This window comes from Notamacropus eugenii, chromosome 5 (genome assembly GCF_028372415.1).
Source record: "Notamacropus eugenii isolate mMacEug1 chromosome 5, mMacEug1.pri_v2, whole genome shotgun sequence".
NCBI classification, from domain to species: domain Eukaryota; kingdom Metazoa; phylum Chordata; class Mammalia; order Diprotodontia; family Macropodidae; genus Notamacropus; species Notamacropus eugenii.
In genome coordinates, this window is record NC_092876.1 from 283,651,480 (window position 1) to 283,795,658 (window position 144,179).

At 37.4% G+C, this 144,179-nt stretch overlaps 1 long non-coding RNA gene across 2 annotated transcripts; it reads left to right on the forward strand.

The window, feature by feature from the left end:
• The first annotated feature begins 2,266 nt into the window (after positions 1–2,266).
• Positions 2,267–119,440, forward strand: LOC140506215 (uncharacterized). Of its 2 annotated transcripts, XR_011967811.1 has the most exons (7): positions 2,267–3,923; positions 97,106–97,165; positions 99,333–99,350; positions 100,488–100,546; positions 102,080–102,107; positions 103,207–103,325; positions 119,046–119,440. It is a non-coding gene; the product is annotated as an uncharacterized lncRNA (long non-coding RNA). The 2 variants fall into 2 exon arrangements; XR_011967812.1 differs by lacking the exon at positions 102,080–102,107 and having other exon boundaries at positions 103,264–103,325.
• Positions 119,441–144,179: the final 24,739 nt, after the last annotated feature.

A 144,179-nucleotide genomic window follows, 5' to 3' on the forward strand; every position in this document is an offset into this window, starting at 1 on the left:
AGTCATTGTGGGATTTGGGCAAGTGAGGAATGTACGTAATGATGGAGAATCTTTTTTTTTTTTTTTTTTGAGTTGCATAGGGTCTAGCCAACAGCTTTTGGCAGGGTTCTAGATGGCATCAAATTTCCTGGCAGTGCCAGTGATCATGGCCAAGGGAAGTTGACTTTGTCACTATATTTATTTCCAAACTTATCCTATTCCAAAACAAAGCAACTTGAGGACAGGTCTGTTGTAATCCTCCCAACAGAGCTTCACATTCAGGGTCCTTTTAATTCTCATGCAGGCACAGAGGACAGCACATACATGGTTGCTGTTGAATTTTTTTTTTTTTCTAAATGTTACTGTTGCTATATTTTTGGCTCAATCCTAGAGCTTGGAATTCCAAGGTTCCAGGTCCACTGGGAGACCCTAAAGTTCCTGTTCTCATAGTTATGATTTTACTGCTTGCGTCTGTCCAAGAAATAGCCAACAACTTCAAGGACAGTTGGAATTGCTTCATATCAACCCCAAAGAGTCATAAAGGGTTAGTTTTCATGTGTGTATAAGGGGTGGAGAGTGGGAAGTTTAGTCTCTACTGATTTTAATGAGTTTGAGAAGAGTGACTATGCACTCAACTTTTATGATATGCTTAACAACTTAATGTCTTTGTGTATGAAAGAAAACATGTAAATCATTGTAATTTCACTGTTCCTGCAGTATTCTTATCAGAGGAAACTGCCAGGATGCTGAAATAGTAATTGTGGTCTCATCATCTCAACTTTTCATAGGACAAATTTCATACTAATTCACAATATGGGATAGGATGGCCACTAAAGGGCCTAAGATTTTGAAGGGGACCTCCAAATTTGTTAGAGAATGCTGGGGCTTGGCCTGCTTTTATCATATGGAATACAGAATGTAAAAGTTCTGCACCAGGGTAGAAAATGACTTAGTGACTTAGCAACAGGGAATTTTTTGCTTTCCTCTAATTTCCTTTGTTCTATAGAAAATGAATTATAATCCCTGGAAAGTGTAGGGATTGCTAGGACGGTTGAGAGGGAAGCTGGGGTTGTCAGTCTAAAAAATATGAAATCACAGCCTATTAGATCAGAAGGGACATTAGAGATTATCCAATGCAGCACTCTCATTTTACAGAAGAAGAAACTGAGGGCCTGAGAGATATTAGAGGTCAAATGGAGTGAATGGCGGAGCCAAGACTAGAACCTGTGTTTCCCAACTCTGTCTCATTCCAGTGGACAGGGTAACATTCAATACCCGGTGCTAGGGACAATCTACAGACAGATGTGAATTCTCATGAACACATTCTTATAAATGGACAAAGGGTAAGTGAGTTGTCCAGGGCCACACAATTAGCAAATAACTGAGACTAGATTTGAACTCAAGTCTTCCTGACTGCAGACCCTGTACTCTAGCCATGGAACCACCCAGAGAGTAATTTTTTGGCCATGGTGACCTAAGGCACAGATAAAAATGCGGGATGCCCTCAGTCTACTTCCTTAGTTGTTGAAAGGCAGACAAGGAGGTACATGTTACTAAAGTATTTAAGTAAAATGCAAAATGTTTTTCTGCTCTTCACTATCATCACTATCAGTTAATCATTCAAAAACTCTCTTGAAATTTTGAAGCCAGTATAAATGTCACATCTATCTGTTGTCTATTTGTTTCTCTTTCCCCTCTCTCTCTCTTCTCTCTATCAATCTGTTTATATCTTTCATCAACATCATCATCATTACCACCATCACCATCCTTATCAATATCTCTTTAATGTCAATGAAATTGAATCTGAATGTTTTTTCTTTGTATCATATGTAAAATAATAAATTTTCTATTAAAAAAATCCCCAGATCTTTTATGTCTGTTAAGATTTGTTAGCAACCTTTCCTTGGTAATTGGTTCTGAGTTTGTGTGTATTTTGGAATACAGAATCCAACTAACAGACCACTAAAATCACCCACTTCTTTGGAATAGTAAAATAATTTACTCACTGACCTCCAAACACTCTAGAAGGGAGAATGCTTCCCCTCTGTCCTTGCAATGAAATATTATAACATGCCTATAGAATCATTTGGTTCACTTAGGCAAGATGCCAACCTGAAAATCTTCTGGTTATTTCTTCATGAGAAACACTGGAGAAAGGACATTGAATCGTACCGTTACAATACAAAGCCATTGTTATTTATTAACTATAAAATGTGTTAAAATGATTTTTTCCTTAAGAAAATAGTGGCCATATAGTCTAATGAATGGCAATGAGATTTATGGCAACAGACAAAGGTGACTATATTTTAGAACATGCTTTATCATCCTGAGTTTTTAATGGTGTTCATAATGGTCTGGAGACTTTGATCTTTTGGCACCCCACAAAAGTAAATACTCTCTGGACCCATAGGAGAGTGTCTTTGAGGAAGGATAGAGAGTGGACAGAAATGATTTACTCTAACTCATTCTTGCTATCTGAAGGCAATGCAATTGGTCAACAATCACCAAACTGAGGCCCTAACTTCATAGTTATATCCCAATGATTTTGTACAGGTCCATTTACACACTCTTTATTACACTTTCCTCTTCCCTCATACCACATTTTATGAAGTGGCTAGTCTGTGTTAGGGCTGCAGTTTGTGGCAATAGAAGATAACCCCATTAGAACAGTCCTCTAAAAGAATATTGAAGAACTGGGTCTAACTCAATCCTGCATGCATCTTGTATTAGTTTGGGAGCCTGACAGATATTAGACAGTATTTTCCATTCCTACTGGCCCCAAAACTTGTTTCATTCTTTGATTAATGTTTTCTTCTGTTACAAAAAATGATGACAATTTCCAGGAAAAAAATGATGATTCATACTCATTTGTGTAAACCAATGCTTGTTGCTCCTTAAACTACCTCCGAGGGGCTTTATTGCTTCCCTTCTTTTACATTTTGCTTTTGAAAGACATGGAACTTGCCTGAGTGCTATCTAATCTTGCATTTGAATTGTGTATGTAGGATTCACATAACTAATTAATGTGAGATGGTCACTTGGAAGACTTGGATTCTATCCTGTGTGCTTCAGCCGTCCTCTTCCCTTTTCCTCTGTGATGTCTTTCTGAGCATAGTGTTGCTGATAGGTAAGGGAATTTAGTCTCTAATAATGAAATTATTAATATCTCACATTAATATCTCTAAAGCACAGGGCCTGGCATAGTAAATACTTAATAAATGCTTCTTGATTGATTAAAAGAATCCTTCAAGGAACCATTTTGAAGGTGGCATGGATAAGAAATGGGAGCAGAGAAGGAAATGATGCCCAGGGAGCTCTCATGGTGTGAAGAACCCAGACCATCCAGGATAATCAAGCCAATGACTGTTTATTCCCTGGCAAACTCAAGCAGGGAGGGCTGGCTCCTGGCAGAATTATGAAGTAGAGGAGGTTTTTCGTTTGCTCCTCCCTGGTATTCTTTTGCCAGGAGTCACCAATTTTCAGTTGTCTGGCACATTCTAGCTTCCTTCTGAGTGCCCAGGACCCTCCACAGCTGTGCCCCACCTAAGGAACTCTGTGCTACCATACGCTACATTCTGAAATCTTTGCTTTCCACTCATCAAATGAATGAGTAGTTTAATATGAATGATCATGTATCAGTATATTGCCTCTATGATAGCATTTGCGTTTAAACAAGAGACTTTAAGGAAACAATGCCTTAACCCAAAGCCACAGTGGAAAAACCTGCAGGGAAATGTTTTGAGGGCAGGCTCAGGAGTTTTAGTGCTCAAATTACACTGGCAGGCAGCTCCAAACTCCATCTGTGCCCCCTTTCACAAATTACTTTGCCCTGCTTCTGTAACAAGGTCTATCCCACCAGTGTGGTAGGAAAAGAGCCCTGGATCAGTTAGGGTCAGGAGGCTGGGTTCTAAGCTGGGGGAGTCTCACTCACTGTGTGACAATAGGTAAGTGAGGAGAGAGATTCCATTTCTTCAACTGAAAGATATGAGGGCTGTCCTAGGTCTTAACCTATAGTCCAATGAACTTGTACGGATAACTATACTTCAAAATAATTGTTTTTCTTCGTGGTCCTATACATTTTATTTTATGAATTTATAAGCATTAGGTTGCAAAAGCAAAAGATGCCTGGCCTAGTCTCTTCCAACTCTAAAATTCCGAGTGACCTAAATGTTTTCTGCATCTCTTTTCTATGGGGGAAATCCAGGAAAAAAATCTCTTTTTTTCAGCACTCCTCATTTTTTTCCACCGCAGAGGTAAGTTGTGTATCTTGAGAACAGGTGAGTATTGGACCTCACTTATCCTTTTGAAATTGACTAAGGTTTCCTTGGAGGAGTCATGCTTTCCAATGAGAAGGAGGCTGTGTAACTCACCACCTTCAGAAGAACTCAGGGTTCAGTGGGAGAATAATATTGAACAGCAAAATGCGAGTACCTCGTGTGAGTCAGAAATATTTACATTTTATGGAAGCTTGGGAAAAGATTAAGAGGGTTGAACAGCACGACTTTCGGTGAGGAGGCGGCACACTCTGAAATAGGTGAGGTGATACTGCTCAGGCCTCCAGCAGTAATATAAGTAAAGTTTCTGTAAGGTATCTTTTCAGTTGTTTAAGACTTCTGTTTTGGATTTTCATGGACCCATGTTCAATTTTTGTTCCCCTTCCTCTTCTGTCACAGGCACCTGTCACCAGGTATGTGCTACTACATATTCGACATGAAGCTACAACATATAACGCATGCAAATTGGAAATCTTGGTCAGCAAATTTATTGTTACCTTTTTATTTAGCCCAAAATGTTTACAAAAAAACTTGCTTCAGAAATGAAATGGAATCTGGTGTCATTTATAAGCTTAGGTTAAGTGGTGAGGTTGGATTTTTTTTTTTTGGATGCTTTGGTTTGATTTGGGTTCAATTAAAATTTGTAATTTATCTTGGCTTTATTTGCATAACGAGGTTATGAATGATGAGGCAGCTCCTGCCAGACGTGTTGGCTCCAAGGTTTGCAATTTAAGCAGGGAGTATTTTGCAAGAGAGAGAAAAGGAGGGAGGGAGAATTTGTTCTCCTTCTAATATGCATAGCTTGCTGAAACCGGAGTTTCCCAGATTGTCTTCCTTGACCTAAAGCTATCTGCAAGAATAAAGGACTGCTTTAAAATGAGAGGCGGGGAAAGCTGTGGGAGAAAAGGAGGCGGTGGCACCATAGACTGACAAAGCAGATTAGCTTTCTTCCCTGGGTGGATGACTTCCACAAAGTGTGAGCAGGAACATTCCCATGATTCTAGGCTGCTACTTGGTGTTTTTACTATAGAGGCTTTCCTGTACTGTCTCCCTCCACTGGGTAAGGGTAAAACGACTTCATGTAATCCCAAAGGACACTGGAAACCTATTCATTGGCCTCTAAAGTAATCCAGCCCTGGTATCTATTCTTCTAGAAGCAAAAAATAACCAACAAGTAGGCTCCCAGAATGATAATAGCAAGACTATGACCTTAAAGTAGGGCTTGGCAAATCTGCATTATATCTAGGTACTAGGGTAGAATCTTAGCAATTAGAGGAAATCTTTCAGGAAAGAAAATCAAAAGAAGCAGAACAGAAAGACAGTATTTTGTTAGACAGAATACTAAATTGGGTGTCTGAGCACCTGAGTTTGAATTCTGACTGGTATTAACTACCTTTCTTACCTTGAGTAAGTCATTTAACTTTTCTTGATTACTTTCATTACCATAAATATGGACTATATGTTCTCTTTTAGCTCGAAATCTATGATCCTACTTACCCATTGGGCATAGCCTCTTAGTCATACGTCCAGTTTCAAATTAGGGTCTTGGAAGATTCTGTGAAAATATTTAAGGAGGCAGTGTGATGTGCTGAATAGAAACTAGACTTGGAATGAGATTTAGATTTACATCTTTTAGATACTTAGTACCTTTGTGAACTTGGGCAAGTCACTTAACTTCTCAGCCTCAGTTTCCTTATTGGTAAAATAAGAAGGTTGTACTCAAAGATCTCTAAGATCTCTTCAAGCTCTCAGTCTATGATACTATGAGTTGGCTAGTGTACTTTCTGGCCAATATATATTTCTAAAAATTTGGCCAGCTGTATGTTTTATGTGAACTCTCAAAAGAAGACCTATATTTTAACAAATTTTGTATTGATATTTTTGGTTTTATATCACCTTCATTTCCTAACATATGCCTCTCCATCCTTCATTACAAAGAATAAAAAGGAAAGAGGAAAAAGGACTTTAGTAAAACTAATCAAATCATCAAGTCTGACAATGTATGCAATTTCCTACCTCCAAAGTCGTCTTCTGCCAAGAAGAGAGGTGTATCTATAATTTCCTCTTCATAGCAGTTTTGGCCTTTGTAAGTGCCTAGCTATCAGAGTTTCTTGTTTTGTTTTTCTATTTATATTGTTGTGGTTGTCTATTTAATGTTCTTAGTTGAGTTTGCTTCATTATGCATCAGTTCATATAAATCTTCCTGTGTCTACTGTCATTTCACAGTCATTCATCCTCATGCCTCAGTAATATAGCACTACATTCATGTACCACAATTACATACCCATTTCCCAAATAATGGACTTCTATTTTTTCTTCCAACTCAACTTACAGAAATATCTTTTTTTCTTTTTCTTTTTGATCTCCCTGGGGTATATACCTAGCAGTGAGGCCAATATTTTTATTAATAATTTTCCTGGTGATGCTGTAAAGATGTGAGTCTTATAGGACCACAAATATAGAATTAAAAGGTATCTTGTAGGCTGTTGAATCCAACTCTTATTTTACTTTTGTAAAAACTGAGACTCAGAAAACTTAAATGAGATGCCTTAGGTCACAAAAGCAAAAGTGACACTTGCTGGAGCTTCTGAGGTAAGATTTAAACCTAGGTCATCTTGACTCCAAGTCCAGTGCCTGATTTACTATGTTATGCTCAAAAAAGAGTTGAAATTCAGAAAAAGTTAAAATTCACCCAAAGGAAATGGGTATAGGTTAGGCATTAGTAGACAAATAAAGAATTTTGTAGGAGAAATAGCATAAAAAATGTATGTTAGTGAAATATATGCCCAGAAAAGAAGGCATCACCATATAGTGAGAGTGAAAGCAAAGATAATGGACACTGTATGCTGCATTTGTATGCTTTCAGTGTCAAGAAAACTAGGTGTTTCATGGCATGTTGGGTATACATCATGTGGAGGATTTAGGAGGAAGGGGTCAGTTGTTATGAGCCGACATATTGGAATTTATTACTTACTATTACTATTATATTTATTACTTACTATTCACCCAGTACACTGCTAAGGACTTTACAAATACAGTTTCATTTGAGACTCTTAATCATCCAAGGTGCTATTATTATCCTAATTTTACAGTTGAGGAAACTATGGCAAACAAAGATTAAGTGAGTTGCCTAGAGTCATACAGTTAGTAACTATCTGAAGTTGATTTCAATTCAGATCTTCATTCCAGGTCCAGCACTCTAAGCATGGTGCTAAGTAGAAGCCTTTGAGGTGGTCAGCATGTTGTATCTATATCTAGCCCTGCCTTCTTTTTGATCCTTTGTGTGTTATAGCAATGCTTGGTCCCCTCCCTGAGAGTGGAGTACCAAGAAGAGTAGTTTGATCAAAGGCTAAGAAATTCAAATGCAACCAGGTTACATATATGATAAGACAACTGTTCTGGTACTCAACCCCTCCATTTGAAGGGTATGTGTGTTTGAGAGGCCTGGTTGTAACACATAAGGTCATTCCTCCTCACATTTCTTCTGAATTCTGATGTGCTGATGCAATTCTTTGTTTTTTTATTTTAGAGGTTGGAAGGCAAGGCAATTGGAATTAAGTGACTTGCCCAGGGAAACACAGCTAGTAAGCATCAAGTTTCTGAAGCCAGATTTGAACTCAGGTCCTGCTGAGTCCAGCACCAGTGCTGAACACAGTTCTTAAAACTGCAAACTATAATGTAATTGCTTTAGCTATGTCAACTGGAAACAAGGGGGTTAGCTATAAAGTGCTTTTTACTTTTACCTTTAGCAAGGTCTTTAATATTATTACTGCTATTATTATTATTGTTAATAATAATTGATTTACATAATGCTTCAAAAGTTTGAAAAGCACTTTATATCTTCAAGTAACTAGATTCGCTTTTGTCTCTTGACTTTTAATCCTGGAGTTTGGACTGTTCCTTGCTCTGTCACCTTGAAATTTCTTCTCATTTCAATGAGGAAGTCCAATCCAAGAGCTAGATGAATTAGGATTGGAAGCAGATTTGGCCAATTGAATCTCAGTAAAAGGAGGATTTGAGGTAGGAGGATCTCAGTTCGGATTCTGACTGTACTGCTTATAGCCTTGAGCAATTCGTTTACTCTTTCTGGGTCTCATTTCTTTATCTGCAAGATAAGATGGTTGAACTAGATGACCTTTGAAATCTCTTCTGGTCTATGGTCCTACATCAAATCATTCTGCATCAGAAATATTTCTGTAGGCAGTCTCAAGCAGTGTACTTTGGCCATTTCCAAGCTTATATTAATAACATCTTGGGGATCAGTAGAAATGTAACTATGGCTTCTGTCCTCAGCATGGCCACTGTACCATGTGGCTCAGGCAGGACTATTAAACTATGTCAGATATCAAATCCCTGATACAGGAAAGGGCAGCGGAAAGAAACTCCCTATTCTATCAAAATCCCATTTCTTATTTCACCTTGATGAACATCTGAAGGACTTGCTAGGTTTTCACTATTGGGAATGTGATACTCTAACCTGATCTCACTTGAGATAGGTAACCTCTTTCCCCATTCATTTGCATTCTTCTGTTTTCTGTGGAGGATACTGTGGAAGTAATGAGAAGAGAGTTGGAGTGGAAAGAGTCCTAGATCTGGAACACAAATAAAGAGAGGAGAGTTGGAGTGGAAAGAGTCCTAGATCTTGAACACAAGAAGACACATGTTCAAATCCTGGGTCTCTCACTTCCTATGAAATCTTGAACAAGTCACTTCATCTTTGGGGTTGAGGGGTGCTTATTTCATCAAGAAAATATAGGGGTTAGATTATATCAGCGGTCAAACTCAAATTGTCACCAAACTGTACATAAGTATCCCTGCTATGGCATAATGTCTTACAAAAATCACATATTAACATTATCCACATTCTATTATAATTTTATTTATTAAATTTATTAAATTTTATGCTAGTATACTTTAATTTGTTTGGGCAGCCTCGAGAGGTATATTTGACACCTCTGGCCTAGATTATCTCTAAATTTCCTTCCAGGTCTAAAGTCCTGAAATTTACCTGGGATGTGTTAGTCTTTACTTTGTACTAACATTGAAGCTGCAAATACCTCTCATAGGTCAAGGAAGAATGTCAGAGTGGGAAGATAAATAGGTTTCTTTTTAATTACCAATGAGTAGTAGGGAAAGTTTTTAGCAGGTTAGCTCTTCAGTGCCTCTCACATTGTTAGTTCTTAGAACAGGACTATTATTTATATAGTGGGGATTGGACCCTACAGTACATTCTTGAGCCTAAGCCTACAGGAATCATCCCATAGAGCCTGTCCCTCAGTTTCCCAGGCAAATTCTGGGGATTATGTGGTTCTAGGGAACTCAGTCTATAAAATCTCCTCTGCAGTTACCTCATATACATGTGTGCATATACACATACACATATTTATATGTAGAATAAACATAAAGAGAAAAGAGATATAAGTTAAAAAGAAATATAACTTAAAAAGAAATATGAAGAAAATAAATACAAAAATACAAAGTACTAAATACAAGACAGGGGGAAAGAGAATGATTTCTGTAGCTCTTCTAAGAATATAGACACATGATTTAACCCTTAGTGTTATACTGTCATGTTATTCTGTGATTATTCAATGTGTATTAGCTTTCCTTTACCAACTAGAAGCTGTGCTCCTGGAAGACAGAGACAATTTGTGATACTTGGTAGTCTTTGCTGAACTTGGTGCTGAACTTAGTTGGAACACCGTAAATACAGACTGACTGATACATGAGTTTGGTTACTATGAAGACAGAATGCCAGGTGTGCTATTTGTGCTAGACTGGAAGAGACCACAGAGGTCACTTACAGGAAGGAAGCTTCTAAGGAGACTCCTTAAAAGCTTAAGAGATTCCTGAGTGACCTACTTCAAGATTTTGGCAACCTCAGCCCATTCTCACGTGTCTACCTTAAGTCATTTCTGTTGGAATTTTTCTAATTCTGTCTTCCACAGACATGGAGAATACTTGGCCATTCCTCCTTCACTAAAGTATTTCTTTTATGTCCCTGAGAATTGGTAAATCACCCTTTGCACTTCTCTTTTTCATTTAGAACCATTCCAGAAGAACCAGTCACTTGTGTTCCATTTTCTAACCATGTTAACGTCAGAGATTAGGTTCTGTTCTTATTGCTAATAGCTATAATGAAATCACAAATTCCAATAAAAGGAAATGTCGAAAGGCATGCATCTTCTGAGTATTCCTGGGTTGGGGAAGGCATTGCTACTAGGCAGTAAGAATGCTTCCCTTGTGTCGGTGTCTAGAGTTCTAAAGCTATTTTGTAATTAAGCCTCAATTAGCTTGGGTTTTTAAAACATGAAGCATTTCTTAAAATGACTAGGGAAGTAATCTTTCAAACTTGCTAATTTTATGCCATCTAAGATAAGGGATGTGCTCCAACAACTTTGCCACTAATTGCCTGTGTGATTTTGGGTAAGTCATTTCCCCTTTCTGGGCTTTAGTGTTTTTATCTGTCAGCTGAGGGGGTTAGACTAGTTGAACTCTAAGGCCTCTTCCAGCTCTAAATTTATGATTCTGTAATTCTAATATGAGTTGTAATCATATGAATCAAAAGAAAGTGGCATTCTCTCTTTTACGCCTTCTTTGCATTCACGTAAGCAAGTTGTGTCACTCCTTTGGGTTGTGGTTGTCTGGGCCTCAAGTGGGACTCACAAGCCTGAATGACAGATTGGGGTGTGGCTACAGCAAGGAGATAACGTCTCAACAAATTGGCATTTGTCTGTGCCTTAAGCTGCTTCCTGTATGGCAGAGATTCTCAATTTGTGATCCATAAACTTAAAAAAAACCATATACATATATATATAGAGAAAGAGAGAGAGAAAGAGAGAGAATAGTTTTTAATGTAATTGTTTTATAATTCTATGCATTTTACTCTTTTAGAAATATTATTCTGAGACAGAGAATTCCTAAATTTTACCAGACTTCCAAAGGGGTCTGGGACACAAAGGTTGAGATCTGTTGTATGACTTGGCCAGCTTTGTCCTTCCTGGTTCATATTTCTCCACCTTTTATTTGAACACTGTAGTGACCTCTTTCTTGTGACTGCAACCTGACCTTCTAGGTCTCTTCCCACTCCAGTCCATTCTCCATTCGGCCACTAAGACTATTTTCATAAAATGCAGGTCTGATCATGTCTCTCCCTGTGCCATCCCACCTTCCCCCAAGAAATACAAAATACTCAGAGGTTTGACATTCAAAGTTCTCATAGTGAAGCCACCTCCTACCTTCCTTTCCAGTCTTCTTACATTTTGCTCCCCACTATACTCTCTGATCCAGTGACACTGGTCTGGTTGTCCCACGAACAAGGCATTCCATCTCTCAGCTCAGGACATTTTCTCTGACAGTCCGCCTTACCTGGAATATTGTCCTTCCTCCACTCTGACTTCTGACCTTTCTTTAAGTCCCAACTAAAATCCCCCCTTCCCCAGTAAGCCTTCCCTAACCCCTCTTAATTCTAGTACTTTTCTTCTTTTAATTATTTCCTATTTATCCTATACATAGCTTTCTTTGTATATATGTAAATGTTTAGATTGTAAGGTCCTTGAGGGCAGGTACTGTCTTTTACCTTATTCTGTATCTCCAATGCTTAGCACAGTTCCTGGTATGTAGTAGGTGCTAAATAAATGTTTATTGAATTATTGAACTGAATTAATGAACTCTTTCATTTGACCCCAGCCTAACTGTCTTTAGCTGAACCAATACCTTCCTTACTCATTTCCCATCTGCTCCCCTTTAGCATGTTTTCTCTTTTTGGCCCTATTTCCTTATATACTCATACCCTATCCCTAGAGAGAATGGGGCTTGAGTGGTTTTCTCACCTATAGCCTCTGGGTTCAATTAATTTCATTTTAAACCTTTATTAAGAATCCACTATGTTCTAGGAACTGTTTGAAGTGCTGAATATGAAAAAAGACAAAAATGAATCAGTCCCTGCTCTTTAGAAGCTTATATTCTATTGCTCTGATAAGCTCGATTTTACTCCTTTGGTTTATTTCTGCATAGAAAGTACAGTAGAATATTTGTTCTACCAGTTCATAGGGCATACCAGTGAATGCTGCCAGGTTTCATGGCCTCCAGTATGGTGGTGTGGTAATACCAAGGTGGTATGTATTTTGATTTAGGAAAAGTCCGTGGTTACTCGTTAGTTGGGTATAATAGGACAGTAGAATTTTAGGTCTAGAAGGAATCATAAAGATCATGTCATTAATTCTGTTATTTTCCTGATGAGGAAACTGAACCCTATGTAATCTTATATAGTAACTTGTCCAAGGCAACAAAATCAATTTTTTGTATTAAGGCCAAGGTGTCTTGCCTTTTAGACCAAGGTACTTTCCACAAAGAAAAAGATAAGAGTTTTGATCACTCCATATCCCACATCCATGCCTTTGCATGTCCTTTCCTCCATGCCTGGAACACTTTCCCTCTGCTTCATATAGACTCTTTCTTTCTTTAAGATAGACATCAGTCACCAGATAATGGATGAAACCTTTCCCAATTGTCTGCAACTTCCAGTGTCCTGTGTCTCAAGCGACTTTGTATTTAACTTCGATATTTTTGTAATTATTAATTTTATTATTATGCTGTATATATTTTTATATTTTCTTGTATTTCTCATTAGAATATAAGTTGGTTGTGAGCAGAGGCTATTGCATTCTTTGTACTTGTAACCGTAGCACCTAACACAGTGGTAGGCACGTAGCAAGTATTTAATAAATGCTTATTGATCCCTTGATAACTTACTTTTTGATCTGAGTCAAAGTAGATCAGAACACTGAAGGGAAAGGAGCTGAGACAAATTTATGATGAGATCCCCTATATTTTCAGAAATGCCTACGGCCAGGCACCTTAGGACTAATATGGATCATACTAAATCTCTCAGGCCACTTTATTCCCAAACCTATATAATTAGGGGGCTTCCTAGAGTGATGCTGGTTTCTAGACACATGTTCTAGGAGCATCATGGGAATGTTAATTGATTGGGCTGAGCACCATGGCTGTGAGATATTCCTTGGATCCATTCTGATATAAGCACATGCCGCTACCTTAGCATATGCCTGCAGGCAATACGTACTTCAGTTTGGGTTCCTCTGAGTGAATCATGCTTGGCAGAGGATGCCAGGATGTGATGGGGTCATAATATTCACCATCTGCTTCACTGGGATGGGAAAATGTGATATTGGATGAAGAGGGGATGGATTGCTTGATGAACATTTTGCTGGGATTGTGAAGACCTGAGTTCTGGTTCTGGTTTTGCCACTAACAAGCTGAATGACACTGAGAAAATAGCATCAGCTCTTTGGGCCTCAATGTGCTCATCTGAATTAGACAAAGTCTATGATCTTTTTCCCTTTAATACAATATTTTAGTTCCCCCCCCCCCAATTACATGTTAAAACAATTAACATAGTTTTTAAAAATTGAGTTCCAAATTCTATCCCTCTGTCTCTTCTTTCCCTCCCCCTCCCCGAGATGATAAGCAATCAGATATAGGTTATATCTGTGCAATCATGTAAAACATTTCCTATTAGTCATTTTATACAAGAAGACTTGAATAAAAAAAGAATGAAAGGAAGAAAATTAAAAATAGCGTGCTTCAGTCTGTATTCAGACAATATCAGTTCTTTCTTTGGATGTGGATAGTATGCTTAATCATTACTCCTTTGAGAATTTCTTTGATCAATGTATGTTTGAGAATGGTTAAGTCATTCACAGTTCTTCATTGTACAATATTTCTATTACTATGTGCAATATTCTCTTGGTTCTTCTTATTTCACTTTGTATCTGTTCATGTACATCTTTCTAGGTTTTTCTGAAATCATCCTGCTTGTCATGTCTTATAGTACAGTAATATTCCATCACAATTATATACTGTAGCTAGTTTAGCCATTCCCCATTGGATGGGCATCCCTTTGATTTCCAGTTCTTAGTCATCACAAAAAGAGCTGTGGAGCTTATGATCTTATAACTCCCCTAGGACATTAAGATATGCAGCATAAGAAGAGTTCCATATGTTATGCCCAAAGGGCTATAAAACTGCACATTCCCTTTGATCTAGCAATACCATTACTAAGTATGTATCCTAAAGAGATCACAAAAAAGGGATAAGGACCCACATATGTAAAGATATTCATAGCATCTCTTTTTGTATTGGCAAAGAATTGGAAATTGAGGGGATGCCCATCAATTGGGGATAACTGAACAAGTTATGGTAGATGAATGTAATTCAATACTGATGTTCCATGAGAAATGATGAGTAGGTGGATTTCAGAAGAATCTGGAAAGACTTACATGAACTGATGCTGACTGAAGTGAGAGAAGAATTAGGAGAACATTATACACAGTATCAGTAACATTGTACAATGATTAATTTTGGTAGACTTAGCTCTTTTCAGCAATGCATTGATCTAAGACAGTCCCAAAAGACTCGTGGTAGAAAATGCTATCCAAATCCAGAGAAAGCACTGTGGAGTCTGAAGGAAGATTCAAGCTACTATTTTCTTTCTTCCTTTTTTTTCTCATGTTTTTTCCCTTTTGTTCTGATTCTTCTTTCTCAACATGACTAATGTGGAAAAATATATTTAGTGTGATTATACTTGTATAGCCTATATCAGATTGCATGCTATCTTGGGGAGGGGGAAGGAGAAGGAAGGGGAAAATTTAAAACTCAAAATCTCGTAAAAGTGAATGTTAAAAATTAAAAATAAACTTAATAAAAAAAACTTGAAATAAAAAAGTTTCCATATTGCCTGAAAAAGAAAGAATATATTATCCTTCCAAATGTCTGTGGGCTAAAGCTTTCTTAAATCTCCTTGAAAATAATTTTAAAAAAATTAATTTAATTTGGTTACCTTTTGTTTTCACTAGTATTTCCCAATTGATCTCCCCCCTACTCCCTCATAGAACATCATCCTTTAAAATAAGGAAGAAAAAAATAGGAAATAAAACTTCAGCCAAACAAACCGACATATCAAAAAAAAGTTTGGTATTATGTATGTAGTGGTCTATAACCATGGTCCTTCACCTCTGCAAAGAAGCGGGGACAGGCATCTTGAGAAAAAAAAATATAAAAAAATGAGCTCTTCTCTTTATTTTCTTACAACTTTGAGGCTTTTTTCTTTCTTTAGTCAGCCAGCCAATAAGCATTTATTAATTGTCTATTATGTGCGAAACACTGTGTGTGTGTTCGTCCTTCATTGTTGAAGAAGACCATGCCATCAGAGAAATAATGGCATGACTTGCACTTGACTTTGTTCTGAGTGAGGGAGGGCTGTGCAGGTCTCTAGCCTCACTTCTGCTCCAGAGCCATCTGAATCCAGTGACCAGACATTCATCAGGATGACTGGAGATGACCCAGGATGAGGCAACTGGGGTTAAGTGACTTGCCCAAATGACAGCTAGTGAATGTCAAGTGTCTGAGGTGAGATTTGAACTCAGGTCCTCCTGACTCCTGCACTGGTGCTCTATCCACTGCACCACCTAGCTGCCCTGTGCAAAGCACTAGGGATACAAGGAAAGGCAAAAGAGAGTCCTTGCTCTCAAGGTCCTCAGTCTCACACAGGAAAGTGAATTCTTTCCAAATACAAACAAAGGGGACCTGCTTAGTAGCTGCCTGAATTTTCCTTAAATGTTATAGGTAAAATCAACAGGGAGAAAAGCCCAAGGGCCTGTTGTCCCTAAGGGGCTCTAAGTGATAGATTTGGATTTCTTGTCAGACTCAGGGAGTGTTACTTGTGAAAGTGGTTCAGGTTCTGTGGTTACCTACCTCCTAGGAAGGCACTATATTTATAGTACACCATATAGAAGGTACTAAGTAAACTTTGTTTTCTGTCAATACCACCCTCCAATTGGGTCTGACATGTTATAGAAAGAAGGGCTTTAGAATCAAGAACATCCTTTATCCTCTGGGGTACCTAATTTTCTTTCTTAATATTGAGCTGACTATTAAGTTTTTTCCCCTGTCAAGCTGCAAATGTTTTCTCCAGTTCTTCAGAGAAAGTTCTCCTTTCTGATTGTTCCTTCTCAATCTATTACTTAAAACCTGTTTTCAGGTTTTCACAGGTTAATCTTCAGTCCCACCAATTAGTCTCTCTATCTGCCCCCACCTTCCTCTGCTCCCCATTGAAATCCTCTCTTTCTGTTTTCAATTCATTTGTCATTCAGATATCATTCCTTTGTTGAATCCTCTGCTTCTTTCCTGGTCTTTAGACATCAGCTTCAAAGGTTAAGAAGTCGTTAAACTCTGGATGAGGTGAACTCACCATATAATCTCTAGAACCTTGACTGTCATTTTAATACAATCTCATGTTCTATACATAATCCAACGGGAAAAACATAAGGATAGTTCCCACAGACTGGCAGAAATTTAGAAGATAACAAGTACTTCTGTGTGAATCAGTGGGTTTAGTTGTCTCTCTAACCACATCCCACCATGTATAGGTATATCTAGAATGGGACAATCTTAAGAGAAACATGAACATAGGAAATCATGTTTCAAACAGAGTAAGTTATATTTCTTTTTAAAAATCCACATCAATAAGATTTGAGATCTTCTAAAACAGATGGTTTAATAGGGAAAATCCTCAAAATTAGCCCACAAGATTGAGATTTTCTTGGATTATTCTTATTCATAAATTAGATGATGCATTTCAAAGGCTAATGATTGCATTCAATTTTCCTTCCTATTCTGGGAGAAAATCTAAAGCAAACCCAAATAGGAAATAATTGAAGTAATGGAGAAAAATCACTTGGAAGACTGTATAAGTTGCTTGAGGACAGGGACTCAGTTTTTTTCTACGTAATAGGAACCATTGAATTAAAGAAAGAAATCATTTTGATTCAATCTCTTTGATTTTGTAGGACTGAGTAGACTTTTTTAAAAAACATTTTTATTTAGAGTTTTGAGTTCCAAATTTTGTCCCTTTCTCCCTCTTCCTCTCCCCCCTCCCTGAGATGGCAAGCAATCAGATATAGGTTATACATGTGCTATTATGTAAACTATTTCCATATTAGTCATTTTGTACAAGAAGACTCAATTAAGAGAAAAAAATGAAAGTGAAAAAAGTCTATATTCAGATAATATCAATACTTTCTCTGGAAATGGATAGTATACTTCATCATTAGTTCTTTGGGATTGTTTTAGAATTCAGGGGTGAGGAATCTGAGGTCTTGGAATCTGCTCACTTCACTCAGCATCAGTTTATGTAAATTTTTCCAGGTTTTTCTGAAACTCACCTGCTTGTCATTTCTTATGTCACAACAGTCTTCCATTACTATCCAATACTACAACTTGTTTAACTGTTCCCAACTGATGGACATCCACTCAGTTTCCAATTCTTAGCAGCCACAAAAAGGGCTGCTATAAATATTTTTGTACAAATAGGTCCTTTTCCCTTTGTCAGATCTCTTTGGGATATAGACCTCACTATGGTATTTCTAGATCAAAGACCAGGCACACTTTTAAAGTCCTTTGGACACCATTCCAAATTATTCTCCAGAATGGTTGGATTAGTTCACAGCTCCACCAACAGAGCATTATTGTTCCAATTTTCCTACATCCCTTCCAACATCTGACATTTTCCTTTTTGTCTATCAACCAATCTGAAAGGAGTGACATGGTGCCTCAGAATTGTTTTAATTTGCATTTCTTTAATCAGTAGTGAGCATTTTTTTATATTACTATAGATAGCTTTGATTTCTTTGTCTGAAAACTGCCTATTCATATCCTTTGGCCATTTATCAATTAGGGAATGACATATTTTTATGCATTTGACTCAATTCTGTTGATTTTTTGATACTTGTTGCAAAAAAAATTTCCCCAGTTTTCTGGTTTCCTTCCAATTTTTGTTGCATTGTTTTTCTTTTTTTGTGCAAAAACTTTTTATTTTATATAATCAAAATTATCTATTTTATGTTGTGTAATACTCTCTATGCCTTCTTTGATCCTAAGTTCTTCCCTTATCTATAAATCTAACAGATAAACTATTCCATGTTCTCTTAATTTGCTTATCCTTTATGTGTAAATCATGTATACATTTTGTCCCTATCTTGGTATGTGGTATGAGATATTCGTACGGTGTGAGATGTTCATCTATGCCTAGTTTCTACCATACTGTTTTCAAGTTTTTGCAGCAGGTTTTTTTTTTTTATTTTTTTGTCAAATAATGAGTTTTTGTTCCAAAGCTTAGATTTTTGGGTTTGTTATGTACTAGATTACTATAGTCACTATAGTTATATATTTATATAGGCCAATATTAGGTTGCTATAATGTAATTTGTATCTAATCTGTTCCACTGATCCACCACTCTATTTCTTAGCCAGTACCAGATTGTTTTGATAATTACTGCTTTATGATACATTTTGAGATCTGAAACGACTAGAGTACTTTCTTTCACATTTTTTTATCGATTCCTTGAGCTTTTGTTCTTCCAGATGAATTTTGTTATTTTTTCTAGCTCTATAAAATAATTTTTTGATGAGTTGGCTTTTTAAGATGGCTGAAAAAGAAATTCCTCCTGCGAAATAATTAGTTCAATCAATTACTACCCTTAGACAAGTGTGTCTCTGTTTTGTATGCTTTGGATGGTTACCTTACTTGGCACTTTGCACAGAGACTTGAGAGAAACTTTGGATTCTACCATGGAGGTGGTGGCTGTTTGTTGAAATGACTGGGACATTGCAAGCAACTTTACAACTGCCTGGGAAGTAACAAAAGACTTCCTGTGATTCCTAGAGCACCCTGCAATAAACTAAACGGATGGCCTGAAAATGCACATCACTGACACAATCTGGCATTAGCAAACCATAATTATTTCTTCTATTGAGGAGTCTGCCTGTCAATCACTGTGATGTGCTTTCAGTTTGTTTCAATTGAACATTTCTTTTTTCATTGCCATAGAAGGAATCTTTGACAGGCTAAGTTACTGTCAGTGCCAGTCACTGTCTTACAGGAAGTCTGTCTGGACATCCTTTTCTGAAAAACAACAAAGTCCCTGCTGCATCAAAATGAGAACAAACTGCTTGGTGAGGCATTGTAAAATGGTCTTGACAGGTTCAACTCTCTTTTAATCCCTTGATTGTTTGTATGCTGCTAAACTGGGTGCCCAGGAGTATGCCTGTAATGTGGGAGGGCTGACAAGGCCAGCTATGGAATGGGACTGTGATCAGAGTACATTCAAGAGGTTTGAAGATAGGCCCTCTCTGGCCAGCTATCAGTGTCACTGAGGAAGCTACCAAATGCTCTTCAGTGCGCACATTGGGACGATCTCCCCTAAAATGACAACCCTTACTTTGTGAAAATGCATGCTAGCGTTGAGAGAAACATTTTGACTTAGTCTGTCAGAAAGCATGCAACTTGTTTCCACGTTATTTCTCATTAAAAACTCATACTTTAAAAATATAACGGGAGAGACTGAGAATGTATTTACCATTTGCTTCTAGAAGAAATGGTTGTGATCTCGGAATTGACCCTGCTTTTGTTTCCTTATACCCATTGTCTCCAGTTTTCCTCCCTCCCCATTGCCCACTCCAACACTGTGGACCCCATGACACTTGGAAACTTGATTCCAGGATCTTTTGCCTACAGAATGTCTGGGAAAGTTCTGTTTCCTTTCCTAAACTGGCCTTGAGGGTAGGCCACTCTGTCAAACTTGGCTTCTTCACAGTGTCTTCCTTATTCCCACTGGAAATGAGTTTTCTACTTTTGTGATTGCTTTCCTAATGGTATTTTAGTTGATTTGGTATGACTTTTTCTTCAGGGAGATGTGTCGTGTTCCTACTGCTTTCCAAGCCCACAACTCTTCCTGAGCAAATGAGGAATTTTCTGGAGATATACATCTTATGTTCTCCCTTAGGAGAAACTAACTTAGGTCAAATTCAAGTTCATTAAACACCAGTGTACTGTTTCTTACTAAAACAGTCCAAAAGACTTCATAGATCTGGTGTTTTTCCTCTTCCTAACTTACAAATAATGTTGTTTTCCTTTCAAGCTTTTAAAAATTAGAGTGCAGGGAGGAATGAAGAAAAAAAGCCATTATATTTTCTCCCCTTCCCAAATACTTTATTTTAACAGCAAGAGACTTGCAAAGCAAGTTGGTACGAATGTAATAATAATTTATATTTATACTATAATAATGTAGCATTTTGAGGTTCGCAAAACACTTTACGTATAATATTAAATTTGTATCTAATAACATAGAGGTAGGTGGTATTATGCTCATTTTACACAGGAGGAAATTGAGGCAGATAGAAGTTAAGTGCCTTTCCCAAGGTCACAAAACTTGTAAGTTTCTGATATCTGGATTTGAACTCAGGACTTCCAAGTCCTGTGACTCCAAGTCTTGCACTCTATGCTATACCAGCTACATATATATGAGATTGCATCATGGTATAGGGGAAAGCGAGTATCAGAGGAATCTGCTCAAATCTTGCCTTTGAAGCTACCTGAGTGAATTTAGGCAAGTCACTTGACCACTGGGGGCCTCAGAAGGTGAAAGGGACAGGCTAAATGGCATCTGAGGATACTTTGAAGTCCAGATCTATTGTCCTCAGGATACTTTGGGCACCACTTTGGGAAGTTTTATTCATTATCTTTCTAAAGGTTTGTGATGGAATAATGAATTGTCAAAACTCAGAAGTTCTGATCCTTGAGAGAAGTCAGAATGGATTCCATAGAACAGCCTCTCACTAAACTTGGTAATCAGTCTACTTGTATAAATGAGGTCAGATGGAGCAATGCTTGATAGAGGACTGATATATGGGATAGGAGAAGCCCAATTCTTCCTCAAGCACCTGTGCAAGATTAACAGAAGTCAATCAACTGTGGGTATGGAAAAAAGGTTGATGAAAAAGGGAGTTTTCTGGCACTTTTGCCAGTCTCATGATGGTTGATTGATTTCATTTCAAAATATCTTGGGGCCTTTATTCAGGATGGGGCTCTGCAAACAACCAGCAGGAAAGCCATTTGAATGAGCCAAGAAAAACACATGAGCATGTATGCATGTGTGTATGTACACACGCAGACACACAGGCATGTTTTTTGCTGTTTGCCTTTAAATCTCCATGTTTCTCTAACCCCATCTGCCCTGGCCCAGCAAGCCATTGCACTTCTTGTCTCTGTCTTTCTCTTTCTCTCTGTCTCTCCCACCTTCTTTCTCCATCTTTTTCTCCCTCCCCTCCCCCTTCTCTTATCTTTTTCCCTCTGACTCCTCCTTTCTCTGCGTCTCTGTCTCTCTCTGTGTCTCTGTCTCACGTCTCTTTTCCAGCTGTTGATTTCTAATTGAACCAATTCAGTAAATGAGTCTATATAAGTGTCAGCTTTGGGACTGTGTCTGTCGGAGCTGAGTTTGTTTACACTTTGCCAGTGTCATCATTTACAAACTTCAAAAAACACGCTGACAAATTCCCTTGCTGTTTTGGCAGCGCTTCCATCAATCACCCAACTAATAGCACCAACATTTCTCCTGGGCTATTATAGTCACTTCAATCGCTGCTGCAGTGGGTTGAGGAGAAGATGAATCAGATGGGATTCTTTGAGATGGCCAAGAACACAGCAGCAGGCTGTAGTGCTTCTCTCCTAACTCTGGCCCTCACTCTGGCCCAGCCCAGCCCACCACAAACAATTCTGATTTTCCCTTTTACAGATCAAGTAACCTGGTCATGCATCTTTTCTTTAAAAGGCCCTTTGTGAAGGCCTTTGGTAATGAGTTCATTTATTATTTTGCATTTCCTTCTGCTCTTTTTGGTTTCTGGATGGAGCCCTCCAATCAATGTGTATTGTGTTTCTGTCAGCAACAGGTGCTTATCTTTCCAGTCTGGACACACCCCTGAAAAGCAGCTCACATGTCTAACAACCATAACTTGAAAACCTGAAACCATTTTTCCCTTTCAGCTAAACTCTTTGTGCTCTTGGGCCAGGCAGCAGCTGGATCTCTGGAGGCAGGGTGGCTCTAGTATCTTAGTTTGTGCAGTTTTTATAGTTTCCTTTCATTTCTAACAGCCTCACACCCTTGCTCAGAAGTGAGAAATATTGTAAACACCCGGCCTCCACACCATCTATCCAAACTTGCTTCCAGGCACTGCAAAGCCTACTCCATTTTTTTTCTGATTTCAAAGCCCATCTCTTTCAAATTTTTTTTCTATCATTCTCAATGTTTCTTCCTCTCTCTTTTCCCTTTGTCTGTGTCGTCATCTCTCTGTCTCTCTTTATCTCTGCCTCTCTCGGTCTCTCTCAAAAAAAATGATCAATTTAAACACACACACACACACACACACACACACACACACACATACACATACACATACATACACATTCTTCCTGTTTCCAACTTGCTCACCATTCAGAAACATGGCTCACATCTTCTCCCTTCACTGCATACACATTTGAAATCTGGACATGAATAGAGAAGCTTTAGCCAAACTTGGCAGCTCAGGTGATGATGATTGGCTCAGAACTCTCATTGCCCAGCTGGAGTGTTTATGAGCTGTTGTGCCAACTGGAAGGCCAAACAAATTCTAAGACTGCATTTTAAGTTCCTGCATGAGTGATGTCCTTAACTCGGTCACTAAGGGCTCTATTCATCCTAAATGATCCATGACCTTGTACAAAGCATAAACTGCGGTCCCTTTCAAATTTTGGCTCTGTACCTGACCAATCTATTAATCAGAAATTTAACTGGGCTTTGGAAGTGGTTTTTCTTTTCATGTGGAAGTCAGAGAGCTGATGAGGGTGGAGACTTCATGTAGATGATGCCTTCAACTTGATTCATGAGGGCTTAGATCTGTAAATTGATGGTCATGGGGCCTATTATTTACCCTGAAATATTAATCCCTCTTCTGGCTATCTGAACTGCACAAGACTATCACCACTGTTAGCAACAGCTTGTGATTGCCAGCTCTATCTGGGTGCCCAAGTGGCCAAATAATAGTAACCACTTTAATGGTTGAAAGACCTTTTCTCTTCAGTTAAAGGGAGAATGTCTTCAATTATCACTCATTTAAAAAATTTTTTTCAGGAAGGATTTATGTTTAAGCCCTTAGTGGTAGATTATCTTCAAAACGGCTTTTAGTTTCCATGGAGAATTTTCACCCACTCTAAGTGACAGAACTCAGAGTGGCAACTAGCTGATTGGAATTTACTGACCTCATATGGAAGCAACATTTTAGAATCCAGCTTTGGTTTCAGTGGTAGAAGAATTTCAAAATTGTGAAGGAATCAAAATATGCTTTTGTGTCAGTGATCTACAATTAAAAAAAAAAAAAGTGGTGCACCTGAATCCAAACACCATTTCTCTCCCTTCTCCCATGAAGTGGATCCTCCTGATAATGTTACCCCAGTTTATGGTATCCTGTAGATATGTAATGTTAGCCCATCAGCATCCACTTGACCTTTACTAATCAATCTGAGGCCACAATTAGCATGAAGTAAAGGAATTTACTGAAATAGCAGGGTAAGAAAAGTAAAAATAAAATATTTCCCCCATAAATGGCACACTGTCACAGATACCCAGTGAGAAGAACAGATACACAAATGAAACACAGAAGGTAGATGGCCAGGGCATACACTTGGAGGGGGTAACCCAGGCCTCCAATGGGGCATGGTCACTGATGTCTGCTGGTGATGGCATCACATTACTTCCACTGAGCCTGTTCCACCCAGGTCTCCACTAGGAATCTCATCTCTGTTTATGTGTTGTCTCCATTGGGTTCATTGTCTCCTGAATATGATGTTTTCCTAGGTTCTCTCTTTTCTTCTAGTGCTACGGCTGTTTCCTGGGCCCTTTCAGGGATTGTTCTAATTGAGCATGTGGTTGTGGTTGTAGAGCTTCTCTCTACTGCCAGCTTCAGATGGATTTCTTGAGTGAGGTTCTCTCACCTAATGAGAAGAGTGGATTTCGCTATGCTGTCTAATTTTAAAGCCCTGAGGCTTTCTACATTTTTTTTTGCTTAGGACCAGCAAAAGTCCCTCCAAAGTTAAAAAAGTTTTTTAAAGAATCACTCAATGTTTCTTTTAAAAGAAATCAAATTCATGGGCATGGGCTACTTTCCTATAAAAATTTGCAATCATGAGGGTTGGGTAGGGAACACCAAGGCAAATCTCTAATCCTCCCACTTCACCCATTCCTCACCCACTTTATGCATGGGCACATTCCTGCCTTGGTTATTTCATTCATATATATGTATATATATGTTTGTATATGTGTGTGTGTATGTATATGTGTGTGTGTATTTTATCAGCTGATGCTAAAGCCTGTTTAGGCTTTTAACTTTCTTTCATCTATACCTATACATATGCCATAATATGGTATGAAACAGCATAAGAAAGGTTAGTAAATCAGCTTTTCAGTTGCTTCTACATCAGGCTATAGAAATCTTTCCTTTCTGTTAAAGATCAACTCATATGCTTTCTCCTTAATAAGCCTACCTAATCCAGCTAAAAGTTGTCATATTAAGCATTTATTAAGCACCTACTATATGCTAGTGTCTGTGCTAAGAGCTGTGGATATGGAATGTGAATTTCTGCTTTATTGTTTCCTCAACTTACCCTATACCGTAAGTATTTATGCACCTACCTCATTCCCCTCCTATTAAGTTTTAAGTTCTTTAATGAAATGTGCTGTTTTATGTCATTTTGGTGTCCTTTGCACCTAGATCAATGTTTTGCATATAGGAGATGCTCAATAAATGTTGATTGAAATGGAATATTTGTCTTATATACTTCACAAAGCTGTGTGGATTAAACTAAATATGTGTAAAAATTATTTATGTACTGAAAAGTACAATAAGAATCAAAGGGTGGAGTTATGATAATTAATGTTATAAAGCAAAGTAGAGAGTATTCAATAAATACCGCAAAATTATGTAATGCATCCCCAAATCAATATAAATTTAAAAATATATTTCATTAATTTTTAGACTACATTGCCTTTTAAATGTTTATAGTACAACCTAAGATTGGCTGAAGTAGATCTTTATATTGACTACCTATGAAGAAAAAGTGGGCTATGCAAATTAATAGTATGACTAAGACTGCTGGGGTAAATGAGGAGAGGCAATGCTTTTATTTAAAAATGAAATTTAAATTTTAAATGCAGTTTATCAATGTATTTTGTTTCTTTATATCACTTTTTATACCACTGTTTCTCCCCTACCCCACCTAGAAAGTGATCACATTTAGCAAATAATATTCTTGAAGGAAAAAAAATAGCAAGGAAAGGAAATAAAAGGAGCAAAGCTTATCAATACATTGAAAAAGTCTGAAAATTTTCCCCCATGGACCTCTGACCTCTGCAACATCATATGGTACAAGATGTCTTCTGATATTCCTTCTTTGGAGCCATGCTTGTTTTTGGTACTTTTGCAACATTTATTATTTTTTATTGCTCTGTGGTTGCTTTTTTCATTTGTATTGTTGTGTATATTGCTTTATTGGTTCTGTTTATTTCACTCTGTATCAGATTCTGCAAAACTTTCTGTGCTCCTCTGTATTCATCATATTCATTGCTTCATACAGCACAGTAATATTCTATTACATTTGTATACTACAAATTATTTGGTCTTTCCCAGTTGATCAGTATCTACTTTGCTCCTAATTCTTTGCTATGACAAAATGTACTGCTATACATATTTTGCTGCAAATGTGAACTTCTTAACGGTTATCTTTTTTGGAGTGTAAACCTAGTAGTAGTTATATTAATATCTGGGTCAAAGGATGTGCATTTTAATTACTTTATTTGCAAAACTCCAAATTTCTTTCTAAAATAATTATACTGATTTATTATGCTAGAAACAATGCACTACTATGCCTATTGCCTCATAATCCTTTCAGTATTTGATTATTCCCACCTTTTGTCACCATTACTAATTTGCTGAGTGAAAAATAAAACATTGGCACTGTTTTATATATTTATTATTAGTGATTTGGAATATTCTTGATAAGATTGTTAATAGTTTCTAATTCTTTTTTTTTTTGAGAACTATTTGCTCTTATCCTTTGACCACTTATCTATTAAGGAATGACTTTTGATTACATATATATGTTTATGTATGTGTATGTATACTTATATGTCTTAATTGTCTGCATATCTTCCATGTCAAGCTATTATCTGAAAAATTTGAAAAATCATTTTCTCTATTCAACCACTTCTCTTCTTATTCTAGATGCATTAGTTTTATTTGTGCTGAAACTTTTCATTTCATATAATCAAAGTTCATGGTTTTATCTTTTGTAATTGTCTCTGTCACTTGCTTAGTTAAGAATTAATGTCCTATTCATGTAATTTGTAAAATATATATGATCTCTTCTGTTTTTAAGGTATGAGCTTTAATATTATGCTCATATATTCATTTTTAAAATTTATTTTAGAATATAAGATATTAGTCTAAGCTTAATTTCTGCCAGACTACTTTCCAGTTTTCCCAGCAGCTTTTTTCAATCAAATATGAAGTTTTTTTTTTTTCCCGAAGTAATTTGTTTTCTGATTCATCGTATACAAGGTCATTGAGTTCTATTGCTTTCTGATAATTCCTTGTCCAACTTGTTTCATTGATCTGCTTTGTTTTTTTAACCAGAACCAAACGTTTTTGGTATATACTGTTATATAAGACAGTTTGAGGTAGGGAAGTACTGTTTTTCATCCTTACCTTTTTGTTGTCGTTATTTACTTCGATATTCTATATCTTTATTTCTTCCAGTGAACTTTCCATCCCATTTAATAAATATTTACTGAGTTCCAGTCATTGTGCTAAGCACTGGAAATATAGAAAAAGTCAAAAGTCCTTTCCCTCAAGGAACTTGCAAGCTAATGGGGGTGAAAAGTTGCAAACAGATATATACAAAGCAAGCCATATTCAGGGTAAATAGAAAATAATTAAAAGAAGGTAAGAATTGAAAGGGGTTACAAAAGGCTTCCTGTAGAAGGTGGAATTTTATTTGGAACATAAAGAAAGGCAGGGAGGTTGATAGTCAGAGTAGAGGGAGGACAACATTCCAGGCATCAGGGACTAACAGATAAAATGCCCTAAACTGAGTGATGGAGTGCCTTGTTCATGCGACAACCAGAAGGCTAGTGTTACTGGCTCAAAGAAAATGTGTTGGGGAGAAAGTGAAAAATAGGAAGTGGCTAAGTTCTGAAGGACTTTGAATGACATATAGAGCATTTTATATTGGGTACTAGAGGTGATAGGAGGCAAATGGAATTTATTGAGTAGGGGAGATGACAAGATCAGACCTGAGTTTTAGGAAATTCAGTTTAGTGACTGTATAGAGAATGAACTGGAGTCCAGGGAGACTTGAGGCAGGCAATCCCACCAGCATGGTGTTGCAGCAGTCCAGGCATGAGGTAATGAAGGCCTGTACCAGAGTGGTGGCAGTGTGAGAGGAGAGAAGGAATGTATTCGAGAAACATTGCACAAGTAATAGGCCTTGGCAACAGATTAGACGTGGTAGTTGAGAGATAGTGAAGGAACTAGGATGACTCCTAGATTGGGAGCCTGAGTGACTAGCACGATGGTGGTGCACTCTAAAGTAATAGGAAAGGTAGGGTATGGGGAAGTGTAACGTAAATGGGACAATATATTGTCAGGTCTTTATCTCTCTTTGTGTCTTTCCAGCCTTTACTACTTAACTATTACTTAGTGAAATGATATCGGCTTACTCTACAGTTATTTCTGTAAGTTTTTAGCTGATTTATTGTATACTCTTATAATATGTATCAATTCTTTTTCCCTTTTTTATGAGGAAGTGTTCATCTTTCCACAGCTGCCTTGATGGGAAGTGAGTTTAGTTAATTTCATATGGGATGTTTTAAAAGATAGTTTCCAAATCTATTTTTGATCCAAATCTATTTATAGTTCCGAAAGTATACATTGCCACAGAAATTATTTAGGTGTCAATTGCTTTAATAGGCTCTTCCCATTGAACTTGGTTTTCAGTTTGATGATTGAGTGTTCTCCTTCATGCTTGAAGAGGATCAAAATGACATCATTATATTGGGATTAAGGTAAAATGCATCTGACTATGGATGATCAGACCAATACAAGCTTGGAAGGTTCTAGCAAAGGTTGGACACAAATAGTCCATATTAACATTTAGAATGGAGATGGCTCTAAATTTGGGAATCTCATATTTCTTTTGAGCTACTGCAATTCTGTTTTGCTCATCGAGTATAATGTCTTCTTTGATGTGGGGATGCCATGCTGGGCAGTGCTGTGCCAGTGTCTCCCCTGTCTCTCAATCAATTCCAGAGTTCTTCAGAGAGACCTTGAAAAAGTCCTTGTATCACTTCTTCTTGCCTCCATGTGAGCACTTACCTTATGTGAATTCTCTGTAAAATAGTATTTTAGGCAAACATGTATTTGACAGTGAGCAATGTGGCCAACCCATGAAATTTGCATTCTCTGCAATAGACTTTTATTGCTTGGCAGTTCAGCTCAAGGAAGGACCTTTGAATCAGGTATCTTACCTTGTCAGGTGATCTTCAGAATCTTCCTAAGGGAATTCAAGTGGGAGGAGTTCAATATTCTGACATGGTGCTGGTAGCCTGTTCAGGTTTCACAGGGATACAACAATGAGGTCAGCACAATAGCTCTGTAGATCTTCAGTTTGCTAAACCATCTAACACATCTTTTCTCCCACTCTTTCCTCTGGAGCTTCCCAAACACAGAACTAGCCCTGGCAATGAGTGTATCAACCTCATCATCTACGTGTACATCCTTACCAAGAGTAAGTGAACTTATCCACTGCATTCAACATTTCTCCACTTGCTTTAACTGATGGTGCTATATATGGATGATGGAGAACCTCTGCTTTTTTGGTGTTAATTGCTAGGCCAAAATTAGCACAAAGAATGGAAATGGAGAAGTGATCCATACTTTGTTGAATCTCAGCCTCTGAGGCTTCATTGGGTGTATAATCATCTGTGAAAAAAAGCCATGCACCAACTCAACCTCTACTTTAGTCTTGATTTGTAGCCTTTTGAAGTTAAACAATTTAACATCAATATGATAGCTGACCTTGATGCAATTTTTGTCCATGTTGAAGGCATCTGATAACATTGCTGAAAACATTATGCTACAAGGCAAGGGAGCAAGCACACAGCCCCATTTCACTCCATTGGTGACTAAGTCTCCTGACATACAAAGATATAATTTTTTCCTTGATAGTTTTATTCTTGATGAGTCTTGCCTGGTTAATACTAAGATGTGTCTAGGTATCATCAACATCATTATCCATTGTTTCCACCTGGTTTCTGGATTTCAACAAGTACACTTAGTGTTTGCTTTCCTTGGCGTAAGTTAAAAATCATATACTTATCTGGTCCAAATGACATTTTTATGCTATCGGAGAAAGCTTCTGCAAGATGAAATTGTTTTATGTGGTTTTTTTGGTGGAGCCATATAAATTGATGCCATTTGTTTACAACAACAATCATTAGTGATTAATAACATGTTTAGGTATGACTATTTCTTCTATTTACAGGTCACACTCAATTCTACGTAGGAGAAATTGCAATGGATTTAAGGTTTGCCCAAACCATCAGGGCTCAAACTGTGTCCCATCTTTCACATCAGTTGTTCTTGACACTGCATTAGTATGACATTTGAAATACTAGTATTACATATGAGTATCAGATATTTTAGTGTATTCTTACTGTTACCTTAATATAATTTATATTTTTCCACTATGAATAAGTAATAAGTAAAGATTTTGTAATAATTAGTAAAGACAGTATAAATGTTATGGCACTTTTGGGAAGATTGTTCAATAATTATCAAATCAATAAAGTTTTTTTTTTAAATCTGGGGCTTTTGAGACACCCTTTTGTGCCTCACCCACTATATTGTTTCTTGCAGGGGCAGCTAGATAGCACAGTGAATAGAACACCAATCTTGGAGTCAGGAGGACTTGAGTTCAAATTCTCCTTAGACACTTGACACTTACTAGCTGTGTGACTTTGGGTAAGCCCCTTAACCCCAATTGCCTCACTCCCCCCCCGCCACCAAAAAAAAGGAAAAAAATATTATTTCTTGTAGGCATTTATTGCTTTTTAAATAAAGGACATTATTTGTGATTTGTTTATATATAAACACTTGATTGGTTTATATTTAGAGGGACCACTGGGTCTCATCTTTTTGGTAGTAGGTAGGCAATACCCTCTGTTAAGAAAGCTTAGGTTTGTATCTGAGAGAAAGCTAGTTGTTACTTTGCTAGCAATTCATGTGTTAAGCATTTGAATCAATAATTTTGGACCTTTTACAGTTCTACCACTTTCTTGTTTGGAGGAGAAACTTCCTTAATATAAGTATTAAGTCATCTATCATATTAATGGTATACAAGCTTTCTAACTGATGTTCTATCCACTTTGATTTCATTGTGTTGGACTTTGCTGTGATGTAGACAACCAGAAATTTTCTCCATCTTCCTCCTCTGGATACTCCGTCCTCTGAAATCTTTGGCTGTCGTACTTATGTAGTCAATTTTTTTTATTGATGTTGAATTATTTATTTTGTTATTGATATTGCATTGATTTTTTTCATGTCAACCTTTTGACTTTTGTCTTTAATGTTCAATGCTCTTATCATGTGTTGTTAGAATATGCATCGATTCTCTTGCTTCTTTTTATGAGGAAGTGTTCATCTTTCCATAGCTACCTTGATGGGTCCTGGGTTTCATTAATTTGATGTAAGTTTTTCTAATATAGTTTTCAAATCTATTTTGGATCCAAATCCATTTATAGTTCCAAAAGCATACATTACAACAGGTCCTAGAAATATGAATATACTTTTATTTTCTGAATTCTGTTTCCCATTTTTAACCTTTTTTCAGTAGTTTTCAAGTTTTCTATTGTGCATATGAGCTAGTTATTAAAGTAATATTCGAATACCTTTCTTTAGATTTATAGAAGCTTTTTCAAGTTGCTTTTGCCGTCGTGGTGTTTGATGCCTATTTTTAAGAATAGTATTCGATAACATCACTTTTTCCTCCTATTGTTCTTACCATGGCAACAGCTACTACATATACTGTTGTGTTCAAGCCCTGAAATGTTTCTTAAACTTTAGTCAAATGTCATGAGCTTCCTAACAGTTATAGTAACTGCTACCTTTTTTGAATTACTCTTTTTGGGTAGAGTTGTTCTGCTCATTGGGTCATGATATAATGGTACTGGTGCTTGTAGATAATTAAAACAGTATTCTGAATTAATAAGCTTAATTTGTTCTTTGGTAGTGTCAAATCCTAAACAGAATGAGATATATTCTAAGAGCTAAAAACATATAATGTATTTTTGGACCACATATTCAACTCTCTATGATGAGAATGTGCCTGTAAGAAAAACAACCAAATGTCTTTTGGAGGGGGAAGAACTTTTTTTCTTTTTTAGTCATATATGTGGGGCTTCTAAAAGGCATTTTTATCTCCCCCTTCTTCTCTACTCCCACTGCTCTCACTCAAGGATTAAGGGGCAGTTGGCACCATATTGCTAGACTAGAGGTCAGGAAAATCTGAGTTCAAATCCTGCCTCAAACACTTGATAGCTTTATGAACTTGTCTGAGTTCTCTAACATCTCTCAGCCTCAGTATCTTCCTCTATAAAAGGGAGAGATCACCTATCTCACAGGGTTGTTATAGCGATCTGTAAATTTTAAAATGATATAAAATAGTAATTTTATATATTGGTAAATTATTATTACTATCTATCTGGGCCACTTCAATTTTTCATTCCTGGTCTCCCTACTCTGACAAAATTAATATTTTATGCTATTTCTTTCTTTAAGCATAGCTTTGAATGTGTTTCTCCTTTTCTCAAAACCATCAATAGATCCTTAGTAACTACAGAATGATATTCAAACTCTTTAGCCTGTCATATAAGGCCTCCCTATAACCTGCTTTCATCCTGTCTTTGTAGCCTTATGTCAGGTTCACTCTCTTCAGTGTGTGATGTACTTCACTCCAGTGGGATTCTTCATTGTCTCTTGTAGCTGTCCGGTGCTTTCCCAGATCCCTGCCTTCACTCACACCATTCCAGGAACCTCAAATGCTCCATTCCACTCTATTTCCTCTTGTTGAAAAATCACCTGTCCTTTAGACTCAAATGCAGTCTCTTCCACAAGGCCTCCCCTCATCAGAAACAAGTCTTTCTTTTAACTTTGAGTAGCACTTTGCATTTGCCTTGTCGTCTATTTTACATTACATCTCTCTCTCTCTCTCTGTCTCTCTCTCTGTCTCTCTCTCTGTCTCTCTCTCTCTGTCTCTGTCTCTGTCTCTCTCCTGTGTCATATATCATGTATCCATTGTATTGCATGTTATAAATCTCTGTGTATATTATGTCCTTCCTTCTAGATTGTAAGATCTAAGAGGGCAGGGTCCACATCTTAATTATTTTATATCTCTCTTAGTCCCTAGAATAATAATTTTCATATTTCAAGCACTTGGTTAATATGTGCAGAATGAATGATTTCTCTATGTCTATCTGTCTCAGCACTGATTCTTATTAGTCCTGGTCTACTAGTCCTTGGTACCCCCTATGTATATGTTGCTACTTTCTACCTCCTAACTAGTCCTTTCTGTGGCTACATTTACTTCTTGAGCCCCAGTTCAGTTGAATACCCTGTGACCTGCCTTCTCACTGGCTAGGCTTATATGCTTGTAACCTAGTTCTCCATGACTCAATATCCTATTGGTATCCCCAGTTCCTTGGTGCTGGATATTCTGCTATGCATTGCAGTTCCCCCAACGGCTTAATTTATGGCTCCTAGGCCCCAGACTTTCCCAGTGGCTTTCATCTTTGATGACAACTGCCTACTCAGTTGGACTCTTGATTAAACTACTCGCACCCTGCCCCCCCACCTCTGAAGACTGGCAGTTTAGTTTACTGTTAAATTCAAAATGTGTCAGTTTTGAAGCAATATGTATATGATCAAATTTGAAGTAAATCTTGCAAAATTCCCTTTTCCTTTAATTCATGCATTTCTTCCTACTTTTTTTTTTAAATAGGAAGTTTTATTTAACTTAAATCATAATGCTGATTGACCTTAGGTCACCTTTTCCATTTGAACCAGGATATTATATAGCCAAGTATAATTGGAGCACTGACTTCAAATTTCAGAACTGGTTTAGGGATAAAAAAAGTGATGAAATTTACGGATGGTCTAAATCTGACCTTAGTGGGTTCATCGACTCTGATAGTCAACCTAGTTGGCTGAAGACCAAATATTCATGCCTGCTTGAAGTGGAGGGGTTATGATTAGAAATATAGAGAATTTGATAACCAAACCCCAAGGACAGTTGGGTCCTTAAATAGCAAAGGAATTGGATTTGGCTACTGTCAGTTAAGAAACTAGCAAGAGTCCCTATGGTATGTTTGCAATAATGAAGTGTAGTTGGTCACCTACAATTTTGAATTTCTAAAATGATTTGATACTGAGTCCATAATTTCCCATTTTTAAAAACCAGTAAGAGAAACTATAAAACATGAAGATATAATTTAATTAAAATCTTTACATTCATGGAGACTGTGATATACATCACAGTGGCTGGGGGGACGTATGTCCTTCCTTTTTATACTTGAATATTATTAAATATGCTTTTCTTTCATCAAATGAGTAGACCTATTTTTTCTGTTGTGAAATTTAATAAGTGATCCAAGATTGTAAGAATGCTATTCCATACAAAATCTGGTTCAATTTTTCTCATATGTATGTTTTGCCTTAGATCTTAATGGCCCTTGTATACCAGAAAGAGGGAAATTTATACTTAAAACCTGTGAAATTCATATTTCATTTGTGTTATGCAGATCAAGGCTTCTTAAATTTGTTCTACTAGCCACCCTTTTTCTCATTTCAGCAGCATTCATTGGCACTGCACGGGTATGATGGCATGCACAAAGCAAAGTGCACATATTGTGTGTTCAGAACCAAGGCTGCAGTGAAGCTGCATGATGTAACACAAGCGAGTGCTGCCAGAAGCACCTCAGATTCATTATGCATTTGATTTGTAACTAATTTTTGGTTGTTACGTGTTCAGAAACCTTTCACGGTTGCCAAATTTTTCATGACCTCCAATGGGGTTGTGACCCAAGGTTATAGAAGTGCTGAGTAGATGACTATTCAAGAGCTCAAATTCAGAGCCATGTCTGGAATGGAGCAAAAAGTATAATGATGAGGAGGAAGAGGAAACAAACATCTTCCTGACATGTCCTCCTACCACATAGTGAGTGACAGTATCTTCGTACTTACACATTCTCAGCTGGCCTCTGAATCTCTCCTGGGCTGTCTTCCTCTCTAACTCCTACCACAGTAAGAACAGGTCATCTCCCTTCCTGGTATTTCTGCTTTGTCCCCCAATTTAAGCTATGTTGGCCTTCAGTAAAAATCTAGTTATTCTATTCTAACATCCTGCTTAGAATTTTTATTTTCTGTTTTCATTCCTCTGTACAGAAATGTGACTTCTGACTTTTCATTCAAATAAACAGTATACTCCTTCAAATCCAGGCAAAGATAACCATATAAGTTGATCTCATCTAGTCATGGTACTATTTAAACAATGAGAACAACACTAGGTGTGACTTCACATCCAGATTTATCTTAATCTCTAGCTCTTTTAAAAAGATATATTTCGTAAAAATGACAATTCTATCTAAATTAATTTACTTATTTAGTGCCATACCCACCAAAAATTATTTTATAGAATTAGAAAAAAATAATAGCAAAATTCATCTGGAAGAATAAAAGGTCCAGAATATCAAGGGAATTAATGAAAAGAAATGCTCGGGAAGGTGGCCTAGCCATACCAGATCTAAAATTGTATTAAAAAGCAGCAATTATCAAAACTACTTGGTATTGGCTAACAAATAGAGAAGTGAATCAATGGAATAGGTTAGGTACACAAGATAGTCATTGTCTATAGTTATTTACTGTTTAACAAACCCAAAGACTCCAGTTTCTGGCATAAGAACTTACTAGCTGACAAAAGCTGATGAGAAAACTGGAAAATAATATGGCAAGAACTAGGCATAGACCAACATCTTACACCTTATACCAAGATAAAGTCAAAATGGGTGCATGATTTAGATATAAAGACTGATATTATATAAGCAAACCAGTAGAGCAAGGAATAGTTTACTTGTCAAATTTATGGAGAAGGGAAGAATTTATGACCAAACAAAATATATAGAACATTATGAAATGCAAAATGGATGATTTTGATTACTTTAGGTCTGTATCCTGAAGAGACCATACAAATAGGAAAAGGACTCACCTGTACAAAAATATTTATAGCAGCTCTTTTTTGTGGTGGTAAAGAACTGGAAGCTGAGGGGAGGCCATCAGTTGTGGAATGACTGGACAAGGTGGGGTATATTAATGTAATGGAATATTATTGTTCCATAAGAAATGATGAGCAGGCAAACTTCAGAAAAACCTGGAAAGACTTGCATGAATTGATGCTGAGTGAAGAGAGCAGAACCAGGAGAACTGGGTACATAGTAACAGCAACACTGTGCAATGGCCAAGTTTGATAGGCTTAGTTCTTCTCAGTAATGCAGTGATCTAAGACAATTCCAAAAGGCTCATGGCAAATACTATTTACATCCAGAGAAAGAACTGTGGAATCTGGATGTTGATTGAAGCATACTATTTTTCTTCTTTTTTCTTTCTTATGGTTTTCCCCTTTGGTTCTAATTCTCCTTTACAATATGACTAGTGTAGGAATATATTTAATAGGATTGTACATGTATAGACTATTTCAGATTGCATGCTGTCTTGGAGTGGATGGAAAATTTGGAACTCAAAATACTATAAGAGTAAATATTTAAAAATGAATATTTTTAAAAATTTATTTCAAGTGAATTCATTTAATTTCATCTACAGATCTTTAATATCAGACCAGTCTGAAGGGATTCCCCTCAGAATGAAATGTAAACTACCTAGTTCCCACTGTCCTGAGAAGGCAGCCTGAGAGGGAAAGATAGAAGATGAGGAAAGTAAAGGAGACATTTTCTAATTGCTCTACCCCACATTAAAATTAAATCCTTTTTAAAATCTCCCTTCCCTCCCAAGGTCTGCTACTGCCTTGCAAGGACATAGACCTACACTGACTTGGGCTCCACTCTCACCTCAGTGAGACAAACCTTTTCTGCCCATCTTCTCAGTTTTCTTGGGCTGGAACAATGTTTCACTCCATCTTTTTGTTGGTTCTACTGCTAGAGAATTCATTTTGAGGTAGTATTTTTAAATTATTTGGAAGGGAACTTGGAAAAGTTCATGTGATTCCCTGCTTTTACCCTAAGATTTAGTTTTATTTAGTTCATATTTATTAAAAACTACCTACATGCAAGGCACTATTCTAGGCACTAAAGATACAAATACAAACAATCTTTGCCCTCAAGAAACTTTGGTTCTGCTGAGGACTAAAATTGGTGCTCAGAAAAGTAAATACAAGGTAATTGGAGGAGATCAGACAACGAACACTGATTTTGGAAACTTTTTTACAGAAATCAGATTGATTATGTCTATTTTAAAAATTAGGATTTTATTTTTCCCCAGTCATGTGCAAAAATAATTTTTAACATTCATTTTTTAAAAGTTTGAGTTCCAAGTTCTTCCTCCCCAAGCCTACCCCCACCATCCCATTGAGAAGGCAAGCAATTCAATATAGGTTATACATGTGGAGTTATGCAAAAAATTTCCATATTAGTCATATTGTGAAAGAAAACAGACCAAAAAAATCCTCAAGAAAAATAAAGTAAAAAAAGGATTCTTCAATCTTTATTCAGACTCCATTAGAACATCCAGTTCTTTCTCTGGGGATGGATAGCAGTTTTCATCCTAAGCCCTACAGAGTTGTCTTGGATCATTGTATTGTTGAAAATAGCTAAGTTAGTCACAACTGATCATCTTATGATTTTGCTGTTACATTGTACATGGTACATTTTACTTTGCAACAGTTCATTTAAGTCTTTCCAGGTTTTTCTGAGAACATCCTGCTCATCATGTCTTATAGCACAATAGTATCCCATTGCAGTCACATAGCACAATTTGTTGAGTCATTCCCCAATTGATGGGTATCCCCTCAATTTCCAATTATTTGCCACCAGAAAAGTATTGATATATATATATATATATATATATATATATATATATATATATATATATATATATATATATATATATATATATATATATATATATATATATATATATATATATATATATAGTATGCATTGTATGTATCCTTTTTGTTTTTTCTCTCTTTGGGGATACAGGTCTAGTAGTGATATTGCTAGGTGACAGGATATAAGTGGTTTTCTAGCCCTTTGGACATAGTTCAAATTGCTCTAAAGAATGGCTGAATCAGTTCACTATTCCACTAATGGTGCCTTAACATCTCGTTTTTCCCATATCCCTTCCAAAATTTGTCATTTTCCTGTTCTGTCCTATTAGCCAATCTAATAGGTATGTGGTACTACCTCAAAATTGTTTTAATTTGAATTTTTTCAATCAATAGTGAGTTATAGCAATTTTTTAATATTTAATGTTTAATTTAATTTAGTTTTAATTTAATATTTAATATCTAATCTTAAAATCATTCATATCTTTTGATAATTTATCAGCTGGGAAATAGCTTTCGTTTTTATAAATTTGACTCATTTCTCTATATATTTGAGAAATGAAACCTTTATTAGAGAAATTTGCCTCAAAATATTTTCACAGTTACAATTGCTAATTGTTTTTCCCTCCATCCTATTTCTGTCTCCCTACCCAGGTGTTATTCTATTCTATCTCCTTTCATTTTGCCCCTCCTCAAAATTGTTTTGCTTCTGACTACCTTCTCCTCCAATTTGCTTTCCCTTCTATTACACCCCTACCTTCTCTTGTCTCCCCTTCCCCTCCTACTTTTCTGTATGATAAGATTGATTTTCATACCCAAGTGAGTGTGTATGTTATTGCCTCTTTGGTCCAGTTCTGATGAGAGTAAGGTTCACTCACTCCTCCTCACTTTTCCCCTGTTCCCTTCCACTGTAAAAGCTTTTTCTTGCCTCTTTTATGTGAGATAATTTACTCCTTTCTACCTCTCCCTTTATCCTTTTCCCAGACATTTCTCTCTCACCCCTTAATTTTATTTATTTTTTTATTTTTTTATACCATTCCTTCATATTCAACTCACCTGTGGCTTCTATCTATATATACTTCTTCTAACTGCCCTAATAAGGAGTTACAAGTGTCATCTCCCCATGTAGGAATATAAACAGCTGAACATTAAGTCTCTTTTGATTTGCTTTTGCTGTTTACCTTTATGCACTTCTCTTGAGTCTTGTATTTGAAAGTCAAATTTTCTATTCAGCTCTGGTCTTTTCATTAAGAATGCTTGAAAGGTGATTTTTCCTGTGAAGGATTATACTCAGTTTTGCTGGGTAGGTGATTCTTAGTTGTAATCCTAGCTCCTTTGCCCTCCAGGATATCATATTCCAAGCCATCTGATCTCATAATGTAGAAGTTGCTAAATCTTGTGTTATCCTGACTGGTTTCACAATATTTGAATTATTCTTTTCTGGTTGCTTGCAATATTTTCTCCTTGATCTGGGAGCTCTAGAATTTGGCTATAATATTACTAGAGTTTTCATTTTGGGATTTCTTTCAGGAGATGCTTATATCCTTTCACCTAGCAATATCACTATTAGGTCTGTATCCCCAAAGAGAGAAAAAACAAAAAGGAAAAGGACCTGTATGTACAAATACATACATATACATATATATGTATGTATTTGTATATGTATATATGTATATGTATACATATACATATTTCTATATGTATATATATGTACATACACATATATATACATATATATATATGTATATATATATGTAATTGGAAATTGAGGGGATACCCATCCATTGGGGAATGGATGAACAAATTGTGCTATGTGATTGCAATGGGATACCACTGTGCTATAAGACATGATGAGCAGGATGTTCTCAGAAAAACCTGGGTGATATCCCAGGTGTTCTGGGATATCAGGGCAGTTTTCCTTGATAGATTTTTGAAAGATGATATCTACGCTCTTTTTTTTCTTTGATCATGGCTTTCAGGTAGTCTAATGATCTTTAAATTGTCTTTCCTTGATCTATTTTCCATTTCAGTTATTTTTCCGAGATATTTTACATTGTCTTCTATTTTTTCATTCATTTTGTTTTATTGTTTCTTGATTTCTCACGAAGTCATTAGCTTCCATTTGCTTAATTCTTATTTTTAAAGAGTTATTTTCTTCAGTTAGATTTTGGACCTCTTTTTCTATTTGGCCAATTCTACTTTTTAAGGAGTTTTTTTTTTTTTACGTAAATTTTTGTGCTTCTTTTTCCATTTGGTTTTTTTAAGGCATTCTTCTTCTCACTGGTTTTTTGTACCTCTTTTCTATTTGGCCTAGTCTATTTTTTAAGATTCTTTCTTCAGTATTTTTTGTGTCTCCTGTTGAGTTGTTTTTCATGATATTCTTGTATCACTCATTCCTCTTCCCAATTTTTTCTCTACCTCTCTTACTTGATTTTAAAAATTCTTTTTGAGCTCTTCTATTGCCTGAAATCAATTCATATTTTTCTTGAAGGTTTTGGATATAGGAGTTTTGAGTTTGTTATCACCTTAGTGTGCATTTTGATCTCACTTGTCACCATAATAACTTTCTCTAGTCAGAATTTTTTTGTTTTGTTTTCTCATCCCCCCTCCCCCATTTCTTGACTTTTAATTCTTTGTTAGAGTAGGGTTCTGCTTCCAGAGTGGAGGGCTCACTGCCCCAAGTTTTAGGGGTTTTTTGCAGCTGTTTTCAGAGATACTTCTTGGTACCTGTAAGTTTTCAGTTCTTACAAGGTGGTATGATTTAAAGAGAGGTATATTTATTACTCTCCTGCCTTGTGCTCAGGTCTGTGAATGACTACAAGCATTCTTTTCTGCCCTGGAATTGTGAGGCTCCATTGTAGCTACAAGCACTGGTGTGCTAGTGCTCTTCCTTGCTTGTGAAATTGTCTCCCAGGACTGTGACCTGGATCAGAGCATAGGCAAAGAAAGAGTCCTGTCTCAATGCTAGCAAAGAGATCCCTGTAATCTATTTCTGACTGGCTGTTTGATGCCTTTACTGTCTGTGGGCTCCAGAAGGAATTGCTGCTGTTGCTGCTGATTCAGTGGCTTCCAAAAGTCTACTCCTGGTTTGCTGGATCTGGTTCTGTACTGGTATAGGACTGACTGTGCTCCACTGTTATAAAGATTCGATAGACCTTTTCTGCTGAACTTCTAAGTTGTCTTTGAGTGGAAAATTATTTCACCCCATCCTTTTTTGGGTTCTGCTGCAGCAGGAATTGTTTTTATGGCATTGTTTAAAGGTATTCAGAGAAGTTTTGGGGAGAGCTTAGGCAAGTCACTGCCTTTTGTCCACCATCTTGGCTCCATCCTCCAAGATGACAATTATGTCTGCTTTAACCAGAGTTTATTATCACCATCTTTTGTTTGGTCATTAAAATGTGTCATTGATAATTAAGACACTTGATAATTATTTTTTGTATTATTCTTTGTTCTTACATGTCCAAATATTCATTTGATATTTTAGAATATCAATTTGAAAAACCCATTAATGGAATTTAAGGAGCTGCATAGTGAGATGTTAGATTTTTTTTCTTCTGGTATTGGGCCTGAGTCACCTGACAACCATAGCATTCTCATCCACCCAAGCTCTGTTGACTAGGCCCTACTTTCAGAAATCAGTGATTGGATTACAATTTCTACTTTAGTCTGAATCTTTAATATGGATTGGAAAGGTGCTGGCTTCTATTATCATTCCTTTGAATTCCCTGCCCACCCAGTCAGGCATGCTGATGAATAAGCATGGATAACTTTTTCTTTGGTAGGATTTGTCTAGCTCTACCTTTCTAATCAAATATCATCTTACCTTTACCCCCTTCCATTATTTTAGGATTCTTTTACTACAGATAAGTCATACATTTTCAATGACTTGAAAGATTGCTTTTCCTATCATACAAATAGGGAGGAGGTGATGCTGACATGGGTCATTTAGATAGACAACTTATCTTGGGTAAATGAATCCAGGCAAAACACTCCTTATTAATTTCTAGACCTCTTTAGACCCAGTTAATTCAGTGACCATCACATTATTAATGACATGATCCTCAATGACTGATGAGAGCAGCTTCTTATTTTTTCCGTGTTTTGCCTGTAGTCTGTGCCTCTATCTAAGCTCAAGAACAGTATGAATTACAAAATATAAGGAACTCTCAAACAGTTGAGTAGTCATTTATTATTTATGTATTCATTTACTGTGGGAAGAGGTAGAACAACTACGTTTTCTTATGCGTCCTAATCTGAACTCAGACTAGAATAGATGGAACAGAGATTGAGCATCTGGCCTTTCAGGAAAAAATGCTTCCTCTTAAGGACAGCCGCAATTAGTGAATCTTTTTTTTTTTTTTTTTAAATCAAACCAGTCAAATTTTCTTGTCTTCTCTGCTATAGTTACTATGCATCTGGTTGATGAGCAAAACAAGAAAATAAGCCAGAATTTCCAAAAGGATATTGAATATCCATCTCCTCCATTTTGAAAGGATTCCAAACCTCATTTCAGTTTGGAAATGTAGGAATTGTGCCCCATAGAGGCTAAATAACCCCATAGAATGTAATCACTTTGAGGGTAGGAACTTTTTTTTTTGTCCCTAGCACTTAGTTTTGTTCTTGACACATAGAATAAAGGAAAGGGAATAAGCATTTATTTAGCACCTTCTATATGACAGGCACTATTGTAAGCACTGTATAAATCTAATCTCATTTCATACTAAGGAGATGGTTAATAAATAGTAATAATGATAGTTGACATTTGTATCTTTTTATGATGAACTTTACATGTATTATCTCATTGGTCTTTACAGTAACTCTGGACAGTAGGTGCTATTTTTGCCTCTGTTTTACAAATGAAGAAATTGAAGCTAAGTGAGATTAAAGGAGTTGACCATGGTCACACATAGCTCATATGTATCTGAGACAGAGGGTCAGCTGGGCAGTGAAGTGAGTAGAGCCCTGGGCTGAGAAGCACAAAGACTCATCTTCATGAGTTCAAATATGGCCTCAGTCACATAATAGCTATATGACCCTGAATAAGTCACTTACCCCTGTTTTACTCTGTTTTCTCATATGCAAAATGACTTGGAGAAGGAAATGGCAAACTGTTCTAGTATCTTTGCCAAGAAAACTCAAAATGGGGTCACAAAGAGTTGGATATGACTGAAAAACTATTGAAAATCTGAGACAGGATTCCAGTTAGTACAATGTCTGACACATATTGGGAACCTAATAGATGTCTATTGACAAACTTAAGTTTCCCTGACTCCAGGTCTAGCACTCTGTCCAGTATGCCACCCAACGTAGGTATTGTCAAGGTCACGTGACTAGCTCTGTGTCTAACTGCAAATTTAGGTAAATTACTTAACACCTGTGGGTCTGTTTCCTCCTCTGTAAAACTGGGTGTTTGGGGGCATGTGTGTTATTGAATGTTGTACTAAATGATCTCTAATGTTCTATCCAACTCCAGCTGCCTGTGATTCTAAATGAAAAAGGAACTTCCAGTCAATAGTCAGAGGGTCTACTATGTGCCAGGTACTGTGCTAAGCTCTGGGGATTCAAAAAAAGGCAAAAAATAATCCTTACCATGAGAAACTCACTATCTGATGAGAGAGACAATAAGCAAACAGTTACTTAGAAAATAAGCTATATATAGGATAAACAGGAAATAAAATGAAGGAAAAGCACTCATATTAAGAGGTATTGGGAAACGCTTCCTATAAAAGGTAAGATTATAGCTCAGGCTTGAAAGAAGCCAGGGAAGCTAGCTATAAAGAGATGAGGAGGGAGAACTTTTCAGATTTTGTAATGTGCTATAACCTTAGTGGATGGATGGTAATTGTACTTATCATCAGAGCTGGATTGTGCTATCCCAGGGTCTTAAACTATGCCAAAACATGAAGGAAACCATAAAAACAGAAGAAAGTGCATTGGTATATAAAGACTTTATATCTACATCTATATAAAGGTGAAGTTGTAAAAAGAATAACAACATAGCTAAAACATACCTTGAAATATGACTGTTTGTACTATAAAAGTTTCAAGTGATCACATTTTTGCCTGATTTCCTAATTAGTATATATTAAAACATTGTATTTATAGCAACACAAAAGCAGCTACAGTTTTCCAGACCCGCTTATTTAATGGAAGCAACAGAGTCTGCAATATGTCTGTTTGCACACGACGTTCTCTTTAACATGGAAATTTAAAGCAATTTGCCCTGTGATTTTTGGAGAGGAAAGTCACTGGTGATGTGTTCATATGATAAACTACTCCACTAATTAATCTTAGTAAGTGCCTCCGATACACAGTGACAGCAAACTGACTTGCATGAAGGATAAAGAAAGAATTTACCAGAAAAAAAGCCTGGTAATCGGATCTTTCTGTTGTCTTGTTGTTATCCACATTTTTTTGATGATCACATTTCCTGCTACTCTTCAGTAATTCCTTGTTTGTAATGTGTTATAACCTGTTCACAACCACCATGCCTGTTTGCATTGCCATCTGGATGATACTGATTTTCAATGTTTAGCAGACTCTAGCATTCCTTATCTTGCAACCATATGATGATATTGGAAGACGATGATATTCCAAAGATAAGCCTTTGTTCTGAATTGGTGATGTGGTAAGAGTGTGGCATGATAGATGGATAACCTGGGATTCTAATAATGTCAAGAACACATGTGGAAGGCTCCTTGGCCATTGGGCAAATCACCCTATGGAAGACTATGAGTACTGATCTCAATTGCCAAGTTTAACAGCATCTTCTCAATCCTTATTCTTCTTGACCTTTCTGCAATCTTTGACACTCCCAGTCATCCTCTTCTTGATTTTTTCTTCTCTGTAGGTTTTTGGGATATTACTTTCTTCTTGTTCTCCTACTTGTCTGATTGCTTGTTCCCTCTTAGTCTTTTTTGCTGGATGTTCATCCATGCTAACCATGCTAGCTAACTGTGGGTGTCCTAAAGAGGTGTGTCTTAGGTCCTCTTCTCTTCTTCCTCTTAACCACCCCTCTTATGGTGACTTCATCAGCTTCTATGGAGTCTATTATTATCTTTATGCTGGTGATTCTCAAATTTATGCCCTAACCTCTCTGATGACTTATGGACTTCCACCTATAACTGCCAATGGGAGATCTCAAATTGGATATCCCATGCACCTGAAATTTAATGTATCTAAACTCATCTTTTCCCCCAGTTGTTCCTCTCATCCTGATGTCCCTAACACTATTCTCTCAGTCCCCAAGGCTTCCGACCTAAGTGTCATCCTTGACTCCTCACATTTCCTTACCCCCTGCCATACCAAATAAGTTGTTGACACTTGTAATGTTAATGTAAGGTTAATGATGTGTGTGTGTGGGGGGAAGAGTTAGAGATCGTCCCCCCATTAATAGGTGGCAGGTGAAGCCTATTAAGGGAAGCTTGATTAGAGGAAACTTCTTTTGTAGGAAGGCCCACACCTTTTGTTTCTAATGAGGCACTGAATCACTAGGATTGTGCCCTCCAGTTCTGAAAAGAGTATATATACTCTGTGGTTAGGTTTCACTTTGGGGTTTACTCTTTGGAAAAAGGTTCATGTGCCAGATGAGACTCTGGATAGCCCTTAAGAACCCTCTTTCCTCACTTTGAAAACCCAGATTTTGGTGCTTCTCTCTCTGGTAGCTATGTATGTATATAATGGTCAGAGAGTTGTATCTGTCTGTTGATCTCTGATATATGTACTGCTTATGGCCAGACAGTTAGAAGCCCTGTCTGTTGGTCTTTATTTCTCTGCTTATATTTTCTCTGTTGGTGAATGTAATTAAAGAGGATTGTTGACACCTTAAAAGTTGCTTTCCTTTTAGAACAGCAGATCTAAGAACCTGTACACCAAGTCCTCCTGCCTATGCCAGAGAGCTTGCTGCTACAGTGCTGCAACCATCCTGGTCCTGTCCTGTAACACTTCAGACTTGGACTATCACAGTAGCCTACTTGTTGGTCTCTGTTGGGATTGGAAGTTCAAATCTGTGTGGACGGTCTCGGGCGGGTAAAAGTGGGACTTCTAAATCTTAGAGTCTTACGAGGCCCTCCATGAACAGCAGGGATTCGAGAAGGTCAGACTGAGCTAGCTCGGCTAGCTTGGGTATTTCCGCCTCTCCCCGGGAGATACGTGATGGGTGGAGTCTCCCTGCCCTCGAGGTCGTCCCGGATCTGGGCACACTATTGTTATCTAACAGCATGGTATTGAGATGCAAACTGTGTGGCTGAAGGTTAAGTAGGATTGAGGAAGCCTGAAAGCTCTCTTAGCACGTGAGGAGCCAAGAGGACAGTAGGCTCCGCTCCTCTTCTTTCCTCTCTCCCCTCCCCCTCTCTCCCCGCTTGTACTTCTACTTCCAAGCCCTTAAGATCTTAGCCTCCTTAGGAAATCTCCCCCTCTTCCTCCTAAGGAAGACCCTCCTGCACTTGTAACTAGACCCTGAAATAAAGCTCAACCCTTGTTCTACTCTGGAACGTCCTTTCTCTCATATGAGCATCCGGTTTTGGCCAACCGAAGACCTCGGAGGTGAGGTAAGAAGACTCGGGTAGCCCACACAGGCCTCTAGGCCTGGCAGGTCTCCCTGTCTCAAATCCCACCTTAAGCCCATCCCAATGCATCCTTCACTCAGCTGTCAAGTTAATGTTACTCATCAGAGTCTGACCAGATCACCTCTTCTACTCAAAAACTAAAAAAAAGCAAAACAAAACTAGAGTGTTTCCCTAGGACGTGATGATCAGATATAAAACCCTCTGTTTGACTGTAAACTTCTTCATAGTTTGTCCCTTTCTTCCCTTTCTAGTCTTAGTCTTCTTGCTTCTCACACACGACATTTCAAGTGTGCTCTGGATTTGGAGCATTTTCACTGGCTGTCTCTGATGCCTGGAATGGTTCTTCTCCTTATTCCCACTTCCTAGCTTCCCTGGCTTCAAGTCTCGGGTCAAATCTCACCTTCTATAAGAAGCCATTCTCAGAACTCCTTTATTCTGAGTGTTTTCTATTGCTGTTGAGGCTTAGACTATGCTCTACTAAGACTATTCTCAATTTATCCTGTGCATATAATTGTTATGTGTTATCTCACCCATTAGACTGTGACCTTCTGATTCAGTTCATTTCCATAAATAGTTTTAAGTGCCTATGTTTCCTTTGTCATCTGCATGATAAAGATTTTCAATCTTTAACAAAAGATCACAGTCCATATCTTGTAACCATACAATGGTATTGGAAGACTATTGTTAAAAAGCTATGCCTTTGTTTCTGAATAGCTGATATGATACCTGTGGGCCAGATACTGCTAAGTAAGGGGAATTCAAATATGAAAATTAAAGACAGTCCCTGCTCTCAAGGAGTTTACAATCTAAAAGAGGAAGACAGATACACAAGGGGTATCACCAGGGATCTCAGGGACGGGGGCATAATGTTCCTTGAAGCTCAAACCAAGCAAAGTCTCAGACAGAAAGTAGAGTTAACTGAAGAATCCAGCTGTAGTCCACTCAAAGCTTAGGGAAGAGCTCCACCCTCTAGCCTATCTATTACAAGAGGGGGAAGACTGAGAGAGTTGAGAAGGTGTTCAATATCCAAAACTGAATTAACTGGCCTGATGGTTGGATTTCAGGTCAGTCCCTTGATAACAGGAACTGGTTTTATTGCTGCTTTTTTTCCCTTCCATCTCCTACACTTAGTACAGTCCTAGGCACATATTAAGCACTTAATAAATGCTAGCTGACTGACTGCCAGAAGGTGGGTTGGCATGGATTGTGAAGTGAACCATTAGTGGTAATATTTACATCAATAGGACTACAGATCTATTTGACTATTTCAGCTATCACATTAGAACTGAAAGGGACCTTCTAGATCACCTAATTTAACTACTTCATTTTATAGGTGAAGAAAAACTGAGGAACAGAAAAGTTAAGTGACTTGAGGAAGGTCACATAATTAGTGACAGCTGGGTAACTCTGATCCTTTATTTCACCCTGTACTCTTTCTGTTGCACAAGGTTGTCTAGCTAAGCTTTGACAGAATGCAAAAAGCTAACAAATACAATTTAATATGAGTCTCTTTTAAATAATATAAACATAATGATGACAATAAGAAATAAAAACCGATGACATTAAGATTCTCTTCAACCAAGGAGGATATGGGAAATAAATAGCTGACCCATTGCTGTTTCCTATCTTACATTGAGGGCCTCTTGACTCTCTCCCACTGTAGGAAGATAGTAGACAGAAAAGCTTAGCAGACCGAAGACTTCAAGGCATTTTTCTTTATGGTTTCAGGATTAGGGTTGAAACTCTCAGAGATTACCAAAGTGGGTGATACCACCTGCTAGGAGACACTGGAACTATCCAGAGGTTGTAGTAGTAGCCTTGGGTGCAATTAGGGGGCATTGAGTAAAATAAGGGGGTGGTGTAAGCATAAGGAAAGAGAAGATGAAAAAAACCTGAAAAACCATTTGTACATGTTGCATCTGTTGTTTAACGGAGTTAAAGTGGTAGTGATTACATTTTCCAAATAAACACACACGACGCAAGTTATAAGCCATCAGTGGTCAAATCCACTGACAGGTCTTAACACACAAGTGCTGGCAGGTGAGCATGTTGGGCGTTGTAAGGAAGTCCATCATGTATTGGCAGGAATATGTGTAAACAATGACACTATATGGTTACATGACACAATTTTGCATCATCAAAATTTTAATGCAGGAAAAAACCCACAAATTTACAATAAATTATTAAATTTAAGATGCATCATTTTTAAAATATTATGTATTTTTGGAATAACTCAAATTTAAAAAAAAATTAAAGGGTTAAAGAAAGTAGATTTCCTGGGGGGCTCTGAGTAATTTTTTTTCTTAAGGAGGCAGTAAGCCAAATAAGTTTGGGAACCTCTGGTCTAAAGAGACAGAGAGTTGAAGAAGAGGATCCAAACCCCTCCCATTAAAGGCCAGGCTTCCTCATAGGAGAGAACTTGGTCACTGTGTGTGGGAGTTCAGAGATGAGAAAAGCCCCTTTGTGGGGAAGGAAAGGGAGTCTGCTTTCCTTGGCCGAGCAGCATTTCTGATTGTTAGACAAGCATTATTCCAATCTCATAATTTCAACTTTCTGGGTTCTGTTCATTTGAATGATTTTGACAGGTCTGCCTTCATGAACATTTCTCTTTTCTGAGTAGCGACAGCCTTCAACAGTTCACTTATCTTTTCAATGGAACAAGGAGTTTATTCCTTGTGTAAAATGATACTGAACTACAAAACAGGAAAAGCTTAACAAAAGTGCATTTCTAGAAGTGTCTTGTTCCAAGTCTATAAAGAAGAAATTTAGACTGGGGAACACAAATGGGACCCAATCAGCATATGAAATAACTTAGAAGCTTTATATATTTTTAGGACCTGAGATTTTGCTTCCAGCCAGATGAGGCTGGCAATCCTAACTTGTGGCTGAGCACAAGTAACGTTGTACTGGAGCATTAATGAGTTGGAGTAATTCAGGAAGTCAGTGTGCATGGTGATGTGTGTGTGCATGCTTGATATGTGTATGTATGTTTAGGAGGGTTTCGAGCACTGCAGTGATGGCTCTCAAGGAAATACTAAGAGACTAATGATGCAGTAAATGAAGTTCCAAGAAATAATGGAGCTAGGTGGTAGGAAGCCAGGTAGAATCTGAGTTGCTGATTTGTGAGCAGTTGTACCTGACCAGAGAGGTGGACATTAGTTGATAGACTCTTGCTCTGCAGCAGATGAACAGCACTTTTGTCAGCAGCTTCATCCTCATACCCCTTGTAGTAAGATGTCATTACTGGGTATGTGTTTGCATTCCCCACTCTCACCCCTCCAAAATATTGCCTGTATGCAAGGCATTCAGAAAGTGAAAGTCTTTGATTTTTGGCATTTACAGCTGCTATTCATCTTTGATTTATATTTGTTTCCAGGGCTAAGAACAATGTTCTGCATAGAATAGATGCCCAGAAATTGGTTTTTGATGATGATGAAGTGATCACTTTCTCCTTTGAATTCTCATAGTATTTTTATACTTCTTATTTCACTATTACATTCTACTTTGTATTGATATTACATCTACTTTGTAGATATGAACATGTTTGATGCTCTATACCAGATCATGAGCTATTTGAGAGTAGGGACATTTCATTCTTCTTTATATTCTCCACAGAGGCTTGTCCGTCGTAGATACTCAGCAAACTGCTTGGGACTATGGGTTTGCATCTTATATAAACTGGCATCTTGACCCAGAAGATGACGTTTATTTATCCAGTGTGGCCTTTGCACAAGTGACAGCCCTGTTTGTCTTTCTCTTTGGGGAAACATTGGAACTAAAACTAAGTCTTGATTTTGCCTGGTGGCTTTGGTTGAATACAAGTACAAAAAGGAGCTTCAGATTTGCAAGGGAATCTTAGTTTCAGCCTTGACTTTTCTTCTGAATTCCAGCTCTGCATTTCCTCCCACCTGCAAGATATCTCTATCTGGGACCATCACAGCAGCACTCAAACCCAATGTATCCCTAACCGAGCTTATTGTCTCTCCCTTTAAACCTACCCTTCTTGCTGACTTCATTATTTCTGCCTGTAGCATTACCATTTATCCTAGATCCTAGGTTCAAAACCTCAATGCTATCTTTGATCCTTCTTTCTCACTTCTTACATTTGTAGCACCCCAGTCAAGTAGACTTGAATAGTCCTTGAGTAGCTGAAGGACAGTTCTGTGATGAATAGAAGGAGACATGATGCTCAATTAGCCAAGAAACTTCCGAGAGAAAAGCAGAAAAAAGGGAGAAGTGGAGAAGCAGAGAGATGGGATGAAGGCATAGATTTTGAATGGCATCTGAAAGGTTCCAGAGCCGCAGGCATGTGGGGAGGAGCTGTCACCCCAAAACATCTGTGGTGTCAGGGTTTCACATCCATTATTCAAAGGCTGTGCTTTCTCTCAACTCTTACCCATCCCTCTGCCTCTCATTTTTATTCTCTCTCCAAAGTCTTTCAGCTAAATAGGAGTCCTATGTCCCTGAAACCATACACAACCTCAGAGCTGCTATTTAAGGGACTGCCAAAGGCCACTCGGGCAGGGTGTTATTTGCCCAATCAGTTACAAAGTCCTATTGACTTAATGTCCACAACTTCCTTTCCATCTGTCCTTCCCTCGGCATTTCTCTTTAAATTTTTTAAATTTTATTTTTAATTTATGAAATTAAACTAGCATTTTCATAACACAGTATGATAAAAACATGATTGTTCACGAAACAGCAAATCTAACACACAAAATTTGCTATTCCTTTCAAATATACAACAAAATTATCATGTAAATTTCTTTTATTCTTCCCTCTCCCCCATTTTCCCTTCCTACTCTCTAGAGATGGCTACCATTAGATTACTAATATTTCAGCTGCCTTCATGGCCATTGGAACAAGTTGTTCTCATCTGCCCATTCCACCAGGGGAAGTCTTCACATGCTTGGGGTAGATACCCCCCTAACTCACCAATGGGTGTGAGACTCCTTGATTACCCTCAATCTGGTTTAGTCTGTCTGCTGAAATGATTTACTGGGATGTGGCCACTGCACATGCAATAGCTTCTTGGAGCCACAGGTGAGAGTTGGGTGGAACAGGTGGACATCAGTCATCACACTAGTGGTACTAGTCTTCCCTGAACCATTGGTTATAGCAAATGGAGAAGTTTTGAATGCTGTGGATAAGTTCACTTACTTTGGTAGTGTACTTTCCAAGATTGTACACATTGATAATGAGGTTGATATATACGTTGCCAGAGCTAGCTCAATGTTTGGGAGGCTCCAAAGGAAAATGGGAGATAAGAATTATTAGAATGACTACCAAAATGAAGGTCTACAGAGCTATTGTGCTGACCTCATTGTTGTATGCCTGTGAAACCTGGGCAGTCTACCAGTGCCAGATCAAGAAACTGAATTGTTTCCATTTGAATTGGAAATTCTTAGGAAGATTCTGATGATCACCTGCAGGACAAGATACCAGATACTGAGGTCCTCACTCAAACTAAATTGCCAAGCATTCAAACTATGCTTCAGAGGGTACAACTCCAATGGCCTGAGCATATTGTTTGAATGCAAAACGTACACTTGCCAAAAAGACTATTTTATGGATAACTCACACAGGACAAGTGATTACATGGTAGTCAGAAGAAATGATACAAGAACACTCTCAAGGTCTCTCTCAAGAACTATGAAGTTGATTGTGTGACTTGGGAGGTACTGGTATAGGACTGCTCAGCCTGCTGTGCCCACATCAGAGAAGGTGCTGTGCTCTGTGAGCAAAGCAGAAATGAAACAACTCAAAGAAAACTCAGGATGCACAAATTTAGAGTAGCCACCCCAAATGTTCACATGGGCCCTATCTGTGGCAGAGCATTCCGAGCTCCCATTGGTCTGATCAGCCACAATCAGACACACTGATACTTGACATTATCATAGTGATGTCATTTTGGTCCTCTTTGAAAATGAAAGACAACAACATAATAAGAACCATGCTAGTCCAAGATCTTAGTGCTTTGACTTCAACTACTGTAGTAGCTTCCTAACAGACCCTTTTGCCCCTATTCTGTTCTCTCATCTAATATTTTCCTTTATTTCACTATTGTTTTAATCATCCTTATGTATAGATCTTGTCATGTCACTACACCTACTTAAGAATCTTCAGTGATTCCCTGGGGTCTACTGGGTTAATTCCCAACTCCTTGCAGGACATTCTATATGCTCCAATAATCCGAAGTTACCTTACCTTTCTTGTTTGTCTCCTATTATTCCTCTTCATACACTTTGTGCTCTAGGTAAATCTACTCTATTCCTTGAACATACCCCTATGACCTTCTGCTTTTGCTCATGTTATTTCCCATATCTGGAAAATCTTTCCATCCTCTTTCTCTGCTGCCTTCTTTGATAGGTTGAGGAGTTTGGAAATTTCCTCAACAGCCAATAGGAAGCCACTGAAGATTCTGGAGCAGAGGGGGTGTAATGGCAAGAACTGTGTATAACAAAGACTAGCCTAATTGTGGTATGAAATGGGGTTGGGGGGAAGTGATGTCGAATTGAGGAAAAATCCATTGGGCTATTCCAGTAGCCCAAGTGAGTGGTATCTAGACTTTGTACTAGAATGGTGGCTATGGGAATGGATTGTTGTTTATCCTTCATTCTGAAAGAGGACCGATGACCTCAGAAAAGTGATTTCTTGACTTGTGAGTGAATTGGATTTCAGTGAGATGGGCTGTGTAAAGTCATCAGCATCACTTTCTCTTCCAGAGTCATTGGATTCCAGAGGCAAAGACACAAATCAAGATGACTGGTAATAACCCCCTAGGGACTGGAGAGGAGGAGGCAAATGTAAGAGAAGTGGTGGAGATAGAATCCACAGGACTTCACAATTGCTTGTTGCTGTTGAGTCATTTAGCTGTGTCTGACTCTTCATGACCCTATGGACAATAATTTCCATCGAGTTTTCTTGGCAAAGATACCGGAGTGGTTTGAGATTTCCTTCTCCACCTCGTTTTTGCAGATGAGAAACTGAGGCAAACATAGTTAAGTGACTAGCTCCCATAGCTAGTAAGTGTTTGAGGAGGAATTTGAACCCAGGTTTTCCAGACACCAGGGCAGGCACTCATTGTGCCTTGAGTCACCTAGCTGTCTCCTACTGGCAATTGCTGCTCATTCTTTAAAATCAAACTCAAATACTACCTTTCCCTTCAAGTCTTCTCTGTTTCCCCTTGTCACCTGTTACCTATTCCTTTGGATTTCACAAGTACTTTGTTTCATTCTACTAATGTACTTATTATGTGTTGTAGAGAGACAGTGCCCTGGAATCAGTCCTACCTCTGACACACACCCTGGCTTGTAAACCTGAGCAAGTCCTTTAGCTCTCAGTCCTCTAGGCAGCTCTTTCAAATTATAAATAGCAGAGAAGATGCCTATTTTCATTGGTAAAGAAGGTTTCCTGATATGGGAGTTACAGGTCCATCCCTTATCCCTGAGTTTGAGTCTTATTCTACTAGACTCTAAGCTTCATGTTGTAAATTTTCTAGCTGCTCCATTATCAAGATCTGTGCTCTGCATGTAGCAAATACTTAATACATGAGAGTTGAAGGAAGGTATAGACTTACCTTTAAGCTCTCTGGGTCTATTATGAGTCCTGTGTTGATCTGTGAAATGAAAGGGAGTTTATTCCAAGCCAGTGTCACACCTTCTTCTGTTATAATCCAGGGCTGTTGAATGCCCTTTGGGGATACTCTATGGTGGTGTTTAGGCTTCTCCCCAACCTTCCTAATCACATTAAAGAATGAGTCACTTTTGTTATGTAGCTCACAGGACCCAAAGAGGGATTTCTGAGGCCCAGAAATGAGTCATTAGTCTAGGATAGCCCCCACCTGTCTGTCTAATTAATATTAAGTAGAGATATGGCAATTATATAGTTAACTTAATTACCTACCTTTATCAAATGAACTTGACATTTGACAGATCTTTACTGAGTGTCTCATAGACATGTCCTTTGTGCTATTATTAAGTTGGGTCTGCTGTAGGGATAGCACCCCCCAGAGTATTCTGGGGGCTACTGGACAGTTGGAGAAAAAGGGAGGTGCATGGGCAACATCATATGTTAAAATGAGACCAACACAGAGTTTACAAAATTAGTGTCCAATCCTCCCATCCCAGAATTTTAATTTTTAAACTTTATCTGTTTATTCTTGGCCTTTGGACACACAACTTGGCATTCTTGCTTGCTTCGCTCTGTTGCTTGGCCTGCAGACAGCCCTATCCTGTGGCCCCCAAACATTTCTTATGATTTGTTATTTCACAGAGCTCTTCTGCTCTGTCTCAAGGGTATGTGGGTGGAGGCTGCTCTTTTAGTAATTTTGTTGTATGTGTTAAGGAGATATTTGTCCATCTAGATGAGCTGGGAGGAAAGAGAAAGGAGGCCTCAAAACCGGATAGATAATGGATGCAAATTTGATGGCTGATGGTTAAAATTTATCCTCATCAATCACCATATCTTTATAGAATTATTTCACTTGTTCTCATGAGATCTTGCCTTTTAAAAAAAGCACTGACAGTTCCTTTGCCTCTGGAAAACCCATCTATTTGAGTATTTTTTGAACACTTTTTTCAAAGGAATATATTTAGTGTTTATTTATCTCCGAGTTTAAGTAAATGATACAGTCTGTCTTGGAGATAAGCCTAAAGTAAGTGGGAGCTCCAACTTTGGATGGGGACGATCATGAAGGGGACCAGACTTTCAGTTATCTTCATTGTCCTTTCTCTTGAGGGCTGTTAGAACATATAGGGTGATAGAACATTAGAATAAAGGGTGGAGACTTGAATTGACAAGATATTATTGAGCACTTGCTCTGCCGATTGGGGTTGTTTTTCCATTTTCAAAGAGGACCAGAGACGTCATAGGGCAAAATCTTTACTTGTGAGTGAATTGGATTTAAGTGGGGCAGAGTTGCACAAAGCAATCACCTCCCTCTCTCTCTTCTAGAGCCATTGTAGTCAACTGGCAAGAGAAAAATCAGAATGACTGGCAATGACCCAGGATGACTTTGGTGTCTTCTGTGTCTGACCGAGCTCTAAATACTTCAGCTGCTTTTGTGGCCTTGGAACAAATTGTTCTCATCCACCCATTCGTCTGGGGGACATCTTCCTATATTTGAGGTTTACTGACTTTCTTGACAGGTTTGAGACCTGATGGTTACACTCAACTTGATTTAACCTGCCTGCTTGAGATGGTTCACTAGGGTGTGGCTACTACACATGCCACAGTTTCTAGGAGCCACAGGTGAGAGTTGGGTGGCAGGAAGATACCAAAGGTAGATGAGCAGTCCTAACAATGGTCCAGCAGCCTTCACATCAGAGGTGCTAGTTCTCCTGAACACTCCACCCCCATACAGTTTGTGGATAGTAGGGTGATGAAAATTGTGGAGATGCAAAAAAAGTGAAAGGTGAAGTATCTATCCTGAAGTATGTAGATCCACTGCATGAAAATAAGACACAATGAAGGAATAAGCACTGGCTTCAGAGACAGAGGACTTGGGTTCGAGCCCAACTGCTGATGTGCAGATGTTTTCTATTTTGGGCAAGCCCTTGACTTGCCTGGGTTTCAGTTTCCTTATCTGTGAAATGAGTGAGTTGTACTGAATGACAATGGAGGTGCTTTTCAGCTTGAGATTATTCTGGGATAAGACAATCTATAATCAAGGGCTTTACGAAGAGGTATAGCCTCTAAACAGGGTAGACCTCCAGGGATAAGAACAGTAGTGAGTTGGAAAAAAATTCAGGAAAGGTTTCTTGGAAAAAAGTGGGAGACTTGAAGTGGACCTTGGAGAATAGATAGGATTTGGGTGAATATTAAAGAGTTCTGTGATCATGGGCTAATCACTTAACTACCCTTGGCTTCAACTTTCTCATCTGTAAGCTTATTTAGGGCAGCAAAGTCATGCAGTGGATAGAGCATCAGGCTTGTAGTCCAGAAGACATGAGTTCAGATCTGGTCTCAGACATTTGCTAGAAATGTGACCCTGGTAGTAATTTAATCCTATCTGCCTCAGTTTCCTCATCTGTAAAATGAGCTGGAGAAGAAACTGATAAACCACTCCAGTATCCTTGCCAAGAAAACCCCAAATAGGGTTACAAAGAGTAGGACATGACTGAAACAACTGCACAGTAGCAGCAGCAGCAGCAAAATTATCTAATCATAGCTCATATGGTCATCCTGCTCTGTACTTTGCAGGGAAGCTCTTTGAGATGAGGAGCACAAATTATTATAATATCCATTTTACAGATGAAGTTGGGAGGAGTTGTTTAAGAGAAGTTGAGAGACTTGTGAAAGGTATAGGATAATAGATTTAGAACTGGAATGGGCATTAGAGGCAACAGAATTCATCCTCTCCCCTCATTTTGCAGATGAGGAAACTGAGGCCTGGAGAGTATACCACCTGCAGGTCTTCTGACCCTAGTTCTGTTTCTGCTGTAAAACCCTGCCAATGCAGGTGGTTAGTGTCACAGATGGACCTCAAGTTTTCTGATTATAAATCCAGTGTTCTTACCATTATATCCTTTCAAGGAAGTAAGATAGAATTTTGTATTGTAGAGGTAACATGATGTATTGATAAATGGACTGGTCTTGGGATCAATAGACCTGCATTTAGTTCCCAGTTGTGAGATGACACACCTACTAGTTGTATAGAAAATATTTTTAAAGTACCTACTATGTGCTAGGCATTGTGCTATGAGCTTTACAAACAAAGGTGATCTCATTTTCCCTCACAACAACCAGATGAGGCAGATGCAATTATTACATCCCCATTTTACAGTTAAAGAAACTAAAGTGAACAGGGTTAACTGACCTGTCCATGGTCAGATGGATAGCAAGTTTCTGAGGGTGGCTTTAAATGAAGGTCTTCCTAAATTCAGGCTCAGAGTTCTATCCACTATGCCATGTAGACATCCTTTATAGTCTCTCTGAGTCTCAATTTTCTCATCTGTAAATGGGGATAATAACACTTTTACTACCTTCCCTCACAAGGTGAGGAAATTGTTTATCAAACTTAAGGTGCTATATAAATATAGATTATTCTTTTTTTATGTCTTTGATTAGATGAAGCTTTATAAATAGGGAAAATAATGTGAACAAAGGCATAGAGTCAGGGAGGAGGAACGTGGCTCAGAGTGAATGGGATTTGCCCTAAAAACATGCAGCAATTCTTCTAGAAGGCTCAATCCTAAAACAGTCATTTCACAGGTCTTTCCTCTTTGGTATTTTTATCCTCTTCTCCACTCTATATTGTGCTCTAATTCAGAGTTTGATTAACCTAGCACTATTTCATCTTCCAGATGCTGATAATCCAGTTTGAAATTTATGCAATGTAGGGAAATGACCTTCTGTATGGACAAGATGTCTGGTGGGAAAGATGAGAGAGGGAAGATCACATCATCGTTGAAATGCTTAGAAAAAGTTGCATTTAGAGGTAGAATGTGAGCTGGATTTTGAGGGACTGCACACAGTAGTTCTCTCCAGCCTGACTCGTACATTGGTTAGTATTATACAAATTGTACAGCCAACAAAAAGCACTGAATGAGTGATCTCTCCCTGCTCTCAAGAAGAAAGGGGAGATTCTATATATAAATAGCACAAGCCTTGATCGCCTATCATGTTTGGCGAACTCTTCCCATTAGCTGATATGAAAGCAAACCTCTTCTATATTAAGACCAAATGATAGTCTGGGCTTTATGATTGCTGTCATCTTTGTTCATACTCATTAATATAAGACCTCTATCTTGAAAGATCATCTCATTATTGAATCACCTACAGCCCAAGCTGCTGTGTATATGTGCGCTTCCACTGAAATATATCAATTTATTCTAGGAGCTAGAACATGGAAACCAAAGGTCACAGACACTTGGCTTCATTTTTTTTCTGGATTTAAAATTTGTTATTTACATATCTGATATTCTCAACTGCAAAAAAAGAAAGGCATCATACTTTTAGATTTTGTATCTTAAAAACTGACAGTAATTTTTTCATGTTCTACTAGAGAAAAGCCACAAATTAAATAGTTGTTTTTACTTTTAAAGAATTACAATTTCAAATAAGTGGGTCCATTTCTGTGTTCCTTCGAGTGCTTTGTGCATAGAATACTTAATATATATGTAAGGATGATAGGAACAATTGTTATTTTTCCTTAATACTAGTCATTTCTGTCTTTTACAATGTCTCCATGACACTAGCAATTCTCTTTCCATATCATTATCAATTCTGCCTCTGCACTGTCTCAGCCCCCTCTTTTCTACTTCTACTATCTTAGTTCAGGACCTCATCACTAATTGACTGCACAATTGTAAAAGCCTCCTAAGTGATTCCCCTGCCTCCAGGCTCTTCTTTCTGCAATCCATCATTCTTACCACTGCGATATAGCTTGGTGGACAGTGTGTTGGATTTGAATTTGGCAAGACCTGGCTTTGCAACCCACTTTTTCCACTCACTACCCATGAGACCCTGGGCAAGATCCTTAAACTCTCTGAGCCTTAGTTTCCCCATCTGTAAAATGGACATGACAATACCTATAGCTTAGACCTCTTAGAGCTATTATGAAGCCCATAACATAGCGAGATAATATAGGCAAAGTGTTTTACAAATTAAAAAGTCCTACATAAATACCAATTGTTATAATTTCATATTTCTATTCTCATTGCCTAGGAAACTCCTTACACAGAGAAAGTGTTGAAAAATGTTTCTTATGCGTTTATGGATAAGGTAGATCCAGGGGCCTAACTTGTGGTTTATAATGTGATTCAGCCAATTAAGGTGGTATTTAAAATTTCCCTGCCTAGTACATGCTTTTTGGGGAGGAAGTTAGGAGATGTGGGTATAGAAAAAAAGCATTTTGCAGTTTGTAGACAAAATTGGAAGCAATTTCGAGAGAGCCATTTACTCTTCCTCTGAATCTTTATGTATATATCTTAACTATCTCTAAAACTTTAAAAATATTATTTTAAAAGTTCTCCAGAAAAAAGATTCTACAATTTGATTAGGCAACTAGTAATGGGCAACTTTTATTTTAAGTAACTTTTAAAAATAGCTAATTTGAATCCTTTCTATTGAGGTTTACGTACAATTTCTTTTGTTTCTTCCCCCATGGAAGATATGAACCCTTTGTGAGCCATATTTTCCTCTTTTGAATTATAACCTTTTACACATTAGACAGTGTAGACAATGGCTATTAATTGCAACTTTGGCTTTCTCATATTCAAATCCCATTTAAGGTTTTCTTGGCAGAGACACTGGAGTGGTTTGCCACTTCCTTTTCCAGCTTATTTTACAGATGAGGAAACTGAGGCAACTAGGGTTGAAGTTCGTGGACTCTTCAGATTAATTGAAAAAGGCATATTTTATGTTTCCAACTAGAAAGGCTGTCTTATTCAGTGCCATGACCCCAAGTGCTACTCTACCAGAAGCTACAGGAGAAGGAAAGAGATTTCCTGGAAGAAGTGACTTCATGTTTTGCCACCAATTTATCTTCCTAAATAAATGTCATGGGAAGTTCCTGTGTAGCCAATATTGGTTTTGTTATTGCATTTCAGTCATGCCTGGTACTTGGTGAGCCCATGTGGGGTTTTCTTGGTAGAGATACTAGAGTGGTTTGCCACTTCCTTTTCCAGCTTATTTTGCACATGAGGAAACTGAGGTAACTAGGGGTAAGTGACTTACCCAGGGTCATACAACTAGTGTTTAGTCAACTTCATTTAGGCAAAGAATTCAAAGGTCTCTTGATTATACTCAGTTTTGTAAACTTCATCTAATCTAGGTATCCAGGGTTTGCAACCTTTCCTAATCACAATACCCTTGTAGTTTATTAGGAGAGGTGTAGTTCAGACTACCTGCCCAAGCAGCTCTTCCTTCCACTCCTTTGTGCATCTTTCCAGCAACAATAATAAGATATAAGAACAGAGACCAAGGGATTTGAGTTCACAATTAGAGTACATGTGCCACAATACACCTGAGCCAGTGTTGTGTGCCCATGAGGGATGCTTGCCTACGTGTGAGAAATAATCTGCTTGACTCATGACCCTTTGAGTGCATATGTTCCTTTTCAGTTCCTCACCTAAGATCTCATAATATACAATGGAGGTTTTAAATTATCTCTACCAGCTAAATAATGGGCTGCCATTCCAAATGACTATCATGGACAATAGTTACTCTTCATATATTTAATTCCTACCACCCCAAATATGTGTTGACAGGGCAGTCAGGTAGAGCACTGGCTAAAGTATTGCATTTAGAAGTTGGAAGACTCATATTCATGAGTTCAAATCCAGCCTGAGACACTTGCTGGCTATGTGACCCTGGACAAGTCACTTAACCCTGTTTGCCTCAGTTCCTCATCTGTAAAATGGACAGGAGAAGGAAGTACAAACCACTTCATATCTCTGCCAAGAAAACTTCAAATTGGGTCACGGAGTAGTACACAACCGAAGAATAACAATAATATATATCGACAGGCCAAACTCATTTGAGTGGTTGTAGATATTACAGAATCAAAGAGTTGGAAGGCATCTCAGAGATTCGCTAGCATCTGAATTAGTATTCCCATATCTGAACAACAATTGCCTTTATAACATACCTGGCAGCTAGTCAACAGCTTCCTAGTTTTTGTTGCATGCCATCTATGAGTAGTAATATCATCATCAATATCTAACATTTAAATAGCACTTCAAGGTCTGCAAAACACTTTACATATTATCCCAATTTATTCTATTATTCTAAGTCATTGAAAAAAATATTGATCAGCACAGTGTCAAGCATAGACCCTGTGATTATCCGCTCTCAGGTTCTGCATGGACTTAAAGACAAGGTAACTTATTTATTGCTTGCTGATTCTCTCATTCTTTTTTGGAAAAATCCAAACAGTATTTTTCCTTCTTTACCTCTATGGCACCTATCCCATTCTTCATGATTTTTCAAATAACTATGACAGTAACAGGCTCAGAAATTAAAGCCTTCCATTTCCACCCCCACCCCTCCTATTGGGATATATTTCCTCTGGGTCAGATAAATTCATTGATGATAGAAAAAGAGTTCTTTTATTATAACACCATGTATCTTGGATTCCAATGTTTAAATAAATGTTTTATTCTTGTTTTTAAATCCAGAAATTTTTCTCTTTGGAAAAGAAAACAGACAAAATAAGCACTGGGTAGTTCTTCCATCCCTCTGTCTGTCATTATAATAATGAATAACTTATAGGTAGGTTGGCCAAGCATTGAATAAGCAATTACTATGTGTCAGGTACTGTGTTAAGCTTTGGAGATACAGATACAAGCAAAAAGAGACAAGTCAGTAATACAGATGAGAGGGAAATGAAGTAGGGCTAGTCTGGGTCCAGTCCCAAAATGGAGGGCCCCTCCAGAAAGAAATCGCAAATGGAAGAAGCAGGAAGCCATGAGATGTTCTAGGGTTGGACTGGGGTAGGTGGGTGGAGGGAACTTGTGGCCTCAAAGTCACACGTAGCCCTCTGGATCCTCAAGTGCGGTCAAACTTCATTCAGTCAAAGGGCCACACTTGAGGACCACATGTGGCCTCAAGGTCACAGGTTTCCCCACCCCTGTTATAGGGTGAGGAAACACCTGAGTCATGGTGATGACACATGAAAAGACCCAGAAGCATAGCTATAGGGGAATTAACCTGATATAGTGCTTTAAGATTTTCAGATAACTTCATATAGGTTATCTAATTTGAGCTTCACAGCCATCTTATTATGTTGGCACTATGGTTTAAAGATATAGTTATCTTAGTTTTATAGATGAGGAAACTGAGGCTTAGAGTAACTTGTCCATGGTCACACAGCTAGTGTCAGAAATGTCAGTCTATTCCAGGTCTGCCTGACACCTTTCTTCTTCTCATTCTCCAAATACAGCTTCATACTTAGATTTGCTTTTCATTATCACCATCATCCTATCACTCCCCCTTCTCTGAGTCACCTCTTTGTCTCAATGTAGCTAAAAAGATTTTTTTTACTTTTTCTTTTCTCTGGCAGTCCCTTGCCAAGAAAGGTAGAAAGAAAGAAAAAGGAATTCCTCTTTGCTAAGGCAAAACTTTCTCTGTCATTTTCATGGTCTTGGTCTTTCAGGGAAAAAACCTCGAGTTCTCGTGTGACAGGGTACAGAGTTCCTCTTTTGGTGCGCCACAGCTCTGCTGAAATAATACCAGGCCAAGGAGGAGGGTTTTTAAAAATCTTTTCCCACCACTTCCCTCAGGCTCTGGTCATATAACAACTTTCCCAGAAACAGGCTATCCCATTTATTTTCATCTTCAAGAGAATCATGTTCCTGCATACCTGGTTTAGATACAGGACCCACAAATCTTGATTTCTTTACCCCATCTGACAGCTGAGTGGGATGTCATCCATCCAAACAGGTGTGGAGAACCTAAGGCCTTGAGGCCATCTATGGCTGCACTTGAGGACCAAGAGGGCCACATGTGGCCTCGAAACCACATATTCCCACCTCTAATCCAAGAGAACATTCCTTATTTCTTCAAGAACTGGTCAATCTTCCCAGTTGTTTCCCCAATTAGCTCTCTTAAGCACTATTAACCCTAAGGTTTTAATAGTGTCTCATGGATCCTAGACTCACTTGAGTCATATTATCTAGCCAGCCATCTGTAGCCACACCTTGCCATTGTACCAATAGCGTTCTCTAAACTTAGCTCATTGGGAGAGACTGGGTAGAGGGAGAAGGAAGTTTCCTGGCACCAGATGTATTTGCATGTGTGCAGAAGCACAGATCATTTTTTTAACCTCTGATTTCATCTATGTAGGAAGATCTGTTTGAAGTCCCCCTACAAATGCAGATTGTCACCTGTTCTGTAATTAATAGTCTTGGGACTTTTGGGGGGAAGGTGGTGAATAGAATTGGTGGGTGGGTTACTGAGTTGAAGGGAAGCAAGGTGGTGTAGTGGATAGAGTGCCAAGCCTGGAATCAGGAAGACTCATCTTCCTGAGTTCAAATCTAACCTCAGACACTTGGTAGCTGTGTGACCTGGGGCAAGTCACTTAACCCTGTTTGCATCATTTTCCTCATCTGTGAAATGAGCTGGAGAAGGAAATGGCAAACTCCTTCAGTATTTTTGCCAAGAAAACCCCAAATGGGGTCATAAAGAACTGGGCACCACTGAAAATGACTGAATGACCACATGGAGGTGAAGTAATTTGTACAAGGTCATACCACCAGTAGGTATCAAATTCAGGTCTTGAATCTGAGGTCTCCCAGGATGCTATGCTGCTTTTCCTCAACTATTGTGCATCTTTGGATTTGAGATTTGCAGTTTTGATTCTTTGTGGTAGGCTTCCTCACAACCCCCATCACCCTCTCCTACTCATGTCATCTGATAGCTTGTTCCTTGGCTTTCTCATTCTTCCATTCAGTCAGATTCAATGCCATGTGAAATCAAGATTGCCTATAATCATGACCCCTAAAAGAAAAGTAAATGAGAGTGCACAAGGTGCACATATGTCTAATAAAGGGGAAACGAAAGTCAGAATCACTTTTATTTTCTTCTATTTTGTATTATTCTGAACTTAAGAAATAAAACAAACCTTTACATAACATAGTAGAATTGAAAGACGATTGCCCATGAAACTGTAAATCTATTATGTACAACTTGCTATTTCTTTTAAATAGACAATAAAGATATCATGTAACTTTTTTTTCTTATTTTTTAAAATCTTTCCTCCCCATCCTTACCCTAGAAATGGCTATCATTAGCCACAAATACATACATACACACACACATATACACACATATTTGTTTATACACACGGTGTATATGTATGTAAACACATGCATATATTGTATATGTATGTATAGATTATATATGATATATATGTGTAAGTCTGTGTGTATATGTGTGTGTATGTGTAGATGTGTGTGCGTATGTATGTATGTGTATATATGTATATATATACATATAAAACCATTCTATACACATTTCTATTTATCAGTCCTTTCACAGGTACTTTTTGAAAGTGACAAAATAAAATGACTGCTGTTTTTAAAGGATAAGAGAAACACAGTGGGTAGAAGAAGTTAAAGAGAGGAGAGACTGGAGAGAATTGAGGAGGGAATCGATGAGAAACAGTTCAAACAAACGCAATACTTCCAGGTGTGTCTCTCAATAGTGATGGCATTGTATCTTGCCCCCTTCATTTTTTTTTTCTCCAGTATTTTATTAAGCACATGAAAACTATAAGACTTACCATTGCCTTTCCTGACCTTTTGGCTCATGCCCTTGTTCTTTTTTCTACTGAGTTTTTGCATTGTAGGGTATTTTATGAAGGACACGGAGATGGAGGTTCCCTAAGGTTCATCTCTGCCTTCCTTGTCTCTCCATTTTTGGGTGTCCAATATTTGAGGGCTCTTCTGTTCAAGGGGAGTTGTAGAAGCAGTGTGCATTCAGGAACACTGCAAGAAGCAACATGGCCCAATGGAAAGAAATCTGACTTTGGAATAATTGAACCTTTGTTCAAATCTTGCTTTTGTATTTTCCTACTTCTGTGATCTTGGACAAATTTCTGAACCTCTATGAGCTTCCTTTTCCTCATATGTAAAATGATTGAGTTGGATTGAGTGACTTCTAGGGACCATTCTAACCCTAAATTCATAATCCTGTGAACAAATCCAATTTGAGAATTGAGAGTGATCTATAGCTTTCAAATAGTAGATACTTAACTATTTTGATGGACTGTAAAATGTATGTTAAAATGTTCTGAAATGATTAACATTTCATAAATACATAAATATCATTATATATCTATATAAACAGATATCATTAAATCTACCATAAGTATATAGAGATATCTTTTTTAATTAATTTTATTTATTTTCAGTGTTCTACAATAACTACCACATAATTTAGATTATTATTTTTCCCTCCTTCCCTCCTACCTACCCCCTCCCTCCCTGAGATGTCACACAATTTTGTATAGGTTCTGCCCATACATGCCTATTAAATACATTTTTCACTATAGTCATGCTGTGTTGAAGAATTAAAATGAGTGGGAGAAATCATCTAACAAATCAAAACGCAATACACATACACACACACACACACACACACACACACACACACACACACAAAATGATCTGCTACATTCTGCAACTGAATTCCATAGTTCTTTCTCTGGATGTGGAAGGCATTTTTCCTTAGAAGACCATTGGGAATTTTTTTTTAATGTCCTTGCATTGCAGTGAAGTTCCAAGTCTACCAGAAAAAATTCTTGCACACTGTGGTCATTGCTGTGCACAAAGTTCTCTGGTTCTGCTCCTTTCACTCAGCATCAGTTCATATAAGTCTTTCCAGGCCTCTCTGAAGTCTTCCTGTTCATCATTTCTTATAGCACAATAGTACTCCATTACATTCATATACCATAATTTATTCAGCCATTCCCCAATTGATGGGCATCCCCTTGATTTCCAGTTTTTGGTCACCACAAAGAGAGCTGCTATAAATATTTTTGTACATGTGGGACCCTTTCCCATTTTTATGATGTCTTGGGAATACAGTCCTAGAAGCAATATTGCTGGGTCAAAGGATATGCACATTTTTGTAGTCCTTTGGGCGTAGTTCCAAATTGCTCTCCAGAATGGTTGGATCAGTTCACAGCTCCACCAATAGTGTATTAGTATTCCAACACCAACATTTATCATCTTCCTGTTCTGTCATGTTTGCCAATCTGATAGGTGTGATGTGGTACCTCAGAGTTGTTTTGATTTGCATCTCTCTAATCAAAAGTGATTTAGGGCATTTTTCAAATGACTATGGATATCTTTAATTTCTTCCTCTGAAAATTGCCTGTTCATATCCTTTGACCATTTATCAATTGGAGAATGAGTTGAATTTTTTATATTTGACTCAGTTCTCTATATATTCTAGAAATGAGGCCTTTATCACCGACATTAGCTGTAAAAATTCTTTCCCAGTTTTCTACATCCCTCCAAATTTTGGTTGCATTGGATTTGGTTGTGCAAAAACTTTCTGGTCACTGGATTCAGATGGCTCTGGAGTAGAAGTGAGACTGGTGACCTGCACAGCCCTCCCTCCCTCAAAACAAAGTCAAGTGCAAATCATGTCATCACTTCTCTGATGGTGTGGTCTTCTTTGGCAGCGAAGGACAAATACACACATAGAGTTTAATGTAATCAAAATTATCCATCTTGCACTTCATAATGCTTTTATATAGAGATATCTTTATATAAATATATGACATAAATATATAGAGGTCATTACAATATAAATATAATAGGAGGAAATAAATATAATGGAGGAAAGCAAAGATTCAGATATAAAGATAAGAAAAAGGACCTCATGGGAGCATTAGTCAGATAATAGTGGTCTAAAGATACTTCAGAGCCCCCACTCCATTCTAACCCTTGAACCCATTATTCTCTTGGTAGGGAATTATCTGCCCTGCCATTACTCTTTATGATCTTCTGGACCTGGGCATTTGCCCTACTAATTTCCCTATCTAAATACTACCTGGCCTTTTCAACTGCCCTGAACTGAAGATAAACATATGTTGCCTCCCTCAATTAGAACTTGAGAGCCGGGAATATCAGGACATTCCATTTGTATTCTCAGTGTTTAGACAGTACTTTTTACATAGTAATCTCTTAACAAATGCTTTTCCATTCCATTCTATACCCACATTTAATTGGATTTCTGGGTGGACTTCATCATTCTCAGACATCCATACAAATTCAGACTTAGAAGGTAAAGAAAGTACAGATTGGTCATAGGGGAAACAAAGGTTCTAGCTAACACTGTGGAATTCTTTCAGATGACCTAAGGATGCCATCCTTACCCCTCGGGTCATTTGTCTCATTCTTATCTTGCCTGGTTGACATTACTGGATTTTATAAAAGTATTTCTGTATATCTTTCAGGGTTGCTCTTTCTCTAGAATTGAGATATAAGAAATTAACACAAAGTCCTATTATGTTGTTGGTAACATTGGTCAGTAATGTTTTTAGTCTTGTGCATCACTTGTAGGTACCATTCTCAAACCTATAACATAAGGGAAGGAGACAGAATAAAAAGGAAAAATAAAGAGAAGAAAAAAAGAAAAGGGTAATTAGAGACTGGATGGAAGAGAAATATAAGGACTAGAAGAAAGGAAAGCATGGGAGGAAATGGTAAAAGTGACATTTTCCTCAAATGTGGATCAGAAACCTTAGATTCCCTATCCTGCTTTGAACTGTGTCTAGTGTTATTAGTAATTTCAATTGAATTAAACATGTCTGGAAGTTTTGTACTTTTTGTAAGTAAGGAGACTAGTATTCCTGCTTAGGAGCACTTTCTGTAGGCTTTTCACCTAGGTGATTCAATCATGAACTCCAGTCAAGGTCAACAAAATTTATCCCTCTATTATCACTCAACACAAACTGCTTGAGTGTGTCAAAATGATAACAATAGAAATAAGAAAACAAAAATTTATTAAATTACTACTGTATGCCAGGCACTATGCTAAGTGCTTTACAAATACTACCTCATTTGAACTTTATAACAGCCCTAGGAGGTAGGTACTGCTATGATCTTCATTTCATAGTTGAGGAAATAGAGAAAGCAGAGATATAATGACTTGCCCAGAGCCACATAGCTTGTAAGTGCATGAGGCTGGATTTGAACTCTGATCTTTCTGACTCAAGGACTATGTCCCATTCATACTGTCACTTACCTGCCTTGAGCCTGAGAAGTTATTTACATTCATTGAAAATGCCTTCTGTTTTGAAGATATTCTGGGAATTCAAACATGAAAAATGACATAATGTCAGTCCTTAATTATTTATAGTCTAATAGTGGATATGACATATACACAAAAAAGTATGATAAAAGATAAATGAAGAGAATAGAAACTTCAAAACTACAAAGCATCTGTGATCTTATTGTCGTGGACATTCCCTCTAGTGATACATAGTAGAAGCCATATGCCTAGCCATACCATGTGACTCTCTTTCCTTGTCCTCCTTTGACCAATGCAGCTCAAGGGATCTTAGGAAATTTGGAGAGGGAGATTTTTCTTTTAGCCTGGGGCAATCAGTGAGAGGGGTCACTTTCTACTTGGGGATTGGGGACAGAGAGGGTAGGTCTTCAAGAGGGAGGAAGTATCTGAATTTGACCTTGAAGGAAGAGAAGTGGCTGATAGAGTCCATTCTGGAAAGTGGAGTCGCTAGTGAGTGCAGAGGTGGGAGAGAGTGGGATGCTACCAAGAAAGATAGTAGTCCAGTTAAAATGTGCCCAAAGGAGTAACATGAATGAAGGCTGACTTGGTACATTGGAGCCGGATTACAGAGGGACTCAAAGGCTGTGCTAAGGAATTTTTATTTCCTCTTGAAGGCAATGGGAAGTCATTGAAAGTTTTTGATCAGAGGGGTGAAATAATTGTACCTACGTATTAGAAAGGTGATCTTGGCAGCTGAAGCAAGGATAGTTTAAAGACAGGAAGAGACTGGAATCATGAAATCAACTATCAATTAACAAACATTTAAGTGCTTCCTGTGTGCCAAGCACTCTGTTTAGCATTGGGAATACAATGCTACCTGCCCTCAAAGAGATTGCAATCTAACGAAGAGACAACATGCAAACAAATGTATACAAAGCAAATTATAGGCAGGATAAACAGGAAGTAAGCAACATATGGACGGCTTTGAAAGTAAGAGGGGTTCGGAAAGCCTTCCTGTGAAAAATGGGATTTTAATTGAGACTGGAAGCCAGGGAAGTCAGTAGGTAGAATTGAGGAGGGAGAGTATTCCAGGCATGGGAGACTTCTAGAAAAAATGCCTGGAACTGAGAAAAGGGCTGGCTTGTTGGCTAGAGAACTATTATAATGGTGCAGATGAGAGGTGATGAAGGTCTGACCTAGGGTTGTGGCAACAACCCAGTGAGTAGACAGACAGACATATGCCAGAGATATTGTGGAGGCAGATCTGACAGCATTTAGCCTCTGATTGAATATGAGGAATAAAGGAGAGGAAATAAACAAAGATAAAACCAAGTTTTCAAGCCTGGGAACTAAGGAGGCTGATAGTGCCATCAGTAGGAATAGGGAAGTTGGGAGGAGGGGCAGGTTTGGGGGAAAGATGATGAGTTAAGTTGGGGCCGGATTGAATTTGAAGAACAGACAGAGTATCCAGGTAGATAGGTCCAGCTGGCAGTTTGAAATGTAGAGCTTGAGCTCAGGGGTGAAATTGTTCTTTAAATAAAAGGCAAAATCCTAATATAATTGTATTCCATTGGAATGAAAGAAAATGACTATAATTATGCAAATTAAAATAAGTCAACAAGTCTCAGAACACAATGTACGATAAGTAATGTTTTTTAAAATAACAGTCACTGAGTCTGGTCATTTGCACTTAATAATAGGCTCAGTAGGAAGCCTACTGTCTAGGGAGAAACAGCTGTGGTAATAGATGCATTACAGCTTTGATAGGTTCCCCCTAGTAGTTTTACTTCTGTATTGGCTTTAGATTATAGAATGCTCCCAGAGTGCCCCTCTATTGCAAATCCCATCATTCTCAGTGCTCTAATTAAGTGATCAGATTTGACAGAACTTGAATTGACAAGGCCCACCAAGGTGCTGGCTTTATGTTAGGTATGATATTATCAGCACCCTGCTAAGTACATGATTAGACCTTAATTTATGTCCTAAGTCGTCTTTCTATAACATATAGGGAACATATACATGTGATTTTTAAATGGGATCCCTGTTGCCGATCACAGTGGTGAATTCTGCAGAATGCCAAGAAGATAGGATAATACAAAATAGAAGCTTGGGGTTGTTTTCTCTTCAATATGCAACATCATAGGAAAGAGTTTTGGGTTTTGTTTTGCACCAAAGATTTCTTTGGATTTTAGGTATTTTGACCTGCTTCTGTGTTGACCTAGTCTCTATAGCCTCAGGATAGGTGGGAACTTTGACAGTTTTCTTTAGATGGAGTGTCATTTGAAGAGACAACCTGGGTAATAGTACTTTCTACTCCATGCCCCTTCTCCGTCCCATGATGGAGTATGTGCATTATAAATCTCTTTCTTAGTTTTGTTGGGAGGTGATATGGTAGAACTATTAGAAGGATGTCTAGCATCAAAGCCTATACATTAATTTGGTATTTACTCTTAGTATGAAGCATTTTTTCCCCCCATTGCCTGGTTCCCATTTCCCAGATGATGGTTTCACAATGGCTGGTCTACTAGGAAAAACTTCATCACTCTTCCTACTTTAGGGTACACAGACTCTAAGATACAAACTGTGGGTCACTTTGCTGCCCAGCAGTTCATATGCTTCAAAACCTCCCAAGCTCAGTTTCCTCTTCCCCAGCATGTTTCATTTCCTTTTTGAAGTGCAAGTTGTCAGAGTTACTTTGACTGTATAAGCAGGGTGTGTGTAAAACATTATCGCTTACAGGTTCCCTGACTGCATCTGCCTACTCTACTGTGGCAGACAGCACAGGGAGCAGGCATTCTTCCAGCCCACTCCCCAAACAGAGTGGTCCCATTACAGCCAGAGTTGGACATCATCCGCAGAAACCTGCAGACTTGCCTGCTGGACAGAATTTCCAGCATAGCAGGCCACTACTGCTTCCTTCTCTCTCAAAATCCCAGGATTGAGTGAGCTCCAAACACTACGACAAAGCAAGGAAATTATGTTTTTGGTATCTTCTCTTTTCCCCTTTCCATAGGTAATGAGTTTGTGTTATTCTGGAAGTATGAACTATCCTCACTAGAATGACCTCATTTTTTACTGGGCTAAGGTATTTACATAGCATGGTATGATAGAAAGACTACTGAACTTGGATTCAAATTCTAGCTCTGATACTTGTGAGCTGTGTCACCCTGAGTCTTAGTTTCTCACTCTCTAAAATGGGGATAATAATACTTTCATTACTGTCTTGCAGGGTTATTGTGATGACAACCATAAAGAACAAATTAACATGAGCTGGTAATAGAATGTGCATGAGTATTATTATTATTAATTACTTTATGAATGTGCTATATTTCCTTCCTTCTTATAAAGTCTGTTATATTCACTAAGTAATAATGACTTATAATGGTTACATGTAAGAAAGCCTATTAGGAGTGTTTATATTTTAGTGGTATATGGAGAAGCAGCATGCTGTAGTGGGTATACTGAATCAGGAATGAATAAACGAATGAAACATTTATTCAGTGTTCTCTGTGTGTTGGGCACTATGCTAAACAATATACTTTCTACCTCAAGGAGCATACATTCTAATAATGAATGAATGACAACACGTATAGAGGAGCCAAAGTTGAAAAGCAGGAATTGGGGGACTGATATGGAAGGTATGCATGCCATTTTATGGTTTGGAGCTGGTTGGGAAGTGGCATGATGCTCTTGGTCTAGGAAAGAATAAAGTGAAAGTTCACCTAATGGACCTATGCCCCTAGGGTAGAAGTCTGAGTTCCAGTGGCAAAAAAAGGAGGAGAGCCAGAATGGTGGCTGGATAGTTTAGAGCTGGTTGGAAGTTTGCATGGTGGACTTGTTCTAGGCAATATAAAGTGACCTATCAGAGCCTAGGACTCAGGAAGGACCATGTTCAATTCTTGCTTCTGATTGTATCAGCAACGACCCCCGACATACACAGGAGGGTCTGCTGTACAGGTTCTTCGATCTGTTTTTCTAAAAGGAAAGCAACTTTTGAGAGGTCAACAATCACTTTAATTAAGCACATACATCATTCATTTAGGCTAGGGGAAAAAGTCAGCACCTTGAACTTCAGAGAAAATACAAAGAAATAATAATTAACAGACAGGGCTTCCAACTGTCTGACCATATGCAATATATACACCACACATCAACAGATAGATCCTACTGTCTAACTGTTACATACATAGTTACCAGAGAGAGAAGCACCAACATCTGAATTTTCAAAGCCAGGGGGGCTCCTTAGTGGCTGCCCAGTGTCTCATCTGGCCAAACAAATACTTCTAATGAGTAAGCCCCAAAGTAAAACCTCACCTCAGAGTATTTGTGCACTTTTCAGAGCCAGAGGACATCACAACCCTTGAAAAGAAGTACATTAGAAATTACCAAAAGGTGTGGGTCTCCCCTAATCAAGCTTTCCTTAATGGGCAGACCCATTAATGGGTGGGGAAGTTCTTTAACTCTCTGATTAGCATAACACTGACAAAGACTGATAGTTCTTGTCTTTTGTCATCTCATTACCATGAAAATACATCAAGCTGTCAATGGCTTAGTTTGGTTTTGTAGATAGACAGGGTTATTAAGGCTCTTTAACTATAGTCTTGGTTGGGAGTGTGGGTTACTGGGTAGGAAACTGAATGTAAAATCAAGAAAATCTGGATTCAAGTAGTTGCTTTCACTTAATTGTGTGACCAACCTTGGGCAAAGTTCTGTACTTCTCAGTGCCCCTGGAAACTCTAAGATTATCTGTTGCAGAAAAGGCATTGATCTACATTGGTAGAAGCTGTTTTCTTCCCTTGGAATTCCTTATACTAATGAAATATCAAGTCAAGCCAAAACAGACAAACCAAAAATATGTCCCTAAATTAAATGAAATGATTGCAATGGAAGGATGCATAAGATAGCTGATTGATCTAGTATTTAAAACTGGAAATTCGCCATCTGAAAGGTTTCTCTCAAGCTGTGGTAGACAAGGGTGTGATTCTTATGTACATCAGATAAAAATGGGGATTTCAAATGAAAAGGGGTGTACTGTAAACTTGTCCAGACAGGTAGAGGAATCAAACCATGCCTTCTGAATACATATGTGTTTGTGATTTTAAAACTAAAATAAAATAAAAATCCAACTACATAATTTAGAATCAGCCTTGGGCAAAGCTATTGTTCTGCCCAGGACTTTGGAACAACAAAGGGAGAGTCTGTCCCAGAATAATCCTTCCAAGATTTTACTAAAGAGCAGTACAGGCCAGGACAGGACTCAGAGAGCCTGCATGTAGGTAGTCGAGGAGTATGGACACGTTGGTTACAAATGATTGTGTTAAAGTATGAGACAAGTCATTGTACAAAAGCCTGGAACACATTAAGGGGTCCCAAGATAGTGACTGTTTCTACCTCCCACTCACTAATCAGTGTCACAGAAGATATTTCATTTGCCAGGAAGGAAGGCAATAGCATGACATGTTATATCACTAAAACCCAGAGCTCAAGATGGTCTGCTTCAAACTCCCTTAATTTAGTCCCTTCACTTTATGTAAATGATTTAGGCTAGTGTTAATGATATTTTTAATAGAATTGATTCAGAAGCATTACAAACCAAATGGAATGTTTTAGGGATGAATCAAAGCAGTCTAATTGGCTAAGGCACTGGGCATTCATTTTCTCGAAGAGGCTCTACTTTCCAATGGAAGTGATGTCACACAATGACAAATCATATATCTTACATTTTTTTTTTCTTCCTCCAGATTTTTCTGCCTTGAATAGCAATGATGACCTTGGAAGGGGATTTTTCCTGGAGACTGATAGCTGGATGGGATTAATCTTGAGGGTATACCCTGCCTAGTTGCCTAAATTTTTTTTTCAGTGATGAGGATACTTGGCTACTCCACAATCAACTGGGAAGTTGTACATTTTACCCAACAAGAGTCTTGCATGAATTATAATCTCTACCTGTTTCATACACAGTTGTTTAGTGTATCCCTCAGTTCTATCTTCTGTGGATAGCAAATGGTCACCGTAAGTGGCTTAAGAATGTGTGATCAGAATTGATTTATCCAGTTAGAATGTTGGTCCCTTTCCTCCCTCCCCATCAGCAAAATTTGACCTTCTTTCCCAGTCTCCTGCATTTCAATGGACCCTGATCCCATGAGCATTACATAATGAGAGTCAATCATGCAACTTTGATTTGCTTGTATAGTTTCCTTACTCATTACTCTACGTAGTGTAGTAATATGTAGTAAATGTAAATATGTAAATGTAATATGTAAATGTAGTAAAATCCTACCACTGGTAACCCTGCTGACTACGTTCTTGTAATTTGATATTATCTAATCTCAATCTGGTCTCATTGTTGCATGGTCATCTTTTTATTCATCCTTCTACCCATTCTGTATAGTGGGTATTCCAAACTGTTCCTCCAGTTTTACTGAGAAAATAATATCCATTCTTCTTGAGTTCCTTGTTTTCTTGTTCTATACCTCAAAATCTCTCTTCCCTATCCTCCATTTCAGTCTCTGGTGACAATTCTTGCCAAGTACAATTCCTCTACTTCTGTTCTTTTTCTCATTCCCTTTCTTCTCTTCCAAATGTGGTCTCTTTCATCATTCCCCGCCATCTCTTCAAGCTGTCATCCTCCATCTCTCCTTCCTTATATAGACAGACTCCAGAAAGCTCATCTGTACCCGTTGGCTTCATTTCTTCCCCTCTCATTTTCTCATCCCTTGCAGTTTTGCTTCAGACCTCAAAACTCATTTGGTTGAAACTGTTTTTTTCTAAGGTTATCAATAATTCCTCAAGTGTTAAATCCACTTGCATTTTATCAAATTTTCTTGATTACCCATAGTTCTCCTCTCTATAGCTTTTGTACCTGTCAACCAGTCCTTTCCCTTGGATACTTTCTCTTCTCTAGGCTTTCATAACAGTGTTCTCTCCTCATTTTCCTCCTACCTATCTGACCAGTCCTTCTTAGTTGTCTTTGTTGGATCATCCTGTTCATCATCTTTCTTCTATCTACAAAAATGTCTGTGTCCACCAAAGTCTTTTCCTGTGCCATCTTCTTGCTTTTCTCTCATGGTGATCTCATTGTCTAACCTTGGGTTCAGCGATGATTTCTATATATTTCTTCATCATAAACCAATACATACAGCCCTAATTCCCCTTTTGAACTACAAATGCATATTACCAGATGCCCATTAGGTAATTCATTATAGGCATTTTGTATCTACCTCCAGATAGAGATATTAAGCATGTAGCTTACTTTATATAGTAGGTAGAATACTGGAGTCTGGAAGATCTGGGTTCAGATTCTGCCTTAGACTAGTCATGTAACCCTGCATAAACCAATTAACTTCTCTGGGTTTCAGTTTCCTCTTCTGTAAAATAAGAATATAAATAGTACCTATCTTCTAGGGCATGTACAAAATAAAACTCATTGCTATTTCCCTTAAAACCCACACCTCCTCCAATATTCCTTATTTCTGCTCAAAGTAAAATGTCCTACTAGCCAAGTTAACTTGGGAGTCATTCTGAATTTTTCCCTTTCCCTCACTCTTCATATACTTTTAGCTGTCAAATCTTGTTGATATTACTTCCATAACATCTCTTGTATCCATCTCATTCATTCTTTCCATTAATAAATACTCTCTATATACTTAAGGCCCTCATCAACTTTTGTCTGGACTATTATAATAGTTCTTAATTGGTCCTTCCCTTCTCCGTTTTATTCTTTGCACAGCTGACCAACTGACATTCCTCAAAAAAAAAAATATGACCTATTTTATCTCTACCCTCACTTACGAAAGCATTTATTAAGTACCTACTATGAGTCAGGTACTTGGTTACAAATAAAGGCTCCAGTAATTCCCTATTGCCACTAGGACAAAGCAAAAAATCCTCAGTCTAGCATTTAAGTTGGTACAATCTGAATTCCACCTGCTTTTTAAGGTTTATTTCACATTCCTCTCCTTCATATATACTTTTTGTTCTAGTGAAAGTGGTCTGATAATTTCCCTCATGGATAGGGTTTAGTTATCTCTACTCTCTCTCTACTTTAATCTCTCCATATAGGCTCCTTTCCAGATGCCTATAAACATATATATGTTGTTCTTTGGATATAAACATTATCCAACCTACAATAAGAGAATCTGAGACAAAACTCTGAGCCAATGGTACTTTATTAAAGGGTCCATGGTCCCTTTAATAAATAATAAGGGTTCACCCTAATGAAGTGGACCTCAGATCTTCATTATCTGAGATGTCCTTTCCTTCCATGATCCTATTTTTATAGAGTTCAATATCTAAACATTCAAGAACAGCTAAACCAGATTCACAATAATTCCACTGATTGACATATGACACATAGGTTAAAATAAGCAAAAATGATCTGTCAGCAGGACCATAACTTGGGTGAAGCAAGAATATCTCTACTGATTAGGTCATCATAAAAATGGACTATTACTTCTGTTGGACAAGAAAGAATGGTCCAGAGCTATAAAAATAACTTTGAGGGACTTTCTATGTAGTTGAGTCATTTCCACCATCCAAATAACCAACTAGGCTTGGTTACCATGACAAGGAAAAGCAAGGATGGAGGGCCTCCAGCCAACTTCCTTTGATTACACAAGTGATCTTACCATCTACAGTTCACAACTCTGGGACCAAACATGCAGAACTTTATAATCATTTCAAATTGATCGATTCTGATTGGAACAGAGTAGGGATCTTTAATGAATCAACTCCCTCAATTCCTGTCCTTAAAAACCATCATTTGATCCACCACCTCTACTAGTTATTGTCCTATATATGTCTCCCCTTCTGAGCTGGTTGGTTGGTTGTTGTCCTTCATCTTCGAAGAGGACCAAAATGAGATCACCATTGTAAAGTGAAATTTCAGTGTGTCCGACTGGGGCTGATCAGATCAATATGAGCTCAGAATGTTCTACCACAGGTTGGGCACAGGTAGTCCGTATGAATATTTGGGGTGGATATCACAAATTTGAGCATCCTGCCTTTACTTTGTGTTGTCTCAGTTTTGCTTTGCTCAAAGAGCACAGCACCCTTTCTGATGTGGGCATGCCATGCTGAGTAGTCCTGTGCCAGTGTCTCCCATGTTGCACAGTCAAATCCAAAGTTCTTGAGAGAGACCTTGAGAGCGTCCTTGTATCGTTTCTTCTGGCCATTATGTGATCACCTGCCCCATGCAAGTTCTCTATAAAATAGTCTTTTTCGCAAGCATACATTTTGCATTTGAACAATGTGGCCAGCCCACTGGAGTTGCACTTTCTGAAGCATAGTTTGAATGCTTGGCAGTTCAGCTCGAGCAAGGACTTCAGTGTCTGATACCTTATGTTGCCAGGTGATCCTCAGAATCTTCCTAAGAAAGTTCAGATGGAAGCAATTCAGTTTCCTGCCATGGTGCTGGTAGACTGTCCATGTTCACAAGCATATAGCAATGAGGTCAGCACAGCAGCTCTGTAGACCTTCAGTTTGGTAGTCAGTCTTATACCTCTTCTCTCTCAAACCTTTCTTTGGAGCCTCCCAAACACTGAGCTAGCTCTGGCAACGCATGCATCAACCTCATTGTCAATGTGTACATCCCTGGAAAGTATACTACCAAGGCAATTGAACTTATCCACAGCATTCAAAACTTCTCCATTTGTTGTAACTGATGGTTCCACAGATGGATGGTGTGGTGGTGACTGATGAAGCACCTGTGTTTTTTTGGTGTTAATTATTAGGCCAAAATTAGCACAGGCAGCAGAGACTTGATCCATACTTTGTTGCATCTCAGCTTCAAAGGCTGCATTGAGTGCACAATTATCTGCAAACAGAAAATCATGCACCAACACTCCCTCCACTTTGGTCTTGGCTTGTAACTTTTTCAAACTGAAGAACTTACCACCAGTATAGTAGTTGACCTTGATGCCATGTTCATCCTCATTGAAAGCATCTGTCTACATGGCTGAAAGCATCATGCTAAAAAGCATGGGAGCAAGCACCCAGCCTTACTTAACTCCACTGGTGACTGGGAAGACACGAGAGCTTTGTCTGTTATCCAGAACCTGGGTTCTCTTCCCTTCTGAGATAACCTCCTAGGTTCTATTACTCTGTTTTCACTCAGTTCTAAATACTCAGCAATTCAGCTTTGACCTCATCAATTAGAATGGTTATTTCCAGCCACCAATGAACTTTTAATTGCCAAATATATTCTTTATTCTTGAATTCTCTACTATCTTTGACATTGCTGATGACCATCTTCTCCTGGTTACATTCCTCTCTAGGGTTTTATGGCACTGCTCTGTGACAATACATTCTTAGTTTCCTTTGTTGTGTCTTCCTCCAGGTAACAAAATAATGGAGAGTGCCTCCTTCCCCACCTTTCCCCACAAAGCTCTGCTATTGGTTGTGTTTTTCCTCTATATACCATCTGACTTTGTAAACTCCTCAGTTTTTATGAGTTCAGTTATCATCTTTATGGAGATGACTCCCATATATAAATATATGGATGTGTGTTTATAGGAATATACATATGCACATATATTTATAGTCAGTCTCAATCTGGAAAAATATGTATATATGTACATATATAAATGTGCATACATATATACGCATACATGTGTATATATAAATACAACTAAAATATATAGATGTGTGCACAAATATTTCATATACATATATAGTATGTATATATACATTCATATGTACTATATCTGTATTATATATATATATGCATAGTATGTGATCTGGAAGAAGATTCATATGTATGTACTTGTGTGTATATGTGTATATATCTGTGCGTATATGCATATCCTGCCCTAACCTCTTTCCTGAAGTCTAGTCTCATAATTCTGCCTGCTTCTTAAAAATATCAAACTGAATGTCTCTTGAGCATCTTAAACTAAATCTGCCTGAAAAGAGGGTACCAGTAGAAAATAATATCATGTTCCCAGTCATTCAGACTCCCAACTTTTATATCATCCCTGACAAACTCTCAGATTCACTCCAAATATCTAATCTGTAATGACTTTTCTTATATACAGTATAACCACCTTCTCTGCCCTCATCACCTCAGGAAAGAACTCTTCCTTAGCCTTCTTGTTGATTGCCTTGTTTCAACATCCTCCTTCTTCTGGTCCATTCTTCACTCATCTATCAAAGTTATTTTCCTAAAGCAAATGTCTGACCATATCATCCCTGCCCAGTCAATCTCACTTCAGTCCGGCTCTTAGAATACCTAGCTTCCTTTCAAAGGAAAACTAAGGTTTTATCTCTTAAAGGAGGCTTTTTTTCTACCTGCTCCAGTAGATGTTAGCATTCGTTCCCTCTTGAAATTACTTTGCATTGCTTTGCAAATAGTTTTTATTTATCTATGCACATTTTTTTTAATCTTCCCAGTAGAGTGTAAGCACCTGGAGGACTGGAGCTATTTCATTTTTGTCTGTGGGTCCTTGCAAACCAAGTTATTATCCAGCTGTGATGCATAGTTAGAAACCCTTTATATGATTCATGAAGATTGTGTTGGCTCCTGTTTTTGCTATTTAACATATCCAGCTTTGTTACAAAGATCCTTTATGTACAGTGGACTTGTTAATCTTGATATTGCTTTATCCCTTTATGCTTGTAATAGAATTAAAAATGAAATCTGGTACACAATTAAAAAAACAACAACTTTCCAATTATATGCACAGGACTCCAACTTTGGATTGACCACTCTGAAACTCTAGCAATCCTATACTTTCTGAGTCTTCATGTGGCTTCAGGCTTCAAATTTATTCGCATTTGGACCATCTGGCCTCACTTTGTTTCCTGCTTACAGTTTTGTATTTACCACCTGTGAACCTTTGGTCCCAAGAGGAACTAACTTCTATACTGGGGTTGGAATCACAAGGATCTGAATTCAATTTTTGACTCAAGCACTTACTAGTTGTATGTGATCTTGAGCAAATAACTTAATCTCTCTCAGTCTCAGTTTCTTTATCTGTAAAATGAGGTTAATAATAGCACCTAGCTTAGAGGGTGGTAAACCGGTGAGATAATGCATCTAATGAGCTTTGTAAACCTTACAGGGCTGTATTAAGTCTAACTGTTGTTAATATCATTATGCAAACAAGTATGGATAAATCTGTGAAAACTCATCACCATAATAGGAAAAACAACCCCAAATATGTGCCTTATTAATGGTGGATCAGCAGCTTCTTAATCATTGGGAAGAGGATCCTGGCATCAGAGGAGTATTTAATAAATGTTAATGGTTCCATTTTGTTTGCAAGATTTCTATATGATTGAGCATACATACGAATATAAATCTGAGAGTTAACTGTAAGGTCATTCCATCTACATCTGTTTCTGCTATAGTTCCAGTGCTCAACTAAGATTATACAATTGATCAGGCTGTGATTTGGACTAGTAGAAACAAACCATTTGAAGCACTTCAGGTCTGGAACTGGAATACTTAGTTCATATTTCTGAGGAAATGGCTTATTTAGAAATGATCATACATTTTGCACTCTCATAGTGTGGTGAGTCTCGGTGAAGCACCATAGTAATATTGTCTAAATGACTAGGATATATCCTATTACTTCTCTTGCAGCAGAGTGGCTATTTTTCAGAGTCTGATTCTTACAGATAATATTTGATTATCCACGAGATGTCTTCTTTTCACATGTCTTACTTTTCTGACAGAAGTGAAGTTGTTGTATCTAGTTAGTTTCAGGAAGGTTGACACAAGGCAGAACTTTAGCTCTAAAAGTAGAGTCAGCATAAATTATCAGCATGCAGTGAGCATTGAACAATTTAACAGGCCCATTAAGCAGTGATTTTATACTTTATGTCAATATACTCCATCTTCACATGTCAAAAATAAACAAAAAATGACATTTTTCATGCTTTTGGTTCCTTTGTGGGCTGTATTCCACTCCTCCCTTTCTTAATTCTAAAGGCTTATTTTTTTTTTCCTTTTAGGAAATAGTTTTTCAAATCTGATCAACCCCTGAGAACTACAATATTGTCTCCCTACCTTCACCACCAGCTCTTCCCCCCACCTCCACTCCTCCACACTCTTCCTGAAACAGATTGGTTTAGCAGATTCATTCCTTGGAGTTAGATTACATGGAAGACACATCTGTAATGCCTTATGCTTGACAATTTGCTGGATAGTGCTAGGTGCACTATATGTCAAGAGAAAAATAAAGCAGTTTCAGTTGTCAGCTTGAAACATCAAAACTATTTCTTCCACTCATCTAACACATCTATTCTTAGAGCAACAGGTTTTTTTAAAGATTGAGGTATTTGATTTTGACTTAGAAATTCTATCTATCTACCTACCTACCTATCATCCATCTGGTCTGTCTATCTATCTATCTATCTATCTATCTATCTATCTATCTATCTATCTATCTATCTATCTATCTATCTAAAATTGACATGAATGGGATCTTGCCAATATCTCTGGCCTGATGTACGTAGTCACCTGCATGTTGAAATATGTTATAAGAGAACTGATCTGACCATTCCCTGCTGTCCAAGGTATCGGTTTACAGGGTTTTAAGGTAGAGCAGGGTGTGGCTAAGTATGAGATAATTTAGAATAATGAATGAGCTATTTTTTTTCTAAATTGCTTGGCTAAAGGCATAAGATTCATGTTCATCAAATTACCAGATGATGCAAAGTTGGAAGACATAGTTAATAGATTAGATGACAGAAATTGGGTTTAAAAAGACTATGATAGGCTGGAACAATGAGCCAAATCTAAGAAGATGAAATTTTATGGGAATAAATTAAAAATTAACTATTGAATTACAGGATGAGAGAGACCTAATTAATAGTTGCTCATGTTTAAAATATTACCTTTAGGATTTAATTGACTGTAAGCAAGAAAAGGGGCACAAGGATATAAATATTTCTTTTATTTAATAGTACCTACCTCCCAAAATTATTGCGAGGATCAAATGAGATGATATTTGTAAAGCACTTTGCATATCTTAAAGTGATATCTAAATGTACTACCATTATTATTACCTACATGCCCAGAAAGAGTGGAATTCTTAATCTTAAATAAAAATAAAAAGTAATCTAAAATATTACTTTTACAAATGCACAGTAATCAACCAACAAGCATTTATTAAATCTTATTATTGGTCAAGCACTCTGGTAGGCACCGGGAATACAAAGTTAAAAATAATTCCTGTCCTCAAGGAGGTTATATTTCATAGAAAAAGCAACAGGTACATATTTAAATACATTGAAATACTTACAAAATAAATACAAAGCATTGGTACCTGGGAAGATCTAGAAAGGAGGGAGATTTGGAAGACATCCTATGAGGAATAGAAAATAAACTAGCTTGGCTGGAATATAGAGAACATGAAGAAGAAGAATAGGGGTTTGTAAGCAAAGAGGAAGTGAATTCCAGGATCAAGAGATATCTTGTTTAAGACCATGGAGACGGAAGATGGAATGACACATATGAGGAATGGAAAATGAACTAGTTTAACTGTTCTGTAGAATGCATAAAAAAATAATAAATATTTAACAAGCCTCTAAATATGGCATGGAACCAGATGGTGAAGGGCTTTAAATGTCCAGCAGAGGAAAGAGGGAGCCACTGAATATTTTCAGTAAAGGCATGACACAGTCAGATCATTGCTTTAGGAATGATACCTTCGGAAGCTGTAGAGAGGGGAAAACACTTGGCAGTTAATTGGATATGGAGAATATGGGACGTGTTGTGAAACTGTGACAGAAAGGATTGTGGTGGCTTAGATTGGGGGGAAAATAAGTTCTATTCTGGACATGCTAAGTTCAAGATATCTACATGGCATCCAATGGGAAATATCTACTTAGAGGAAGTGAGTGATGTGGTACTGAAACTCAGAAGACAAAGTAGGGCTCAATAATATATAGATCTAGAAATCATCTGAATAGAGATGACAATTGAAACTATGGGAACTTATGAGGAAGCGATAAGAGGAGAAGACTCAGAACAAAGCTACAGATAGGTAGGATGTAAAGGATGATCCATAAAATGGACGGAAAAGGAATGGTCACATATGTAGAACTAGAACTAAAAGAGCAGTATTGCAAAAGCACAAGAAAAAAATATTCAAGAGGGTGATTAAAGTGTCAGTTGATACAGAGAAGTCAGGAAGGATAATAACTAAGAATTGTACTTTTTCTGGGCATGTAGGTGATAATTATAGAAGCACATAGCATTTAGATAGTACTTTAAGGCATTCAAAGCACTGTAGAAATATTATCTCATTTGATCCTCATAAGAACTATGGGAGGTAGGTACATTTATAGAGGAAAAAATTGAGGCCAGACTGGATGGGGGAGGAGATTGACTCCAATCACCTGTACATGAAAAGAGTCCTCACAGACTTTTCTCATTAGCACATTAGCTGATCCAATCTGTTTATCAGATTAGCTAATTGATACCTTGGAAGCCTTTCTATGACCCAGTTGAAGGGATTTCCTATTTTGTAATCTTATAGTACTTTCTTCTTACCACTTATATGACAGTCTTATGACATTCTGTTTTGTGGCTCAGTGACAAATATTAACCTTATCTCCTCTAATTAATTATAAACTTGTCAGATGTAGGGAACCTTCTCTTATTTTTTTTTTTTTTGTATTTCAAAAGCACCTTGGTCTTTTAAGGTGTTCACTAAATGTTTACTGAATAATTTATATGGAAAAGAGAAATTGGTTGCCTTCTACTTAGTGACAGAAAGCAGAAGTAGGATCAATGAGTAGATATTTTAGCCCAGTAGAAGGACTAACTTTCCAACAGTTGGAACTGAAATGAAATGGATTCTTTCATTGCTTAATTTCTCATCAATGGAGGTATTCAAGTAAAGGCTGGAGAATTCCTTGGTTGGAATATTGAAGAAGGGATTAATATCAAGGAACAGGTTGAACTAGGTGAACTTTGGTTTTGTCCATCTCAAACTATGCCATACTTCTTGGAATCAAAGTCCTAGGGTTCTGACTAGATGTCAGGATAGGATGCTTCAGTGGGACACCCTGTGAATCTATCCATGCCATTAAAATGTTAGGCACATGGGTGCAGTCTGTAAATAATGACTGCCAAAAGCAGATTATGGTAGAAGTAGGAAATCTTTAAAGCATGGAGGAACATAGAGTGAGCATACTTGAAGTGGGACCACCAAAGGTAGATCCCCTCCTTCACTATTTGCCTAATGTCAATTCTACACATATGATTACATAAGAACTATCCTGAATTGATGAGGATTTAGATCAGACATTCCTAACTTTCATCCTCAAACTATTTTTTAAATATTATTTTAATAAGTATTTTAATATAACTGGTTTCCTTTGTAATTATATATTTCTTTCTACATTTAAAAACATCATTTTGAGGATAGGTCCTTAAGTTTCACCATACTGCCCAAAAGGATCTATAACAGAAAAAAAAAATATTAAGAGCTGTTTTCTGTCTTAAACTTTTTTATGTATAGTAACAGACCACAGACCTCTTTGTCTATCTATCTAGGCTAACCAGGGCTGATAAAAATGACTCATTGTGACTTTTTCCTTAGATTTTTCCATCAGGATTTAGTCTAGTGCACTTTATAGATATGTTTAGAGAAGATTTTTTTTCTTTGAAGGACAGGAAACAGCTATACTGATTCTTCCTACGCTACCATTTTGGCTTTGCCCAGGAGAAATATATTTCCATCTGTGTGTCTGTGTGTCCTTTTCTATGCTTTCCTATGTCAAGATTGCCCATCTGCTATGGTGATTCCCTAGCGTTTAAGGATAGGTATCTATTTAATTTTTTTTCTATGTCCCATGTCGTGCCATGTGGAGGAATATACTTAGTGCTTATGCATGATATTGATTTTAGGGTAAATATAGTTTACATATTTGTGACTCTGGTCTATCCAGACTCCTCTGAACAAAATCAGTACCATGGATTAATTCTGATTGGCTCTGATATTTCCATGTAACTGAATTATATGAGTTATGTGTAGAGAATCCAAAACCTCTGTCCTTTTCATCTGGTCTATACTTAGGTGAATTGTACTGACAAATGTTTTCCTTCTTTGAATACTCTACATCCTGGAAAAGAAGCATTGATATAAAAGGGCTAGAAGAAGACATTAAAAAGAGTTTATCTAGTTATTAGCAACACATTTGGTAATCTCATACCACTTGTATGGACAAGATGGACACATATATGCCAAACAATAGCACAAATACGGAGATTCAGGAATGGTTGAATGACTAGATCTAGAGTAGTAACTAATGGTTCAATGTCAATTTCAAAAAAGGTTTCCAGTGGAATGCCCTACGATCCGTACTTGCCCTTGTATTGTTTAGCATTTTGGTCAAAGATTAGGAAAAAAGGTATAAATAGCATGCCTATCAAGTTTGCAAATAACACAAAGCTAGAGGAACTAGCTAGTTATATTAGTTGATTGAGTCAGGATCAGAAAATCACAATCTAAAAAATAGGATTGAATAAAACAAGATGACATCCAATGTGGATAAATGTAGGTTTATGAACTTAGGTTCAATAATTTAATTTTAAATGGAAAATATCAGGAAGATATGGCATCGCATCTGAGAAAAAGATGTGACTGTTTTGGTAGTTGGCAAACTCATTATGACATGTAAATGATATAAAATAATGCAATTGGGGGTAGCCAGATCACTCAGTGATTGGATTCAGGAAGACCTGAATTAAAATCCAGCCTTAGACACTTGTTAGCAATCTGACCCTGTGCAAGTCACTTAACTTGTTTGCCTTAATCCACTGAAGAATGTAATAGCAAACGATTCCAGTATCTTTGCCAAGAAAATTCCACAGACAGTATGGTTACAAAGAGTCAGACATGACCGGATGACAGAACAACAATAATAATGTAGTCTTAGCTAGAGCATTTAGAGGTCTACTATCTGTTTCAGGAAGTAGATAATCCTACTATACTCTTCCCTGTTACTTTGCATTTGGAACTTTGCATTCAGTTCTATGTGTCTTGCAGGAAAAAACACTGATAAAGGAGAAAGTATATGAAATAAATGAGCAGTGGATATCCAAGGTCATTTAGATCATGTAATTCTAAGATTCATAAATAGGATTGGGGGTGTTTAGCTTGAAGAGGAAAAGCCCTTGTTGGTGAGGAGGATAACTGACTTCTAATGTAATCTAATGTAATCTTCTAATGTAATGTAATGTAAAATGGGTGTCATGTGGAAAAAGGGTTAATTTATGGTCCCAGGAGATAGAACTAGAAGCAACAGATGGGAGTTCCAAAATGCCAGATTTAGGCATGATGTAAGGGGGGAGGGGGAACAAAACAACTTAAATTTTCTAATAATTAGATCCATACAAAAGTAGATGAGTTGCAAAGCATATATGATCCTGTCTGGTATATTGTCAAGTTGCAGTTTTCAAATTTTGTTGTTCCAGGATTCCTTTACATTCTTTAAAAATTATTGAGGACCCCTCACAAATATTTTGTATGTGTGGGTTGTAGCTATCAGAATTTATTGTATTAGAAATTAAAATATATTTGTTCTATTATGAAAATAGTTTTGACTTTGTAGATTCTCTGAAAGGGTCTTGGTGATGCCCAGGGTTCCTCACTTTGAAAACCACTATTTTAAAAGGAATTCTTGTTCAGTTGCAGATTTGACTCAATGTTCAATGAGAGTTCTTTCAACTCCAAAATTTTGCGTCTTTCACACTGACTGATTCACATCTACTATTCAAAACCAACTGGGATATCTATCATATGCAGTATTGGGGTTTTGCTCCCATTGATCCAAAACCATAAAAAATGAAGATAAAGTCATAATAGAATTTTACAAATATAAATAAAATACATAATTTCCATACTTTGGAAATTAAAACAAGGAGGATCCTGGCCCTGTGATTGTTTTAATCCATTAGAGTAATTTTGAGGGAGGAGGAAGGGAGAAAAAAAACCCAAAATGTTTACAGACAGTAATAGGAAAAATGTCAATTTGTGTTTTACAAGACACCTAACATAAGCCCACTAGCAGGGAACAAGAAAAGACTAGCCTTCCCTTCCAAATTAATTGGTTTCAATCCTTTCAGTACACTGTTTAATGAATAGATAAGGGCAAAAGAGTGGACAGCTGGATTTCAAAGCATGTGATACCACTGTATGCCACATGGATTGATTTACAAGATCAAAAGCATAGCTTAGGGGAAGAACTCTTGAAATGGATTTCAACTTGGCTTTGGGACAGGAAACTGCATGTCAGTGAGAGAGGCCAATTCATGGCAAGCATGGTTAGCAAGTAGGGGTCAGTGGTTTGGTCTCCACATGTTTGACCTTGAGAGAAGGGAACAAAATTTCTGAAGAGTTTTAACTGAATGAACAATGGAAAATGAAGTGAATGAGACTTATGGATAAAAGAACAGTGTTTAGAGTTGTTTAGTCAGAGAGAGAGACCTGAGGAAGATACTGCAGAGCATACGCTATCTAAATATAAATGTTATATAGGTACTTATAAATCTTCATTGGATAGAACCTGTCTCAGAGTCTGGAAAACCATGGTTCAAGTATAGTCTCTGACACATACTGGCTGTATGACTCTGGGGATGTATCACTTAACCTCTTAGTGTGTTGTAGGCAATTCTCTAAAATCATAAGTTTCAGAGAGGGTGTTGACCTGCAATTGCAGAGGGAATTTCCTCATTGGTGAGTTTCCTAAAGTCATAAAATCATAGGTCCAGTCTTAACCTTTGAAACAACAGCCCTGAGGCTTCTGCCCCTCCTAACTTGATTTACCCATTTATGTATTTATTTTTTCTTCTTCTCTGTTTAAAGGGGCCATCCCTTGACTACTTTTTAAAGTTTCACTGAATGGGTATTACCTCACTTTAAGTGAGTACCTGAAAAGGCTTTAGCCTAAAAGGTCAATGTCTCCCATTGTGTCCTGGGCTGTCTCCAGTCATCCTGATGAATATGCGGTCACTGGATTCAGACACCGCAGGAGGATAAAGTGAGACTGATGACCTTGTACAACCCTCCTTCACTCAAAACAAAGTCAAGTGCAAGTCATGTCATCATTTCTCTGATGCCATGGTCCTCTTCAAAAAGGAAGAATGAACACAACCTATATAAATCACCTAAGTCCAAATCTAAACTGAGGTTTCCAGTACCAAATGTGGATTTATTTGGGTTTTGTTTATGAGAAATTTTTGTGGCAATGGAATTCTTATGTGTAGAAACCCATCATCTTATTTTCTTTCTTTCTTCCTTTCTTCCTTCCTTCCTCTCTTCTTTCTTTCTTTTTCTTTCTTCCTTTTTTCTCTTTCTCTCTCTCTCTTTCTTTCTTTTTTTCTTTCTTTCTTTCTTTCTTTTTTCTTCCTTCCTTCCTCCCTTCCTTCTTTCCTTCCTTCCTTCCTTCCTTCCTTCCTTCCTTCCTTCCTTCCTTCCTTCCTTCCTTCCTTCCTTCCTTCCTTCCTTCCTTCCTTCTTTCCTTCCTTACTTCCTTCCTTTCTTTTAAATTGGAGAGCTTTATTGGTTACATATTGTACTGTAGGGTGGAGAGACAGCATTAGAGCCAGAGGATACATGCAGACAAATAGGATCCATCTAAACATGCATAGAGAGGAGCCTGGGGGCTGTTGCTCTGCTGGGCCATCGTCTTGTTTTCTAACCCTTTTCTTGGAGATGAATAGACAAAATATAATATTTAAATGTATTGACAACAAAGTGACTATTGAGGTGTGAGTCAATTGGATCTACCTCAACTAGCTCCACTTATTACTTGTATCCCTATTATCATAAGAGAATGGATTTAGAACTGCAAAGTACCTTAGTGGTGATTGAGTCCAGGCTCTGTCTTCTTGCAAATGAGAGAATTTAGGCTCAAAGAGGCAAAGGAACTTGCCCAGAGTTTCATAGCTAATAGGTATTTAGGGTAAAATTTGAACCCAAATCTTCCAGATTCCAGGTCTAACCCTTGATGCACTATGCTATCCAGCCTCTTTTAATGTGGTTCTGGATGGTTGTATTGTGTCATTTTTATTTAAATACAATTGGTGATACACTGTTATACCTCCATTACTGCCTTCAGTGCTGAAGGGTTTCCCTAGTGTGTAGTGGCACTAAGGACCCCTATATAATAAATACTAAACCATTATTTATGGAATAAATTTTAGGGAACTATAGATAGTTGCTATTTGAGGGTTATGAGGATTTGTCTCTCTCCATCTCTGTCTTTCAGTTTCTCTGTTTTTCTCTCTTTTCTTCTCTCCCTTTCCATATCCTCCATCTTTCCCCCATCCTCTTTCATTTCTTCTTTTTTTCTTTCTTCTTTTCCTTCATTATCTTCCTCTTTTCCCTCTTATATTTTGTAAAACTTTAAGAGTTATAGAAATTTTTTGTGTGTGGACTTTTATATTTTTCTTTTCCTCCTTTCTTCCCTCTCTATTTTCTTCTTTCATTCACTTTCTTCTTCCCATTGTCATTGTCTTTCATTGACTCTCCACCAGACTATTTCCTTCCTCACACCAGACATACTATCTTGACTGTCAGGATGACTTTTTTTGAGTCTAAAGGTCAAACAAACTTTTTAATCTGCTAGTCAGACCTTTAGTAATGAGGGCTCACTGTTTGGGAGCAATTTCCACCCATTTTCAGTCTTTCTTTTACCCTTGCTGAAAGATTTTTTTCCCCTCTATTTCAAATGGGATTTGTGATAGCCTGCTTCTTACTGTCTTTGCAATCTTAATAGTCTTAATAACTAATATTTATGTAGCACTTACTATATGCCAGGCACTATGCTACACATTTTACAATTATCTCATTTGATCCTCACAATAACCCTAGGATATAGGTTTATTATCCCCATTTTACAAATGAAGAATCTGAGGCAGACAGGGGTCAAATGACTTGCCCAGGGTTATATAGATAGTAAGTATCTAAAACTGGATTTAACTCAGTTCTTCCTACTACAGAACCAGTGCTCTACCCACTGCACCACCTAGTTGCCTCCTTTTTAGGGAAGAACTGGAAATTAAAGAGTGGGCTGGAGGACTGTTAATTTCTTTCTATGCAATTTGTAAATTTTTTTTTTCTTATTCTGCCTTCTTAATTAGATTATAAGGTCTATGAGAGCAGGCACTACATTTTCTGCACACTGTAATTTCTTATGTAAATATTAAAAATAATAAATTAAACTTTCATAGCACTAGATTTACAAAGCACATTTTCCCACAACTCTGAAGAAATACAACAAGTATTATTATTCTCATTTTAGAGATGAAGAAATTGTGGTTTAATAGGGTTAAGTGACTTACATGTGGTCATAAAACTAATAAATATTAGAGCAAGATTCAATTCCATATCTAGGGTGTTCTCTGCATTACTCCATCATGTTGCAATTCTTCTGCAGTCTTGTACAAACTTCCATCCTTCCCTACAATTCTACTGACATTGTATTCTTGAAGTTTACCAATAGCATTTAACAACACAGACAAGTATCACCTTCTTAATACATTCTGTCCCTTTGTTTTCTGGGAAATTGTATCCTCATGTATCTTATCTTAGCTTTTCCTGCCGTTCATTCTATGTCATTTTTACTGGATCCCCTTTTTCTCCCTGATCCCTAAAGGGAAATATTCCCCAAAGACATGTTTATCTTTGGTCTTCTCATCTTTCTCTACTGTCTCCCTTGCTTGTCACATACACTTTTACATCTTCTAGTATCTGTTTCACTTCTTTTACACTTTCAGATCTTTTTCCCCACATCTCTTGAGATCCATACCTGGATTTTCATCTGAATTCTAGACATACGCACTTGGATATCTTGCTGACACTACAAACTCAACCTTTCTAAAATTAAAATCATCATTTCCCCCCCTAAACATATTTCGTTTTCTGGTTTATCAAGCGGTCAGATTTATGTAAACAGGCTATGATGAAAATAATAACTATAGTTTATGCAGCAGCATCTGTTGTAGAGAATGAAAACTATACTCGTTGGTAAGTTTTATCAAGCATTTATTATGTACCAAGCAATGTACTAAACACTGAGATCTCAAAAACACAAAAATATCACCTGCCTTTAAAAAGCTTACATTATGGATGGAGAGACAATATGAACATAGAAGGTAGGTATACAATAAATGAAAGATAGTGCTAGAAGGGAAAGCATGAACAGGGGGGCACTTGATCCTATCAACTAAATTGACATATATGTTGATCAATGTGAAACTGGACTCAGAGTAGCATGGGGAAAAATATTGCAAAAATGAAAGAGGTCAAAAGCTCATCGATATATTGGAAGCTTCATGTTTCTACATCATGAGTATTTTCTTCAAAGATAGTTACCTTTCCATAAGACTTTAAGGCTTATAAAAGGTTTTCTATGAATGTGAAGCTGGTAGTGCAAAGTATTATTATCTTTCTTGGTAGATGAAGAAGAGAGGTTGATAAACCATAGAGCTAATAAGTTTTGGAGCCAGGGTTTACATCTAGTTTAACTTTTTCTTAATTCAACATTCTATCATGCCAGAAAAGTGCTGAAGAAATGTGTAAAAAATTCTGAAAAAAAATTGTAACCTGACAAGTGGGAAAATAGTCTGTACATAACAACTGGGCACACTTACAGCTTAGCTCCCATAAGTATAATTAAAGAGGACAATTCCTGTAGAGAAAGGGCCAGTCATTCCTACTAACTGCCACAAGTGGGGAAAACAAGTCAGCCTAGTTGAAGCATCAAGGCATACTGAGTGAAAAACAGGGGGTAGTATGTGCCATACAAGTCTAGCTATTAACACTGAATGAATTACCACTATGGGAAACCATGATAGAAAGAGCCCAGCTAATGAAGACCCCCCAAAATAAATTTTTGCTACCAAATTCTTAAAATTTTTCATCATCAGAAATGGATATGGTTTTATCAATGAGAGTATATTCAAGAAAATATATTATCATCTGCTTTGCTCCTATTCCATGGATCCTTTCCATTTACAGATAAATCCTCCTGTGTATGTTGTCTTTCCCATTAGAATGTAAGCTCCTTGAATTGCTATTTGTCTCCATAGCACGTAGTGCAGTGATTTGCACGTAGTAAATGTTTGATAAATGAATAGATTTATAAATTCATTCCTTCCCTCATTCTTCTACCTTTGGTAACTTGCTTTCTTATGACCTATTCTGTCATTGATGTAATAGTTCAGAATCAGCTGTCTATATCATCCAATCATTAGAACATTAGAATATTGGGCATAATAACTGTCATATCAGAAGAAAGAATGAAAACTTACTCGTGATTAGAACATTTCTGACCTGACCTACTTAAATGAATATGAACAGAAAAAAAAAAAACTGAAAAAAGGAAATGGATAGAGTTAAGAAATCAACTCTATTTATATATGCTAAAAAGGTTTAACTGGTGCAAAACAGTCACCACAACAAGAAGGCCAAAGAACTCAGAAGATGCTTCAGGCAGCAAATCTTGCTAAGTAATGAGTCAAGATAGCCAAGGATAAAGCTGATCCATAATATACAATCTCATTTGCAAAGCATAACAGAAAGAATTTTACAAGCAATATTGCATCCATGTAAACAATGAAAAGCAGCTGAAGAAAAAACAAGCCTGCAGAGAGCTTAGTATCATATTTGGCTAAAACAGGATATACTAAGTGTATTTGTAGATAAAACTGAAATCAAGTTTAAAAAAAGAAGCAAAATGGAATATATCTCCAAGTATTTTAATAGTGTTTGAGGTTCATCATTTGGTTTCTATTACCTTGGTAACTAATATAACAATAATATTCCCCTGTTCTAAGCTTTACAAAGTGCCTCCTTTACAACAGCTCAATGAGTTAGGGAGTCTAAAAATTATTGTCCTGTATTTTTACAGGATGTATAAACTGATTTTTACAGATGTGTAAACTGGTAAGAGGTAAGGTGACTTTCCCAAAGTCACAAAACTAGGATTAAGGTGAAGATTCAAATCTAGGTCTCCTGATGAAAAATAAAAACAAACAAAAACTCAAACCCCCCAAATAACCAATCAAACAATACTTTCCCCACCATTTCAGATAAAGTGGCAGTGAAGATGATGTAAGAAAAATCACTTGGTGGTGGTCTACTTATATAGAAGAAATTTATGTTGGAAGTAATACAATTTTAAAAGCACCAACTGATCACCTTTTAATGTATCTGAAAGTCAGCATGTGAATATTTCAAAAGAATAGAAAGGTTTCCAAATGGTGATTTTACCAATTACAATATGAGAAATAGGTAATGAATTTTGCAAATTAAAGCAGGATATAAATGCTAGCTGTTATTATTATTGTTACTGTTTTATGCCTGCTTTTCCACTTCTATAAAATCCTTTTGAGATTAGGTTATGTATCTTCAATGAGAAGGAAGTAGGCAGGACTTCACAGTTAATTTTCTACATCATATCATAAGATGGCTGTCAAAAAACTGATTGGGAGGTATTGCAAAATAAAAGGTCTTGTTGTGTTTGTTGTTTTTAAGAAAGCATTGGATTTAGTTGAGCAAAATATGACTTAGAAAGTTCTTCAAAAAGGTCTGTCTTACATACACCGAAATTGTATGTGATGCTAAAACTGACAAGGCTTTGGAAATTATTAGCCACTGAGCATTCACATCCATCATGGTGTTAAATGGGCACACATACATTTGCCAAGAGTTTAGATCAGTGTCTTAAAAGGTGTTCTTCTTAAGGTAGCAACCAAAGACAAATTTCCCTTTGTTGATGAAGCTCTGAAACCTTCCTTTTTGCAGATGATATTATATATATATATATATATATGCATATACATACATACATACATATATATATATGTTCGTCCTTTGTTGCCAAAGAAGACCATGCCATCAGAGAAATGATGACATGACTTGCACTTGACTTTGTTTTGAGTGAGGGAGGGTTGTGCAGGTCACCAGCCTCACTTCTCCTCCAGAGCCATCTGAACCCAGTGACCAGATATTCATCAGGATGACTGGAGATGACCCAGGATGAGGCAATTGGGGTTAAGTGTCTTGCCCAAGGTCACCCAGCTAGTGAGTGTCAAGTATCTGAGGAGAGATTTGAACTCAGGTCCTCCTGACTCCTGCACTGGTGCTCTATCCACTGCATCACCTAGCTGCCCCTTTGCAGATGATATTACACTAGAATAAAAGGTCCTTGAAACATGAGACTGTCATTTTTTGCATATACTCAGAACAATGCCTGGCACATAATAAGAGCTTAATGGATACTTGTTGATTTATTATTTTATTACTATTATTTATTATATATATTATTTATTAATTGTATTATGCCCTGGAACACTAAAAATCCTCCTCAGATCATATTGTAAAGAAAAAGAGATTGCTTTAACCATCCACAATGGAAAATCATAGTGGATGAAAAAGCAGTATGAAATGCAACAGGACGGATATTCCATTGGATTAATCCGTAAATATATACGCATACATGCAACACTTATACAAATACGTATATGGATGCATGTGTGCTCATGCATATACGTGCACTTATACACATACATATTGTGTATGTATGAGCAATCGCTACATATAAATAGCAAGTTGATCTTGGAGCTGAGTTGGAGGAGAATGGGCTCAACTGCATTTCAGAGATCATGCAGTGATTTTAATGATCCCAAACTACTCACTGCTGTGAAAAGCTATCTTTCCAACACTGATATTCTCTCAATGATGTTCTATAGCTGCCGATCATGCACACCAATTATGTCAGAAGGATGAAAACTACAGACAACCCAAAGGGAAATGGGGAGATATATTATAGGAGTAAGCAGGCAGCAACATAAGACAACAGATGACCAACCTGAGAGGCATACTGGTCCTCCCCAAGATGCTGAAAGGAAGAACTCCAGTGTTTTGAGTAGATTGATGGAGGATTTGTGGTTAAATAAGGACAGGAATTGCACAGGATGAGGTGCAGGAGGTTTGTGATTGGCATTTGTGAAGGGAGTACCTCATATTGATGAAGTAATGGGACTTTAAAACTGTCCAAGTGATATAGTCATGATGTGTGTTCTGAGGAAATTGTACAGCAGCCACTTACACAGGATACTTTGAACCCCTCGAAATAGCTGAAGAACATAGTTGAATGTCTGCAAGTTCAGGACTTCCCTGCAATGCAGGATAGAATTATTGCTTAAAAGAATTCTTCCTTCATTTTGTCCAGACATCTCAGTTAAACCAAAAGTCCCTTTTGTAGTTTGAGGGAAGATGGTACTCAGGAAAAGGAGACAATTTTCTTCTTTCCTTAGGAATAAGTACTGGGGAAACTTAGGACTTGTCAACTCCAGTTCTGGAGTCAGGAAGGCCTAAGTTCAAATTTAGCCTCAGACATTTCCTAGTTGTAAGACTGGGCAAATCACTTAACCTCTCTTTGTCTCAGTTTTCTCAATTGTTAAACAGGGATAATCATAGCACCTGCTTGGCAGCATCATTGTGAGAATCAATGAAAAAATATTTGTACAAAAATGTTAATAGCACAGGATCTGGCACGTAGTAGGTAGTATATAAATGCTTAATATCTTTCCCTGTCCCAAAAGGACTGCAGGAGTTAATATAGTCTCCTCCAATGGCATTTCAGAATTAGGAGGAACCTCAGGGGTCATCAAGAGCAATTAACATCTGAACAGGAAGGCCCTTAACATCCCTGACAAGTGTTTAAAAAGTCTGCTTTCTCTGTACAAGACTCAATAAAAAACATTCCTTTAAATATGCTTCATAAAAATACAGTACATTCCTTAAATTCCAAGCTGACATTCACCTCTCTACAACTTCCACCTATTGTCTACCTAGCCTTAACCTCTTGGCCCAAACAAATCAAAACTGTTTTCTTCCATGTTAACCCTTTGAATACTTGGTAACAGTTATGTCAACCCCCTCCCCCAAAAGTCTTTTCTTCTTCAGGATAAATATCACCATCTTCAGGGTAATTATTCTTCAACTTATCCTCCAATGACAAGAGCTTAAGGCCCTCCTCTGGATATTAATGAATGTATCATAGCTGGGCAAATAGAGGTCAGCAGTAGACCTCAGACCTAGAATCTATAACCACCTACAGCTCAGAATTCACCCGAAGGATTCAATTCAAGGCTGCCTGACTCTGCCAAACATGAAAAAGACTAAGGTGGAGTAGGAAGGGAGAGGGGAACATGTGTGTGCCCAGCATCTCTTTCTTCCTATACATTCTTCCTTAGCTTGCAGCACTCAACAGGTGATCAGTGCTCATATACACTCATGCATCCTTACCCTCTCCATATATTACCTAAATGCCCATACCTGGACTTGTATTCTGTTTCCTAAACAAGAGTTCTAAAATAGCCATTCAGAGGTATCTACCACTTGTATAATCAGTAGTCAAGGATAAATACTATCCAACACTATCCTTAGTAGGAGTGTGTGTGTGTGTGTATGTGTGTGAGCAAGTTTAGAATCTTCCCATGTTCTCTCACAGTTGCCATATTTTTTAGCTTTAAAATAGCCGAATCATGATTCTGACTCATATTAAGCTAATCTATATTTTAAAAATCCCCAGAGCTTCCCCCCCCACAGGAATTATTTTCTATATATTTACTATATTTATATTATATTGTGTTATTATATTATGTATTTACTACATATTTTCAGTATATTTATGCTTTTATGTATTTACAATACAGGCCTGTATTGCTACAACTGATATTTTGAAGCTAAATGTAAGACTTTGCATTTATTTTAATTAAATATAATTTTATTAAATTTGTCCCATTTTTCTAACCTATCAGAAATTTTAATCTCAGTTGTGTTAGCTATTACAATGACTCTCTTTTAGACATATTTTTAACATTTGTGTACTCCATTTAATAAGAGTAATAACAAAGATATTCATACATTAATCTATACATCTTCATAGTATTCAATCATACTGATCCCATAGTCACAGGGAAGAGAGGAAAGTACTCAGAATCAGAATGAAGGAATAAGCACCTACTATGTGCCAGGCATTGTGCTAAATTCTTGACAAATATCTCAATTAATCCTCACAACAGCCCTGGGAGGTAGGTGCTCTTATTGTAGTTATTTTACAATTGAGAAAACCAAGGCAGACGGAAGTCAAGTGACTTGCCCAGTGTAACAGAGTAGAGAGTATCTGAGGCTGGATTTGAACTCAGGTCTTCCTTACTCCAGGCTCTAGAACTCTATCCACCACTCTCTAGCTGCCTCTAATGTTAAAAGACTGATAAATTCATGGATGTAGCTCTGTCTCACTTCATTAATTTCTTTCTATAAGCTCATCTAATTTATTCCTATTTCACTTATTCAAAAAGAGCTTATATTCTGTTGGTGAATTTGAAAAAAGGCTCCTACTTGGTCATCCTGTGCATAAAGAAGGACTGTCTACACTAACTTGGCCATTCCTGCCAAGATCTGGCCTATAATTCTGAATGGGATTAGGAATCACATACATTTCCTCTCCTTTCAGGAGCCAGAATTGAGAGCTGAATTTATCAGGTGGCTGTTGGATGCTGATGGCCAGCCATGGGTAGGTATTCTTGTGTCTTTGCAATTTGTATGCCACTGGTGGCTTGCATACCATAAAGGTTGTAGTTTAATCTGAATAACATACGCCTATATTCCTATCTACAGCTAAAGATTTGGGCTACATTTTTAGCTATATTACACCGTTATGGTTTTTCAATTGTTCAGTCATGTCCAACTCTTTGTGACCTTGTAGACCATTTCATATCAATACTGCCCATAGGGCTGCAGTGGTTTGTAATTTCCTTCTCCAGTGCATTAAGGCAAATAGAGGTTAAGTGACTTGCCCAGAGTCACACAACTATTGTCTGAGCTGTATTTGAACTTAGGTCTTCCTATCGCCAGGCCAAGTGCTCTATCCACTGGATCATCTAGCTGCCCCAAGGGAGCATTATTGCATTAACTGTCCTTTAAAATTACTTTGTAATATTTCAATCTTTTCCATTTATACGAGTCCTTTGAGAAGTACCTGTAAATTTTTTTATTTTGTTTTATGAAGTTTATTTAAAGGAGAAAATGCTTGTATCTCTGTTCTTTTCATAGACAAAGTAGACATTTTTAAGCAAAGTTGGGAAAAGAATCTTTCCAACTTCAAAATACTAACTTAAAACACATGGGAAGGGGTGGTAGTAGTTAAAATATGAAATGTGCTAATGGCAGGGAGAAGCTTCTGTTTTTCCCCTTTTTTCCTTCCTCTCATCCCATTCATTCAGGTATTGTGGAGCTGTTCATATTTTGAACTATGTTTTCTCTGTACAAATAGAGCTATGAATAACCTATCACCCCAGGAGGATTTTTAATGCTTAAGCCCTAAAAGCTAAGGCATCACATTGTTATTGTACATAGAGTTGTACCCTTTAAATAAGCTTTTCCATATGGCAGTATACTTTGGTTTAGATGAGACAGGTGGTGGAAACCACATCTATAGTTACAGACAGGCCTCAGTAACCATTTCTTTGCAGGTAAGTTGGAGAAAATAAGTGCCAATCTGGGCAATTCCCTTGGCAGCCAAACTCAGAGAAGCCTTGCAGGCACAGGTGTATTTTCGGATCTTTCTACCTTAGAAGCTTGGCAGCTTTGTTCTTTTGTGCTGTGAGGCCATGTCAATTTTTTTCCTAAGGTCTCATTTTCAGAGAAATCTCTTGGGGTCTGAGTCAAGGAGGAAAGGACTAGGTGAAGGCAACATTCATTTTTTAAAAATTATTTTATATATATGTTTTTTTTTCTTCCATTGATTGTCTTCAAATGTGCAGTATGTCCCCTTGGTGAAAGTTTCCCAATTAAATGATGTGAACCTTGACCAAGGGCTGGCATAGACTGTGTGTTCAGGAATGTATTGTGTTGGGAATTTGGAATTTTTTTAATAAAAGAAGTTCTGAGCAAAGAGGATGTATGAAAAACTGAAGAGGGGAGATAATTCTATCTTCTGGGAAAACTCCAAGAACCTAGGACAGATTTAAAGAGTTGTGACTGAGGAAATTGTGTCCTATTCTCTTCTCTATAGAGTGCAAAGACAATTGCACAAAGTTAGAAGGCTTGGGTTTTAGGTCTAAATTGCCACTCTACTTTGCATCTGTTGCTCTCCCTGGTTCCAACTCCAGGGAGCAAAATGACCATTCCAGATTAAGAAAATCACTTCTAAAATCACCACCATGATGCTGACTGAAGTCTTCGTTGATATTGCTTCCTCTCCACTTTGACTGGAGCACTGAAGGGTAGAGTACCAAATGCCTCCCAATAACTTTCTTTATAGAGGGTAGATGCTAGACTCTCAGATCACTCCATTTTGCATCAGCCCCCTTGATATAGTTTCAATTCCATAGAACAAGGTAAATCCCCCCACCCCTTTCTGCCCTCTTTTTCATGTTATCTCCTCTCCCCCCAGATTGTAAGTTCCTTGAGGGGATGGAACATCTTTTGTTTTATTAATTGTGTCCCCAACTCTCAGTAGAGTACCTGGAACATAGTAATGTTAATTGGATTGGATGGAATTTGCTTCATATCTTACCTCTTTCAAGATACTTATCCTTAAAATGGGAAGTAATACTTCTCATCTCTACTTTTCAGGCAACTTATGGGAATTGAAAGAGATGAATGTGAAAGTACACTATGAAAATGTAAAATATTATTTAAATATGTTACCATTATCCATTTTCTCTTTGTCTTTCTAGGAACTGGAACTTGATAAGGTGAAGGAGTAATATCTGTTTCCTTAAGATGACCCCTTTCCCTTTCCTATGCAGAACTTGTATTTCTGTGAGTTCTTTTCCATGGACAATTCCTGATATTCATCCATGCTGCCTTCTATCTCTTACTTGTGAGGAAATAACAACATTCATTAGGATCTCAGCACCTTCTCCTTTTTCTGGAAAACAGAATTATTTGCATTTCAAATCCTTTAGTTTTATACTTTCAGAAAAGGTCACTACCTGTTTCCTATTGCTGGTTAATTTTTGAGATTGGTAGAGATCTTGTATGTATCTTCTAAGTTCTTTAAAACATAGTTTGACTGTTCCAAGAATGGAATAATTTTACTCCGTAAATTTATCATTATGAAATGACAACGGTCATTGCATAAGTTTAGGTACTTTGTCAATAATTCAGGTAACCTGCTACCAATTGGTAGTAGTGACTTATTCATGATCACATGGTCTAAATACAACTCTAAAACCATGGACTTGGTTTATCTGAGCTGGAGAGGTAACAGAGGTTTGAGAACTGACTGGCATCCAGAAATATGTAGCTCACAAAGAAAAACATTGTCTCTCAGTGCTAAGAGTGATTTAGGATTATTGAGATCTTTCAGCTGGAAGGTAAAATTGAGTTATACCCTGGAGTACTTTGCAAGACATACGTAGCATTGGAGAAGCAGATGGACTGTAAGACACAAACTGGAAAGAATTACCAGTACAGAGGAAACAGATGAAAGGAAAAATAAAAAGTAGGACTGAGCTGAGGTAGATACATGAGAGGCTGAGGATCCTATAAGCATCTCAGAGTAGAAGATTCCGAACAGAGCTACTGGTTGTACCCAAGACTCCAAGGACTGGGGAAAATTTCAAGAAAAGGCCTTCTACTCCACCAACTTTCCTTTCTGATCCCCATCCATTAGTAGACACTATCACAAATTCCACTCTCTCCCTTCTTTCTTTCTATTCATGTGCTGCTGAACTAAGCTCATAGAAATCATGAAATCGTGATGACTGAAAGTCATGAAATTATGAAACTCTGGTCCAATTTATCTAATTTAATCCCAATCAGGTCCCACTACAGTAAGATAAACATTCTATTCTTTCCTAATTGAAGCATCATCCTGTTTTCTACAGTGGCTATTCCAAACCTCCTCTCAAACTCCCCACAGCACCTCCTCCCCCTTCTCTCTCAGGTAAGTAAATTGACTTATAATTCACTGCAAAAAATTGAAATTATTTTCTGAAACTTCCCTCTTTCATCTTATATCATTCAATTTTTTTCTCCCACTATCTCCTCTATTCTGGTCTTAGAGGAAAACGTGATCCTTCTCCTTGACAAAGTCACCCTCTCTCTACATGAACCCTTGATCCTATCCTTTCCCCCTTCTCCAGCAAATTGCTCCCACTATCATCCTCCCTCTCTTATTTCTAATCTCTCCTTATCTTCTGATTCCTCTCTACTCCCTAAAATTGTACCCATGTCTCTTCCATGGAGACTCATGCTTAATCTTACTGTTCAATAGGCTATCATCCTATGTCTCTTCTTCCTTCCTTCACAGTTAAATTCCCTAAGAAAGTCACTTACACTTAGAACTTCCGACTTCTCTTCTTTCACCCTTTTCTAAGCCTTCCAACATTCTGTCCTGGGCACTTAACTCTATACTATTTCATTTGAGGACATCATCAGTTTCTAATATCGTTTCTATGCAGATAATTCCTAAATCTGTCTATCTAACCCTACTCTCTATCTTGTACATTCAGCTACAGTGACATCAACTGCCTTTTGAAATCTTAAATTGAAAGTCATCTCAGATTTACTATGTGCAAAACTGAACTCATTTCCATCCCCTTCATGCCTTCCATCTACCCAAACTTTATTATCACTATTGAAGGTAATACCGTCTTTCTAGTCACTAAGACTTACCACCTAGGTCTCTTTTACCTCTCTATTCTGGATACCATATATCCAGTCCATTGCCAAATGTTGTCTTTTCTGTCTTCTCAATATCCTTCATTTATTTCCTTTTCTCTCTACACATATAGCCACAATCCTAGTTCAGGACCTCATTTCTTATCACCTAGCCCAGAAGTCCCCAAAATTTATTTAACCTACCACCCCTTTTTTAAAAAATTACCCACCTTCCCCCTGGAAATCTACTTTCTTTAACCCTTTAATGGTTTTTAAAAAATCATTTAAATATAATTTTTTTAAATGTTGCATCCTAAATTTAATAATTTATTGTAAATTTGTGAGGTTTTTCCTTTAATGAAATTTTGATGATACAGTACTGCATCATGTAACCATATAGTACTGCACTGTAAGTAAAGCATCACACACACATATTCCTGCTGATGCATGTTGGACTTCTTGACAATTTGCACATGATTGCCTGCCAACACTGGCTTGTTAAGACCTATTGGCAGGTTTGACCATTGCTTGGTTATAACTTGCATTTTGTGTGTCTGTTTGGAAAATAATGTAATCACTATAACTTTAACTGTTACACAACAGATGAAGCATGTATAAATGATTTTTCAAACTTTTCTTTTTTTTTCTTTGCTTATGCTTCCACCACCCCCTTATTTTTATTCAATGCCCCCGATTGCACCTGAGGCTACTGTTGTCCCCCATGGATTGGACTAGCACTCCCCTGAGGGTGGTATCTCCCACTTTGGGAGCTTATGACTAGAAAGTGGTGATACCATTCTGACTTTTCTGCTTCCAGCTTCTACCCACTTTACTCAGATGCCAAGGTAAGTTTTCTAAAGCAAAGGTCTGAGCATGTCACTAACCTGCTCAAGGAGCTTCAATGGCTCACTATTCCCTGCAGCATCAAATAAAAATTTACCTGTCTGGCACCATCTTACCCTTCAGTCTTCTTATGATTTACTACTGTCCATGGACTCCATGATCCTACAGTCCTGGACTTCTTTTAAGTTCCTTGAATATGTCATTTTATCTTCCATCTCTGTGCCTTTGCAAAATGCTATTTGTTTACTTTATGTACCTTTTGTACATATCTAGTTATTTATATGTTGTCTCCTCATAGTAAAATATATGCTACATGAGGATGGGTCCTATTTTTTTATATTTCTTTGTATTCCCAGTGCTTAGCAAAGTGCCTGGAACATAATAAGCACTTAATAAATGCTTACTGGCTGAATGACTGACACATACTCTCATAATTTCTTTAACTCAATGTTTCTTTAACGTGAATTTTTTGCCTCAACTATAATGGGTCCAGGTTAGCTATAAACATAAATCTAAATTAGGCAAACTTCTTGGTAAATATTAAGAATTTTCATAACTTGGAGTTCTGAGCAATTATGACTCTGGTTGAACATAAACTCTACAAAATATTGTTCCTAGGTTTTAAAAAAAGTAGCAAATTTTTATAACACAGTATAGATTGATGCTATAGCAAAGACACCGGGAATACTACTGTCTTTGAAGACCTTAAGACACAGAGGTCAATGAGACAAATCATAGGTATGGACCAGAGGCAATTTATAACCAACACGAAACTCCAAAGAAGAAAAGAAATACAGAAATTTTTATAACAGGGAAAAATAATAGGTTAGTTACATGAAAGGGACAAGAGATCAAAGGTGAATGGTCAAAATCACTCCTCTGGTACTCTTGTGATATCTGGAGAAAGTGAAAAAGGCTTCCAGTATATTTGGTAGGTTATTCTGTAATGAATTTTTAAAAGAATATAAATGAGAGTTACACAGATAGGTAGAGGTAGATAAGACACCTTTTACCCCATTTTATAAGATCAAAGATCCACTTATGTATTTGAGTACTGTGTATGGTAATGATATATGCTGCCTCAAGTTCTTCCTTTCTCAGTTGACAGGCTTGCCACCTAAATGTTGGCCAATAGGCAATTCATTTTTTTAACTGCAGGAGCCTATGAAGATGACCTAATTGCTGAAGTACAGAGAGCTTGTGATCTATACTGGTTATAGGTGAGTTCCAACAGAGATAAAAATTATGAATAGTTGATATATTAAACTAATATTATAGCAATTTTTAAAGAAAACCACCACTATAGAGTCAGTATTATACATCTGTCACTTATCTTTAATTGTTTTCAACTTCTTTTAAATACCAATCTTAATTAGATTTTCTTTTGTTTTTCTTAACTGAAAGTCAATAACCCTTTTCAGGGCTCAGAGGCATTCTCCAGCCCTTCTTCCATCTCTCTGCCTTTGCTCACACCATCTCTAAGGCTGAATTGCTGCAAGTCCCTATTCTTTATACCTTCCTCTCCCCCAAGCTTCACCACTTGAAATCTTAGCGGTCTTTCAAAGTCTAGGCCAAATGCAATTTCCTTTGGGTAACTTTCCCTACTTCTACTACTCTCAGCTCTTAGCAAGTCTGCCTTAGAACTTTCCTAGCAATTTGCTTGAATCTGTTAGTCACTTTCACATTCTATCTTGCATTGTAGTTGAGTTCATAGTCTTATCCTGCAATATTTTCAAAGCTCCTTTGTTACTCATCTCTGTATTTCTCTCATCACTTAGTAGCATAGTGTGAACATTAACCCTCAATGTTTGGTGCATTTAGTTGAGCTTGACATGAAAAGCCTTAGACAGCTTTCCTTTTCAGCTGGTGGTTTCCTTCCTTTCCTGAGTACCCTTCTTTGCTTACAGCTAATCAAAGTGAGAGTATTATCTTTCCATCTTCTCAATTATTTTGTTTCTTTCCCTCCAATATGTAGAGCCAAAAAAGCAATATTGTAGTTCCATATGAATCTTTCCATGCCTTCAATATGTACTCCAATAATATTTTCTACTTGAATCAGTCCATTAAACAACTAATAATATGCAAGGTATGGTGTCAGAACTGAGCATATGAAGACAAAAATGAAACATCCCCATCTCTGAATGAATTTTATATAGACTAAATTTACCTTTGTCTCTCTCAGAATGTACTGCTTTAGTTAGACAGCCCTGGAAACGGTTTCTGAAAGAGATTGTATCATTATAGAACAAACTAAATAACTATTTGAAGAAAAACCTCCACGACAATTTTAGCCATAGATTTTAAAAGTTTCCATCACACTGACCCTTTTCAATTACATTAGGAACTAGAAACCTGGATCACCCTTGCTTGACTGGTGACATACCTGGCCCATTGATCTTGGACAGAGTGAGCCCAGGATCTTTAAACAACACATCAAATCCTGACCCTTAGTCTCAGTCCTAGATGCCATATACATTTCTACACTAACCTTCCTTAAATTGTTGGGGGAACAACGCAAGGATAAAAATAAACATCCCTTTCTGATGAAAATCCTTTAAGAGTAATAAACTATTAGCATAGGAACTGAGGATTTAGACATACAAAAGAGAGCTTCAACCATTTATTCCCCAATTCATGAGTCAATCCTTTTCTTTCAGTATATATAGACATTGAGTAATAATCCACTAGTTGTGACTTTAGGAAGGCCCATGCAATAACAAGCAAGTTCTGATAGATGTTACATGACCTCTCATTGGTCAGAGATGATTTGGAAGGGATGGATACTTCAGGTGTAAACAAGAGAGAAAGAGTGGGAGAAGATGATCATTAAACTCTATCCACATATTTCATCATCTCTCATCAAAGCCTGACACACCCTAAAGTGGTTTATGGGCTCTTATACTGTCGGTCCCCAGCTATTTCCTACTGGATTATTTATTGATTTCCTATAGGTGACTGGTCTAATTTTGTGATAAAGAGAGAATAGAGATTTTATTTTGTTGTGAGTCCTAACATCAAGATCCAGAACAGCTTTGTCATTTAAAAAAAATGAAAGCAACAGCAAAAACTATGTTATGGGCATTAGACAACAGAACAATTGGAAGGTAAACCCTAGTAAATAAAAAAAAATTGTTCAAGAGTGAAAAAGAGGTATTTAGTAAGAACTATCAGGTATGTGGAATATAGGGGAAATTATTAGCTGTTCATGGAGATTGTTAAGTCATTCCTCTCTGTGCTGCACTCTGGACATCTAACATGTCCCAGATCTTCAACCAGAAGCCTTGCTCTAGGCCTGGAACACACACATGGGAAGTCCTCTCCTCCCCTGTAGCCTTTCCTTCTGATTAGATGACTCCTTCCAGAATGTCCTTTTAAGGAGGATGCTCAAGCCAGCCAACCCTCATTCATCTCCATCCTGTAGTCCAGATTTCCTCTGCTATGCCCCCATTATGGGTACCTTTGTGTCCTTCCCCTTTTAAGTTCCCTTTTATGTGTTGTCTTCCTTATTATGTAAGCTCCTCAAGGGTAGGGATTGTCTTCCTACAGTTTTCATTTCCACATCATGATTTTTCTCATCATGGTTTCAATATATTATGGATAGGTAGAAGAAATTAAATGGGATTTTTTGGGGAGTTTTGTAGAAGTCTCAGATGACATGTAGAGGCCAGCAGATGACACAAAAAAAATTTAGAAACTCAAAAAATGCATAAAATATGTACCTGACATTATATAATATTTCTCTGGTACAAAAGGAAAAAGCCAAAATTTTTCTGGATTTTCCAGGTCATGAGAGTACTGTGCCTCTAGCCCCCCATGATGTGGAAGGGATAAATATGCTTGTTTTTGTATTCCAGCACGTTGCACTTGCTTGTCACATATAAATGATAGTTGTGAAGACCTGAACATACAAATTCAGTATAACTTGAGACCTAGCAGGTACAAGGTTGAAATTTTGAATCAGGAGAAATTTTGAAATTAGTACAAATATGAAAAAAAATGACTCCTAAGAAGGGAAAAATATAATTATTCATAACAATCCTAAGCAAATAACACAATTACTCATGAAAAATGGTTAGAAATTACTTACCAATGGATAGTATTCTGAGACCTAGTGGGGCCTATCCTGTGGTCACCTGAGAAAAGTGGAGGTTAAGGAAAACTTAACCTTCAGTTTTCCTTGGGCTACAATGAAAGGAGATGTAGGATAGAGTGTGGCCAATAAATTTTTACCTTCCAGATTAGTATGTGAGAGTTAGAGCCAGGTTTCTGCTTTCCTGATCTTCCAGAGGGAAAAGAAAATAAAGTCCATAGAGAGATAACAGGCCTATGTCCAAAAAGAAGTACTACTTACTACTGCTTGTTAAATCATGTCACAAGCTCTGAGCCATGTTACCTCTTGCTAGGATCCAAGCTTTCTATATTCCAAGCTCTGAAGCTCAGTGGAGGTAGTCCCTTTTCCAAAGAAGAATGTGTTTTGAATTAAAAGGGATCTTGCCTTTTAATAATTTAAATTAATAAACACAAAGTCAATCCTTGACCCATTGGCCATCACTCTTTCCTAAGACTCATTGTTCTGCTCAGAACTGAGTGAATTATTCTACTTTTACACTTCCCCTCCCTCACAAATTCCAAACAGCTAAAAAGTAAATTATTGTTAATTTTTAATATTGATATAGGCAAGGTAGAATGAGTAAAATAGAATCAAAATACAAATGAAACCCAAGGAAGGACTCTGAAGTCCCTTCCAAGTCTGAGAGTCAGAGGATTATAGTTTTAGAGCTGGGAAGGTCATGAGAAATTGTCTATTTTAATCCATTCATTTTACAAAGTGTGAATCTAAATCACCCAAAGGGAAGGAATCCCAGGGTATGTTGATAAATGTTCAACAACCAGCTCTCTGAAAAATTAAATATATGGATCACACAATTTTAAGTTTAATCTGCATTATTAATATTTTTCTATTTATGAAACCTAGAAACCAATAAAATAATAAATCAAGCCCTGCTTTATAATGTTAATGTTCACACTGAAATTTTAACTGACTTTTATGAACAGGTCTGAACTGGCTCCAGCATACCTCTTACATTCAAAGAGCAACCAGGATTCAAATACAGAGCCTCCGATTCCAAATCTAGTGCTCTTTCTATACTATTAATATACTATACTTTTAATACTACACTTGTGCCTATGCTGTACCATTGAATAAGGTTGGACACTTCAGTCACACAGTAGGTACTTACTGATGCTTTTTGACTGATTAGCTCAATGAACAACTACTCCAGCTGGTTACTTGGCATCTTTTGGACAAATAACACAAGTTGTTGGATAAGGCTTCTCATTTTTCAGTAGGTTCTGTTGGTGTCTCATAGCAGTAGTCCTGAGAGTAATTAGCTGCAGGTGTTTTCAATAGAGCATTAGCTTATACTTACCTGGCCTGATAGAATCTGTGTTTATGATGTTCCAAGTTGGAGGGCATAGTCTCAACGTAGAGAATCCCCAGAGAGATGAAGCAAGCCTAATTAATTACTTTTTTAAAGAAAATCTGCTGTTCTTATGAATTTCACATTTTAATAATAGGTATGCATTTAAAATACATCCATCTGTCCTCTGGCCACTGGGCATATTTAAGAAAATAAATACTGTGAACAAATGAAATTGACTTTCTTTCCCTCTAGCGTTCTGCATTTCTTCAAAGAGGGTGCACTAGAAGGAAACTGACAATTAACTTTGTTCAACAGGGAGAAAATTATATACTGAATTACCAAGCAGTTTAGCCACATAAAAAAATAAAGGATATTGGATGGTCACTTGTTGGGGAAAGGAAGCAAAGACTTTTGCTAATTTAATTGTAGCCATATTGCCTTGGGTAAGTCATTTTACTTTTCTAAACCTCAGTTTCCTTATTTGTAAAATGAGACAATTGGACTAAATGATCCCCAAAGTTCCTCTCACATTCCAAATCTCAAGGAAAAAAAATCACAAACTGGGTCATTTTTTCCCTAGACCATTGATTTTGCCCTGAATAGCATTGAAGAGCAGGTCACATATTCAACTAAATATTTATTCTGAGGGTGTAACTATGGAGCATAAAGTGAAATGGAGATTCAGCAATTATCTGGTTCATTAATCAATGTGGGCAGCAAAGCCAGATGATTTTGACCTCAAAATGAATTTCCCAGTTGGGCTTAATTAATCAGATAATTAAGAGTCTACACTTTACTTTGTACTGTCTACATGAGTGACCAAATACCTGGTCAATTCAGGCAAAACTCCCATCAATCACTGAATGGGCTTGTTTATATGATGTCAACCAGTTTGACTAAATTTCCCCTCTGAGTTATAACTAGATGATGGGAAGGAGCTAGAGAAGCAAAACCCAAGTTGTTTTCTGTTCTCTCTTCTTCATGACATTTTGTATGTGATGTGACATCTTACCCTTGATTATAGAAGTAAAGGTTGTCACTTTGTCAGATGACATGGTGACAAGATCCATTTGAGAGTTTTTTTCCAAAGAAAGAAGGGACCAAACTCTCTTCTAGTTTCATATTCTCAAAGGGTTTCCTAGCTAGTACTAACTTGGCAAGAGTGTTCACTCAGGCTGCTGGCCTGCAGCCAGTTATTTTGGTCCTGAAAGTGGAGTTGCAAGGATCCTGCCAAAGATGGGACTGAAAAATCTGGACACAGTCTGGCAACCCCAGAGAGCTGACTTTGCCAAATTGGCACGGCTGGGAAAGCCTTTGAGAATCACAATTATTTTACACAAAATACAAAGTTTGTGAGCTTTCTAAACATTATGTAAATCAGCCCCTATCCTTAATTCATAGAGAAATAGAAAATCTTATTAAATCAGGCACAAAACCCCAAGACTTACACTGTTTGTAAATGTATTAATGACCCAGTTTGTATCAATTTGAACTTAAGTTTACAAAGTGAGAAGTGATTGGTACCTTTCCAATGGTGTTTCAGCACCTGGGATAGCCAGTAAATTCCATGCTGTTTCCCAGTCTGTTTTAGAAGGGATAGAGAAGAGTTAAGGATGATACCAAGGTTTCCCCAGACATTTCATAGTCTTAGAGATAGATGGGACTTCAGTGGTCAGCTAGTTCAATTCTCTCATTTTACAGATGAGCAAACTCAGACCAAAGAGCTTATGGGAATTTAAAAAATCTCACCCAGGTAGTAAGTAAGCAGCAGATTTTGAACTCAGATCTCATGACTTCAAACAATGTTATTTTTTTTTTTTTTTACTGTGGTATGTGGCCTCATCTTGCCTGTATGTTCATAATTACACTGCTCCCCCATTTTTAATATGATGTGAACACAGCTGTACTGGCCCGGCAACAGTTGAAATGATTAGATCAAACTCAAATAGAAATGAGGGCCATTAAATTCCATGGTAAGGATCAGTTATGGCCTCAAATTGTCTTAGAATACAACAAATTAACATTGATTATGTTCTATTGTATTTTATTTATTTTGTTAGACAGTTTCCAGTTACAATTTAATTTGGTTTGGGTCCACTTAGGAGTGTTGCTTCACATTTGATTTCTTGGTTAGTGGTTTTCAGTTAGGTCCAACTTTTTGTGACCCCTTTTTGGGGTTTTCTTGCCAAAAGTACTAGAGTGGTTTGTCATTTCCCTCTCCAGTTCATTTTACAGATGAGGAAACTGAAGCAAACAGGGTTAAGTGACTTGCCCAGGGTCACACAGTTAGTAAGTGTCTGAGGCCTGATTTTAACTCAGGAAGATGAGTCTTCTGATTCCAGGCCTGGTACTGTAGCCACTGTACCATCTCTTTTGATACCTTTGGTTTAGATTGAGTTTTGGAGGTTAAAACTTAAGCAAATACAACAGGGCTAGAAGTCAGGCGGCATGGGAAATTATTCCAATTATGCCATCCACTTGACTCTTGATACAAAATTCCCTTTCTAGGAACACATATTTGTTACCTTCCTGTAAAATTCTGAGATGGAACTAAATGATCTCTAAAGCCCCTTCAAATTCTAAATGTTAAGTGATCATATTAATGATTATACTAAAAATATATCTGCAAAAGTGGTTTGAGATCTTCACTAAGATTCAGTTAATTATTAGAATTACATGTACCCCTTGATCTGAAAAAACCTGTGGTCCCAGAAGCTTGGAAGACTATCCCAGAGTGTCCCTTAGGTGTTGTCAAGCTCTTTTGTGAGACTTTCCCCCCCACTGAGTACATCATATTTCTAGCTCTGTGGGGAATGCAAGAAGTTCAATATTTTTGCTTCAGGGCCTAGCTAGAAGTGGAAAGTGCAGAGACAAGAGAAATTTTAAAATAGCAACAGAAGACAAGAAAATATAAAAGTAAGAGGAATTTTTTTTTTGAACTTTAGGAACAATTCCTTTAAAACTAGAGGAAACTCTTTGTATATTTGCAAGGTATTTTACCTCATCCCATTCTATTAATAACAAAGCTAATATTCTGAGCAATATGTATTTTCCCCCTAATTCAGCTATTCTGCAATCTGTTTGGTATTATATATTGCAACCTGAAGACTTAGATGAAAAAGGTATGTTGGTCGGTAGGTTTTTTGTTTTTTGGTCCACACACATTTTATGAACAAAGTAAACTTTGTTGCTTCCCCTTACCTTCTAATTTAGGGCTTGAATTGGTTGGCATAAATTCTGGCGTTTGCATTTGTCCTAATATTTCTCAGGTGTAAGTCAATTTGCAGACTACATGTGATTTAGGAATCCCACCTAAGCAGCCATATTTCTTTGATGAGCATCTAGGCAAAATATTGGTAGTGATATCCAAGATGATTTATGGCTTTGAAGAAAGGACCACACACATGATCTTATGGGTGTAGAGAATACCTATTGAATTCTCTGCTAATGCAGACTCACAACTTTGCAATCTTTGTAGATTACCTGGGATGATAAGAGGTAAAGTCACTCCCTCAGAGTCATATAGCCACAGATCATCGGAGGCAGGATTTGGAATCTGCTCTTTCTTACACTAAGACCAATTCCCAATCTACCATACCTCACTGATCAAAGGGTGGTTTAAAAATACTTACTTGATTTTCATTATTCCTGGGGAGTGTTTTAAATTGTTTTTAGAAATTATTTTCCCTAATATCTTCTCTCCAACACAACAAGTGAGAAAATATCCCCTGGGAAAGAGAATCAGGTAGAGCTGTTCTCACATATATAGTGGCTTAATGGTTCCTTTGTCTTCATCTGTGATTTGATCTCAGGGGGAAAGGTTTGCACAGCAGTTTGTAACCCTTAGAGGACTGTATAAATGCCAGGTGTTGTTAATCATTATTATTAGAGTTCACACAGAAATGGTTCTGAGATGACTTGATATCCAGCTATTATTTTATATTTAATGTTCTGTGAACCACTGAAGGTGGATAAAAATATTCCATTATTATCACTATTATCTTGTTCTTATCTTTTTTATAGAATTCAGATGGAAATGGTTCTAGGATTATTCACTATCCCACTGTCCTCCTTTTTTCTTTTAAGGTTTATGATCTATGAACTATTACACAGATTAATTAATTAATTTTTGTAGTTTAATAAATGTATTAGGATGTAAGCTCATCTTCTGTAGTACTCCTGAAAGCATCCTCAGTACAACTCCAGAAGACAGAAAGATGGGAATTCTATATAACTAATCCTATACTCATAGCATTTTGATTTCTTCTTATAGATTTAAATTTTGAAAGTTTTCTTGCCACAAAGCTTAGAAATTGAGGATTTGGCTTGGTGACTTCCATTATAAATATTGTTCTTGAGTTTTTAAGTATCAATTTATATCCAAGTAATTATGAACAAAAGTTGGGTCCTTGACAATGCTTCAATTCCAATATGGTATATTGTTTGAGTTCTCAAGAATATTACTACTACGACTGCTGCTGTAGCTGCCCTACTACTACTACTACTACAACTACTACTACTACTACTGCTACTGCTACTGCTACTGCTACTGCTACTGCTACTAATACTACTACTGCTACTGCTACTGCTACTACTATCACCACCACCACCACTGCCAGGAGATAGCATTCATATAGAGCTTTAAGGTTTGCAAAGTGATTGACAGATATTATCTCATTTGAGTCTCAGAACAACACTGGGATGTAGGTGCTATTCTTATCTCCATTTTATAGATGACAGAAGCAGACAGAGGTTAAGTGACTTGTCAGAGTCAAAAAGTTGATAAATGTTTGAGATGGAATCTATACTCATCTTCTTGCACCCAGGATCAGTGCTCCATCCACTACGGCAACTTATTTTGAACTGATCACTCCAGTGAACAGAAGTAATAGCCATAGAAGGGTGGTTACTTTTTTTTAAGCAAGAAAAACATTTCTATTAAGTGATAGAAAATGTAATATAAATATTCATCACCAGCATTTAGTAACAAAGTTATACTAATATACTAATATTATGGATGTGTTATGATCTAGGTAGATTTGCTAGTCATTTTTCAGTTGTGTCTCACTCTTTGTAACCCCTTTTGGGGTTTTCTTGGCAAAGATGCTGGAGTGGTTTGCCATTTCCTTCTCCAGCTCATTTTATAGATGAGGTAACTGAGGCAAACAAGTTTAAGTGACTTTCCCAGGGTCACACAGTAAGTGTCTGAGGCCAGATCTGAACTCAGATCTTCCTTATTCTAGGCTCCATGCTCTATACACTGAGCCATCTAGCTACCACTGGTTAGGTATATAGGGAGCGTGATTTGATCCAAAGTATAATCAGTAAGCATGTTACTGTAGGGTTTTGAGAAGCAGCTTAGTGTAATGGATGAAAGGCTCATCTTAGAGTAAGGAAGACATGAGTTCAAGAACTGCCACTGATTCATCTCAGGTTTGTAATCAGGCCCAAAGTATTTAATTTTCAATGCCTCAGGCAGCTAACTCTAAAAGACTGTAATTTATGGACAGTAGCCCATCTGCTTTGGTGAAGGGATGTTCCACTCTGAAAGTCCCTACAATCATTAAATCATAGCTATGGACTTCCCAAAGGGTTAAAAATGGAATTTTATTATACTTTTTGTGATAATTTTATTTACACAGCAATCCTGTTACTGCTTTAGAAGTGTAAAGAAATTGGGCAAATAAGGTCAATTTTCAATTAATTTTTAAACTAGGCATATTTGGTAACTTTGGATGAATGGCATGGATTTGTGAAGAAGGTTGAAAGGGAATAAAGTTAGGATTGGACTTAGTAAAAGAGAGTAGTAAAAAAGTAGGACAAGGGGATAATAGGAGGGGGTATTTAGGGAAGGAGACAATAATAGGGGAGAAGAGATAGTGAAAGATATCAGTGTTATGAGAAGAATTAGATTGTGGTTGCCAGAACAGAATAATATCACAAGCAAAGACATGGTGGTAAGGATTAAACATGTATTTTTTGGGATTGGGGAGAACAACAAGGAAATTCATATGATTGAATTAGAGGTCCATATTAGAGAAAGTAAAGACATGAGGTTGGAAAGGCATGGACAAAAAAAAATTAATAGAGGACTTTAAATGCTAGAATAGGTGTTTGAATTTGACAGAGTAGACAGTAGAGAACAACTAAAGATTATGGAGCAAGACAGTAGCATGGTACGAATGGTATTTGAGGACTATATTCTATTGTCTGAGCATACAGTAGGCTACAGTAAGAAAGGCTAAAAGCAAAAATTAAATCCCAGGTAATACTGAGTAGTTTTATATAAATGTACTATCTGCTGAGATATCCTACTTGCTCTCAAGTAGCTTATGATGATGTAATAAGACTAGTGAAATGATGAAAGCTTAGTATAATAATGACCTGGGCTACAGGGAGAGAATTTCATCTTCCTTTTTTATCTCATTATTTTTTATTAAGACCATTCCAAACATTAATCATTACTAATAGCTCTAGAAAACCAATTATGCATTAGAGAGAGAGACAGTATTTATTAAGTTGATTGATAAATATTAATGTATTTATTAAGTATTATCTTTTCTACAAAAATCTGAACAGAAAAGGCAAATAAAAGTGACAGTGAGGCATTTTTCTAGCTCAGGGCAGTATAGCAAGACAGAGAATTCCAGACACTGGGAATGGAGTCTGGCTAGGAATATAGATAGCTTAGAGCATTCTAGCACCCAGAATTAGAAAGAAGGTATCAGAGAAGGAAGTACCAGCGCAGAAAGAGATCCCAGGAGATACCTGAAGATCACTGAACTAGGGCTGGGTATAGGAATGGGTACCATCTGGCATCTTTGTCATTCACTGCACAGTTCTAAGTTACAGATTCCAGGTGGAAAACAATGGTCCAGGTGGGGCTCTAGATATATATTGAACAAGAAATGAATTATGAAAATGTAGCTGTGTGGCTCTGATCCCTACAACAGAGCAACAGTGTAGTTCTAATCTTTAGCCCAAGGTTTACAGTAGAATAACTAGGGCAAGAGTTCCAGACCAAAGGGGAAGCAGCTATCTAGTTGATCTGAACCTGCAGCCTCCCCATACACTAGCAGTAACTGAATCCAACAAGAGTTTACACTCAGTTATACACAAGCCAACATACCAAACCCATTAACAAGTAAGGAACTTGCCGAGCTTAGACCAGGAGGGCAGTAGAAGGACTTTTCCTTGGATCACATCCCTTTGGAAGCACTAGAAGATTTCATCCCCCAAGATTGACCTCTTAAAGCAGCAGAAGGCCATAAAAAAGACAGAAGTCTAGACATCTTGCTCAGAAGTGTGCAGAAACTAAGCACTAACATAAAGTCCAAAAATCAAGAAATAAGCTGAATGAGTAAACAAAAAAGAAAATCATATCATAAAATCATATCATATCTAATCATAAAAGCTACGATGGTAACAAAAAAGTTCAAGACATAGACAAAAGAAGTTGATGACTTGAAAATTTCTGTCTATGAGCAAAATCTCAAAAAAACCCACAGCTTGGACATAAAACAAACAAGAATTCTTAGAAAAGTTAAAGGAGGAGTTTTTAAAAAAAGAGGCTAAAATGATGGTAATGCCAAATGAGAGTTATGAAAGAAAGATAGGAAAGCTGAATTAACAACTTGGAAACAGAAATACAAAACCTTATGAAAGAGAACTCACGGTCACCACCAAATCATGATGATGTATTTTAAAATGTGAAATTTTTCCTTTCCAAAAATCAATCTTGGCCTCCTGAAACAAGATTTGTGAGGTGTCAATTATAACGGAGGATTTAGAAGAGTCAGAGTCAGAGAAAGGCAGTCAACCTAAAAAAAATTTATAAAGACTTTTGTGAACTTACAAACATTCCAAAAATTTCAGCTTGTTCCTGCTCTCTCATTATGGGGTCAGCACACTATGGCCAAAGGGCCAAATCTGGTCTGCCACCTGTTTTATTTTAATACCCATAAACTAAAATTGTTTTTTACTTTTTTAAAATGTAGTTCACCAACTTCTACTCTAGATAATCATTTTTTAAAGTTGCCATGTAATATTGGTTTAACGGACTATGCCCTGGTTATCAATTTAGCTTCATAGTATTTATATGTACACTGTCTGAAATGTAGATAACTTTTACTCAGAAGACAGAAAGAAAAAAAACCTTTGAGAAAGTAGAAGCCAGGGCATTTTCTGCAAACTTTACATTGACTTAAAATACCTTTGTGTATTAAAAAAAGTAATTTTGAGATGGGGTTATTTCAAAAGGCAGTAAATAATTTTTGCTTCTTGGGCATGAACAACAAATGGCAGATTTCTGTCTCTTTTCTGATGATATGTAGGCATAGGTTTCATCATGACGAATTTATGTTTTGAAAATGTGTTTGTACATCTTCGTTTGACACAGTGCCTGCACATATTTGGCATTTGATAAATATTTATTGATGGAATACTGATTGATTATTTTTGACTCAGATTGCAAGGAGCTAGAGGACAGGGACTGGTTCTAATTACATACTTAGCACAGTGTCTAGCACAGTGAAATACACAGATGAATTCTTAAGAAATAGCTTTTGACATGTCAGAATCTTTTTTTCTTTTTCAATTGAATAAATATTACTTTTCTTTGATCTCCACATCCTCTCTAATCCCCTCTGTGCTGTAAACCTCTGATCCAAAATGAATCCTTTTATCCATACCCTCAATCCCATCTACTTCCTGTTAGGCATTATTCCATCAATTACTCTTCTCTCTCTCTTTCTTTTTCTTCAAGCTTTCCCTTTCAACTTGCTCTTTTCACTCAGTCTAAAGTCATTTAATACAATTAAAAATCAATTAAAACACCCCTTCTTTCCATCATGCTATTCCCTCTAGCTACTGTACCTTCTCTATTTTTACTTTTAGCAGCAAACTTCTAGAAAGAGTAATCAGTTGACATTGTTTCCACCTCTTCATCTCCAACTAACTCCACATCTGACTTCCAGTTGTACTTCTTTCTGTTTTAACTGTCTCCTTGAAGGCCACGAATGAATTCTAGTGGTATTTTCTCAGTCTTCATTTGCCTTACCCTTTTAGTAGCATTTGCAATTACTAACCAATTGATACACCCTCCTTCCTTGACTTCTGTGACTTCACACTCTCTTTATTCTTCAACTTTGTTTTAGGTGGATTCTTCTATCTCCTTAGCTGGCTTTTAACACACCCTCAGGTCTTAAAAAGTAAGGTTTTCCAAAGGTTAACTCAAGTTCTCTCTTCTTTTTATATGCTCTTGATGATTGTTTTTTTTTTCTTTCCCAAAGCTTTAAATATTTACCTTTGCAAGAACGATGACTGAATCTGTATGTATAGCCCTAACTTTTTTCGTAACTTCTAGAGTTGCTCCTAATGGTCTACTAGATCACACTTGAGTGTCTCTGCTTAACATAACCCTTAGACATTGAGTCATTCCCCCCCTGCCCAAACCAGCTTCTCCTTCTGACTCCCCTATTTCTGCTAATGTCATAATTTTCTTCCCAGTCACTCAAGTTATCAAAATCACTTTTTACTCTTGCCTACTTATTCATTCCTGACCCCATCCAAACCATTGCTAAGTGCCATTGATTCTATCTCCTAAAATGGCCCTTGAATCAGAGCCATCTTTTCCATTTCCGTTGGCCCTTGTTACCTCCCACTAGGATTACTACCATATAGTCTCTTTTCTGGTTTTTCTGACTCTTCTCTACTCCCATTACCATGTTCTACTGCTACTCAAATAGAGTTCTTGTGGCATAGCACTTACCATGTCACCAACTTGCTAAAAATCCTTCAATCAGCAACACCAATTATCAGAGTAAAAATTCCTTAGTTTGTCATTGAAAGCCCTCTAAAATATAGTTCTAGTCGCCCTTCTATACCTAGCTTACATTTTGTGACTTCACATATGTTAGGCTATAACCAAGCTAGATTTTCACATATTAAAGTAATGTACTATGTGATTTTCTACCTTCATGTTTTTCTCATGATATTTCTTAAGACATGATATTTCTCATGATTTTCTCTCTGTAATTCCCCATTGTAGTATGGGATGGAGGAAAGTACTGAAATGAGAAGACCTACATTTGAATCCTAGATCTGTTATTGCCTGTATGACCTGGGCATGCCCTCCTTGGGTCTCAGTTTTCTCTTCTTTAAGATGAAGGCGTTGGACTAAATAATCACTCATCCCCACTAGCTCTAGAAACTGTGATTCCTTTTCCTGAAATCTCTGTTTATTGCAATAATATCCATCTCTCAAGGTTCATCTTCAGCGTCACCTCCATGTAACCTTTCTTGTTCCCTCTAGTTAAAAGGGACTCTATGTATTCATATCACTTTATATTTCTCCTATAATCCTTATCTCATTCTGCCTTACAGAAGAGTTATTTGTATCCATATCTTACCATCCTTATAGATTGTAAGTTTCTTCAGGGCAGGGATTACATTTTATTAATTTTTGTCCCCCATAGTGCTTTTCCTGGTGCTAGGTAGAGAGTACCTCCTTTCTATATATTTATGACTTTGTTGAATATCAGGGAAATGGCAGAATGATAGTTGCATAGACCATCCAAGTATAGGAGAGAATCCCTCCACAGCAAATATCTGTATAAAGTAGCATTATGTTTAACAAAACCATTTCTAAGTCTTGGTATATGGCACATTACAGAGTGTTTTTGGTTGTAGTTGCTATGGATTCTTTACAATGAATAATTTCATTTAGTAAATGTGATCATGAACAAAGATGAAATTAGTTGGGTTGGTTGAGTGCAGTTCTTGAAAGGGTTTTCATGATGGTGGTTAGTAGAGTGAGGATTTGAGGGTGGAGGAGAGGATGCCTGTGACAATTAGGGCAGTGTGAAATTGGAGAGTAGGAGCACTTAGTTGGTGTCTTGTAGATGGAGTGATGATGGGTGAGTCTTAGATGGTCACATAATAGATGCATGTATTAAATAATTAATACTTATATCAAAACCATAGTATACTGAAAATGGGAGTCAGTGTCCGACAGATAAGAAAACTGAGTCACAGGGATATAGAATGACTTGCCAAGGTCACAAATTAATTTAGTGATAAAACTAGAATTAGAATTTAGATCTTCTCATTCCTAGATCAGTTTTCTGTCCATTCAATACACTAAACTACCTCTCATTGCAATAATTTCTAAATAATGTATCACAAATAATTTTAAGTAGTCAACAAAATAATAAAAGCCAGAAAAAAATCTCAAATTTGTTTATAGGGTGAATATCTATCTGTCTTTTTACCTGTTCTTTCTCTCTTCCTCCCTCTCCTTCCCCCCGCCCCATTTCTCACCCCTCCCTATTTTCCTTTATCATCTCAGCAAGTTAATCAGAGACACAGAATATTAAAGGTTTAAAATGCTGCCCTTCAAGCCCAGTGGCTGTAAGTCTGTACACAGGCAACAGCAATTAAGGAGTAACAGAACGACAAGAAAGCAGTTGTGACTCCTCCCAGACTTGTTGTGATGTGTTGTGTTACTCTCTTCTTTAGGTGCAGTCATCCTCTTCATGTGTCAGTCAGCATTTTGGCCATGGATTTGTGCCTTTGGAATCTTACCAGTTGGTGAATGTGGGGCTCCCTCCTGACAGGCTGTGGCATTGGCTCCATCAGGACTCAACCTAAGGCTCATCCATATTTATCAGTGCCTCTGCTTTCTGTGAGACTGATACCAGGGAGGGTCTTCTGAGTTACCCCTTGAGCAACCAGATGAGAGTAGTGGATAGTGCATATGAAGTCAAGAATACCTGCTAGTTGTGTGGCCACATGTCAACTTTCTCATCCTCATCTGGAAAATGGGAGTGATAATATTACCTATTTCACAGGGTTGTTGTGAGAATTGAGATAATATATGCAAATTAAACTTTGAAGTGCTGTATGAATATTAATTATTATTGCTATTATCAATTATTATTTCTCCTTCATCCTTTTCCTCCAAGTTACCTCATATATCACTGTATTCTACACAATGCCTACCATAGTGTGTTATACATAATAAATGTTTAATAGATGGTGAGCAGTCATCATCAACATCAGTAAATATCAAATTGAATTGAATTATCATAAAATTTCTCTGGCTGACCAATTAGCCAAGAAACTATGAGAATGAAAAATCATTGTAATATACTCTATTCATGATTAAGAAGGAAGAAAACAAGCATTTATTGAGCATCTAGTATATACCAGGTTATGTGTCAGATATTTGTGCTTTACAAATATAATCTTATTTGATTCACTCAACAACCCTGGGAGGTAAGTACCATTATTATTGTTATTTTACAGATGAGGAAACTGAAGCGGACAAAGTTTAAGGGATTTGCTCAAGGTTACATGGTCATTAAGTGTCTGAGGCTGGATTTGAACTTAAGTCTTTTGACTCCAGGCACAGCATTCTACTCATTGTACAACCTCTATGTCTAGGTAAAGTATCATTTAGAGCACTACAAAACAATAAAGAGGTCAAAAAATACTTCTGCACACATACTTTTTCATTTCTATCCTCCTCTTCCCATCTTCCTGATACTAACGGCCAAAATGAGATCCAACTGAGTGGCATTAAGATAGAGGTAGATAACTGAGAAGCAAGAGTTTAGGGATAGAGATGAGGTGCTGATTGCATCATCAGACTGGATAAACCACTTCTGAATAACTAACTGCATTTTGGTCCTAATTAATATATTTTTATGCCTATCATTAGAAATTTTCTAAGAACTTCAAAATTATGAATGGATTATTCAGCTCTGATGAGTGTTTTATGAATAAATTCTTTAGTGCGTAGGTTAGCACAATTATACCATCCTGGATAGGAGAGATTAACTGATTTGTCTGACATCAAGTGGCCAGGCTGTGACAGAGTTAGTAGTAGCAATGCTAAAGGAAGACAAGAAAAATGGACCAAATAAGAAAAAAATATAGAAAAAAGGAAGCTTCATATTATATATGTGAGTTTTCCCCCATTATGTCTCCCATATTCACAAAGAAAGTAGTAAAGCAATTTTTGTTAAACTCCCATCATATTATCCTTTAGTTCAAACCCTTTAACTTAGTTTCACCATCATAAAAATGATGCAATCCATCTCCTGGGATGCCCTGTGAAAGTGAATATTTGTTTAGCATTTTAAGATCCTCAGATTAAAAAGTGCAATGTAAATACTGGGCCAGATTTACTCACCATGTGTCTCCCTGGGAGCACAGAGCTCTTATTGACTTCATCGGGTGGTACGTGGTGGGAGAATCTGGCTCGTTAATATTAGTTTTCCTATTTTGACTTGATCAACTGTTGTCAATTGCAGACATTGGTAATTACACACAGCAAAAGAGGAGGTAGAAAAAAAAGAGTTGCTATCACAATATTTATCTCATCTGTTATGGTATTTTCTTATATCAAAAAAATATTTTGGTGAACTGTTCTTAGTGTAGTTCAGCTGATACTGGTTTTACTATGCCCCTTGGGCATATTTTATTATCTGTTTTTTCAAAAAGTCTCAATATGTATGTAGAACAGGGATAGTTATAACACTGTTATTTCTTGATCCAGTCTGCAAGTCTGGTCAACTCTTTCTTTTCAAAATCTCTCATGTTTACCCTTTACTCTTTTTATTTTTTTACTGCCACCACCCAGGTACAAGTCATCACCTTGCTGTAACAGCCTCTCTAACTCAACTCCCATAAGAACTTAGGATCATACGTTTAGAGCTTGAGGGAATCAATGCCATTTAGTTCAAATACTTTATTTTATAGCTGAGAAAAATGAGGTCCAGAGATGTTAGATGACTTACCCAAGGGTCACATAGGTAATGTGGTAGATCCAGAATTTGAACACACACGAAAGTGAATGACTCCCACGCCAATGTTTCTTAATTCAAATGTCTGTTTTTCCTGAATTTCTTAATTCAATCTCTCCTCAGTTGATTTTAGGCTAAAAAAAATAGTTCCCTTACTATAATAACCAAAGTTCTGTGATTGATAGGAGAGGGTACAGATTATTGGCCACCAATAACTTAGTAGATATCACTAAAATTTTTATCATACTATTTTTCAACATGCTGTTCCCTCACCCCAAAACAAAAATGGCTCCTGATAGACCTTGCATAATCTGTTCAAATGAACTGTGTTGTTGTTCACTCAGTCAGTCAAATCTGATTCTTCATGAGTCTATGGACCATAGCTTGGACCTTCTATCCTTCACTCTCTCTCAAAGTCTGTCCAAGTTCATCATGTTCATTGTTTCCATGAAACTATACTTTTCATCCTTTGCCATTCTTCCTTTTACCTTTAATCTTTTCCAACATCAGGGTCTTTTCCAATCAGTCTTTCTTTATTATGTGACCAACATATTTAAGCTTCAGATTCAGTGTTTGACCTTCCAATGAATAGTCTGAATTGAATTCTTTAAGCATAGACTGATTAGATCTCTTTGCTATCCAAGGGAATCTCAAAAGTCTTCCCTAGCACTACAATTTGAAAGCATTGATTCAGTGGCACTTACCTTTCTCTGTGGTCCAACTTTCACAGCTATACATTGCTACTGGAAAACTCACAGTTTTGACTGTACAGACTGAATTTTTGTTGGCAAGGTTATGTCCCTATTTTTTAGGATGGTGTCCAGATTTGCCCTAGCTTTCCTTACAAGGAGCAAGTATCTTTTAATTTCATAGCTGCAGTGGCCATCTGCAGCGATCTTTGAGCCCATAAATATAAAATCTGACACTGCTTCCATTTCTTCTCCCTCTGTTTCCTTGGAAGTGATAGGATCAGCTGCCAAAATCTTAGTTTTTTTTTTTTTAATGTTAACCTTCAAGTCACTCTCCTCTTTCACCCTCATCAAGAGGCTTCTTAATTCCTCTTCACTTTTTGCTATCAGAGTGGTATTTTCTGCATATGTAAGATTATTCCTATTTCTCCCAGCAACCTTAATTGCAGTTTTTTATTCATGCAGCCTAGCCTTTCTCATCATGTACTCTGCATATAAGTTCAGTACTTACGGTGACAATATACAGCCTTGCTGTACTCCTTTTCCAATCTTTAACCAATCACTTATTCTATTTTTGGTTCTGGCTGTTGCTTCCTGGCTCACAGACAGGTTCCTCAGGAGACAAGCATTATTTTCTTCCATTTCTTTGCATTGCTCATTGAGGAAAACCTTCTTATCTCTCCTTGCTTTTCTCTGGAATTCTGCATTCTGTTGGGCATGTCTTTCTCTTTCCTTCTTTCCTCAGTTATTCATAAAGCTTCATGTCTCAGTCACTTTGCTTTCTTACTTTTCTTTGGAATATTTTTTATTGCTGCCTCCTGTACAACATTGCAAACCTCTATTTACTCTTCCTAATACCTCTTCCATGGATAAAGTTTATTTTTGCCTTTGTACTTTTGCTTAGGTTTGCCCCATATGGAATATTATTCTCTTTCTCTTCCATTTAACAAATCCCACTGATCTTTCAAGAGTCACCTTTTGTTCATTGGTAGTTTCCTTCTCTAAAGGCTAATAACCATGTGAACCACAGTTTAACAATTAATTGCAAATATTTTGTTTGTTTTTTTAATTGTTTCTTGAGGATTAATCTCATTTCTCAAAAAGCTCCTGTGCTCCTTTGGGATGGGAAATATAGGATTCTTTATGCCTCTTTCATAGGGGAAAACTGCGTAGCAAGGAGTAGTGGTTCTACTAGCATAGCAGGTACACCCAAATTATCTGGCCTTAGAATTGAGACATCTTGATAGAATTTCCAAGTGTTGAGGAATAAGGTGGGGCGAATTATACAGGTAATAAATATATTTATTATAATATCATAGATTTTTTGGGTTGAAAGGAACCTTAGAGAACACCTAGCCCAACCTGTATATTTCACACATGAAGAAACTGAAGCCGAGAGTAATTTTCCCAAGATCCTACGGGTAGTAAGTAGTAGAGATTCAAACCTAGGTCTTCTGACCCCAAATCTAGTGTTACTCCATTGCATTACTTTTAAATGAGACATCATGTTATTTCATTTCCTCTGTTTCCCTGAGTCCTCCCTCCCTCCCAACACAAGAAAACAAGGGGAACAAGTATTCGTAAGCACCTACTATATGCCAGGTCTTGTACAAAGTACTTTGCAATTATTATTTCATTTGATCCTTACAACAATCCTGGGAGGTATATGCTATTATTATCCCTATTTTACAGTTGATGAAAGTGAGGCAGATAGAAGTTAAGTGATTTGTCCAGGGGTCACAAAGTTAATAAGTATCTGAGGCTGGATTTGAATTCATGTCATGAATTGTGCCACCTAGTTGTCACAGACATATTTTGTGTAACCTTTTGGAGTGAAGAATTTGGAAACTAATAGTAGGCTGTAGAAAAGAAAAATAAATTCAAGAAATGACCATAGAGAGAAAACAAAAAAATATACAATAAACTGCATTAATGTTTTGCTCTAATTTTATGTTGATGAGCCCAGATCCTCATGGTATATGCAGCTAGTACCTAAAAGACATACAGGAGGATGCTCTTCAAAATCACAAATCAGGAACCAAGAAGCCAACAGTCTGGTCTATGAGGATGGGCCAGTAAGAATCCAAACTGTACAATTAAGGAGGCTGCATTTGCTAAGTGGTCACAAGCAGTGGGGCTAAGGGTTTCATTCTGCCCCTTGTAACTAGGCTCTCTCTACATGGACAAATCTAACATTATATTGTGGCATGATTCAATTCAACATCACATCAGACTGTTCTGGACATACCTAACCCTTGACTATTTGTCCATTTAGTTCTTGACTACTGCTTGAGAAGAACATGTTTATAAGTGAAAAGAACTTTGGTGTGCTCAAATTGTGTGCTATTTGCTGATGACTTTAGTTCAGCTTATTTAACAGTTAGAAAAATACGGGTAGGATTTTCTGAGTGTTTGTTATCCTAGTGGCTTTACATTTTAAAAATACTTGTTCAGTTTATCCTTGCCAAATCAAGGAGCTCAGTAGGTCTTTCTCACAGCTGCTATTTAGAAATAGTCCAAAACCAACTTTTTTTTTGACAACTTTAAATGTGAAGGTCCATAGGAAGTTGGCATTAAAACTGAGAACTTACCATCTCCACATTCTCCCTCCAGTATAGTCAAGAGAAAGAATTAAAAAAAAAAAAGGAAGAGATCATACAATGTTCTGCTTGGAGTCAAGAAACCACGAGTTCAAAAATTGCCTTGGACGCTTAGTAGCTGTGTCCATGGGTAAATCAGTTAACCTCTCTGATCCTCAGGCAACTTTCTAAGACTCAATAGACTACATTACAAACAAAGTACTATCTGCCTCCACATTGCAGCACCTTGGTTATTTTTCCTCCCAAAGGATCAGTATGGTTTGGTGAATAGATAGTCATTCAGTGAGTCAGCATAACCAGCATTCCAGTCCTACCTCAGATCTGTACTGGTTATGCAATTCTGGGCAATCCATTTAACCTTGAAATAATCTAATCTGCCCTGGCATAGGGCAGATTCCTATGCCAGCCACAACACAGGTGCCATGCTCATCCCTAATCAAGGTTTTAGCCTAACCTGACTAAAAAGAAATTAAATTATTAATTTAGGAAAGTAAACTCCATTTTACATGAAAGAAAACAGTGGGCAGAGGGTAATTAAGCAGTTCTCTGAAGTTTAAACAGAAAACTAATAGCTGAGGTGGGTTAGAACTGGAGCTTCCCAAGTATTCTAGCTCCTCCAGCATTCCCTGGGCCTCAGAAGGGAGTTGAGTCAGTAACCCTGTGATTCACTATCATTGAATCCATAATCTTTAGCCAGATGATTTTGGGGGCTGTCTTAATGACTTGTTCACATGCAGCTGATTGCATTGGCTACTCATTTGCTCTGTAGCCATTATCCAGATAGTTGACAACACTCAAAACCCTTTCAAAATGAATGTTGTTCCTCCTACAGATAGAAGTGGGATCAGTCAAAGAAGTATATGCTGGTGCCTAGTGAAATCAAACTCGTTCAGACTTTCAGCTGTCACTGATCTTTCCAGGTTCTGCTTACCTTCAAAAAAGCTTCAGTTTATCATGATCTCCTAATTATAATTATTATCAAAAGAAAATTAAACTCAAGAACAAATCTAAAACTAGAAGTCATTTATGGTTATAGATCCAAATTACATCTGCTAAAAGCTTTGATAAAATTGATTCTTCCACTTTCTACCTATGTATTTTTTGAAATACCAGGAAATAGGCATTCTAAGGCTACTGTTTTGATTGTTTCACAACTCTTGTGATGGTGGCAGTGGCGGTGTGTATGTGTATGTGTGTGTGTGCACGTGCACATGTACGTGTCCATGTGAATGGTTGTTATACATGTACATGAACATGTGGAAGTAGGGGGAGGGCAGATATGATAGATGGGGGAGGGAGTGTTGGTTTGACCTAGGTTTAGCAAACAGTTTCGAAGGATAAAAGATGATGATTTGGCATTCTAGGTGCCAAGTTGTTTTCCATCAAGACTTAGTAATCCCCATACTGCTACTTGGGCAGACCGTACCCCAGTTGTGCCCACAGATCTGTCACCATGCATAGCTCAGATTTCAGCTTTAGTGGATCCATAAATAGGTTGGATGTGAGTGACAAGAACCTAGTAAATGGCACGCTCTGCCATCATCTTTGATATTGTCTGTAGTATAATGACTCACTGCTTTGCCTTGCCCTAGAAAATATTTAATTAGACACTAGGGCTTTTCATTGAGTAGAAACATCAACAAGTGATCACCTGCTACTGTTACAACTTGGATTATTTTTCTGGTTTGACCAACATGCCTTGTCTCTCAAGAATATGACCACACATTCAGCCAATAATTACTTCTGATGCTAAATATCTGAGTGAGATTGTGGCTATATTTTTAGGAAATCTAGTGGGGCAGCTAGAAGATGGTGTAGTAGATGGCCTGGAATCAGGAAGACCTGAGTTTAAATCTACCTTAGTTGCTAATTGTGTGACTTTGGGCAAGTCACTTAATCATGTTTGCCTCAGTTTCCTCATCTATGAAATGAGCTGGAGAAAAAAATGGCAGCATTTTTGCAAGAAAACCCCAAATGGAGTTGTGAAAAGTCAGATGGTAGTGAAACAACTAAAGTACAACAAAAAAAGTGCTACAGAGGCAATATGGTATAGTGAGTAGAGAGTGGGCCTCAAAGCTTCACTGTGTGACCTTGGGCAATTCACTGAAACTCTGTGTACTCTTAGCAACTTTCTAAGAGTTTTCATGTTTGGAAGTTCCCTATATGGAAAAAAAAATCACAAGTTCAGTCCTATCCCTCCAAGGAAAGGAAACAGGGAAGTCATACATAATGCTTACTTAGCCAAATGAGATTTATCAAAGAGTATTCCTGACTGTGACCTAATGGATGGTTGTTGAATCTTTAAATCTTTCCAAGGTAGGCCTCCACTAACTATCTGAAGATTGCAATGCCAGATCAGTGTATGGGGTGCAGAAACAATGGCTTCCTAGAATGGTTGCTAATTTACCTCAAACCAATTATTTAGGTAGGAAAATAGGAGAGGTGACATTGCACCTTTTCTTTCACCTAAAAGACTTGAAATAGCACTAATTGGTATTTAGATTTAAAACAATTACGTAGGGCATTTTTAACATGACATTCCATTGTTTTGAAACTTTATCTTTGTTAAGAAAACAATTCCCCTTTGATTCTACTGGTGTCTGCTTCTCTGAATGACTTTGTGTGTGATATAAACTTGGTAAACTCATGCAGCCACCTAAATTTGGGTACTTGGTCTTGCAGTCAGGAAGGCTACCCAAGGCCTAAGGACTGTCATGAAATCTCCAGTCTGGGCTTTGCTTCAAATGCTAGCTGTAAAGTGATCTCTCCTTGGCACGCTTCTGATTTCCCTTATGAACCTCATACATCCTGACTGTGGGCACAGTTGAAAAATGACTCCATTTCTGTTTAACATCATCAGATAGCAGTCAGAACACTTTGCTCCCCACTAATGGTGAAGGCAGGAACTTTCTAAATGAGGAGACTTAAGAACTGATCAGGTAAATTTACCTTTCTCTTCCCATTCCCAACTCCATGCTCCAATACTGTTATTTGCCAGGAGAGTCTCTAGAAAGGAGATCATTCTCTGCTCATCACCTTGGCTACTTCCTCAGTTATTCATTCTCCCAGAATTCTGGAAAGATTACAGATCTTTCCTTTAGAAAACAAGTGGCACAGTGGATTAAAAAAAAATGATGTTTCATACTGTGTAGTTGTAGCTCCTTATTAGATCTGCTTTTACCAGTGGACAGAGAAGATGTCAAAGAAGGGAAGGTTCTCATCATACTTTTTGTGATCAACGATCTTGCCCTCCACAAAGTAGCTTCTATTTAAGCAGAATGTAGCTTGGCAGATGGAATACTGGACCTGGAATCAAGAAGACCCAGGTTCACATACTGCCTCAGATGCTTTACTAACTGTATGATCCTGGGCAAATCATTAAATTTATCTCAGCCTTAGTTTCCTCACCTGTAAAACGGAGATAGTGACAGCAAGTAACTAACAGAGTTGTTGGGAGGATAAAATGAGATTGCACATGTAAAGAGCTTTGTAAACATTTTACGTGCCATATTAATGCTAGCTATTATTATCATTAATATAATTACAGTTATTTGTTGACATAATGTATATATTATAGTAAAATAGAAGTGTCTCAAAGATAGGAACTGTTCATTTTTTTCTTTAGAGTCCATGCACATATTAGATGCATAATAAATGCTTCTTAAATCAAATTAAGACACAGGTTTCAATCTCTTCCAGTGACTCAGTGATCATTTTGCACGTTTAACTAGAAGGTTGTTCATTTCTGTCCCCAGGCATTAACACATCAGCTGTATAGAAGAGGCTGGGCCCAAATAAAATTTGACATGTAGGCCTAATGTCAAAAGAAAATCATTCTAGTATTCCATTGCTGTGGCTTGAATTGGTACAGAGAAAGGGGGAATTGCTTTTCTTGGTTGAGTTGAGGGGAGACAGAGGCAGAAAGAGAGAGGGGAAAAAAGAGAGAGAGAGAGAAGGAGAAAGGGATTTTTTTATATAAAATCTGAAATTGATTGAAAGGCTTTACTTTTGGATGTATGTTATTGTATGCCCTTGCTGTATGTCACTGAGTTTCAAGAAGTTATATTTGGGTCTGTAACAAGAGTGTTCCAAATATTAGAAGATTTTTGTTACTGTTCTCATGTTGAGTGTTAAATGGGAAATCAATGACTCCTTATCTCTACAATTATTTTCCTTTCCTCAGGTTAAAAATCTAAGAACTATGATGACCATAGATACTCCATTTGGTGATGCCTCCTTTATACATATCACCTTTTTACCCATAGATGTCAACAGATTTAAAAAAATTCATTATGATATCATCATCTGCCAACTTTCTCTTTATTTTAAAATTAATTCCACATATCTTATATATACAGCTGTAGCCTTGGGAGAATCTTCAAGTTCCCTTTTATTCCTCCCCACAATTAAAAAAAATTTTTTTCTGGCTTATTTTTTTTCTGTTTTGTAACAATATTTATGAGATACCAAATGCCATAAAGAACAATAGACAGTCATTCACATGCTTCCAAAATAGAGGCCATTTGCTGTGAACTCAGTCTTTTCCCCTATTTTATTACTCACTCCACCTAAAATTACACACTCAGACTCTAAGGAAGAGGTGTCTTTTCTCCTCACCAAGGGAAATCTCTCCTTCTGTGTGTACCTATGATTTCATCTTTTCTCTTCCCTGGACCCATTGCCCCCACAATCCTCACTTTTCTCTCTCATATTCATTCTTTCTTCTTTTCCTACTGCCTACACACATGTGTAGTCTTCATGATTCTTATGGAATCTGCACTTAATTCTAACAGGCTGTCATGCTTCTAAACTATCTCTATCCTCCCTTCCGCTGCTCAGCTTCTAGAAAAATCTGTCTACCCTCATTGTCTCCTTTTTCTCTCCTTTTACTTTGCAACCCTTGAATTCTTGCTTTTGACCTCCTTACCCAAGTGAAATCACCCCTTTCAAAGTGATGTTTCAATTGCCTAATCAAGTTGCTGTTTCTCGGTGTTTATCACTCTTGACCCCTATGTCCTCACATATAGCCCTTTGACTGAATCCAAGAAATCGAAACAAATTTGTTCTGTGAAATTTGCATTCAGGTAAAGAAAGGATCACACTTGAGGGCTTAGAATGCCATATGTGGCCTTGGCTGATTCCCCACCCCTACCCTTGGGTATGCCCCAAACCTCTGTCCTAGGCCCTCTTCTCTGTTTATAACTGCCTTCTTTGTAATCCCTACTGGTCTCAAAAGTTTATTTGTCTTCTCTATGCAGATGACTCCTTGATCTATATATTGAATCCTAGTGTTTCACTTTCCCAGAATTCCAGAAAGATTACTACTCTTTCCTTTACAGAACCATTGGGAGAGAAAAAAAAATGATATATAAGACTGAGTAATTATTGCTTCTGATTGGCACTGGTTTTGTTATACCTAAAGTACAAGTCTCTCCATGACATTTTCCTGATCAAAATGTCCAATTGCTCCCTACTACCTTTAGGATAATATGAGTTTTTCCATTTGTCATTTAAAGTCTTTCACAATCTGGCTCCAGATTCCTCTTCCAGGCTTACTATACTCTCTGCTTTCATATATCAGTCAAACTGGCCTCATTTCCAGCATCCCATTTCTATACTCCCATACCTAGAATGCATTTCCTCTTCTACTCTCTCTCATAGAATCTCTAACTTCCTTCAAGGTTTAGCTCAAGGGCCACCTCTTACATAAGAACTTTCTTGATTCTCCTAGCTATTTGTCCATCTTCTTTTTCTGCTTTTTCATCTCCCTTTTTCTTCATCTGGGGTTTTCTCTATCAGTTCTTCTTTTCCTATGTGCATACACATACAAGAAATTCTAATGCTGATCAATCATTAGAGATTGAACCTATACTGTAAAAGAGTCCTGGATTTGGAATCAATGATCTTATTTGGAATGCCACCTCTGTTACTATCCATTTAATCTTGGGCAAACTGTTGTTTAACCTCTGTGGACTTTAATTTCCTGATTTATAAAATGAAGAGATTGGACTAAATGGTGTCTGAGGCACCTTCATGCCCTAAATCTATTGTCCTAAGTGAATACTTTGAAATACATTATTTTCTGGGACCACTAGAAATACTAAAGACAGTAGCCAAATAGTACAGTTATCTGAATTTTGGGACAAGACTGATGTTGATATGGGAACTCCCTCCCTGACTCATAATGGAAACTCAATAACTTACTGTCTTAGTGCAGCAGTTCTCAAAATGTGAAATTTGCATCCTTGATATTGCACTGGGATCCCTTATGGAGATCCACTATGTCAAAAGAATTATTATAATAATACTTCAACATTTTTGGTCACTTTGAACTTAATCAATATGATGTGTTTTTATATTATATATATTTACAGAGTACTCTCATTTCTAAGGCATTTTTTGCCCATTAAAATACTCTTCCTCTTTCCAACTACAATGTGTGTGTGAGACTGGGTTGTGTTCATATATTTCAACCAAAACAACATATCACAACAGATTGAATGCAGAAGCAGATATGAGAATCCAGCTGTCTTCTATTAAGCCAGACATTAAAAGATTTGTAAAATATGTAAAACTGACACTTTTCTCTATTTTTTTGTTTTGAAGAATATAGTTAATTTTTTATTAAAAAGTATTATTTATATTATCATATAATGGATTTATTATTGTAATGTCAAAATGAATGAATGTTGTAAAATTATATCAGTTTCGTTTCTAATACAGTAAATATATCTAACCTGTATAAACCAAAACTCTTTGTCTTCAATAATCTGGAAGAGTGTAGATGTTCTGAGACCAAAAGGATAGTGAAACACTGTCTTAGAGAATAGCCTAGAGGCATTGAGAGGCTAAAATAACTTGCCCATGGTCACACATTGGATATCAGAAACAATACATGAACCCATGTATTCCTGTCTCTACGGCTGACCCTCTGTTCACAATGCTATGGAAACTCTCTTGAAATTTCATAGGACCATGTTTGTGGATCTAAAAGAGACCTTGGTAGGATATCCCCTTTCTGGGTGAATTATAGATCTGCTGCTGTTTGGCTTTCATTTTTGAAGAAGACCATGACATCCGGGAGGTGATGTCATGACATGCAAGTGAATTGAATTCAGGTGAGGGAGGCTATGTAAAGTTACCAGCATCACTTTCTTCCCTGGAGCCATCTGGATCCAGTGGCCAGATATAGATCAGGTCAACTGAAGATGGCCCAGGATGTAGTGGGGACCTTGGCCTTTTCAAGTTCAGATCTTTAACAAGTCTCAGTTTGACTGGGCCAAGACCATTCAGTGATTGAGGTTTAATAAGAATTGAGGTAGAGAATGGCCTCTTCACCTAGTAAATTAATTAATTAAAAAAATTGATTTGGGAAGGGAAGATCTTCAGGGTTTCTGGCCAAAATAGAAACAGTTGCTATTTACATTCATTCTGAGCCAATCAGGGTCCAAACAATAATAAAGTAGGGCTTGACCTGGGACCTATTGTTGGTCAATCAAAGAGGGTCAGAGTGATTTGTGGTTAATAAGAAAAAAAATGTCAGAGATTAAAATTTACATTCCCTTTGGGCAGAGTACAGAGGAAAAGGAAACAAAGGAAAATAAAGAGAAAGGAAAACCTTGTTGCCCAAGTGGACAGTTCCAATTTGGAACCCAGTGGGCAACTCCTTTTCTACTCCCAGAGGTTGCTGTTTGTCCTTCATTCTTGAAAAAGACCATGGCCAGGAAGATGATGGAGAAGTCTAGACTGCAGCTGTTGTTTTTCTTCCTTCATTTTGAAAAAGGACCAATGATATCAGAAGAGTGATATCTTGATTTGCAGGTGAATTGGATTTGAGTGAGGCAGAGCTGTGAATCAGTCTCACTCTCTCCTCCCAGAATCATCACAGTCCAGAAGCAAGACATAGATAAGGACTACTGGAGATGTCCCCAGATGCAGTGCGATACCTTGGCCAAACTGGATGGGACCCTATATGTCATCTTGCCCAACTGTTTTATTTTGCTAATGATTAAACAAAATCCTGGAGATTTTAAATAGTTTGCCCAAAGTTACAAAAGTTGTAAATGATAGAAGTGGGATTCAAACTGAGGATCCCTGACTTCCAATCCTACACCTCTTCTACTATTTTACACCACTGCTCTGTTCCTGGCTTCTGAATTTCAAACTATGCCACTTAGCGATATGTATATTTCCTTCACCCCTTTGTCAGGTTTTGTTTGTTTGTTTTTTTCTTTTTTATAGCTTGTCTTCTGCCATTGGAAAGTAAGCTCCTTGAAGGCAAAGCCTGCCAGTCTTCTTCCCTTCCTTTCTTCTTTCCTTCCTTCCTTCTTTCCTCCCTTCCTTTCTTCTTTCCTTCCTTCCTTCCTCCCTTCCTTCCATCCTTTTTCCTTCTTCCCTTCCTTCTAGAAATTGACTACTAATCAGGAGAATCTTGAATTAGAGCCCTCTAGGAGATGGATCCATACACATCATAATAATAACTAACATTTATATAGCTGCTACTGTGTGTCAGGCACCATGCTAATTCCTTTAAAATTAGTATGTCATTTATCTTTGCCACAACTCTGGGAGGTAGGTGCTATCATTAACCCTGTATTGTAGATGAGGAAACTGAAGCAAACATGGGTAAAGTGCCTTACCCAGGGTCATGCAGCTTGTAAGTGGCTAAGGTCAGATTTAAACTAAAGTCTTCTTGATAGAAGTTTAGTTCTCTATCCACTGTGCCACCTAGTTGCCTCATAGCATTTGACTTCACTACTTTCCCTTCTATCCCACAAAGTTTTGTGCCTGGATTCTTTCTTTTTGGATAACTGGGAATACAAATAATTGGTATTGATATGAGAGAATTCACTGAAAATAACTTGCTTTGTAATGTGATAACATACAACCTGAAATGACCCTGTAACCCTCCTTGATATGAATAGAATGAGGCAAACTGAAATTAGAAAACAAACCAAACAAAAAGAGTCACCCTTAGCTGCTGATGGCACCTGGACAGCCAAGTGCTAAATCCAAAGCTTATTTCAAAGTACCTCTTTCCAGTCATTCCCTCAATGTCATTGTAATAACAGTAGTAATGATGATACTTCTAATAAGAACCACTGAGTAATAGAACTTTGTAAAGTTCATTCGATTTTCCGTGACAAATCCATAAAATCAGTAGCACAGAAATTATTAATCTCCATTTTTCAAAAAGCAAAGAACATAAAATGAAATTAAGGCTCAGAGAGAATTTGACTAACCCCCTTCCTCACACCTTCAGACCTATCAGAGTTTGTGCAACATGTTTTAAAAGGATAACCTCTGTATATCAGCACATAATCGTTTCAGATTTTATGCCAATTTTTTTGACAGAAAAGTAGATGCGACTATTATGTGAAGCTTTTTTAAAAAAAATTGTGCTGATATTACTTAAAAATCATTTATTACAAAATTATCTTTGGTGAAAGACGAGGAAGCATGGAATATTTGTGAATATACATTAAAATTGAATACTGACAACGTACTTGTGCTGAGAATTCTAGGCTCCTGGCTTGCAATGCACAAGAGATAAATGTATATCCACATGCCACTGGTGAATACATTGCTACTCTGTTTACCTTTTAAATGGCATGAGGAACAGAATTATACCATGAGATGATTACGCAATGAAAGATTATAAACCAATTTTTGAAATTAAAAAAGAACAGGGTGCCACGATTATACAGTGGCATAGATTATGCAGTGAAATATGGTATTGTCATATTCTGATCTAGGATAAAGCCTGTCACTCCTCTCCTGTTAAGTTTTGGCCTGCTGCACACAAGAGACCAAGTGATGTCAAAGTAATGCTTTCTCCCAGAAAGCAAGGGACATGCTGACATGGCTAGGGGATCCCTTCGCCTCCCAAATAATTGATAAGATAGGGGAGAGCCCACATGCTAGAAAAGTCAAAGTAATGGCTTATGAGTAGTCCCAAAATAGAAAAGCTTGAATTTACTTTCAAAGGCTTTATATTTACATATGGGGCAGCTAGGTGATACAATGGATAGAGCACTGGGCTTGGAATCAGAAGATCTGAGTTCAAATTCAGTCTCAGATACTTACTGTGTAATCCTGGGCAACTCAGTCCTACTTGCTTCAGTTTCTTCATCTATAAAATGAGCTGGAGAAGGAAATGGCAAACCATGGCAGTATCTTTGCCAAGAAAAACACAAATGGGGTCATGAAGAGTCAGACATGATTAAAATAACTGAACCAACAACATAATCATCATGGTCGTAAGGTGAGGTAGAGAGCTTGTGGTCTGCAGGTTGATGTGACCTACTATAATGATGGTAAAATCTATACATGGGGTGAGGAGTAGGTGAACTCAAGGGGAAAGGACTAGGTTTTTATTTTTTTGGTATAGCAAATTCCTTCCACTAATGCTTCTTAGCCTCGGTTTGTTTTTGTTTTTGTTTGTAATTTATAGTTTTGGAATTGCTTAGATTAAATAGTGGGAGATTAAGTGATTTCCCCACGGTCATGGACAGTGTGTATCAAGAGGCATGCTTTAGGGGCTTGTCAACCAGAATTATCTCTGTCTGTCAAGGGGGTCCCTTTCTTCCATTGGCAAGTTCCTTTGAGAGGCCTTGATGGCCCAGGAGATGGGCCCAGGCCTGCCATATATCATTCCCTTTTCGGCTCTTCAGACTTTGCAAATATGAGTCAACAGCCTCCTCACCATGGAACATCCCTCCATCATACAAATCCCATTCTCCCATTGATGAGTTTCTTCTCGGGACTCTATTTGGAGGATAGATATTTTGTTCCCCACCAGGCTCTGCTTCTGACTCTCTAGGGCACTGGTGGGAAACCTGTGGTCTTGAAACCACATGTGGCCCTCTAGGTTCTCAAGTGTGGCCCTTTGATTGAATCCAAACGATTTGCTCTGTAAAGTTTGGCTTCAGTCAAAGAGCTGCATTTGAGAACCTACAGGGTCACATGTGGCCTTGAGGTCACAGGTTTCCCACCCTTGCTCTAGCACCTTGCCCTCGTGCTTCCTCTGACTACTTTCTCCTATACCACATTAGTTTCATTTTGTACATTATCTTCCTCATGCAGCATTGAAGCTCTTTGAATGCAGGGGCTTTCTTTCTACTTGTATTTGTATCCCCAGTGTTGAAACATAGCAAGCACTTAATAAATGCCTGTTGCCTTCCTTATTTCCTTTCTTGGTTTCAAGACTAGATCTCTAACCATTATCCACATTTCTTCTCTAAGTGAGCTGAAAGTTATATTTAATCACCTGGTCTGCCACTGCTCAAACATATCATAAGTTTTCTACTTTCTACCTTTGTGTGGTAAACCTTTAGACATGTACTACAGATCTGAAGAAAAACATAATTCAGCATCTTGTTCAGATTTATTCTACTTGCTAAGAAATCCAGAGGTAACATCACATTTACATTTTTATCACTATCACTTCAAACTTGATTACTTTAAGGAATGTTGTCAAATTGTGCCATCACTTTTTAAAACCAAACTTCACATTTGTGTCTTTTTTTATGGACTTCTGAAACATTGTACTTTCTGCTTGTTTGGAAGAAAGCCTTTGTTTCTCCCTGTGGATTTACTCTACTGACGTCAAGACATAATAAGCAATTTTAATCTTGCATGCTTATCAGTGCTCTTTCAAGTCTGTTACCAGTGCGGTCAACACTTTGGTTATTAGATTGAAGATGTATGTTGTTAGTAACGGCAATAAACATACTGAGGACGGTAAGATAAAGGAAAATAAGACTAAAAGATGTAAGAATTCAGATTGATCTAATGATTAATCTTAATCTCAGGGATTTGATGATGAATGGTTTAAGCAAAGACCAGGAATCACTGGAGGAAGGAAAGCACCTAGAATTGGTCAGGTTACAGAGGGATCAGTCCCTGCAACTTTACTTGTTATGTAATTTTTTAAGTTCACTTGATTTTTTAAGCCTCAGTTTCCTCATCTGTAAAATGGACAAAGCACTATCTATAGAATCTATCTTCTGAGGTTGTTGTGAGCCTCACATTGAGTAAAATATGAAAAATCCTTTGCAAACTTAGAAGCATTATATAAATACCATTGGGTTAGGGTTAGGGTTGTTATGGTTATTTCAAAAATGAGTGATATCACTCAGAAAACTCCAAAAGTATGAAATTCTGTGGAGGTCCTTCAGTTGCCAGATTGACAAATATGTCATATAACACAACATATTCTACTGTTTGATAGCATCTTGGGTGGGTATATGAAGACCTTTTTAAAAAAATCCTCGGTATTGATTCATTTCAAGTGGAGAAACTAGAAAAGAGGCCTACTTAAAGCAAAACACCCTTACCTGGCAAATACATTTCACAAGTTTAAAACTCTTGGGATCAAAGCAATATCACTACCACTAGCAGTGTTCTCTTTGAATGCATAAGAGGAAGAGATCTATGAGTAAATCTATATATTTCCCCTCCACTTTGCTCCAAATGGGATCCAGCAGGTATTAGAACAGGTGCTTCACTTATGGTCTCACCCAAGCTCCTGGTGCTCAGTGGACAATTGCACATAATATCTTTATTTGTAGTTTTTTTCCCTTAGCAATCTACTGCCCAGCAGGAAATTTACTGAGCTGCCAACTTGTGATCATCTAATTGACTCAGAAAGAATCTGAATGAGTTTCTAAATATCCAACTGAAATCAATTGTGACTTTCTTTATTTTAGGCCCCAGGCAGATTGAAATTGAGACAATAAATGAGAGCACCTCATTCCAAAAGGATGAGAATTGGCAGTTTTGCAGCAGGTGGAGTGCCTGTCTTGGCTTCTGTATACATATGCAGCACACACATGAACTCTTATTTCTTATTGAGAAAGAAGAGTTGACTTCTCGTATATGGAAACAGACCAGTGTTTGCTTGCATCTCTCTCTAGCCATGGTGATAGTTACATGAGTTTGAAGGGATATCCCATAGCTCAGATCTCTGATTCTCTTTTCTCCTATTTAAAGAAAAGCTTTTTTTTAAAAAAAACAAAAACAAACCTTAGCATGAACAAACGTACATATTTCAATATTCAAAGAAGAACAGAACAGTCTTCTTTTTATAAATGGTAAAACTAAAGCCCAGAGAGGTTGAGGGATTTGCTTGCACAGGTAGTAAATGGGGCACCTCAGCTTTGAATTCTGTTCCTGTAACTCCAGATTCAGTTTTCTTTGTAATGCTGTGAGCAGTTTAGTGGCCTGTGGGGAATTAGGCTTTCTACTGAGGATCTTGCAAAAAAAAAAAAAAAAGGAAAAAATCTTGGAGACTATTTTTTGGGGGGACTTTTATTGCAGTTTTATTATTTAGGAAATATTTTGGCTCAATACTGACTCTCTTTGAAGTCTTTTGCTACACTATTTTTGCCATCTTATTAATGAAATGGTTCATTCTAAGGTTCATCTCTTCTAGGTTTTATGTAAAACTGCTTTTTTTAATTAAAGTCCAATTTATGTGAAATACAAGATGCTGAATTTCTTCCTTACCTTTGCTTTCTTTCTTTTTTCACTTTTTTCTTTCCTTCCTTCTTTGTTTTCCTACTTTTTTCTTCTCTCTTTTTCTTCCTTCTTTTCTTTCTTAATTCTTTCCCCTTCCCTTCCTTTCCTTTCTTCTGCAATATTCACAGCACCACAGTGACCATGAATATGCTGGTCCAATTCTGAATCACAAAATACAACAGACTCTCCACATGAAAGACAGAACCAAAACATTTATTCACATACTTCAAAGCCAAATCCCAACACCATAAAACCAAATCCATTATAGTAACAAAGAAATGTGTACATAGTGACAATGCAGATGGCAATACCATTCCCAAGTCTTCCCTTTGTTAGGCTTCCCACAAAACAGCTCCCTTAAACAAATCACAAACAAGCTCTTTCACTCACACTAGCCAGCTGCTTGCCTCCACCCTTCCTAGCTCTGACTAACTTCCTCTCAGCTCTGGTCTAGCTCCGCCTCTTCCTGCTCCACCCTTCCTGCTCCACCCATTCAGCAAGCTCCTCCAACCACATGTGACTTAGGCTTTCATGTGATGTAAGCAGGTCACATGGACCTATTAATGGATGGGAAAGATCTTCCCATTAAGAAGCAAAATTGCATTAATAATAAGCAAAAATGCATCATCAATACATCTTCCTTCCCTCTTTTCCTTGCTACCTTCCTACCTGCCTCCCTACTTTCCTTCCTTCCTTTCTTCCTTGTTTTAGACTTAACAAACTGTCTTCCTCTACTTGCATATCAGTCAATGGAGAAAGAATGTAGAGAAAAACTGGATATTCATAGTCCTCTCTCCCCCACTCCACCCTCCCAGCCAATCAGAATGGGAGTGGTTTGAACATTCTTAGGGTGGGGTGGAGGCAAGTGTGGGTCAGTTTAAGCTGATTCCTCCCACAGACTATGATCTTTTTTTTAAAATTATTTTTAGGTGCAATTATGCTGAACAATATTTAAAACTGTGAACAGATGCATATAGCTGAAGCCCCACACAGATTCTGACCATGAGTATGATCCTTTTCTTCTTGTCATTTGAAGTTCTGTTTAAAAGGGGAAGGGAGTTGGTAGGAACTGGAAATCTGAATAGCTGTATGAACACAATGACAGATGGCAGGATCCCAGTTGGAACGTGTGGCCAGCACACTGACTGGTATTTGTTTTCACTCTCGGGCAGACAGCAGACATGCTGTGTCTCTAGAGCAGCTGTGATGAATATTTACTTCCAGAACTTTCTAGGACTGGGGGCAGTTCATTGTGTGGGTTACCTAGGGGAGGATGTGCCCCTGAATAAAAGGAACACAGCCTTTCCATTCTATTCAGAGCAAGAAATTAAGGTCCCAGTGAAGAAATAAAATCATTTTATTCTCAAAAGAAGCCAGAATGGAGAAGATGACTCAATAACAAACCATAGTTCACAAATGTAATGGAATATTATCACTCTGTAAGAAATGATGGATATGAAAATTTTGGAGAAACATGAGATGTCATGTATGAACTAATACAGAGTGAAGAAAAAAGACCAGAAAAACAGTAGACACGTAGACTACAATAACATGAATGAAGACAACTCTAAAAGGCTAAAATCACATCGAATACAATGGCCAATATTGATTCCTTAGGACAATGAAACACTTCTCTTTTTCTTAATTGTGAAGGGAGTAAATTGATAAATGGTCAAAAGACATGAACAGGAAGTTTTCAGATTAAGGAATCAAAGCTACTCATAATCATATAAAAATACTCAAGATCATCCTTGATTAGAAAAATGCAAGTTAAAACAACTCTGAGGTGCCACCTCATACCTATCTGATTGGCTAATATGACAGAAAAGGAAAATGAGAAATATTGGAGAGGATGTTGGAAAATTGGGATACTAAAGCTTTGTTGATGGAGTTGTAAACTAATCCAATCATTCTGGAGAACAATTTGGACCTATTCCTAAATGACAACCAAACTGTGCATACCCATTGATCCAGCAATAATACTACTTGCTTTGTATCCCAAAGAAACAGAAAAAAATATGAAAAGGCTCTTTTTGTGGTAGCAAAGAATTATAAATTAAGTGGCTGCTCATCATTTGGGACTGGTTAAGCAAGTTAAATATGGTAGCAATGCAAACTATTACATAAGAAATGCCAAGCTGGCTAAATTCAGATAAAACCTGGAAAGATTTAAGATGGAACTGATGCAAAATGCAATGAGCAGAACCAGAATATTGTACAGTAACAGCAATATTGTATGATGATCAATTGAATGACTTAACTCTTTTCAATAATGCAATGACCCAAGGCAATTCCAAAGGACTCATGATGGAAAATGCTCTCCACATCTAGGGAAAGAATTGATGGTATCTGAATATAGACAAAGCATACTATTTCTCACTTTATTTTTTTCATGGTTTTTTCATCTTTCTGATTTCACAACTTGACTAATATGGAAATGTGTTTTACATGATTGCACTGATAGAACCGAATATCAAATTGTTTGCCATCTTAGGGAGTGAGGATAATCTGGAATTCAAAATTTAAAAAAATTAATGTTAAAAGTTGTCTTTACATGTAATTGGGAAAAAATATATTTTAAAAAATACTGAAGGGATAGATCACAGCATTGCAGGGACCTAAAACCTTTCCTAAGGACTCTTGATGCAAAATGCCCATCCACATCCAAAGAAAGAAGTATAGAGTTAGAATGCAGAATGAAGCAGGTTATTTTCTATTTTGTTTTTTTTTTCAGTTTTTCTTATGGTTTCCCACATTCATTTTAATTCTTCTATGCAACATGATTAATGTGAAAATGTGTTTAATAAGAATGTATGTGTATAACCCATATAAGATTGCATGTAGTCTCAGGAAGTGAGGGGGAGAAAATTTAAAATTTGTGGAAGTGATTGTTGAAAACTGAAAACAAATCAATTAATTAAAAAACTAAAAAAAAACAGTGAAGGGAGTATGAGTGATCATGAAAGTAGAATATTCTGACAAGCAATTGGTTTTGCTTAACCATTTTTCTTTGTTTTAAAAAGAAGGAAAATATAGAAATGAGTGGTTTTGTTTACAGGGAACAGTTTGGTTTAAGTACAGTTTCTTCTTCAGAAGAATTGGGTGGTTTTGGGAAGGGAATATACGTTCTGTTAAGCTATGCACCAGGGACTGTGATAAGCACTTTACAAAGTTTTCATTTGATGAATGCTTGTTGACACAACCATCTTGTGAGGTAAACGCTGTTATTATCTTCATTTTATAATAGAAGATACTGAGAATGACAGATTAAGTGACTTATTCAGGGTCACCCAGCTAGATTTGAACATACGTGTTCCTGACTTCAGGCCAAGAGCTCTGCCTACCACTTCACATAGGGACAAAATAAGTAATATTTACAGGTCCTTTCTAGTCCTGATTCTAAAGTTCACTCATTTACTACATGACGTTAGGAAGCAAGAAAAACATAAGAAGTTTAGGTGTATTTGAAAGAGAATTTTGACTTGAATTGGTCCACAGGGACTTATGAACAATTGAAACAATTTGAGTGACAATAATTCCTGTGATGTTATTTCAGATTCTAGCAAGGCTGATAGGTAGAGGACTTACTTGATAAAAAAAAAGGAAAGCAGGACAATTGAGTTAGGGGTGGAACCCAGTAAAGGTGCAGAGAGAAGAAAAAAACATATATAAATAGAGAGTGGATAGCATGACTTTTCTGAGTAAGGATCGTGTAGTGAGTGTACTGTTCTACAGCTTACTCTCTCCAAACTCTGAATTCACCAAAGAACATTTTCCTTCACTTCCTTAGGGGCCAACTCCCTCAATATTTCCTGCTATTTGGAGATCAAAAAAATTAGATGTTTCAGAGAAAGGATGGGGGAATCTCCCAAAACAAATGAAAACCACAACGAAGTAGAGGGGCCTGCAGGGCAGCTGATGGGGGTTCCAGACTGCCTTTCTAGACAGATTTCACGTGATTCCCCCTCACCTTTTCTCTGTTCAGTCGAATTGGTCTGTTGGCTGTTTTCTCATACCCACAAAGGCATTCCATCATCAGCCTCCATGCATCTGTTCAAGCTGCCTCCCCATGCCTGGAATGTTCTCTCTCCTCTTTGTTTCTTGGAATTCCTGGCTCCTCAGCACAGAGCAGAAGTATCACCTCCTACAAATAGCACTTTTTATTTTCTCCAGTTATTGGTACTCTTCCTCTAAATTCCTTTGTATTTACTTTGCATAAGGGCAGGGTGATGCAAAGAAAGTTGTCCTGAAAGGCAGGGAGAGCTGAATTTAGGTCCAGCCACTGATGCTGTGTGATCCTGAGCTAGTCTCTTCCTCTCTCAGTGATCTAGGTGACTCCAAGGCTATCAGGTACAGAGGAGCTACTGACTCACTTTGACAGAGGAAGTTTTCTCATTTAGGAGTTCCCTAAACCATTGAAATCACAGGCCTAATTCCTATCTCCTACTTTGTATATGTAGGCACTTCTTGAAGTCAAGAAGACCTGAATCTGAATCCTGCCTCACACACTTGATATTGTGTGATCCTGGGCAAATCATTTAACCTCTCTCAGCCTCACTTTCCAGATCTGCAGAATGGGGATAGTAATACCTCCTACCTCACAGGGTTGTTGGAAGGATCAAATGAGATAACATTTGTACAGTGCTTAGTAGAGTGCCTGTCACATAGCAGACAATTAATAAGTGCTTGTTTCCTTCATCTCTTCGTTCCTCCCTTTCTCCCTCTCTCCTTTCCTCCCTCCCTTCCTCTCTCTCTCCCTTCCTTCCATATTTGTAAATTTAGAGCTATGTGGGAACATGTCTATATACATGTTGCTTACCCCAGTACAATATAGGCTCTTTGAAGGAAGGAAGTCTTGTTTTAGTCTTTGGATGTGCAGTGCCTGGTACATAGTAGGACTTTAATATTCATTTGTTGAATTAAATAGAACCAAATTATCTGTTTGTGCTTCTCTCTCCCCATCCCTCCATCTTCTAAACACCAATCATTTTCCTCTTCTACATTATCAACCATCAGGAGTAATTGTACTTGATGGGGTGGAGTAGTAGCATAGAGGGTGCCATTTGACCTCTCTGAACCTTTGTTTCCTCATTCGTAAATTTAGTTTTGAAGACCAGGTTGTTGTTGTTCTCTGAGAAGATGGGGACCTTCTTCTGGTCATCTGTTTCCTTAAAACCAGCCCTCAACAATGAGGGAAAGAGATGCTAAATATGAGTAGGATGCGTTGTGTGGGTTTAGTCACAGTAACAGTCAATGGCAGCATCTTAGTCAGTGAATGATTCTTGTTAGGATCTACTTATACCATAATCAATGACATGTAAATAAAAGTTCTATGCTGTAATGAATGGTTCATTAGAGTGGGAATCAGGAAGACCAGCTCAAAAACTTACTAGTTGTGTGCTCCTGGCAAGGCCTTCTTTAAACCTTAGTTTCTGCATTTAAAATATGAGGGTAATAATAGTGCTTCTCCCACAATGCCATTCTGAGGGTCAGCAGAGACAAAGCTCTGTGTACATGAGGGCGGTTAATTTCACCTAGTCATACTCCAGCTCACATTAGTATGACCAAACAAGTTTGCTGTATGCAAGTGTGGAAAAAACAGAATTTTCTGAAGTTAAAATGTGTTCTTAAATTAAGAACAATTAGAAAAATTAGATAACAGGTGAGAGTAATGAAAAGAACATTGGCAGTGGCTTCAAAACTCACCTTTCTTGTTCAGTACTTATGTAATTTAGGACAAGTTACTAAATTTTCTTTGCTTAAGTTTCTGCTTTTGTAAAATGAAGGTGTTGGACTAAATAGGCTTGGAGGTCTCTTCCATTACTAGATCTAGTAGCCCATCATCCTTTTCCCAACATACTTCACTGCTAGCCCTTGGCATGAATCACTTTCATCTACTGCCATACTATCCTAATTGCTGTCCTCCAAATACTCTTGCAATATTTCTTCTGTTGTACTTAGGCCCACATTACTCTGTGAACATCAAGTACTTTCCTCCCTTCTCTTTGAAAATCAGAACCCAGCCCATCCTTC